Source organism: Ylistrum balloti, unplaced genomic scaffold (assembly GCF_031769215.1).
Source record: "Ylistrum balloti isolate Yb309-2 unplaced genomic scaffold, AGI_CSIRO_Ybal_v1 Utg371182, whole genome shotgun sequence".
Lineage (NCBI taxonomy): Eukaryota > Metazoa > Mollusca > Bivalvia > Pectinida > Pectinidae > Ylistrum > Ylistrum balloti.
Window position 1 is genome coordinate 214,975 of NW_026782644.1, and position 144,179 is coordinate 359,153.

The 144,179-nt window shown below is 37.4% G+C and overlaps 4 protein-coding genes and 1 long non-coding RNA gene across 5 annotated transcripts; 3 read left to right on the forward strand and 2 right to left on the reverse strand.

The window, feature by feature from the left end:
• Window positions 1-16,296: 16,296 nt before the first annotated feature.
• LOC132561227 (uncharacterized) lies at window positions 16,297-69,333 on the forward strand. The gene is made up of 3 exons (XR_009554686.1): window positions 16,297-16,380; window positions 16,525-16,645; window positions 69,313-69,333. It is a non-coding gene; the product is annotated as an uncharacterized LOC132561227 (long non-coding RNA).
• A 26,338-nt stretch (window positions 69,334-95,671) lies between these two features.
• Window positions 95,672-108,853, forward strand: LOC132561219 (delta-like protein D). Its single transcript, XM_060225949.1, has 10 exons — window positions 95,672-95,732; window positions 96,391-96,547; window positions 96,769-97,065; window positions 97,870-97,930; window positions 99,622-99,879; window positions 102,343-102,403; window positions 103,220-103,350; window positions 103,646-104,029; window positions 105,850-106,801; window positions 107,086-108,853. The coding sequence occupies exons 2-10, from the start codon at window positions 96,488-96,490 to the stop codon at window positions 107,258-107,260; spliced, it is 2,379 nt and encodes a 792-aa protein (XP_060081932.1). The 5' UTR covers window positions 95,672-95,732; window positions 96,391-96,487; the 3' UTR covers window positions 107,261-108,853.
• Window positions 108,854-122,801: 13,948 nt separating this feature from the next.
• Window positions 122,802-126,070, reverse strand: LOC132561222 (uncharacterized protein DDB_G0290685-like). Its single transcript, XM_060225951.1, has 5 exons — window positions 125,870-126,070; window positions 125,158-125,760; window positions 124,479-125,107; window positions 123,704-124,007; window positions 122,802-123,362 (listed from the first exon to the last, which is right to left on the reverse strand). Exons 1-5 carry the CDS (start codon window positions 126,068-126,070, stop codon window positions 122,802-122,804), a joined length of 2,298 nt encoding a protein of 765 aa, XP_060081934.1.
• Window positions 126,071-126,188: 118 nt separating this feature from the next.
• LOC132561223 (ring-infected erythrocyte surface antigen-like) lies at window positions 126,189-127,046 on the reverse strand. The gene is made up of 2 exons (XM_060225952.1): window positions 126,769-127,046; window positions 126,189-126,558 (listed from the first exon to the last, which is right to left on the reverse strand). The coding sequence occupies exons 1-2, from the start codon at window positions 127,044-127,046 to the stop codon at window positions 126,189-126,191; spliced, it is 648 nt and encodes a 215-aa protein (XP_060081935.1).
• Window positions 127,047-128,943: 1,897 nt separating this feature from the next.
• Window positions 128,944-138,305, forward strand: LOC132561224 (uncharacterized). Its single transcript, XM_060225953.1, has 2 exons — window positions 128,944-129,094; window positions 137,674-138,305. The coding sequence occupies exons 1-2, from the start codon at window positions 128,944-128,946 to the stop codon at window positions 138,303-138,305; spliced, it is 783 nt and encodes a 260-aa protein (XP_060081936.1).
• The last annotated feature ends 5,874 nt before the right edge of the window (window positions 138,306-144,179 follow it).

Consider the following 144,179-nt stretch of genomic DNA (forward strand, 5'->3'; position numbering starts at 1 on the left):
CAGAGGTCAGTCATTAAAGTCAAATGTTTCAGAGGTCAGTCATTAAAGTCAAATGTCTCAGAGGTCAATCTTTAAAGTCAAATTTCTCAGAGGTCAGTCTTTAAAGTCTGATGTCTCAGAGGTCAATCTTTAGAGTCAAATGTCTCAGAGGTCAGTCTTTAGAGTCTGATGTCTCAGAGGTCAGTCTTTAAAGTCTGATGTCTCAGAGGTCAGTCTTTAGAGTCAAATGTCTCAGAGGTCAGTCTTTAAAGTCTAATGTCTCAGAGGTCAATCTTTAGAGTCAAATGTCTCAGAGGTCAGTCTTTAGAGTCAAATGTCTCAGAGGTCAATCTTTAAAGTCAAATTTCTCAGAGGTCAGTCTTTAGAGTCAAATGTCTCAGAGGTCAGTCTTTAAAGTCTGATGTCTCAGAGGTCAATCTTTAGAGTCAAATGTCTCAGAGGTCAATCTTTAAAGTCAAATGTCTCAGAGGTCAGTCTTTAGAGTCAAATGTCTCAGAGGTCAATCTTTAAAGTCAAATGTCTCAGAGGACAATCTTTAGAGTCAAATGTCTCAGAGGTCAATCTTTAAAGTCAAATGTCTCAGAGGACAGTCTTTAGAGTCAAATGTCTCAGAGGACAATCTTTAAAGTCAAATGTCTCAGAGGTCAATCTTTAGAGTCAAATGTCTCAGAGGTCAATCTTTAAAGTCAAATGTCTCAGAGGTCAATCTTTAGAGTCAAATGTCTCAGAGGTCAATCTTTAAAGTCAAATGTCTCAGAGGACAATCTTTAAAAGTCTGATGTCTCAGAGGTCAATCTTTAAAGTCAAATGTCTCAGAGGTCAATCTTTAAAGTCAAATGTCTCAGAGGTCAATCTTTAAAGTCAAATGTCTCAGAGGACAATCTTTAAAAGTCTGATGTCTCAGAGGTCAATCTTTAAAAGTCTGATGTCTCAGAGGTCAATCTGTATTGTCAAATGTCTTGCATCCTTTTTGTTGCTTTTAAGAAAACACATACAGTTTTCTCACACTTTTTAAAAAAGAATAATTGAACTTGTTTATTGTTGCAATTAATAATGGGAGATTGGTTAAAATCCTTATTCCATTAAAGATTGGTTAAAATCCATATTCCATTATCCGTTAAAATTGGATTGACTGTGTGATGTAGTTAATTGCATAATTGACTGGCTGTGCTTTCAGTATTCATGGAAAATGAATGGATTGTCCATTTCAGTATTATTTTCTTTTTGTGACTATAAACTATGAATTTTGTTTATTTTTGCTAAATCTGAAGATGATATTACAGCACCAATAATCGATTACGAAAAATTGAAATCAATCATCACATCAGATGAGGTTAAACGATTATGGTATTGATTATATCTAATTATCATCCCATCAGTAGCTGCGATGACATCTTTCTTGCGTCTTTTAAACTCTATTTAGTTGCAAGTGCTAAATAGATCAACTTTGAAAAATGATTGCACAGCAAATGATGTTTTTTTTTTCAAATTTAGGTAAAGACATGATAAGGTTATGAAGAGGACATACAGTTCAAGAGTTCGAAAACAAGATTTTTCTTGTTTGTACTTGGTGTAGTGAATAGCATGATTTCTCATTCACATTCGGGTCACGATTATTGGGTGATATTAGGTGCCTGGGAAGGTTTTAAGAATGGAACCAACCAGTTATACTCACAGACTTGGGAGGTTCAAGTGTAGCAACGAAGTTATGAATTCTTAGAAATACTTAAACAATTTCAAAAATACATAACAATTTTGTTATGCAAGTGTGACTTGTAGTAAATGTTCTCTTTTTCGATACGGTCTTCATATCACCTGGAATGTTGTGAGAATCTTAAACAAAACTTCTTTCCCACTAACCCATTGATGATTTAAAGTTGAACCTGTCTTGTAATGAGGATATATAAAATGTCCATCACACCATCAGATATGTAACACATTCATTTATCATTGATGTGGGACCAAACAAGTCTTAATTAACCAGGCTAATTTCACGGTTCATCAACCATGACATTCTGTCTCCAAGATGTGTCAGCCCCTTGGTGATGAAAGCTATGGCTGGGCTGGGAAACTCAACTATCCATCAATAATGCATCGCCATTATTGAGGCTAAATTATCATGTATCTGTTTGACAAAATGTTCAAAACAAAAAAAATCAAATGATCCTATTTATGTTGTAAATGTGTCATTTACACCTGTAATCTGTCGGCCATTGGAGATTGTATAGATACACCTGAAGTTTCATATCGTTAAGGTGGGACAGCTGATTTAATTAGTCATTGTAAATGTTTACCTGGCACAAACATGGAGTAAATCTATTTACATATTTTATTAGAATACTACTACAAATGCTATACTGAATAATGATTTTATGCCAGTTGCATTAATGAATTTTTTTTTTCTGTCTCTTTTTTTTTTTTTTGAACAATTTTTATTGCCATTCTGGCTTAACCCTTGTAGGGTAACCTGTAAAGTATTTGGGTATTTGGATGCGATATGTAAACCATGTCTATTACTTTCATGTTTCTGGAGCTTCTTGTTAATCAGTAGATAGTTCACCTTCAAAGCTGTTCTGAAAGTCATTCCATTTAAAGTGTGATTTTGTATACAGTAGTAATAAGTTTCTTCAGCAAAAATTAATGTCAGGAGCCTAAATTTTGCAAATCTGACATATTAAAAGCTTGAACCAGATTAGTTTAAAGAGTAATTAGGCTCATATTGAATGACCTTCACAGTCTTTGTCATTTGCAATAGGTCTCAAGCATCAATTGCATTGTCTGTCCTTGTGTCCATTTAGCATTGACTTTGTTAGGCCTAAGGCATCAATTCCTTTGTCAGTCCTTGTGTCCATCTGACATCCATTGCTTCATCCTCAGGAATCTATTCCTTTGTCAGTCCTTGTGTCCATCTGACATCCATTGCTTCAGCCTCAGGAATCTATTCCTTTGTCAGTCCGTGTGTCCATCTGACATCCATTGCTTCAGCCTCAGACTTCAGTTCCTTTGTCAGTCCTTGTGTCCATCTGATATCCATTGCTTCAGCATCAGGCATTACTTCCGTTGTCAGTTCTTGTGTCCATCTGACATCCATTGCTTCAGCGTCAGGCTTTACTTCCGTTGTCTGTCCTTGTGTCCATCTGACATCCATTGCTTCAGCGTCAGGCTTCAATTCCTTTGTCTGTCCTTGTGTCCATCTGACATACATTGCTTCAGCGTCAGGCATCTATTCCTTTGTCTGTCCTTGTGTCCATCTGACATCCATTGCTTCAGCCTCAGGCATTAGTTACGTTGTCAGTCCTTGTGTACATCTGACATCCATTGCTTCATCCTCAGACTTCAATTCTGTTGTCAGTCCTTGTGTCCATCTGATATCCATTGCTTCAGCCTCAGGAATCTATTCCTTTGTCAGTCCTTACGTCCATCTGACATCCATTGCTTCAGCGTCAGGCTTCAATTCTGTTGTCTGTCCTTGTGTCCATCTGACATCCATTGCTTCAGCCTCAGGCATTAGTTACGTTGTCAGTCCTTGTGTCCATGTGACATCCATTGCTTCATCCTCAGGCTTCTATTCCTTTGTCAGTCCTTGTGTCCATCTGACATCCATTGCTTCAGCGTCAGGCATCTATTCCTTTGTCTATACTTCTGCTCATTTAGCATCCATTGCCTGATAGGCCACAGGCCACTCTTTTCACAGAGATATTAGGAGTCCTCAGGATGTTAATTACCCACTGTATCCAACCCTAAGCCCCTGTCTGATAATAAGCCCATCAATATAGTTACAATATAGCACACTGCATGACAATGCAGTCGTATTTGTAAATTAACTTAATGTCAATCTCTCAAGGTAAAACTTTTTATTAGGTTTATTTTTTTGTTGTGTTTCTCACCCTGTGGACATCCTGGGTCTCCTGATAGTAACTTATTGCTACCTTCCTGAAGAATGTACAAGAGTTTCAGAGTAATTAGGATAAGGTGTCTTACCCAAGTTCTGTTTGTAAAAGCTTTCTGTGAAACACAGCCATGCACCTCACATTTTCACCTGGGGTTACGTAGGCGAAGGCTGACTGATCCTGCTCCATATTTTCATGATTTAACTTCATGTTTGGCACTGAAAGTAAGATTCTATATTATGGTAATATTTGTATAACTGTAAACTTGGTTGAGATGTATATGATAACAATAGAGTACAAAACAAACAGAAGACTATGAGACAAAGTGCATCTATTATTCGTATATTGATTCTCTTTGGTCAGGAACAACCCGGTATGTTTTGCTGAATATACAACTAATTCATGGTGGCGAGGATTGATTTTTCTCTCCCAATAGTACACTTAAGTTTTAAGTACCAAAGAAAGCAGAACAACTGATATTTTGTAGATTTATTACTATAACAATGTCTCCCACATGCAAAACAACGGATACTGCAGTCACTTCAGAAAGAAAGGATGTCTCCCACATGTAACCAATAGGTCTCTTTGCCAAGCACACAATGCCCTCTGTAACAAACACAAGAAACAACAAACAGTTTAATGTTTGACAAAGTCCTATGATACCTGGTAAAGAGATTTCTTACACTGTTATTCAATATAGGTTTTAAGCTGGCAACTGATATTTCTAAGAAATAATGATTCAGTGATGTTCAATAACGAAATACAAAATAATACAAAACATTCCATCTTATTTCAGTCAAGATATTGATCAAGATACTGAAATCTGGACGACTAAGATCAATTTTCTCCAACCTACCATTCAATTAAACGTTTGTTACAAATATGATTTTTAGTGCATCAAGTAAAAGTGGAACATTTTCTCACTGGTGTTCAACAAAAAAGTCATGCTAATTAAGTGCTGTTTTAAGTTTTGCTTTGATCTATTAACTTAGCTAACAAATATTTAATCCAATAATAAAATGTTCAAAGTTGACAGTGCAAAAGAGTGTTAATGATGTATAATTATTAATATCAAAGCATATATAAAAGGTATGAACTGGCACTAATGGTGTCAGTGGTACATTGTATGAACTAACATGTGCTCACACAAAATACAGGGTTATTTTAACGATGTCCCTCAGATCTGCTCACACGAAATACAGGGTTATTGTATCAATGTCCAACAGATCTGCTCACATGAAACACAGGGATATTTTATCAATGTGCCTCGGATCTGCTCACACCAAATACAGGGTTATTATATCAATGTCCCTCAGATCTGGTCACACGAAATACAGGGTTATTATATCAATGTGCCGCAGATCTGGTCACACGAAGTACAAGGTTATTCTATCAATGTCCCTCAGATCTGGTCACACGAAATACAGGGTTATTTTATCAATGTCCCTCAGATCTGGTCACACGAAGTACAAGGTTATTCTATCAATGTCCCTCAGATCTGGTCACATGAAGTACAGGGTTATTATATCAATGTGCCTCAGATCTGGTCACACGAAATACAGGGCTATTTTATCAATGTCCCTCAGATCTGCTCGCATGTCGCTAGAAAACCATTTTACCTGTTTCTGGCATGACCCTGAAACAAGCCCTTTATCAAGTTCTGTGATTGACACTATAGAAAACCATTTTACCTGTTTCTGGCATGACCCTGAAACAAGTCCTTTATCAGGTTCTGTGTCTGACACTATAGAAAACCATTTTACCTGTTTCTGGCGTGACCCTGAAACAAGCCCTTTATCAGGTTCTGTTACTGTCACTATAGAAAACCATTTTACCTGTTTCTGGCGTGACCCTGAAACAAGCCCTTTATCAGGTTCTGTGTCTGACACTAGAAAACCATTTTACTTGTTTCTGGGGTGACCCTGAAACAAGCCCTTTATCAGGTTCTGTTACAGACCCAAGAGAACTGTATTTCCAATTACTATAGAAATATCAAACATGTTTTATCACACACTTGATAACCAGGTTACTAGTTTCTGGGGAAACCCGAGCCAAGCCTATATGTGAAGACAGCACAGGACCTTGTTATTGATCAAGCTTGGAGACAAACAGACAGCTTCTCTATCCGACTCTGTACTAGTAATTAGAGAACCAGTTATCAGTTTCTTATTCCCTGTCAGATCCTTCAACTGTGATCTGCAGAGTCATAACATTTAGATTATATGAAACCAGATAAAGAGCAACCACTATCAGAATTTACAATAAACAATAGGTACACTTTTCTGCTTGAACCTTTACACTTGGGCTCCATGTTACCGATCATCTAATACATATTGGTTATTTCTTTGCCAGATTCTGCAATAAAATTTGGGGACTAATGTAAACAGATTGTAAAGGAATATTAGACAAAGCCTGTAGGTCATTATCACTTAACTTTTTTCAAAGTTAAATCTTAAGATGAAATCTCTTAAAATTGAACACCACCACGTTACTATTTTTAGGAGGAACATTTGTCAAATGCTCACAATCAGTCTATGCTCTAGTCTGGTGTGACAAATGTCACCCAAATAATTGTTTGTAAATGGGGATCAATACCTGCAGACACTGCTTCCTGACTTTAATCAAACACCCTCGGGAGGAAGAAATAATCACCCGATGAAAAAAAAACTTGGTAAAAGTAAATCTACTGGGAGTTTGTCCTGTGTTAATACAGTTTATATTGAATTAGCCTTTACTAAATAACTTGTGAAAGTGTGGTCTGAAAATTTCCTGGAAAGCCAGACAAATGTCAGAGTGTGTAAAGGATCGCAGACAATCTGTATGATGTCTGGGCTATGCATCTAACCGTTCTTACGAGTCTCATGTGTGTAATTCTGTCGAGACGCCTTACAATTTATGAATGAAATTAGACACGAAAACATCAATTTCTGTCTGAAAGATGTTCTTTTACACTCTAAGTACACATAGGGATAATATAGTGGATATGCCAAGTGTTGCTAGCGAGAATCAATAGTGAGGAGTTTGGTCTCTGGGGGAAACACTGTTCTGTAGCGCCCCCTGGTGTTCTGTCGTCGTAAGACTGTATATGTGACACAGGATTGGCTGGGCCTATGGTGTGATCATCTTCCGAGACTGTCTACCCTGGTCAGACATGGTCAGGAGAAACCAAAACCCATAATCTGCGATGCTGAGAAAGTGAATGACCTTGACATTATTGAGGAGATCAGACGCAGACAGTGAATCGTTCTCTCCTGGTAAGTTGTACAACTTTTACTCTTTTTCTAACTTTTTAAAAATCTAACAACATGTCTTTGACAATTGCTGTTTACAAATTGACTGCATTATGTTAATAGCTAAAGATAATACTTCAGAAACGACATCATATTACATCATCTTTTCAGCTCTGTACATAGTCTGGGTGCTTTGCAGATGCAAGATTTTATTTGCAAATAAAAGGCCTTCATAGAGAGGATTTTCAGCATTAGGATAATTTGAAAGAGATCTTTACTGACAGAAAACTTAAGCAGTCTTTATAAACAGGTGTTTGCTATATAGACGAATATTCAATGTTCAGCATATATTTAATGAAAGCTAAATTGGCATGGTCTCTCCACACTGGTAGCCTGTTGATAGCATTGATTTTTAAATACATGAAGTCTCTGGAGTGGTCTCTTAAAACAGGTGGTCACTTATTTGGAGTGGTCTCTTAATACAGGTGGTCACTTATTTGGAGTGGTCTCTTAATACAGGTGGTCACTTATTTGGAGTGGTCTCTTAATACAGGTGGTCACTTTATTGGAGTGGTCTCTTAATACAGGAGGTCACTTAATTGGAATGGTCTCTTAATACAGGTGGTCACTTATTTGGAGTGGTCTCTAAATACAGGTGGTCACTTATTTGGTGTGATCTCCTAATACAGGTGGTCACTTAATTGGAGTGGTCTCTTAGTACAGATGGTCACATAATTGGAGTGGTCTCTTTATACAGGTTGTCACTTTATTGGAGTAGTTGATTAATACAGATGGTCACTTCGTATAAATGGTCAATAAATGCAGGTAGTCACTTACTAGGAATGGTCAGTTATAGCTGCGCCAAAAATACAGCTTGTCTTTTCACACAAGAAATGACTTAACATAGATGATCTCAGGTTTCTTGGGAAGGTCATATTATCAAATAGAACCTTTCTGCAGGAATCAGTAAAAGCTATGATTGGCATTTCTGGAAATATGAACATCAGTATGTATAATTGGTCAACTGTTTATTCCTGTGTCCATCATCTGTTTAATTTGGATGAGCTTCTTTACTTTAGATTTGATCTATAAAAGGCAGGCTTAGTTTGTATTGCATCAGAAACTATGTGATGTTCAGTCTAATAGTTTACAGAGGATCATAATTAAATCCAACCCACTTAAATCAAAGGCTACCAAGGAAACTGTATTGACCGGCGCAGCATGTATTGTTGACAATATTATAGAATGGAAATCGGAATAAAACTTCTTTAAATGTTCAAAATAAGAACATCAAACTCATTTTGTTGATCAAGTCAGATACAAATATTCCTTTGTGAGGTTTGATTACACTAGAAGGTTGTCTGCCATTGCGTCGGACATTCCTATCATTCTTTCTTAAATGAGTTTTGTACAATTTTCACTTGTTTCTGCGGTTTTATAATACATGTAGAAATAAAAATCCGAATGGTGAGGTAGAGTTAATTACTTGTACACCATGTCAGGCTTTATAATGTATATCGATATTGGAATTTCAATATGAAGTAATTAATTGTTTCGCTGTGTTGTGTGTAGAATTTTCTAGAACTGGCTTTATATTTCTTCTAATATGTACAGATTGCTTTGACAGGATCTGGATCTCTGCCATCTATGTACTGTGAACAGGCCTGGTGCTGCCACCTGTGGTCCCGTCAACATCGTCAGGAAACAGGTAAATCCACTGTAGATTATGTGTATCCAAGTATACAGGAGTGAAGGTTACCATCTCTTGATATCACCATCATCACTCACGCCCAAAATGCAGCCACCGTAACCTATAAATTCAAATCTATAGAAAGCCAATTAAACATGCTGCCCCACAACAAATTGATATGAATTTATTTCATACTATAATGAGACAGCTGCAAAAAATGCTGTCTTAAGTATGTTTGTGGATAGCACACACCATCAAGATAAGGGAAATTATTATATTATGAATGCCACTTTTATGAAATATTATGATGCTTTTCTTTAGCACTTGATACCATATTAATCAATTATGGACCATTTATGAAGTCATTATGGTGTTCTATAAACCTGGAAGAAAATTGTCGATCAAGGACAGATATTACACCAGTATGACTGAAGTCAGAGGTTTCTTAAATTTTGGTTTTACATATGTACTGTTAAGTTGATTACTGCCTTGAATATATTCATAGAATATCTTAAAATTAAACTTGCAGACAAAGATATGATAATTATTAATGGTGTTTATTTTCATAAGATAGTTCATGATGCTTAAACTTTTTAACAAATGACATGCCTGCATTAGAATATCACAAATTATCCTCTAAACCATGTAGATTATATTCCTTGGTCCATATGGTGTAGCTGTTCTAAATTTAAAGGCGCAGTGGTCAATCACAAAAGGCGAAGAGGCTTTGCGCCTTTGAATTTCATCTTTCCTTCAATCACCCTGCATACTTTCGGGTATCCAGACGGAGAGGATAAGGAACTGACTGAACCGCCTACCGAACAGCACCCAGTGTTGGCTCTATTACCCCTCTTCTATTGTTCTAAATTTAGAAACATGGAGTCCATATGGCTCATCTTTTCTAAATATAGAGTCCTTATATTATATATGTTGTATTGCTTGCATGTTTATGTCTTTTATCCCGTGAGAATGAAGGAAAACATTGACATATGTAATACACAGTATATATTAACATGTATCACATCTTTTGGCAAAGTACACAAATTTTCAGTTGTTTAAAGTATTTGAAATAACAAAAATATAACAGAAAGGAAAAAAAAGAGATTACATGCAGGAGGGGGGGGGGGGGCGCGCTGGGCGGCAATTTGTCTTCTAAATTTAAAGAAGAATAAAAAAAATGGAAGAAACAACCTCCAAAATGGATTAAATGGATTTTACTACTGTCAAAATTTTGAAAATATGTTTGGGAGTAGGAAAAATAGGGTTGAAAATATGTCCAAAATGTTGATATAAAGTCCGGGTTGGTTGAAATTGAAACTTTCCTGATAAACAATTCCATGGTCAAAGATCATCAAGTGTGCAAGTAGATGCATGATTTTCACTTTTGGTGCAATGTACATTTATCAGAATTTAAATGCTCTCACTTCGATTAAGTTTATAGTTTCATTGGAATATTCTTTTAGAAGAATTATCAGATTCAGATGATTTTTTTTTAGTCAAAGTTAATAGCATGAATATAAAATTAAGCCATAGATAGTCGTAAGTTTTAATGGAGAGAACTTTGATGGTTATGCTTAAAGTTGAAAGTCACTAGTACAAATTTGATGTTCTGAGAAACAAATATTTGATGAGACGTGTTAAATTTCCGTTGGTTAATTGTTTCCAAATAATGGTTTTCTGAATATTTCATTGGATTTTCATCAGTTTTGCCTGGTGTACTGGTGTATATAACAATATTTTTTGCAAAATTAATTAGGATCTTTGTGATGAACTTACTGATAACGTCATCTTTTTAGAAAATGGTATGAGAGATTGATGAAGCTTGTATTATACAAATTTTACTACCCCCAAGCTTCAGTCTGGTTTAAGACCAAATTTGTGAATACTTAATGTGGGCGTAGTGATCTGAAAAGTGATGTAACTGTATGTATTGCATTTGGATGGTCTTAATGGCAGTTGTCATTGACCTTTCACCAATAAAGATTACTAAGGTCAAATCCCAATTTTCCATGACAAGGGATGGAGTGACACTTGTCTGACCGAAATATGTTATATTGAATCATGCTCTGTAATGGTGTATTCATTATTACATAAGAATTCAGTTTGATGTAAATTAAAAAAGAAAGAATATCAAATGTCATTTCTTCATGTACTTATTAGTGAGCATAAGTTAAACTTACATGCAAAAGTTAGGCCAAATACGGGTATTTACCCATGTGATAGGAAAACAAATTGGAATTTTCTAAAGAATATATGAATTCATGATAAATAGAATCTGAAACTTGTGTCCATGTCAAACTTAATTTATTGACTCGCTGAAAGTCATATTTCATTTCAAATGATTGATCCTATCAGTTTGTGATATGGCTACTGATGTGTAACAATACTGTTTTTATAAGTACACATGCTACCATGAAAAAGTTTTAATCATAGATATAAAATTTTGTACTTTTAGACAAAAATGTAAATCAGAGAAAAGATTGTCTTAAAAGAAAAAGTTCAGTTCATTCAAAAAGAAAAAGAAGGATGTTCTGCTCGTTTGGTTTTGATATGATTTGCTTGACCTAAGAATTCCTAATTTACAACACACCAAAACAATTTTGGTACTAAATTTGAACCACTCAGGCAAAACAGGGCCAGAGCACATTAAATGATTAAAATCAATATCTTTTTTAATTAAACCTGTCAAAAATCAAATCTACCAAGTTAATTATACTTTGAAAAGATTTTTTTTTTCTTATTTTAATATTCGATTTATTTTTTACCTAATTCAAGAAGTGAAAATATTTCATACAAGAGATCTGAATACTTTCACTACTGGATTTAAATTGTCTGATCATTTTGATAATGTGGACACAACTCTTTGAAGTCAAACAACTTTGATGATATGCCGTGATCAATACCATTACTGAGGTAAAATAAGGATGGCGCTTTGGGTTTATATACCCTGCATTGAACAAACAAAATGTTTATGAAATCATTTATTTAGTGCAGTAAAAGAACAACTAATACACTTTTTATCCTGACTAATTATCTGTGTTTAACATGTGTTGATGTTAATAGTTTTGTGTACAATTTTTATTGAGATTTGAATGACAATGAATTGTCAGCTTACTGTCATGTCGATAGAGAATTTTTCGTCATGGATGTTTCCTGTCTCTTTGGTGATGTACTCCAGCCAATCTTATTTCAACATCTGTGAGAGAAGTCTTATACAGCATTTAGATTCAAGATCTATATGTCTTTGCAGTCTTGTTCAAGGGCAAGCTATGAAAAACTCCATGTTGAGTTAAAGATATACATCTTTGATAATTCAGTGTTCACTTATACCAGGAAATGAGCTGTGGCTGTTTGCATGGAGAACCAGTAGTTTAAGCACTCAAACTGATCTACCGGCTAATTGATGAATTGATTCTTACTGTTGCAACTATGAAATACAGCATGTCTTTAAACAGTTCCAGACATTCTAATATTTGATCAAACAAAAGATGACAGTAGGGACTGCCTTGGCTCAGTCAGTAAAAATATTGACCTACGTAACCTCGGCTGTAGATTTGAGGTGTGTGGTTCGACACCTGAGGCGGCTTTTGTTTCTCAGGAAATGGACCGGTCTTTGCTAACATGGTTGTGTCCTTTGACAAGACACTTAACCCTAATTGCTATGGACGGCGTGCGATGGGCCTCCAGTATGTTATTCAGTGAGGTAGCCACCACATGTTTCTATAAAGAGACCCATCCTAAAATGACCGTGACTGTTAATGCGTTGATAAACATAGTGACAGTCTTTGTAATAATTAGTGAGAAGGATTTGTGGTATTGTTTGTGTCTGTATAAAACTTTATTGTACTGGCACTGTTTGTCCAGCATAATTGTGAAAGTATTATATATACTGTACAATACCCTTTAATAAAATCAATGATGCCCAGATGGCGACAGCTGTCCATGAGGTTTGACTTATAATTGGACAACGAGAAGACAGTTCTTCTGATGTAAGTGGGCTTATTACAGGTCTTAGCTTTAAATTACCCCATAAATATGTAATAGAGAGGATCTTCGAAGCAAGAGCTACATATACAAGGTGATCAGTAGAATCAGAGACAGCATGACGACCATGAAATGTTGATTAAAACCTCATCAGTGCCAATTTGGAACTCTTCTCTAGATGTAGCGAAAAAATAAATATTGGTAGATCCAGTGACAGTTGTAGAACACCATGTCGGCGTTGTCTTCGGCTTGGTGTTGGTCAATATATTTCCTGCAGTTATGGCCAGTTTCGATGCGTCATTTGACTTTTTTTTTTGTATGACTAAATCAGATTCTCCTGTAAAGTATATGTGTCTGATGGACTTATTAACATAGAAAACAAGCATCGAAATGATTCATAAAATTTTATTTCTACTACAAAAATGTTCCTTTTATAGATTAATCTGAATGCATTTTAGTTAAAAGCATATTCATGCTGAAATTTATTATTTTTGAAACAAGGAAAATAATTCGATAGAAAGAAGACAAGAAAAAAACAAATTCTGGGATGTAAACGTAAGACCCATCCAAAGAATATGGCTGATCAGTGTTACTATATATAGATACCTAGATAAACAATATCGAACTGAAAAACATCTTCCTGACAGAAGTAATTTGGAGAGAAAAAATATCTTTTGATTTCTTTGTGCCTTAGTAGATCAAAGTAGCCTTAATCTCGTGTTTCTGTGAGTTTTGATTCAAATATAGCTGTCAACATGATTAAATCATGATTTAGATTGAATTAGTCAGTAAGTTTATGTGTTTACTGATTCAGTCACTCATTTTACATTCAATCTTTACTACATTTCTTTTTAGGTCATCTGGACCCGAAGGGTCCGATGACCTATAGTCATCATGCTTCGTCCGTCGTCGTCCGCCGTGCGCCGTGCGCCGTCCGCCGTGCGCCGTGCGCCGTGCGCCGTCCGTAAACTTTTCATTCAAACGACTTCTTCTCAAATACTAGAAGGTCTAGGGGGCTAATACTTGGCACAGAGGATACTGGCATGGAGCTCTACCAAGTTTGTTCAAATGAATGACCTTGACCCACTTTAAAGGTCACAGGGGTCAAATATGTTAAAATCTTTAAACAACTTCTTCTCATTAACCAAAAGGCTCAGAGTGTAGATATTGGGCCTGTGACATGCTGGGATGAAGGACTACCAAGTTTGTTCAAATGAATGACCTTGAACCACTTTAAAGGTCACAGGGGTCAAATATGTTAAAATCTTTAAACAACTTCTTCTCATTAACCAAAAGGCTCAGAGTGTAGATATTGGGCCTGTGACATGCTGGGATGAAGGACTACCAAGTTTGTTCAAATGAATGACCTTGAACCACTTTAAAGGTCACAGGGGTCAAATATGTTAAAATCTTTAAACAACTTCTTCTCAATAACCAAAAGGCTCAGATTGCTGATATTGTGCCTGTGGCATGCTGGGATGAAGGGCTATCAAGTTTGTTTAAATGAATGACCTTGAACAACTTTCAAGGTCACAGGGGTCAAATATGTCAAAATCTTTAAATAACTTCTTCTCAAATACTAGAAGGCCTAGGGGGCTAATACGTGGCCCATAGCATGCTGGCATGGAGCCCTACAAAGTTTGTTCAAATGAATGACCTTGGCCCACTTTCAAGGTCACAGGGGTCAAATATGTTAAAATATACAAAGGACTTCATCTCAATAAGCAAAAGTCTATGAGTGCCGATATTGGGTCTGTAGCATGCTGGGAGGAAAGGCTACCAAGTTTATTTAAATGAATGACCTTGAACAACTTTCAAGGTCGCAGGGGTCAAATATGTCAAAATCTTTAAATAACTTCTTCTCAAATACTAGAAGGCCTAGGGGGCTAATACTTGGCCCATAGCATGCTGGCATGGAGCCCTACAAAGTTTGTTCAAATGAATGACCTTGGCCCACTTTCAAGGTCACAGGGGTCAAATATGTTAAAATATACAAAGGACTTCATCTCAATAAGCAAAAGTCTATGAGTGCCGATATTGGGTCTGTAGCATGCTGGGAGGAAAGGCTACCAAGTTTATTCAAATGAATAACCTCAACCCACTTTCAAGGTCACAGGGGTCAAATATGTTAAAATCTTTAAACAACTTCTTCTCAATAACCAAAAGGCTCAGATTGCTGATATTGTGCCTGTGGCATGCTGGGATGAAGGGCTATCAAGTTTGTTTAAATGAATGACCTTGAACAACTTTCAAGGTCACAGGGATCAAATATGTCAAAATCTTTAAATAACTTCTTCTCAAATACTAGAAGGCCTAGGGGGCTAATACTTGGCCCATAGCATGCTGGCATGGAGCCCTACAAAGTTTGTTCAAATGAATGACCTTGGCCCACTTTCAAGGTCACAGGGGTCAAATATGTTAAAATATACAAAGGACTTCATCTCAATAAGCAAAAGTCTATGAGTGCCGATATTGGGTCTGTAGCATGCTGGGAGGAAAGGTTACCAAGTTTATTTAAATGAATGACTTTGAACAACTTTCAAGGTCGCAGGGGTCAAATATGTCAAAATCTTTAAATAACTTCTTCTCAAATACTAGAAGGCCTAGGGGGCTAATACTTGGCCCATAGCATGCTGGCATGGAGCCCTACAAAGTTTGTTCAAATGAATGACCTTGGCCCACTTTCAAGGTCACAGGGGTCAAATATGTTAAAATATACAAAGGACTTCATCTCAATAAGCAAAAGTCTATGAGTGCCGATATTGGGTCTGTAGCATGCTGGGAGGAAAGGCTACCAAGTTTATTCAAATGAATGACCTCAACCCACTTTCAAGGTCACAGGGGTCAAATATGTTAAAATATACAAACGACTTCTTCTCAACAAGCAAAAGTCCATGAGTGCTGATATTGGGCCTGTAAGATGCTTGGAGGAGAGGCTACCAAGTTTGTTCAAATGAATGACCTCAACCCACTTTTTAGGTTTGGCTTGCTTTTTGTCAGATGACCGTTAAGGCCCATGGGCCTCTTGTTTAACATTTAATTCAGGTTGGTAATGTCAACAGAATAGAAGTTCTTCTAACACAACCAGTAGAAGATTACAGTGTGACATTTCAATGACTACATGGTCACCTTCGTCAGACAAGTGACCAGTGTGGAGCATACTAGCATTGATGTATGTAGTGTACGAGATGGTAAGGAATTGACTTTTTTGGCGGTACTATATAATCCTTTGTATGGTCAAAAATAGTTTGACAAGATGGTTAACAGATTATAGACCAAATTATACACACGATGGTAATTATACACTGTAGTCAATTTGGCTACAATCTGTCTTGCACTTGGTCATAGAATGTCCAGTAGAGCTTAAGTAATAGTTTGAAGTGATGTGTTGTTTCAGTGTGTTTGGTTAACAGTAAATATTGACAAATGTGTTTTGTATCTGCAGCAGTGTTGTGGCCCTACAGCCCTGCATAATAGTAAATCACACCAAGGTAATACCATGTGGACGCATCGCTTCACTGCACACTGTTAGCTCACCTGTCCAATATATTGATGGACTGACCAGTGGCCGAGTCTTCTCTCTTAGGTAGGTTGACATTTTTTTTTATTACCTGTTGTAGAAAGTATTGGTCATTGATGGTGTCCACTACTGTGTTACACGCTTATCTGAAATGCTGATCACTGATACCCTGAAGTGACCGACTGTATCTCTGCAATTTTCACCTTGCAGTTAAAAACACGGGAGATTACCAGACTATTAAATGATCGTTGACTTCATTGGTGTGTGAATGTGGTGATCCAGGAATCTGCTTTCTGTCTGTGATGTTTTTACCTGTTCTTCTTCACATAAGGTAAGTCTTATCTCGTGTTAATCAGCTTTTCTTGGAAATTCTTTCATGTAATTTTAAAAAATTTAAAAAACTGGTTTTAGATTTTTACGACATGTTATTGACCTCAAGCTGTCTTTTACATGCAAAGGAAGCATGTTCAAAATCAATAACTCCGAGAACCACTCAGATAATATTTCTTCTCCGAGAAAAAGGTTTTATGTAAAAAAAAATGCTCTAGTAATTTGCTTTCTCGGAACAGCAATGTTAAAAAAAGAAATTATATTTTTAAAAAGCATTGTAAACAAGCAATCTTTAACATATATGCAAAAGTATGGGGATGCTGCTTGACAGAAATGGTAATTTCTCACGATAATGATAAGATATAAATGGAACCACAATTACAAATACACTGTCTGAAATGCTGACTTCGCATGTTGTTTCGAATTTGACTGCAAATAGGTTTGTAATTATCGGTAGGTTATTGTCATTAAAATACTGTTAATGAAATATGCAATGCTAATTAACACCAAGCCTGGATAATTCTCTATACAGGATGTTCGTCACTGTTCCACAGATAGTAATAAACCATGTTATTGAACATATTCTAATTAATCAAAGTTTTTTAAAATTCTCATCCTGAATTCTGACATTCAAAGGATTCAGAAATTGACTGATTATAGATAGATTTATAATGTCCATGTCGGTGTGGTGGGGGGGGGGTAGGATTTTTACTGTGATCTTTGTGGAGAAATTAATTTCATTTCCCGTTTTTCTACTTCTAGGAATTTTCCTGTTGTGTCGAGCTAGTCAGTTCCATCATCATTATATGATTATCATCTGACATAATTCTATTGAGTGAAAAGTTTTTAAAAAGTAAAGGCTAATATTTTAAAACCTTTTAAAGGGCAGATTACTCATCATGCCAGGAGGACCAATTTGCCTCAGTATTCATCCAATCAGATTCCTGGAATTGTCACCTGACAGCTAGCTTATAGTTTGTGTGGCATTTGTCTTGTCACTCTCTGCATTTGCCTGACCAATTCTGATATTGGATCAACATTTAAAGGAAAAAAAAAACTTGGTGAAATTAAAAAGCCATAGAGGTTAGATGTGTGTGTGTACTCTGTAACTGTAACTTCCGTGTTGAAATCCATCAATTTTGCTAGATTTATTCAAGCTTAACGAGGGAATTCTGGTTTGTTTGTGTACGATGTAACCTACATCGATCAGGGAGTTAAACTGTACTATGATCCACTTAAGAGAAAGTAGTTTTATGTACTGCACAACATGGAACTTCAGTGGAAATTGATTAGCAAAAAAAACAGTAAAAACACCATTAAACTAAATGAAAATACAATGATGTTGTTATTTCATAAAGTTGAATTTGTCTTTCCAATCATCAAAAAAAAAAATCTGAAAGGGGAGTAGGTCTTTCCAATCATCATCATCTCATAAAAAAAAAATCCAATTTGCACTATTCATTTTGCAATGCACAGCTTTGTGTTGACTTGAAAACAGCTTGTAGAAGCAATTAAATGGAGATCAATCCACATAATTAATATCTAAGTGGGGGTGGGGCTGGGGGGGGGGCAGCAGTAAGGGGGTGATCCATGTGATGCTCCCTTAGTGGTCAGGTTAGGTGTACAGGAGACATAAGGTATTTGAGGACATTTTTCCTTTGGTTTTACCAGGGTAACTTCCAGAGATGAACTGACTCTGTTTTTTTGTAAATGACATGGTAGTGTAGACACTGAGGTTACCATGTTCATCTTGATTCACTGTTCTACAAATGGATGGCTAACATAGCAAGCAAACGGTCAATTTTATCAAAAATATATTTTGTCATCTTAGGTATCTTCATTTCCTAATGTATGGTCTTTACTCTCTGTAAGTATGAGGAAAGTTCAACATATTTTACACAAAATTTCAAGCAACAACTTCTAAAAGAGATATAAATGGTGGCAAGATATTTTGTCTTTCTCAATTGAATTTTGGCAAAATGTTTATACGTGGTATTTAAAGTTTTCAATAAATGAAATTGTCAACATCCTTTCTTGGACAGATGGTCGTCATGGCCTTAAAGATAACTTTAAGAAGAATGTAAAGAGGTTGAAATTTGACATCTATTTTGAGATGGATTATGTCAAAACTTTTGTTACTGTTGGTCATTCAATCAATGATAAGTCACGAAACCAATAGAAAGTCAAGTTTTCTCACCCTATTAAGATGGGACATAAAGACCTTTTGTGATAAACTGTTATTTCAGATAGTCCTAGATTAAAAAGAAGAATTTTAAGACTGTAAACAATTTGTGTAACACTTATTGGATCAATTTAAATAGGTACGGATGTGTCATGAGCTTTTTGTAACAGATAAATAGATTGATGATCGGATAAATAAGTGTGCTGTATTATGGTGTTGAATTAAGTGATCTTAGTGTGGTCTGTTTAAACACTCAGTACAGTATTACAGTGCTGAATGAGGTATGACATGCCATTCATTCGACCGGAAAACAGGACTAATATTAATCCCCTTCAAATTGATGGTATTTTGTTTTTGAACATTTACGTTAAAGTTCAATATGTTCATTTCATCTTAAATGCCTTTGTGTCTGTATAATTCACCATATGTGCCTGTACCGAGATCTGAAGGTCAATTGACTAAGTTTTCTTTATTATAACAGCAGGGTGTTTTGAATTTAGACAGTCCTATGTTCAGATTGATTCAGGTTTTCTCTCAAGTTTTTCCTATTTTTGTTCCAGTATTTTTAAGTATTCATCAATATTATGTTTGTGTGACAATAATTACATGACGCTCCAAACGTCATCAAAAGCACTTTCTACATGAAATGCTTGTCAAGTATTCCAGGTGATACCAGGATGTCGATCGAATAACACAGCCATTTCAAGCATAATTGAAAAAGCTGTCTGTGTTCACAATGCACGAACATGGGTACTTGTTCAAGTATTGTGTTCATCTACTATCAAAATGATAATATTTTCAATATGGTATTGCAAGCAGTCAATATGATTGACCTCTGAATATCCTGTTTACGGTGACAACCAAATACACTATGTCTGTGGTATGTTTTTTGATCTGTGACAGAGGACAGTCATGATTCGTACACAGGAAATACTTGATGATTTGTTTGTATAGCTATGCTATGCCTGCAATGTGGGACGATATTCATTTGGACTGTTTATATGGGTGGTAGAATGTACAAATACTGCGAGTCCGGTTTACGTATTTAGAATGGACGGTAATGATATCGACCGTTATACAGAAAGCAGCTGTCATTAGCGAACGATATAAACTCTGTCAGGTAGCATCCATCATATCACAATATACCTGTCAATACCTGTGTTTTAACACCTGAGATACGGCAATGATCTTGGTCATGCGTCAATGAACTAGACGAAACCTTCCCTGCCACAGGCGGTATATGTCCTCATAAGACCATGAAGACAGTCGTAAGATTCCAGATAACTTATTGATTCTCAGAAGATAGTGTACACGACAGGTCTAAAGGGCTAGCAGGCAGGTTTGCTCAATGTGATTGGTCTACTTATCTATTCAGATTATACCTTTCCTGCAGCAGATTAAGACATATCAGGGAGACAGGCTTGACTGACGTCAAAGGAAACCTAATACCTAAAGGGCAATCATCACCAAAAACCCCTCATACAGCCTTAATAGAAATTAATGCTTTTATAAAATGGATATTTTCTGTAAAAAATCAAACCAGTTAGTAATAATCTCTCTTGATCACTAATAATTAATCGGTAATAAAGTTGTATTAATTTCTAATTACCCGAGTAATCATCATTAAAGCTGTTATGACTTTCCTTATGCTCTCTGAAAGTTGTATATTACCAGGAGTGAAACAGTCATAATATTTCCTTATTATATTTGGGTATTCACTGAAATTTCACTACATAAATACCAGGGACTTGTTTCAAGGCTAGCAAAACCAGAGAATTGGTAGTTGTGTCTTCTTGAGCAAAACAGTCCAATCAATAGATATCTCGAGATTTGGCCAGGTAGACATGATTCCCGGATGTACAATTTCCATGTGAAAAAAGATTTCTATAGAAAGCCATCTTTTCCCATAAATTAATAGGTATTTTCCATGAAATATTTACAGACATTTTGCAGTTTATGACAATGTCCGTGAAGTTCATTTGAAAAGCCAAAGACTTGTCGATGAACTTTATGACAATGTCCGTGAAGTTCCTGGAAAAGCCAAAGACTTGTCTGTGGACTTTATGACAATGTCCGTGGACTTCATGAAAAAGCTATGGACTTCATTGGCAGTGACCTTGAAATGAATACACTTTGACAAATGTCCTTTGAAAAGTCATGGATTTCCTTGAAAATGTCCATGAAATGACCATTAAACATTTATGTCCAAGGAACAGCCATGGTCTGTACGGACAATGTCCATAAAATGAGAAAACTGAATTTTTTTAAAGTTTTAATCTGACTACTGTCACTTAGAATTTTTCTGTGTGATGGTATATCACTTTATGCTTTACTTATCCAGCTATAAGCCCACCCTTCTTTTACTGTTCTGTAAAATTCTAAACCAGTAGTATTCCCCATCCTTTGTAATACTGTAGTTGTTTTGTTTCAGTGGGCTACTGTTTTACAGTTGTCCTTGTATTGGCTAGTTCGCAGGTGTTAATTTTTGCGTATATCTCTGAACTTTTGTCTATGAAAACCAACATAAAAGATATTTATAGAGATTTTCATTCACTGAAAAAATGTGAAATGTTCAGCTATCAGTGAGTGCCATAAAGGAATGAGGAAAAAATATCACTCCATGTCTCTTTTGTAATGATTCATGGGACTGCAGGGGGGGCAAGATTTTTTAATCTTTTGTTTTTGTGCTACAAAGTCAGGTACTGTATTTGCATACTTAAGTTACGGTAATTATTACTGAAATGAAATTGAATCTCTCACAAATATTACAGACTATACAGTAAACCATATTCCTTGTTTTGCGTAACTGTATCTTGGTGCCCTGGACTTGTTTAAAGATAAAAATACAGATAGTGTTAACTGAAATTTAAGGTTGATGTTTGTTGAAAATTTGTGTTAGTGCATTATAAAGATATTGATGTCAGTTGTAACATTTTGTTCAAATAAATAAATTCTGAATAATCCTGATGAGTTTGCTGGATGTTAACCATAATAATGAGTATTCTTAAAATGTACAATATTTGTGGTATGTGATTAAGATCTTGACTTAAGCAGACTTATATAGATAATTTAACATTATTATAAGGATTAGTGCCAATACCAAACAACAACACAGCATTGTACTAAGTCTACTTATAAGCATGCTCAGCTGTCAAAATATTTAGTCTAGGAGTTTAATACATATTATTTAAAATACATACTGTAAAAGAAATTAATCCTGATGATAACATAGCAGGCATGAATATAGGGCCGCAGCATGCTGTCGCAATCCCCACCTAGTTTCTCTGACCTAATTTAGTCCATTAGAGATTTTCTTAGCCCATGTTCCGATTGCCGTGACTCCTGTGTCCATCTGTCTTGAAACAATTAAGTTTTTAACTATTTCTTCTTAAGAAATACATGACGATCCTTCTCAAATTCCATGTGCAGATTCCCCTTTGTCCCTAGTTGTGTCCTTTCAATTTTGGGACTGATCAAAAAAGGGAAATGGCTGACAGGCGGCCATCTTGGATTTGACAGTTAAAGATTAATAATGCTATTTCTTTGGAAGAACATTCAAATTTCATATAGTTAAGAGAAAAGGAGGAAAATATCCCTATTTTATGAGCAAATTAAGGTCAAACAATGATGCATGCCAAGATCCGTTTGTTTCATAACCATTTGTAAACTGAAAGGGAAAAAGTACTCAGTATTTGGGTATATTTCTAATTTTGAACCTCCCCATTTTCAAACAAAATTTTGGTTTACATCGATCAGTAGTGAAAATATCATAATGAAAAAGCTATTTTTATGTGTTTTATATGTTAAGGATTCTGGGCGAGAATCGTAGAGGTAGTTTTGGGGGGTAGGCCGTGACTTTAATAGTTCTATTGACGTTGTTTTGGTTGACTGGGTATCAGATCATTATTTCCATTGGTGCTAACATGATCAACAGAACTAAGCTGTGTGAAAATTGCCTCTCAGGTACATTTTGTAAAGCTAAATAAGGAGAAAAAACATCAGGTTTACATGGGAAAAAAACATCAGTTTTCATGGCACTGTATTCAGTATGTTAATAAGCCAAGAGAAGAATATCATTTCTGAAATCTCCCGATACTCATTATTTTCACTCCATTACCTTCAATTTCACGACCATAAATCCTTTTTTGGCTGTTGATATTAATTTGCCACCCTCGTTGCAGAAAGAGTTTAAGGTGGCTAATGCCATTGTATCTGCACTGCTGGTGTGAAGAGAATTCAGTCGTCCGTGTTGGAGGAGATTTTGCACCCTGGGAATATATCTACACATTTAACCCCAAGAAGTGTCATTTGGGTTTTTTCCCCCTAAAACTGAAATGGTTTACTGATACAGTGTATTATATTCCTTTTATTAACATCCTCCTAAATGTCGTAAATGATAATGGACAATATTTTTAAATTCTAAAGTGTCACACTATAATCCAATTCCATTTACTCTTATGGGAAATCACACATCAACTATGATTTCAAATATAAACTCACAGAAATGATCCATGAAACAATATTTTTAAATGAATCTCACATTAAATAGTGAAATCACACTATGATCTATGGGAAACCATGAAACAAATATGATCTTCCTGAATCTCACATTAAATATGATCCATGGGAAATCACACATCAACTATGATCTATGGGAAACCATGAAACAAATATGATCTTCCTGAATCTCACATTAAATATGATCCATTGGAAATCGCACATCAAGTATGATTTCGGAGTAATTGTGTATCACAAATGATCTTGGATATCCACATATATTAGAAGCCATCTTGAAATTTTTTTAAATGAGCAATATGTACAACAAATATCATTTTTAAAGATAAACTTTACTTATTTTACAATAAATTGGAAACAACTATTATGAATTAATCACACTTGCTGACCTGAATGGAAGTGTGCTATGGCGACAGGTAAGTGGTTACCACTGAGCTACCAAACACTTAAATCATATTTACAGAAATTGCATTTTTTCCACTTAAAAACCAAAGGAATCACGTTGAAATTTTTTTTACATTTGCATATTCCATGATCAGCTTATTAATAAAACCATTTTTTCAATAATATCATTTGGTGGAAATAGTCATCTTCAAGAAAACCTGTGTGGGAATATACTGGTGAAGTGGTTTTTTTTTTCTGAGAAATTTGTGACAGATCATTAGAAATACTATTTAATCAAAATGACCGTTATCAGAATGACCACCCGACCTGTTGACTGGCCCCCACACGATGTTGATACACATACTGCAGTGACATGCTGAATGAACACTAGAAACATCTGCTGCAGTCACAGACCAGAGAACAGCAATGATGTGGGTGAATTTTATGAGATATTAGGGCTATGACAGGGCTTTGTGTCATGTGTCAGTATTTTATAGGATATCAGGACTGCTACAGAGCTGTATTTTAGTCGTCTGAGTTTTATTGAAATAATGAAACGTCAGCATCATTTGGAGGTTTTAATTTTCTTTATGATTATCTTTTAAACTTATTATTTATGATTAGCAGAACAAAATTTTATTGCTTGTATAAAGTGTTTCAGTCAGAATTACAATTGGCGAGTTTTATATTTTTTAATGAAAACAAATTTGTCTGATTTGGTAATTACATACGAATAACACCTGTCATGTTGTTATCACCAGAGAAGAAAAATGTCTTTTAAGAGCCAAAAGCTTATTGGAGCTTACTGAACACCTATTTGACATGACACATACACCTTAGCTTTACCCACAGGCATTTTCATGTCACACAACTCACTTTGATCAGTTCTGCTAACATGAAGAAAGTCTCTATTCATCAACACTTTTCTATTTGAATTTTCACATAAATCAAATTAATTAACTAATTTGTTATCTGGAAAATGGATTTTCAAAGGGAGGATTCAGGGGTTACCTGTTTGTCAGTAGTGAGGTTAAATCGTCTTTGCCTGTAAACTCTGGGGATCAAACGTCCAACATGACAGTACTGATACAGGTAATTGGGTAATTTTGATTTCAAAGCCGTAAATAATGAAGGTCATATTGGCGTAGGCATGGAGATTGTTGTCCACCATCCACCTCAGGTGACAATATTACAAATTGCCAATGTGCCTAGTGGATATTTGGATGTTCAATTTTCGGTGGTGACCACACCTAAGGGCTGGTCAGTGCAAGTGGTCATCCTTTACTCTGACAACTTAGACACCTTATGTGGGAAATATGATGGAATAATCAACGGTAATTATCTGGTCAGTTTCTTTGAACACCTTGATGATTTATTTGACTTTTGACCCCATTCCCAAATTGTCACTCACATTCTGATAACGGTCAGCAATGGTCAGTTATGGAATCTACAGGCGACAGTGTATTGAGTATCAGCATATCAGTCTCTATTAATATCAGGGCGTTTTGTGGCATGATCAGCTCTGATTGGTCAAACAGTCACTGGTGTGATGGTCAGTGTAGACAGCTGGGAGGTGAGATATTTCACCCTTTCACATGTAATTCAGATTGATTGCCGGGGATGGTTTTAATACAATGCGATGGATGATTTTTTTATATCATACATAAATCAATAAACAATCTCCTTTTACGTTGAGTAAACGTTTATCTGGGATTTACTACGGATTTCCCAGGGTTTTACTGAAGAGGTGTAGGAATCATGAAAATCACCTTGAACAAGGTCATTTTAATTACAATTTGGCAGACATATTAGCTTCACTTATCTGAACTTTCAGCTTTAGAATTTTCCATAGTCACTCACATGCAAACTGACATATCCAATGCTGTGTTAAGATCTTCTCAATCAAACACCTTTGTATACTGACATAATTTTTTTTAAATGTTTGAATAGACTGTTCATTGGTTAGAAAATGTCATAAAGACTACAATACAGTGGTTTCCACGGCAACCATTTTGAACACCTTAAGGACAAATGGTGTTCATGTCCTTCATGTGTGACTTATGTGGCAAGGAGGTTCTGCCCCAATGGAGCGATGATTTAGCGAGTACTAATTAAGCAGCAGAGCCCTCTATTTGCTCTCCATATAGTCACTCATTTGCATACAGTATTGAAAGATTGTTGAGGTTTGTCAGTAAAGAAAAAAAAGTACTAGTAAATAATTTTCTCACAGCTATATAATGTATGGTTTTCAATGACCCCATCTGTACCGAGAAATGAGATAATATGAAAATTCTATGTTCGTGACATAACTTGATTGTCTAAAAGATGATTAATTCTAACTTACACATACTGTAACTGACAAACAGCAATCAGATACATAGGAAAAATTTGAACTGGAAAATAATTGGAATTGGATATTTCACAGTAAATGATGACAGCATGATTAAACTGTGGTGCCTCAGTAATCGAAACATATTACTTTGATGTCGAAGGTGACACCTCCAACTTTCAAATGAGTGAGTCCGATTGTCACCCTTGACTTAGTCATGCTTGCGTTTGTATACAGTAGTGTTTAGGATAACTGGGTTTTCATTTCATATATGCATGTTATCAATGTACAAATCTAGCGAGGTAGATCAAAGTTAAACTCCTCAGTTCAGGTGAGTTAACAGGGATACACACGTGACCTTGTTTGACCTTTCCTCTGTGCTACCAGGGGTGATTGGTGAAGGAGGCAACAGGTGGAAGGGACAGGTGTAAACCCAGACGTTTTGTTGGTTATGAGGTCTACCTGGGAGTTTTCTTAAAAGTACCTTTTAAAAACGCTGTCATCACACAAGTTTATGGTGGTTTACTTCAATATTGAAGTAGATTCTAGGCCGGTATATTACAGGTTTGAGTGATAATCACTTTACACACATAATGATACCAATTCCCTACCATTGATTTGAAGAAATTGAAGTTGATGTTGTCTTATATTTTTAGATAAAAAAAGGAGTTCACTTTAAATTTTGAAATTCAATTATTTAAAATGTTTTTATAAAAAAAATCAAATATTCTTTTCTTTTACGTTGGTGTTCCATATTTAGCTGTGTTTTTTTTATTTATGTAAAGTTATGGCTGTATTTAGGCAAATTATGTAAAAGCAATATATATGTATATTATTTTATGTATCAGTTTTATGGCTGGGCATTTTTTTACTTTGTATATTAAAGGGATTCTTGTGGAAGAAAACATGTACAGGAAATTCATTTTTACATACTAGGAGATTCCAAGATTTTTCTAATATCAGTGTTCTGTGTCAAAGTAAAAGTTGAAGTTGTGAAATATACATTTATCAGCTGGAAATAATATGTTTCTTGTCTTAAATGTACCTCCTTGAACAAGTCCATCTCTCTTTTTTTTTACACTAGTAATAAATTTAGTTTTGATATCACGACTTAGATATCAAATAAAATCAAAGTAATGGAAATTGATGTAATGGTTATTAGAATGTTTGACCATATACTTCTAACTGGGTGGAATGGTAGGGTTGCCCCATGTTTTTTATTCCAAAGAGTTAATTCCCCTTACTACAGGTGTGTATTTGGTTACATAAGACAGGTATCTTAATGAGAGAGTTCCAGACGAGTGAAAGGTAACCCCGTGTAGATTGGATGATAACGTCACCTGTACAGGTACGCCTAATCAACCGCTGAACTGACACCAACGCTTGCCAGGTGTAATACCTACAATTATTACATTGATTTCAGTATTCATTCATAACTTGTATTTCTCTACCTTTGTGCCCCTACCACACCGAGACTACACTGCAGCACTCACCTGAGTTTTCATTGAAAGTAAAGAAACATACAGGTGCACATTGTAACATGACATTGTATTCAGATTGAAATAGAGAAACATATGTATCCCATACATGTAAATTTGTTCTCAATTTAGTACAAATATTTGTACCTGTACAGATATGTATTATATATTCATAACCACTCCACCCCCCACCTCTCCGCCCCTCCCATCCACCCCTGCCCAGAACCCCAAAAAACAAGTTAAAGCAAGATTTAGAAATTATCAAAATTCATGAATAATAAACTGATTTCTTCAAAATATCGGGGATTCGTCTTGTAAATAGATTACACAATCATTGAAGTATTGTTGTCCAACTGATAAAATTTTCTGTTGTACTGAAAACATTTCAGCTGTTAAATGACTGTCTTCTTGTTAAATGACAAATGTTGAGCAGATATTTGAGTGGCCAACATGCAAAACTTAACATGAAATAGCTAATTGGTTTTGAGATTAAAAGCCCACTCCTTCTACATTTTACAATTTTGGAAACAAATTTTGTTGGTCTGTCAATAAATATATTCATGAATCTTGTTTGATGCGAAATACCTTCATTATACATTCCGCATCGTAAGAGAGCATGTCTGAAGCTGATGGTAACGGAAAGCTCTAGAACATACTCCCTTGTTTTACGCTTATAAGCACGTAATAGCCATGTTTAAAGATTAGCCCCGAGGTCTGCCCTGTTCCCACATACACTAATACTAGTACAAATACGAAAACAATTTGCAATCAATATCAAATGTATAATTCATTACATACCTATATCTTACCTTCTTGGGTTCAGCAAGTGCACATAACTCTCCAGGGGGTCCTCCACACCTGATAATAACAGGAAAGGACATCAATTTACAATATATGTATGTATTACAATTAATAATACACAATGATAAGGTTATTCCTACATTACTAATATAATGAGTTTATAGGTGAAAATTGTCAATATTCAAATTGGTTGGTGCTGGAATAGACACAATAATGTTTCACAAGTATACCCCATTCATTGCTCTGTATCCTCTGTCTCAGAGAAACCACAGAAGTATGTCTACTTAAACACATCTAAAAGATCACACATGTTGTAACCATGACTGTGATTCAGGTAAAAACAAAGGTGATTGTTTGTAGGGATTTCGGATAGTGTGAAATATTGTTTGGAGGGATTTTGGATAGTGTAAGGTGATTGTTTGTAGGGATTTGGGATAGTGTAAGGTATTGTTTGGAGGGATTTGGGATACTGTAAGGTGATTGTTTCTAGGGATTTGGGATAGTGTAAGGTATTGTTTGTAGGGATTTGGGATAGTGTAAGGTATTGTTTAGAGGGATTTGGGATAGTGTAAGGTGATTGTTTGAAGGGATTTTGGATAGTGTAAGGTATTGTTTGGAGGGATTTGGGATAGTGTAAGGTATTGTTTGGAGGGATTTGGGATAGTGTAAGGTGATTGTTTGAAGGGATTTGGGATAGTGTAAGGTATTGTTTGGAGGGATTTGGGATAGTGTAAGGTGATTGTTTGTAGGGATTTGGGATAGTGTAAATATTGTTTGGAGGGATTTGGGATAGTGTAAGGTGATTGTTTGTAGGGATTTGGGATAGTGTAAGGTATTGTTTGTAGGGATTTGGGATAGTGTAAGGTATTGTTTAGAGGGATTTGGGATAGTGTAAGGTGATTGTTTGTAGGGATTTGGGATAGTGTAAGGTATTGTTTGTAGGGATTTGGGATAGTGTAAGGTGATTATTTGTAGGGATTTGGGATAGTGTAAATATTGTTTGGAGGGATTTGGGATAGTGTAAGAATTATGAATCTACTGTATGATACCTAGATAGAATACAGGTCATAAAGAGAGTGGAAAGTAAGTTTGGATTGTGCGGGAGGTCAGGACAGAGGACCTTGTATGTGTTTGTTTGTCCTGCCGACACCTTACCTCTCTTTCATTTGTATGCTACACCACTACCTTGATCACATAATCTCTCTACCCACTTTTCTCTGTAGAAGTGTGAGAAAGGTTAAAAAAGAAAATAAGAGTGGAGGAGTGGAAAGAGGGATAGGGATGAAGGGTCAAGAGGGGAGGGTCAGAGGAGAATGGGTCAAGAGGGGAGGGACAGAGGAGAAAGGAAGAGGAGATATAGAGGGGTGGAGAAAGAAGATGTAGATTGGTAGGGAAAGAGGTATAGGGAAGAAAGGGCTAGAGGGGAGGGTCAGAGGAGATATAGAGGGGTGGAGAAAGAAGATGTAGATTGGTAGGGAAAGAGGGATAGGGAAGAAAGGGCAAGAGGGGAGGGAGGAGAATAAATGGGGAGTTTAGAGTGTAAGTAGACAGACAGAAGGAAGATTTAGAGATAAAAGAATTATGTGTAAAGGTAAATGACCACTGAGGCAGGGAGGAACTCATGAACTGGAGAGGGAAAAAAAGAGATTAAGGGGATAGAGAGAACAGGGGAGGGCTAGAAGAAGGAAGGCATAGAGATGGAAGGAGGAAAGGTAGAGACAGAGGCAATAGGGAGAAATGAGAACAAATGGAGGGGTAGATTAAGTAGGAAGCTAGACAGAAGAGAGAAAAGAAGGTGAGGAGGAGGAAGAAAACGGAGAGGGTGGAAATAGGTGAAGGTAGACCATGCCAAAGACTGGTGTCGCATGTTGTCTTCTAGATGTTGACATATCTACACATACAATTTGTAAACATGATAGTGTCCATTAAAATTAAAAACTTGATACAGTGGCATTTACACAGTTTTAAATGGCTTGTTAAGAATGAACAAACATATTTCAATATTTTGTAACAAATTATTCACTGGCAGTGTTGGTAATAGGACAAGACAGAACAGTAAATGGACTGGAAGGGGATTTAAATTGGCAAGATCTTTGTTCCAATGTTTTCAGCAGTCAATAACTAAATCTGATTTAAAGCAGATCAGATCATATGACACAGAGATAACAAAGCCTTGTGAATATGCTAATTAGATTACCCAGAGAGTTTCAAGGTGAATTGTTGCCATCATGCTCCACTAAAGCAGATGCTGATAAATTAATTTTAGAAGTCAGAGTGGCGTAGTGAAAGGTGAGAGTGGACATTACATACCTTGAGAAAATTAATCATATCAGTATTGATATACTAGCTCTAAAAGAAGACGCTATGAAAAGATGCATTGTAAATTATTGAGATCTAGCCAGAGGCTTAGAGACTGGGCTATAGGAAAATTAGGTAAGTTCATAAAAAAACACTTTAAATTTTGAAAAAAAATTAATAGGTGTCATCTTTATAGTCAGTGGGGTGTATTTTGAGAAGATCAAGATCTGTCATTCGATGCGAAATAAACGTGTAACACCAGGTTAAGGCATTAGAATGAGATTGCACAGCTCAGGGTAATATGACAAGGTTATCACAGGCGTTGTGATCCGACAAGTCAATGAGAGTGCCGTTAAGCTGATTGCTGCAACAGAATTGTAATTCATCAAAACCGGGTATTGATCCACGATACGGCACCCAGGCGAGCCCCTCGCAGGTTATATATGTGTTACACTGCAGCTTGGAGGGTACATTCCACTCCTTGCAGGGACAGGTAGGCCCGCACCTCACTGCAATCACTCCACTGGAGAGCCATGATGGAATTATCTGGTTATTAAGTCATCAGCTGGTAAAAGACAAGAACTTATTGACAGCCATGATGGATTGTGTACAGAGCTGCTATCTCACGATGGAGGATCCCTCATACTCACAGTGACACTAACGAGCTCGCTCTCAGGTAAGTTAGCACACGTGTTGCCATAGTGAGGTAGGGTGTGTACTGATGAAATAGGGGGTGAGGGTGGGGAATAGAAGGTCTTCACAGGTGTTTATTTAGTTATGGAGGGTATGGGTCTGATTGGGGTTGGGGATGGGGCTGGGGCTGAGGGTGGGTAGGGAATTATAAATGGTCTTTATAGGTGTGTATTGGCGTATGTAGCAGAGTGTTGATGAAGAGGGAGAGAGTTGGGAAATATAGGTTTACCCAGTTGGTTGGTTACAGGTTTTCCATCTCTGTGACTTGTCCTATCTCTAAGTGTTGTCTCACCCAGGTGTTAATAAAGTCATGGGGAGTGTGGATCTGGAGTAGGGAAGTGATGGTGGAAGATGGGAATCTACAACAATGTCACGATAGTCAAACAGAGTGTTGATCTAGTGAGGAGTGAGGAATTACAACACATGGTGGTAGTTTAGGAGGGTGTGGATCTGGAGGGGGTGGGAAATTAAAGTAGTATTTTGGATCAGAGATAGTTATACATTGATACAGAGGAATATATAAATGACATATTAATTACATCTAGGTGATGATATGTCTTAATGCTGAAAATAGTTCAAACTTTGTTATTGTGTAACACTAGTGAATCTCCTAGGTAACATTCCTTTACAAATGTCACATACCTTTGTAGTTTATTTCTATTTTCTCGGTGACTTTACAAGATTTTTCCGATGATTTTTTGAAAATATGAAAGACTTCAAATGGTTAACTCATACTTCTCGCTGCCATTAAAATTTTCAGGAAACAGCCTTAAATATACTGCCTTCTGGTCCTTATCCCAACCCATTTAATTCTGAGCATCAAGTAAATAGCAGGAAGCATGATATTGTTTTATCTTTGCAATGGGACAGAACCTGTATTCTTCCTCAGTTGGAGAGGGTAGGAGTGAAGGAGGGAGAAAGGGAAAGAAAAGGATATGTTGGCATGGGTATATAGGGTCTATTTTCATGTTCCAAAGTAGAGGAATTCCTTAATTCTGTAGTAGGACTTTATTTCTAATACACAAGTACGATGTAGTCACACGACTGCAGGGATGTGATATGTAATGTAGTTCCAATTGTTTATTGAATACCAAATATCTCTTGTTAATGGAACTTAATGTCAGTGTTTTTCAAAAGTGGAAAATATTTGTTTATTCCGTCGTAGGAGTTAACTTCCATGTGCAGTCATTATATTTTAATGATGTCGTGCTCAACAACATTAACGTTGCATGTGTGTTTTTACTGTATTGTTAATATGTGGTAAGATTTACCTACAAACACGGCATCGGCTGTATCATTTTAGTACATAACTTGGTAACAGATTATGTCATCTGTTCTGGTTGGTTGCTAAATTGTCGTATCACTTGCAGAATGCAGTGAATAGAAAGCATCAATCTGATTGGTCAGTAAAAGAGTGATTTCTTCATGCTGTGACAGATCTCATGCTTGATGTCTATCAGAATGAAAAAAGATGCACATGTATAATTTGTTTTTTTTCTTCCCTTTTTTTCACAAGCTTTGCTGGTGATGTATCTGTTCTATGATGAAATGGGGCCATCATATGTAGGTAGTCGCTGAGCTCAGCATATTTCACCATTGTTTCAAGTGTGTTCATCTTTATAATAGCTACTTTGATCTATATTTCCATTGCATCTTAATCATGCATTTTTAAAATGGCTTTTATAACTCACGAGTCTGTGTCATGTCAAGTTTTCCCATGACAGTTTTGTGAACACATCTGAATGGATGGGGTTTGATAAAAGGAGTGGCAGACAATGAAGAGCTGGAGATATAATGATAATATATTTTTGCATTAATTTTGCATCCTTTAATATGGAACCTGTTTCATGACATGATGCGTGTGGGCGTTGATACTCTGCTCGACATTCTCGTCCTTGTTAATGTACTGTTACCTGGTGTCACTTTTTTATGCCTCTTATATCAAGGCATCTCATTTTCTATTCAAATGGGCCTTTGCATTCATACAAGTTCAAAATTCAAGAGATTTCAGGAAACAAAGTGTGAAAGAATGAAATGATCTTTGTCAAAAGGTTAGCAGAGGTTAAAGAAGTATGAAATATGAATGTATTCCTAGAACTTGTTGCTTTTAACCCAACTGTTTTCATCTACCTAGCTGTATAAATGATTGACAGTGTGCTGGGAAGTAAATACATGAAAGGCAGGTGTTCTGCAAGAAGGTGACATGTATTATTTTCTTTATACCATGGAATTGACTTAAAAAGCTGAAATTACCAGTACAGTATGGCAATGTTTTAGTCACACCTGCAGACCATCCAGTAGCCTTAGCTTTTATATAGGTCAGTAATTAAGATGACCAACTGACCTCTGGCTGGTTAAACTTGAGTCACAATCCTCTGATCATGAACTCTATTGCTACTGACAAAGACAAAGAGGTTGATTGCTACTGACAGAGGCCTTAGATTGATCTGGTGGTCACTCTTAAAGAGTTTGGATGACCTTTGTTATGGTCAATCACACCAGACTGACCAGTCAAGGTCAGATCTCCAGAATATGCACACCCTTCAGTGCACCTATCACTGGAGAATCCTACTACAGACTTATTTTCTAATGCATCTTTCTGCCCAACTTCTTGAGATATAAACTCGGTCATGTAATTACTTCATATTTTACTTTCAGATATATTTGGAAACTTGAAAATCTCTTTTAATGAAAGATAAAAAAATGTTCTTATTTCTATAATTCCCTTTCAGCATCAATTAGCCTGCACCACCCATTGTTCTAGCCAAGTCCATTAGGGCACAGCAGGGTGGGGCAGCTCTTCTTTTCTGCCTAATGAGAAGCATTAACAACACAGAGGTTACCGTGACGACTTATAAAAAGACTAGATTAACTTGTTATTGTGTATTAACGATGATGACGATGATGGAGACTGTCGTTATGATTACATTGGTAATGATCTATTGTAAATGTGTGTCGACTTTGTTGTAAGACAATAGGTGCCAGGTTGGAGGTATACACCACTTGAACATGCTTGTTAATGAGACTTTATATTCTGTCTGGCTTACAAAGCACCGGCACACACACACACACTCTTACACACTTGTTCAAAATCATATTGACATTGCATCACATTAAAGGGATATCATATTTTTTTTTGTAATTAATTTTATAGGATTTCTTTCATTAGCTACAGTGCTGATGGCCTTGTCTGCTGATGGTATAGTGTGTTCTTTACATACAACCTTTACCTGCCAAGATGAGGACATATGTTGTGTTTAGTTTCTGTGGTACAAACTGGCTGCAAATACGATAGCATAGTACATTTATTCATCGTCTCTTTCATCTACATTTTCATCTAATTATTCCTTTTCATGGATGCATGCATCATTCATAAGCAAGATTTTCACTTCAGTATAAATTCTGAAATATGGAAATATTTCCTTTGTATCATTTCCTGATATTCATCTTTCTTTTATTTTTATATTCTGAAACTCAAATTCCAGGGAAGCAGTATTAGTGTAAGAAATTGACAGCTAGAGGATACAATTCTGAGTTCAACCTCTAACTGATGTATCTACATTGTTTTCTATTTTTCCTTATACTCTTGTTTCAAGCAACACTATACCTGGTGATTCTGTCAAATGCCCACCAAGATATTTACAATATTTCTGAACAAAAACTTACTTACACATCACAAATGTAATACTCATTATGATAAAGAACAAAATTTGTTAAAGCAATACATTACTAGGTGTTAAAGAGATTCACTTTAAGTCACTGAGGTAATTTAAATTATTCAATTCTTTTCTTAATTCAATTCTTCCATTAGACAAAGTAGATTTTAAATGATATCATTTGGCTTTGTTGCTTACAAGGATGAAGTTGTTGTCGAGTCTGCTTAAATATCCTTCTATATCAAGAAAAACATAAAATTTTATCTCCGGTAAAAAAAAAAAAAAGATTAGTGTTGTTATGGTTACAGGTGTTTTGTCACAGATTCTATCATCTGATCTTGGGAGTCAGTGCTGGTGTGTCTAGACAGATTCCTGGATTTAATCAGCATCAGGAATCAGATTCTCATTTTGTTTGTGCATGACAGAAGGGTTAAAATCTATATCATTGTCAAAAAAAAAGTGTAGGAAACTGATTTTTTTTATCGGAAGGCAGTAATGTTTTATATATATAGCTGGTAATTCTCAGATTTTATGGGTTTCCAATTTATATTGGAAACATTATCTCATAGATATATCAGGGATAAGCAGTAGAATTAAGAATTTGATATTGTAAAAAGGCAATAGAGTTGATATATCTTTCTCGTAACCATTTCTGTATTTATTTATTTATTTTACGCAAAATACAAAAAATAACGATTTAACAGGCACCCATATATTGCATTCTAAAATGTATTTGTTCTTAACTGTTTCATATTTCTTTGGAAAATTTTGCTTAATCATTTGCGAAGTATTCAAATTACTTATGCAAAACGAGCAACTATATAATGTCTTCTGGAGCAAAATAATCTCAAACCGATGGTACCTAGTATCGGTGTTTCTGGGTAAAATATCCTATCCAATCAATTTCTGAATAGTTGATCATGTGACATACATCACACATCATATGATGCTTATGATTTGGAACAAACATTCTAGTAAAGGCAAATGAAATGTGAATTTATCATCAAAGTCCTGGAATTGTTGGCATCATATAAAAAATGGATACCCAAATACCAGGGAATGATTGGGTCAATGTGTAATAAGAGTTACCTCCCCTCATTAGTGACCGTTTCCAGAGCTAAGATAAGGTAATGTAAGGTGATAAAGAGATGATGACCATGGCCTGGAGCCTGCTGGGTTAGATTGATGTGTCCATTAGCTGACCTCCTCGGGCTAACCATTACATCTTGTTATATAGGATTACAGGTAGCTATGGCCTGCTGGATGATAGCTGCATGGTCACTTGGTCTAAATCAGATGATTAGAGCCATAAAATACAATTAGACCACATACAGTTCAGTGCCAGCTGAAATATAACATTTGGACATTTTCCCAGCCACCAGGCCTCATTGCACATGTTTCTTTCTCTCTGAGCCAATCATATTTACAATGGAATTTGAAAATCCAAACAATTTTGATTTCCAAATAAATGTATATATTGCAAGATATTCCTGATAAAACAACAGGAAGTTGAAAATTCAAGACATATTTTTGACGCATATAAAGCTTTTCATTTAACTTATAAAGATCTTTTGATTTAACTTCCATACACTGAAGCTTAAATTAGGTTTAAGTAAAACATCTAAGTGACTTAGAATTGCATGAAAAAATTACTTAACACAAAATGCATTGTTTGATAATGGTGAAGGAATTTACTTATTTAATGCATTATATTAGGCTAATATTATATTACAGTTGGAGTTGCATAGAAATATTTAAGCTTGTTTTACACTATCAACTAAGACAGGCCACTTCATAGTATCATGTGTTGTTAAATGATGTACTTTTCAGCATTTAAAATGTCAGTGACATTTTAATCAAATGTATCTGATCTGATTTTATACAGTGTATCACAATAGATACTTGTCTATGCTGACATCATTTGCTACTTACTGCAAGGCAACAGGATTTGAAAATAATCTTATGAAATTGAAATTTTCATTTAACTGCAAAACCTAACAATGTTTCCATTCTAAAATAGGTTTTTATTTCCTAACAGTAAGTGTGGCTGTTTTATAATGATGATTAAAACCATGTCAGGTGAAGCAACATTTTAAACAATTTGTTTTCTATGTAGGTCAATAAAATCTTCAATAATTGTCATTTTGCCCAAACCCTACCTCCACCTCCAATATCACTTACACAATTAAAGCAATTTATACAGAAGGCATGGGTAGACCAGCACCTGACTCCATTGTGCAGACCTGAATGAGGACGATTTGAGAAATTAGTATAATGTAAAAAAAGGCGGGAATCTGTGTAAATCTAAGTAATTGGTTGATAATTGACACCATTGTTATTTTGTTCGCTGGCCTTAATTTATTTGACAGAGAGGAGACAGGGAGGGGAGGAGGAGATAGTTCTGAGACGATGATACTAGTTATACATACAAACAGATTATGTATGCATGTATTTATTTACATGTACATACAAACTGCACAAGTTTAAAATGACAACAATGCTTCTAATACACCATGCAAAATCGAGCAGGTGCTGTCAACAATGTCAATATTCAAATACACAATAGAATCCCGCACCATTTTTTGAAGTTTTTTTTTTTTTTTTTTACCTCAACAGTAATTTTTTCTAATACACAATGAATCACCTATTTTTATGTTTTTTACCACCATGTTTGTACAAACAGTTTAACACAGCGCAAATTACAATCAATTATTTGGCCTCAAAGTCCATGTGACCAGGTCTTAATTGACTCTTGATTAAATTAAATGTAATTACAATAATTCAGTGAGAATCCAAGGACTTTGGGCCCATATCAATATTTTACAGTTTGCTATCCACAACGACAAAAAGTCCATAGCTTAATGAATGCTTTGAATTGATCAAACCATTTCTCAGTTATTACTGACCTAACTGAGCTTCTGATTTTTATACAAGATATCGTGATCAAATTTATATTACTCATATCAATTTTATATAAAGCCCGCCATTGCGCCATAAAGACTTGAGCACGAGACAGCTAGTAATGAACACACTTCTTAACACTGTGTTACATGAGGTCTTTGAAATTTAAACGTAATTGTAAAAAATTTTGTCAGATGTATTGAAATCAACTTAACATGAACTCTTACCATCTCAGAGATATACTGGGTGTATGTGCAACAGGAATTTTGCAAGGTACGGAATATTTGGCTTTCATATGATGAACAGCCGTTGACAAAAAAATCAATGTTTACCTGGAATTTTGGTCTATATATGCAGGTCATGTTCTGTGTTGATCGATGAAAACATTTGACACAGTTTGATCCTATTGCTGTACAACATGCTGTGTCAGTCAATCGGGTTAATCCACGACATTTATAATATGGTCCTCCGTACCCGATATTTCCCGCACAGAAACAACCAAAACTTCGCTACAGAATAATCCACCTATTCAGGTATTTCAAACTTCCTGGCATATCATGTTTATCTTTTGGGTTTAGTGGGGGTTGGGGAGGATTGGATCTGTGATACCTAATCTTAATAACGAAATAAAAATGAGGGATGGGCTTATTACAGGACAAAGATCTGTCATTTGTTAAAAGTACCGATTTATTGAAATAGATACGGGTGTCCTTATGAATAATCAAGTCACTGTCGTAAATTTTTTTGCATGATGTCGATTATCCAAGCACATTAAGACGCCTTATAAAAGAGATGGTTTAGATTGTAGAAAACTTACTTTGATTATCAATTCCTTAAGATACATACCATAATATTGCAAAATGTTTAAACATTTTCAGATCTCGGGTCACATGATATCTTAAAATATTTTGACAGCAACAGATCCAGTGAAAAATTGATACATCTCACCTCTTAAATATCTTGTGTCACTTCAGACATAAAATATCTGCAATACATGTAAAGACTGAAAATAAATAAATTCTTTGTATCATTGACTCTGACATAAAAGAAACCAATGGGTGGCATTTATTTCAACCTTGACCTTTCAAATTCCATAGAAACAAATTTTGTTATATTGCTGGATTGATGACTAACTGGCATTACACATTGTTGATGGGGGACAACGAATCTTTATCTCCGACCATGTTGTGTTTTACACCTGCTCTAGGTCACCAATCACACAGAGTTAGGAATCTTTTATAATCTGACCCAATAAGATCTCAAAAAAAAGGTTATCTCTTCGCCTGCTGCTCCGTTGATTTATGTCAAAATTAATGAAAAGTTTCACAAAACACTTGTTATTACACATTTGTGTTGCTAAATAGTGAAAATATGGAAACACATATCACTGTTTAAACATTTCAAGATATTTTGAAAAACAAATGAATAAACCAATTGGAATGTTTGTTACACATGCAGGGTTTATTTTAAAGCTGTTTTCAAATCTGTATTAAAACAAAATTTTAGCATTGTTGAACATCCTAATTGTTTATTTTTACAACTTTTTTAATGTACAGATAAGGAAGGTACAGATTAAAAAATTGTTTTAAAAATATTTGAAGATGTACATTTTGTATAGTTAAAACTAATCCAAAACTATTGATTAACGGTATCTTACTTCACAGAAATACTATATGCATGTATGTTAAGTTCTTTACAAAACTGATCGAAATGAATAAGAAAAGTCAAGGTCATGTACTGTTCAGTGTTGACCTTGAATAAACACCTAGTTTAACTGGCACATTGTTCAGACATAGCCCTAGTGCCACAATTCTACAAGTCATGTCATTGGTAGCCCATTTTGAAATTGTATGCATTTTTACGAAGTATGTTTCAGAATCAATTTACCTCCATATATTGTTATTTTTTATTTTTACGCTGAAATCTGAAGCTTATGATCAATAGAGTGCTAAACGCTTTACCTATTTGTATCAAAGGCTCTGTATTACAGTTGCCAGATCAAGTTTAGGACAAAATTTCAAAAAGCTTTATTTATAAACTCTGACAAATCAATATATTTGTTTCTGCTCATTCAAGTTTCTTTTAAAGTAAAATTTAAGTCTATAGAGTGTGTGACTGAAAATTAAAAAAAGAGAAAAGAAATGTGTAGTAATTCAAAAAAGGTAACATGATGATGTAGATTTTTGTTAAACAAATCACGCATTGTTTACAGTCGGTTTAGTCATATGGTTGTTATGGGGTGTGGTGGGTACTACCACCATAGAATAGAGGCAGAAATAAAGAAAACACTCTCTTTTGTTTTCATTTTTCATGTATGATGTAATTGGATGAAGTAATTCGTTGTAAGTGAAAGTGGAAACACTCAGAACACTAATGAAGCTTGTTGGTTTCTGCACTGATATCTGGGGTGTACGTAGCAGATTGCAGTGTGTCTCTGTGAGATCAAAGTCACCAAGATGTTTGTGATACAGGGACATACTTAAGTGGCCTTCTCCTTTATATTTCTGTGGAATCTGGAAGAATAAGGTTGTAAGTATAGAATACCAAACTATGTTATCTTTCTTCTTTTTTTAATTTGTAAACCAACCTGTATTTGCTATCATTCATAATATTTTGGAATCTTTTAAAATCAAATGTAGGAATGTAACAGAAATTATCTGGATGATAAAAAAATAATTCTTTTAATTGTGTGAATCCCTTTGATATTTTTTGTGCAGGTTCTGCTTTTTGTTTTGTTTTGGCATGTTTTTCTCTTTTGAAGATATCTTTTATATGCTTTATAGTGAGTCTTTGTTGATTTCAAGCACTTCTGAGAATCAGAGTTGATAAATTCCAATAAAAGTACTGCTTACCTAAAGGGATGGATGACCTCTGACGTTTAAAGTCTAGTTCATTACTGTATGCTAATTAGGTAGGAAACTGGTCTCTGGACAGTCATACATCAAAGTTAAGTTGAGAGGAGGAAGTCAGGGACTGGTTCAAGGACTGCCATCTTCATAAGACCTACAAGAACATTTGTATTCATACCTAAAGCGTTTGGCTCGTTAACATGATTTAAACACAACTGTGACCCTGACCATGGTCAAATGTGCTCTATCACCACTTCAGCATGCACAATGACATCATATATCAACTTTTGTAATTGAAATCCACCAATCTGACTAAATAGAAATAGCTGGAATCCTTTGAAAGCCTGGCTGATTGTAATGTTATGTAAATTGATAGGTCACACTTTTCATACTGTCCAGGTTTTGTACAGTCAATGTTAGTATACTTTTAACAAATAAACTTTTACCAATGCAAAAGGAAAACCATTTGTCTTTAAATACCTTAATTAATTTTAGTTTTCAATAAAATGAAACCTATACTCTCCCAAGCAGCAAAACTCCCCCCAAAAATGTGATAAAATTAATATTGAAATAGACGTATCTGTAATAACTCTAATTGTAGAATAAATATCCTGTATCACATATCTATGGTCTAATCTATTTGTGTTCTGGTTTATATTAAATTAGATTGTACACATGTGAAATTATCCAAAAATCTATATAGTATACTCCATTTACAAGACAGATATAACATGATATTAGAAAAAATCATACAGGCCTATTACCCATCCATGCTCTTCATTATATGCTGTAAAATCATAATTAGGGCTATAAGCCCGTGACAAAACATGAACACTTAATAAGAACTGTCGCCAATATTAAAATAATTACTAAACTTTTTTAGGACAATTTGATGACGTAATCTAAAGACTGCTTTGTTCACATCCATGTAGTCTGCCGACCGCATTTTAAATGGAGGATTCGCCAAAAGATCAATGACACTGTGTTAGAAAATCTTAGACATTATGTGGTAAACACCAGGCTTGGAGATACCAAACAAATAGGTCAGTTTAAATTTTTAAATTTCTAATCATATTTACAAGAATGAAATGTGAATTTAAATGCAGAGAAATCACATTATCCACCATTTTTTGTCTGGAGGTTATCTCCCTTATTTCATAATCTTCACTCAGAAAATGAAACCTATTTCTTCTGCCTTTAGGAAAAATATTCAAAGTTTTGCATTCTTCAAGTTTCCAGGTATTTATTTTTTGAAAAAATAAATTTCATTAGTCAAAAAATGACGGGACTGAAAATTGGAAATGAAAAAATGGAAAACAAATAAATCAAAAAATCAAAAGGATAGAATGATCACAAGTGTTCCGTTATAAAAACATGCAACTGCAGAACCACAAGGGAATTATTTAGGCAATAGCTTCAATTATTCTGAAATAGTGTTGAAGAACCATTCTGTAGCCTCTATTGTGTAGAGGGAGATGTTTATATGAAGTGCCCAGCTCTGAGACTTCTCGGGCACTATCAAACACAGATGAGAGACTACTGATGCTGATTGAAAGTTCATCCTAAAGAGGTTGATGGGCAGAATCAGAGAGATTTCATCCACTCCATCACTTAGAAGAGGGACAGACATTAAAACCGCATGTCATTGGCAACATAAAGCCTTTCAGCCAATCAAACCTGTCGTTTCTTACTGCTTACATTATCAGACAACTAAATCATTTTGTTTTATTGCAAGATGATGAGTAATAAAAAAAAATTGATGTTGAACATGCCTGCATCAAATATGAAAATTTGGCCGGTTGTGTGTATAATGTCATTATGACGGACAATTAGCTCTTTGTGAGGCAGTTTTAGACTTGTTAATAAATTATGTTGCTTAATGAAGAAACAATTATACATTTCTGTGCTTTTCATCATATCTTTTTTTTTTGATTTTTTTATCATTTATTTTTTCATTGTGCTATTTCTATTTAGTGTTATGGTGTATACAGCCAGTATACTGTACATGAAACTATATATCATGATCAACTGTTTCCAATTTCAGTTTCATTTCTCATTGAACTGCGATAACAGCAGAACACAATGCCAACATGGCTGCCAGTTTTTGAACTGACGATATACGCCGGTTTGAGTGCATGAAGTCATCCTAAACAACTACTGTTCAAAAGATTTATTTTTAATAATCGGACGCCGAACTACTTGAATAGTGAAAGTTTAATTGAATGTTTACGTTTCTTTTCCCCGAGCGACACTGTTTGATGGGCGTTTACCAGTGGATTGAAGTAGTGTTTGGGTTATAGTTATGAAATTTGATTGGCGTATTTAAACACTTTTATCTTTCAAGCCATTTGATAAAGTTATGAGAATCTACCTGAAGATTAATTCTCTACGTGGGTTCGTGTGTTGGACAACTTATGACCAAAGTTTGGAGTCTTGTTTTCATGTTTAGGTTTCTTAGGTTGATGGTCCTGACCACAGTTTGGATATAGTTGAATATATCATATATATACATCTCAGTGCGTGGTGCAAACTAGAATTCCTTCAAACACGATCATTAAAATCAATTAATATGTTCTACTTTTAAACAAAGCCATTTTTCTCTTTTGCTGGCATTCTTGGGGCTGTTAGCACTTTTACTTGTCAAATAGGTACTCCTCTTAAGCTAACAGCAACTCTATTGTCAAATCTAAAAGACAAATTCCATTTTCAATGAGTTTGTTTAGCTTTCATTACTATTCAATCAATAATCATTATGACATCAATGTTTCCATTATTCCCCGAAAGTGTTTGTCCGAGTGACCGCTCAGAGAAAAATTCTTATATCTTGGTGAAATGGTTAAAGGAATATTATATAGAGGTATATCCTTGTACAGTGGACAGGGGTCAAGTATGACCTTGTACAGTGGACTGGGGTCAGGTATGACCTTGTACAGTGGACAGGGGTCAAGTATGACCTTGTACAGTGGACAGGGGTCAAGTATGACCTATATGGTCAATAAGACAAATTGAGGTTCCTATTGCTGAAACTCTTGACATTGGTCAAATAATAGGGATAGTTCATGATATATTGTGCATTGGTCAAGTCCAGTAAAGGGACATTTCAAGAGTCTGCTTCAAAGACTGTGAGCATTAGTCCAACACAGCCTAATGATGTTTGTAATTATAAAGTGGACATTGGTCAAACATGATCTATAGAGGTGTCTAATGTTACACTGGACATTGGTCAAACATGATCTATAGAGGTGTCTAATGATGAAGTGGAAATTGGTCAAACATGATCTATAGAGGTGTCTTATGTTACACTGGACATTGGTCAAACATGATCTATAGAGGTGTCTAATGTTACACTGGACATTGGTCAAACATGATCTATAGAGGTGTCTAATGATGAAGTGGAAATTGGTCAAACATGATCTATAGAGGTGTCTTATGTTACACTGGACATTGGTCAAACATGATCTATAGAGGTGTCTAATGATAAAGTTGACATTGGTCAAACATGATCTATAGAGGTGTCTAATGATAAAGTGGACATTGGTCAAACATGATCTCTAGAGGTGTCTAATGTTACACTGGACATTGGTCAAACATGATGTACTGATGTGTCTAATATTGCACTGGACATTGGTCAAACATAATCTATAGAGGTGTCTTATGTTGCACTGGACATTGGTCAAACATGATCTATAGAGGTGTCTAATGTTGCACTGGACATTGGTCAAACATGATCTATAGAGGTGTCTAATGTTGCACTGGACATTGGTCAAACATGATCTATAGAGGTGTCTAATGATAAAGTGGACATTGGTCAAACATGATGTACTGATGTGTCTAATGTTGCACTGGACATTGGTCAAACATGATCTATAGAGGTGTCTAATGTTGCACTGGACATTGGTCAAACATGATGTATAGATATGTCTAATGTTACACTGGACATTGGTCAAACATGATGTACTGATGTGTCAAACACATTGACCAAATGATATTCACTCTAGACAGGTAAAAGTGATTCTCTAGATGGGCATGATTGTAAAATCTAATTGTATGATTTACTGACAAAATTCAAAGTTATGAAAAGTGCATTAGGGACACAATAGTACCAGGATAAAAAGCTTGATAGGTCTCCCAGACAGCGACATGTAGCACTGTTTTATATTTCAACACTAGTAAAAAAAGGTATTGAGTGCTGATTGGATGACTGGATTTAGAATCACTTCCTGTATTTTTCTCCTGAAATAAAAAAAATCTAAAATAATATCATTTCTGCAACAGATGTATTGAAATCTAGACAACAAACAGTACTGCATTCAACACAAGGGCAAATTTTTTAAAACAACCCAACTATCCTGTATGTAGTGAAATACGAAACTCCAGCAGATAAATACCAACAGTTGGTCAGCATTTGCTAAAATAACAAGCACACATTTTCATAAAAGCACAAAATGTCAAACAGGAATTGCATTTGTCTATATCAAAGGTTGTTAGTACTTGATACACATAAATATGCATTTGCCCACTTTTCTTTCCCCATATACCATGTTGACCTTGACCTTCGGAAAGTTTCTTTCACACCTCTCTTTTTTCAGTATTTTATTACACCGGCAGTTATATATTATTGATGACAGATAAAAGTGATATCATTATGTCAGGAGTCTTCCCTGTGGACCCCAGGAGGAAAAGCTATTGTCATTTGTTCATTGAAGACGACAGCTTTGTATAGAAAAGAGTGCAGTGTTAGCCTTAATATATTTGTAAGTTGAGAGGTAGTCTGTTCATAATATCCCTGTTTAGAAACAGGGGAGCCCAAATTTGAGTGTTTTCAAATAATATCACATTATAAATCAACAAGATTTTTGTCCAGGCTGTGGCATATGACATACTTAAATGACAGACACTGACAGTATTAAGAAAAAAATTTGAGAAATATTTCAGGCATTGAAGTCTCTATATTATCAATGTATGGAAACAGTTAAACATCACATAAATGTTTGCTTTCTTATAAGATTTCATGTGATGTGATGTAAGAGAACAAACATTAAAATGACACTGATCCTACTGCATAAATGCAATTTTTTTTTTTTTAGTTTTGTTTAAAATGTAACAGAAATACGTATATAACTTATGGTTTACTTTTATCTTATACAATTGCTAAAAGAAAGTTTAGATGTAGGGAGGATTGTGTAGAATTGCTTGATGGGCAAAAAGTTTTAAAAAATTCCAGTCTGATCCCATACTGGGTAATGGGACATATTGATAAGTATTATACAATTTAAATGCCCATGCACTGTTCAAATTATAAGAGATTGATATGGAAGTTATTGCCACGATGGATAGCAGTTTAATGACACTGTATGGTGAGAGGAAGAACCAGTGTGATACTATATCGGTTTTTGCTGAGTGACTGTAATTTGGAAATTACGGCTAAATCGCCCTTGGCAGCATCTTTGATTGTAAAAATTTTCAAAAAATCTAAAAATATTACCTATATTTAATGGAATTTGAAATATATAAAATGTTCCTGAAGTTTTCATATCAGTCTGTTTATCTTTCGGAAATATTTCAAGTAATGAATATTTCTGTGATAAAAAGGGTGGGGAGAAGATCCTCCTAAAACTAGACTGAATGAAAAGAAATTAAATTTAAACAGAAAAGGTTTTGCAGATGTTTGGTTGTTGTTATTGTTTCCTGTCGAAGTTTATATGATTTTTATCTATCAAATTAAAAACCGACAGACAAGGTCACATGGTGAGGTCATGTGACCAGGAGTCCAACAGACAATGGGCTGGCATCAGACTTTGATAAATCTGGCTTCCATCGATTAGTAATGAGAAAATGCTTTTCCCCTTGACTTGATACCAATTGAGTTAAACTGTGACTAAATTCGGAAACCTGATTTCAGGTATAGCATTGTTCACTTATACAATTGAGACAAAGACTTACAAAGAAGTAGTCATGCATGTACTGTGTAACCCACTAGTTTTCAATAGTGTACCTGTATCAAGAGGACTTCTAAATAACCAAATATTTGTCAGGTTGTGCGTAATTGATAAGATAAATCACCTAAACTGCATGAAAAAAGCTGTTGTTTATCACAAACACCAGACATAAAATGTATATATATTCAGGCTAACTGCAAATTTTAAGTTAACAAAATTCTTCGGGGTCCCAAGAGATTCACAAACTTGGAACAAACACATTCAAAAACTACATTTGCACAGCTATATCCAATGTTGCTTATCAAGCCAATTGGTCGGAGAAAAAAACGAAAAAACCAATAAATCTCTTATGCAATTTGCACCCTATCGATATGCAATTTTAAAAGTCACTCAATGAAATTTGTTTCACATTTGATATCAACTAAAATTTGATTAGAAGCAGGCAGTGAGATATACACAGGGCCTGCTAGCTTTGTCTCCTGGTTAGGTAAACGGTACGATCAATATGCGTAGTGGAAGCCTGCGATCAATGGCCGACAGCATTTATAATTCAACATGTTCCATTCTCTCATGATCTTGGAGAAAGTACTGAAAGAATTTTTTTCTATTCTCTATTTTAATATTTATCCATGCATAGAATAAATTATGCCATTTAGCATTTTTTTTTCCGTTAAATAAAAAATGTAGAATTGCATTTTCATCATTCATGTGGGACAGGTTTTGATGATGAGGGATAGGTTTTGGGGGATGTTAGGGGAATGTAACAACCAACAACAGCCCTCTTTCTGCTCAAGTTTGAAAGAGAAATCTTAATTGAGAGCTCCAATGGTCTGCATCAATAAGTAATGGCATTGTCACAACTTTGTAGCATCGCCTTATCTAATATTAATGGTGACAAGTTCCAGAGATTCGTGGGAACCACGTCCACAATGTCCTTAAAACGACACATTGACACAATATATTGTTGATAACATAAATGAAAAAAATATTCATAATATGTATTTAGTAACAATATATCTGCCTGGTAAATTAAATGTTAAAATTGTTGAGTTTTGTGAGTGTACCTGTATTTTGTAAGTCTGACAATACATCACTATGATGGTCTTCGTTGTGAAATATTGTAATGTATTTGATTAATTGTCTGATCAATGTTTGTATTATAGATATAAAAGGTCAGTATAATCACAACGTTAGAAACATACATTGAAACCTTTCTAATCCGAACTCTGAGCAGTCTGACAAATTGTTAAGATGTAAAACCATTTCTTAACTTACATGGAATTGATGTATTCAGAAACTCTGACTAATCTGAACTTTATGTTGTTTCACTGGATGTAAGATTAAAAAAAATTGATATGAACTTCATCTTAAGTCTCACAGGGTGTCAGATTAAACAGGTTGATATGAACTTCATCTCAAGTCTCACAGGGTGTCAGATTAAACAGGTTGATATGAACTTTATGTTCTACAGGATGTCAGATTAAACAGGTTGATATGAACTTCATCTCAAGTCTCACAGGGTGTCAGATTAAACAGGTTGATATGAACTTCACTTCATCTCACAGGGTGTCAGATTAAACAGGTTGATATGAACTTCATCTCAAGTCTCACAGGGTGTCAGATTAAACAGGTTGATATGAACTTCATCTTAAGTCTCACAGGGTGTCGGATTGTCGGATTAAACAGGTTGATATGAACTTCATCTCAAGTCTCACAGGGTGTCAGATTAAACAGGTTGATATGAACTTCATCTTAAGTCTCACAGGGTGTCGGATTAAACAGGTTGATATGAACTTCATCTCAAGTCTCACAGGGTGTCAGATTAAACAGGTTGATATGAACTTCATCTCAAGTCTCACAGGGTGTCAGATTAAACAGGTTGATATGAACTTCATCTCAAGTCTCACAGGGTGTCAGATTAAACAGGTTGATATGAACTTTATCTTAAGTCTCACAGGGTGTCAGATTAAACAGGTTGATATGAACTTTATGTTCCACAGGATGTCAGATTAAACAGGTTGATATGAACTTCATCTCAAGTCTCAGGTTGTTATGAACTTCATCTCAAGTCTCACAGGGTGTCAGATTACACAGGTTGATATGAACTTTATGTTCCACAGGATGTCAGATTAAACAGGTTGATATGAACTTTATCTTCCACAGGAAGCTAACATCATGTAGACTAGATGATACATGCTTTGTTTTCCTTGGCAATGATTATCAGTTCATCAAAACAGAACAACTTCACCACTGTGGTATAAAATATGGCTGTTCTATCAGAAAATATATGTGTTGTCTCTCATTCAGATATTCATTAAAAATTCATAATTTTCATATGGATGTAACATTTTTCTTTCATTTAATCTCCATGTTTCATTATTTGGCAAAAGTTTCATTGCTAAAAATAATAAATATCAATTTGTTTATTGAGACAGTATTAATCTTGCTTCCGAGTCCTCAGGACAGATGATGTAGGGAATTTAAAGGTTTCCGTGTAACTTCACAGTAAAAGAGATATGTCATTCTCTATTTATACTGCAATGAAAACATAGTTTGTCAAGACCTCTGTTCATATTATATAGATGTAACCTTATTTCAGGATAATGGTATAACATGAGCTCAAATTTTTAAATATATTCACAAAAAAAAAATTGAAAGTAAAAGATTTTTGTCATACTATAGTGACAAATAACTCCTCATAAATTTGTCATTTTAGCTAGATGTGTATAAATAAAAAATTTCTCATAAAATATTTCATAAATATGCAATATATGTTTATTGCCAAAAGCCCTAAAGTTTTATCTCGGAAATGTGTTAGCTCTAGTCTAGTTGTAGTGTACCATGTACATGTAAAGGTTGCTGTTTTAAGAATCCCTGAAAGTGATGGTTATAAAATGTATGAAGCTCATAATTGAAAATACAGCTGCCAAGATTAAAAATATTGACAAGCGTTGTACAATTTTTAAATTTTTTTTTTTTCAATTTTTCTAAAACACTGCTATAAATTCTGTATCTTCTCGTTTCTCACGGTACAATGTACTTTCCTTGATTAGATACTGCTAGAAAAACACAACATGTCATGAAATGTGAATGAGCTATGCAACATCTCCAGAAAAGTACTTTCAGATTAAAACTTTGGTAAAAAATGTTGCTTTAACATTGTTTGTGAGAGTTATAGTGCTATAATTAGCCGTGATAAGCTGTATATGCCATAGGTGTGCTGCAAGGTAAGACAATAGCCCCAATATGGCACCTGAGGATCACACCCTCAGATATCTCCAGACATAAACTTTCGATAAAACACTTCATTTTATCTCTGTCTACATATTCTCTAATGTAGGTAAGACATCCCCCACCCCTCTCTCCACTTCAAAAACATAAAAATGTTTCAGAATCGAGTTGTCAGTTGATATACTCCTCGCTGAGATAATGATTGTGATAGTTTATTGAGAAGCCGGTGGAATATTTGTAATATTTGACAAAAACATGTGTAGGATCTTGTTTCCTGTAATCCTCTGTTGTGTTACTCCCTACGGGCTCATGTACAGGGAGATGCTCACCAATCCCTAAAGTCTTCTGTAGTGAGATTTCTCAATGTTACAGACTTGCCAAGAGTCGCACCTATAGTTGGCGCAGAATTCCTCTTCACCTGTGTGTACCTTGCCTGGTGGCCCTCATTCACCTAACTGTACCTACCTAACCCTTCATCACCTACATGTACCAACCTAGCCCTTCATCACCTACATGTACCTACATAACCCTTCTTCACCTACATGTACCAACCTAGCCCCCATCACCTACCTATACCAACCTAACCCCCCATCACCTACCTATACCTACCTAACCCTTCATCACCTACATGTACCAACCTAACTGTACCTACCTAACCCTTCATCACCTACCTATACCAACCTAACTGTACCTACCTAACCCTTCATCACCTACATGTACCAACCTAGCCCCCATCACCTACCTATACCAACCTAACCCTACATCACCTACCTATACCAACCTAGCCCCAATCACCTACCTATACCAACGTAACACTACCTAACCCTACATCACCAACCTATACCAACCTAACCCCCCATCACCTTCCTAAACCAACCTAACCCCCTATCACCTCCCTATACCAACCTAACCCTACATCACCTACCTATACCAACCTAGCCCCCATCACCTACCTATACCAACCTAACCCTACATCACCTACCTATACCTATTGATCCAATCCAGATACAAATGTGTTAGTCCCTTTAAGCTTTCTCTCAAATCCCTACATGTTTCCTTTCCCCATCTTCCTGTCCCTACCATCTTCATTACAGATACACAAGCCTTAAATCCCTACTAGATACATTACTCAAAAAACACCCCCTGTTTGTGCCTTCCCCTGCTAAACAAAGCTACAATTCATCTTTTTCTATCTTATCATCTTACAAACTTTGGTTTTCTGGCTAATTCATCAAAACAGATATTACGGAAGTGACAGACGGGGATGTTTATTTTTACACCCTATTTTTTCAGTCCTGTGTTCCATGTGGCGCCTGCGTGATTAATAAACTTTCTCCTGAAAAATGACAAAATCTTCACAAATCTCTGATAAAATTCACCTCATTGATTTACTAGTACTTATGTTACACTTACTTAGGAAGAGGGTAATGACCGATGGTATTGACACAGATAAACTTCAGTTATTTATCACAATGCAAAAGGGAAAAATAACAGGAATTTAATTTCTAAAGAAATTATGGGGAAATGTAAAAAAATAAAATCACAGATGAAAATGTTAAGATAGTTTCACGGAGTGTTCAAAAATATCAATACCTACAACTAAAAGAGGAAAAATATCTTTTAAAGGGACATAACTCAGCAGTTTTTCATATTTTTTTATTCTAATTACCTTGGGTCATTTTCAGCAGGTTCTTTTAGGTCACCTGAGACAAAGTCTCACAGTGGCCTTCTGCGATCCCAATTTGTCCAGCGTTGTGCATCATAAACTCTAAAGTCATTATTTGTTTATTTTCTATTGGAAATGGTTCAAAACTGGATAGAATTATAAGTAAAAGTTGACAGTTTAATGAGATGCACATATTGATCTTGGCTGGCCCACAGGGGCTGTTGGGCAAGGCCGGAAATGGGTCAAATTGACTGAAACATCAAATATCTTTTTCTCAAATTCCAGGTATGGTAGAATCAAGTACTCGTTATGGATGGTAAAAGCCATCAGACACTTTACCAAAGTTGTAAAATTTTCTGATCCCAGGATCTAACATTCCTCAAGGGGACTGGGTACAATTTTCTATATTTTATACAGGAAAATTATATTTTTGAGCATAATTTGTTTGTTTCCTTTCCAAAATAGTTCAAGCTTGTTTATGATTTATTTTTAATTAGTAAAAACTAGCTGTTTGATGAGATGCACCTATTGACCTTGACTGACCCCAAGGTGCTGATGGGTGGGGTCAAAAGCGGGTCAAATTGACTGAAATTTCAGATGTTCAACTATTTCGGGAAAATTCAAATCTTGATTGAAATTTGTTTTAATTCAAACTTGGTTAGAAGCCTTAGCATGGGGCAGCAGTTAATGCACTCACAATTTACATTTGTATTATGTGTACAATATAGTTAAACTAATATCACTTTTTGTAACAAAATCATTTCTATGACATGTTACAAGAACAATTGTGACTCAGGTGACCGTTGAGGCCCTTGGGCCTCTTGTTTACTGTAAGAATGAAAGATAATACTGTCCAAATCTTCAGCCATGAAAATCATTTAAATGATAGCTTGAGGGAGAGTTCAGTTTAGAACTGTGGGAAACCTGGGCCAAGAAGAGCTGGGTGAATGAAGATACACTTTGAAATGTTAAAGTGAAATTTATTGGTAATTTTTAAACATGGTGATTGGTTTAAACTAGTACATTACCACCATTACCTCTGTATATATTGATCCATATTGACTTCACTGGAGAGAAAATCGTTGAAGCGAAGCAAACTGTTATGAATTTTTTAAAATTTGTTAGGATTGCGTGTATCTTTTTATGTTATCGGAGGCCCCATCTCTTGGTCTGATTGAGATTTATAGTATAGGTTATGTTGAGAGTTGATGGTAGAGCTTGTGATTTCGCTTCTGCAACCCAACAACAAAGATGATGAAATGACAACCATCAATTCAATCTTACAGACTTGTTCATAGACATTTCTTAAAAAAAATTGCTTTGTAAATGTATATTACTGTGAATGCTGTACAGAGACCTTTCGCATTCAATCATTCATGGACCTGTGCAGGGGGTTAAACAAACAAGAAACATCTCTACCTGATTTTCCCTTGTTATTGAGCAACGGAAATTGTGGAGGTTGGGGAAGGTTTACAAAACAATAAATAACAAAAGTGTGTTGTGATGTCTTGATTGAATATCGTACAGTGAAGTCTGTTTAATGCTCAGAGGCCAAGAATACATCTAATTATACTAAATTGATAAAAATCAGGTGTAAAATTAGATAAAATTTCTTAATGATATGAAATAATGACTGCTTTGTATGACCTCCACCATTGGTAAATGACCTTTAAATATAGATCTTGTATCTTAAACAAAAATAACCTGCATTTTTGTGAAACCTGGAGATTAAATGTAGCTTGTTCCTCTCAGCAGTGACACATTTTATTCTGAATCTCTATGAAATATCATTGTCTATAACTTGTAACAGTTTTTCTCTTTTTTTGTCCTTATAAGAGTCATCCCCCTATATACTGAACATTATGTGATAGTATTTTCTGGAATACTGTCATATGACCAGTACATATAAACCTCTGTATAGCGACATTTCTTCAAATGGTAGTTACCTAAATCTCTTCATGTAAAACCTAAACCTTTATTTAATGCCACCTCTGTATAATAACCATGCTAAACTTTGCTTAACTTTATCTATAAGGAAACCTCTTTATAATAACAATATATCAATTCTGTATATATGACTATTTGATAACAATCTATTAATTGAACCTCTTTATAAGGACACCTCCTTATACTGACTATATTTTCTGACTACCCGGTTGAGATATTAATCAATAATCAATGAGCTATTTTCCAATTCAAAGAACAACTATTTATGAATTATTCCTACCGTTATGCTTGTATAATAATTGAAATAATTTCCATATACTTTTTTTTTTCTTTCATGAGTGAATTATTGATATTGGTGTCGAGAGAGCAATGTATAAAGTGTTTAGTAGGTAGTAATTTTCCGAGTCAACAAGGCAGCTATTGTTTACCACAACACAATGCTTGGCAATGCCATTTATTAATAAAGTCCCGTTATTCAAAGATCCAGTTGACTTAATCATGAACTCATGAATGAATTAGTTTAAAGGTAATTTGTGCCGGGTTTTGTAACCTCGATCTGTCTGGCTTGGGTCCTGTTTAGAGGTCACGCCTGGAGATCGGGGTCAAACCCTATGGTGAGATGGTGAGATAGACATACCCCTAGTACAGAACTGTTGATTGGTTTAAGATATTTTTTAAACCTAACTAGGGTTCCTGTGACCTTTCTGCCTGTCTCAGAATAGAATAAAGAGGAGAATTGAATGTGAAAACATTCTCAAGCCTGATTTGTTTGGATGAGTTGATGAGCAGCTCTTGGTTTTGTTGGTTTTTCAGACATTATCAGATCGACTGGTTTTATATACAGAGTAATAATAAAATAAGATAGTGATCAACATAGATAAAATAAAACACCAGAAGAGAAATCAATCTTACTGTCACTGTGTAGTACCAGTCTACACACTCTTACAGTCACTGTGTAGTACCAGTCTACACACTCTTACAGTCACTGTGTAGTACCAGTCTACACACTCTTACAGTCACTGTGTAGTACCAGTCTACATACTCTTACAGTCACTGTGTAGTACCAGTCTACACACTCTTACAGTCACTGTGTAGTACCAGTCTACACCACACTCTTACAGTCACTGTGTAGTACCAGTCTACATACTCTTATAGTCACTGTGTAGTACCAGTCTACACACTCTTACAGTCACTGTGTAGTACCAGTCTACACCACACTCTTACAGTCACTGTGTAGTACCAGTCTACACACTCTTACAGTCACTGTGTAGTACCAGTCTACACACTCTTACAGTCACTGTGTAGTACCAGTCTACACACTCTTACAGTCACTGTGTAGTACCAGTCTACACACTCTTACAGTCACTGTGTAGTACCAGTTTACACACTCTTACAGTCACTGTGTAGTACCAGTCTACACACTCTTACAGTCACTGTGTAGTACCAGTCTACACACTCTTACAGTCACTGTGTAGTACCAGTCTACATACTCTTACAGTCACTGTGTAGTACCAGTTTACACACTCTTACAGTCACTGTGTAGTACCAGTCTACACCACACTCTTACAGTCACTGTGTAGTACCAGTCTACACACTCTTACAGTCACTGTGTAGTACCAGTCTACATACTCTTACAGTCACTGTGTAGTACCAGTCTACACACTCTTACAGTCACTGTGTAGTACCAGTCTACACCACACTCTTACAGTCACTGTGTAGTACCAGTCTACACACTCTTACAGTCACTGTGTAGTACCAGTCTACATACTCTTACAGTCACTGTGTAGTACCAGTCTACACACTCTTACAGTCACCAGTCTACATACTCTTACAGTCACTGTGTAGTACCAGTCTACACACTCTTACAGTCACTGTGTAGTACCAGTGTTACAACACACTCTTACAGTCACTGTGTAGTACCAGTGTTACACCACACTCTTATAGTCACTGTGTAGTACCAGTCTACACACTCTTATAGTCACTGTGTAGTACCAGTCTACATACTCTTACAGTCACTGTGTAGTACCAGTGTTACACCACTCTCTTACAGTCACTGTGTAGTACCAGTGTTACACCACACTCTTATAGTCACTGTGTAGTACCAGTCTACATACTCTTACAGTCACTGTGTAGTACCAGTGTTACACCACACTCTTACAGTCACTGTGTAGTACCAGTGTTACACCACACTCTTATAGTCACTGTGTAGTACCAGTCTACAACACACTCTTACAGTCACTGTGTAGTACCAGTCTAAACCACACACTATTATAGTCACTGTGTAGTACCAGTCTACACCACACTTTTACAGTCACTTGTGTAGTACCAGTCTACACCACACACTCTTACTGTCACTGTGTAGTACCAGTCTACACCACACCCTCTTACTGTCATTGTGTAGTACCAGTCTACAACACACTCTTACAGTCACTGTGTAGTACCAGTGTTACACCACACTCTTACAGTCACTGTGTAGTACCAGTCTACAGCACACTCTTACAGTCACTGTGTTGTACCAGTGTTACACCACACTCTTACAGTCACTGTGTAGTACCAGTCTACAGCACACTCTTACAGTCACTGTGTAGTACCAGTCTACACCACACTCTTACAGCCACTGTGTAGTACCAGTCTACAACACACTCTTACAGTCACTGTGTAGTACCAGTCTACAACACACTCTTACAGTCACTGTGTAGTACCAGTCTACAACACACTTTCTTACAGTCACTGTGTAGTACCAGTCTACACCACACTCTTATAGTCACTGTGTAGTACCAGTGTTACACCACACTCTTATAGTCACTGTGTAGTACCAGTCTACAACACACTCTTACAGTCACTGTGTAGTACCAGTCTACACCACACTCTTACAGTCACTGTGTAATACCAGTCTACACCACACTCTTACAGTCACTGTGTAGTACCAGTCTACACCACACTCTTACAGTCACTGTGTAGTACCAGTCTACAACACACTCTTACAGTCACTGTGTTGTACCAGCCTACACCACACACTCTTACTGTCACTGTGTAGTACCAGTCTACAACACACTTTCTTACAGTCACTGTGTAGTACCAGTGTTACACCACACTCTTACAGTCACTGTGTAGTACCAGTCTACAACACACTCTTACAGTCACTGTGTTGTACCAGTCTACACCACACACTCTTACTGTCACTGTGTAGTACCAGTCTACAACACTTTCTTACAGTTACTGTGTAGTACCAGTGTTACACCACACTCTTACAGTCACTGTGTAGTACCAGTCTACAACACACTCTTACAGTCACTGTGTAGTACCAGTCTACAACTCACTCTAACAGTCACTGTGTAGTACCAGTCTACACCACACTCTTACTGTCACTGTGTAATACCAGTCTACACCACACTCTTACTGTCATTGTGTAATACCAGTCTACACCACACTCTTACTGTCACTGTGTAGTACTAGTATACACCACACTCTTATCGTCTTATATCAGACACTAACTGTCCTGTATTTTACATCATATATCCAAGATTTTACACCATCTGTCTTAGATATGATATCCTACGTCCTAGATTAGACATTTTCTCCTAGATTAACATCATCGGTCCTAGATTTGACACTATATGTCCAAGATTTTACACTTTATATCCAAGATTTGATAATTTATTGCCAAGATTTGACACTATATGTCCAAGATCTGACACTGTATGTCTAAGATCTGACACTGTATGTCTAAGATTTGACACTATATGTCCAAGAGTTTACACTACATGTCCAAGATCTGACACTGTATGTCTAAGATCTGACACTATATGTCCAAGATCTGACACTGTGTGTCCAAGATATGACACTGTATGTCTAAGATCTGACACTGTATGCCCTTGATTTAATAATTCCTAAGACCACATAATTTATATCCCAAAGTGGACATTGAATCAAGTTTGTGCAGGGTATGACCAACACTGGACACCTGACCACAGGGGACAAGCTGAGGGAGGACATTTTCAGCAATAGTTATCTACTTCCTGTGTTGGCAGGACCTGAGTAGCCTCAGTAGCAAAGACATTTCCCAAACTTTGACATCATTTATATCCTCCTTATCAGACGACCTGCCTGGTGTTTGTCTATAGGCCTCTTTCATCTCTGTGAGTAGAGTTTGGCTCTCCAGAACCGTTACATAAACGTTGGTGTAAAAACAACGACCTGTTCTCCGATTAGGCCAGACCAGCTAGAGTTCACTGGTCTCTGGAACTCTCCCAGAGGCAGCAGCAGGGAAGAACGATAGACAGACAGATAGACAGACAGGTAGACATATACACCAGATAGACAAATAGATATAGGTATAAGGAGGTAGTCTATGAACAGAGATTCAACGAAGGAATCGGAATGGAGCATTACATGCAGACATAGTATAATTATAGATTCACAAATACTGGTGAAGCATAAAATTATGTTATAGACTTGATTTACCGGACAAAGTAAGGAAATATTAGAATAGACACAGAAAGTGAAAATAATAGACAGACAAGATTAGGTTTGATAGACAGAAGATGGGATGGCCAAGGCAAGGAAACAGACATTGTGAATGAGACTTATCTGTAGATAGAGTGAGGAACACAGATAAACAGAAGGAAGAATAAGCTGAGTGACAGGAAGAGGGAGATATACAGTAGGTGTACTACAGTGTGTGGTTACAGAGAGATGGTACAGAGCCTGCCACAGATGTACAGGTGGTTCTCACCTGTCAGGTAAACCTGCTGGTACAGGTAACCTTACATTGCAGTCACTCCATCTGACTTCAAAAAACAACTCAATTTCTCTGTTTACAAAACTGCTGGAATTTTTATTTTCAAATATTTATTGTGTGTTTGTTGGAGAATTGTATTTCTCCTGACCTGTGACTACTGTTGGACACATCACGGAAGAAGTTAGATTTTGGACTAGGTCCAGTAAGGCAGGAACATAGCAGGCCGCAAGGATAATGTACCCAGAAGTTCTGAAAACCTCTAGGTATGTATGGAAGTCTGAGAGAGTGAACTAGTTGTGTCTGCATGTGTAGGTACTAGTGTTTTGGGTCTACAGCCTGCACCTTTGTGTGAGGACAGAGGTTTGTATGTCAGATCAGCAGGTTACCAATATGGCATGTCTGATAAATAGCTAGTGTATTTGACTTTCTGATTTCCCCAATAAGCCATTCTGTATTGGGAAGCAATAGGAAGCCATTAATTGACCTGACTAATACAGAGGACCAAAACCTACACAACCTAACATGTTTTCTGATCAATACTAGTACACAACCATCATTGCCAGAATGTCTGTAAAAAACAACAAACATTTCACTTCCAATTGATTTATGTCAAAATAAATACCGGTTTGGGAGTCTGCAGAAACAAGCATTATGCAAATTGTCCCCGGGGAGTAAGTTATGGTGGTCCTTACAATGTGTTTTCACATTAGGATTTTGATAGTAAGAATTTTGTCCTGGTTGGGTAAAGTACTAAGAGTATTGCTAGAGATGTGGCCTCTTTATACAGGTGGTCTCTTTCAGACAGGTAATTTCTTGAGGCAAGTGTTCCCTGATAACAGGTATTGTAGGGAGACAGTTTCTATAAACAGATACTGTGTCAAATGTTGTAGTTCTGTAGGTGATACCCAAAATCAACTGTCTTCTTCCACAGGTAATTCCATCATATCAAAAAGATTTTTTAAACAGATGGTACTCAAAGAACACATTGATTCTTAAAACATGTGGTCCCTGAAGACAGGTAGTTGGTTGAAGTAGGTGGTCTGCCAATGCAGGTGGTCTTTTACCCAGTCTCAAGCTTCTTTATATTAAAGGGAATTAAAACAGTCTGTGAAATGTGTCATATACTAAAGGTTTTGGTATGCATGGTACTGAGGGAGGTGTCTGACCCGATGTAACCACCTGATCTGGCCTTCCAATATATCCCTGAGCGTCAGACATACCAGCTATAAATACCTTACACGAAATTCTCTTCTGATTAATCCATGTGTTATATATGTGTACACAGGAGAATGTCCTGTTGAATGAAATGTCTGTTGGTACTAGATCGGACACTAATTGCAGTTCATTAACCGTCTTGCAGATTTTAGAGAAATTATTGCTGGTGTTGAATGGACACTGAATCCTTCAAGCTTTGAACTTCTTTCGTTCTTTCTGCTCTCCAAGCTTTGATATTTAAGGAGTTTCTTGTCTTCAATGACCTTGTATTTTGTCATCTCAAACCTTACAGTTCATAACCTTTGACCTTTTGACATGTAGTTGCTAACCTTTGACCTGTGGTGATGTTATTTGCTAGTTTGATTCCATCAGCAGGAATGAAAGTAAAATTCCAAGATATGACCCAAAATGTTTCCTGTTGTAGACTGACCCCTCAGGATTTTTCTATTCTCTATTTGCTGTTTTCGTCTTGAAAATATTCAAGATAATTTTTGCTATAGAAATAAATGCTCTGTTAATATCAAAATATTGTTATTCTTGTGAAATAAATAATTATAATCATCTCTGTATACATAGTAAGTAAAATTTTGTTCAGTTTGAAGCTAACAATGCTTTGAAACCATTGCTATGTCAACTTGTAAGTACAGCATTCTGTTTGTACTAGACTTTTTCTACAGAACAGAATACAATGTCACCCTGCTGCTGATCATTAAACCAGCTTGTGTAACATGGTGATAAACTGCTAGGTTCTGTGTTCCCCTGTGTCAGTCTTTTTAACTTTGAAATGAATTCTTGATATATTTGTTTGTATCATAAAACACCAGTATTTACAGATGTCTGTGAAAACGCCATTAGACTTGAATCGAAGCCAAAATTATTTTAAAAAGAATATGTAACAGAACATGCAAGAGATTAATTCAGAGTGTCGTTAATTCTATCACCATTCCTCCATAACTTACTTACTAGAATGCCAGCACTCCAGGGAATGATAACAAAAAGTGTGGCAACATTAGATTTGTCACAATTATCAAAGTCAAGCTTTACTTATGCTGATGTCTGGTGCAGCTGTATTTTTGTCTGACAATCCCGGCTGCAGTCCCATCACATCCAGTCGCCATTTTCTTTATTAAAAACAATGTAAATGAAAGAAATGTTATGTTTGTTGCGTTTGGATGAGATTTGTACTGGTGTGTATGTGTGGCGTCGCTATCTGATTTGTGATAGTTACAAAGTCTGATGGGTAGGTGGGAAGATCAGATATTGATACGTTTTACTAGCAGTTTGACATTAACACTGATAAATAATGTCGGATTCTGACAATCATTGCTGGTCGTCACTGTATCCTGCTCTAATCTGGCTGTATCTCACCAACTCGCCTCCCAAATCACTGTTAAAGCTGATTGTACAATCACATACATTGACTGCTATATGATATCACACCAATAAGCCAATCACAAAATCTGATTTGTCATATCAAACAGCCAATCAAAGAATCTGAAACATCTCACAGCCAATCAGATAGTCTGATACATCAAATAAATAGCCAATTAAAGATGTCACATGTCACATCAATGTCATTTCAGCTGATTACTACTGCATTGTATTAATCTAAGGTCGTGTACAACTTATGCAAGAGAAATAGGACAGATATGTAAGAACATGTTTTTATACTAGATATATAGTTCAAGATTTTAAAGGCAGCATTAGGATGATAGGACATGATTTGCAGATTACAAGGATGTTAGGACATACTTTGTGGATTACAAGGATTTTAGAATAGGGTTTGTGGATTACAAGGATGTTAGGACAGGGTTTGTGGATTACAAGGATGATAGGACATGATTTGTGGATTACAAGGATGTAAGGACAGGGTTTGTGGATTACAAGGATGTAAGGACAGGGTTTGTGGATTACAAGGATGTTAGGACAGGGTTTGTGGATTACAAGGATGTTAGGACAGGGTTTGTGGATTACAAGGATGTAAGGACAGGGTTTGTGGATTACAAGGATGTAAGGACAGGGTTTGTGGATTACAAGGATGTTAGGACAGGGTTTGTGGATTACAAGGATGTTAGGACAGGGTTTGTGGATTACAAGGATGTAAGGACAGGGTTTGTGGATTACAAGGATGTAAGGACAGGGTTTGTGGATTACAAGGATGTTAGGACAGGGTTTGTGGATTACAAGGATGATAGGACATGATTTGCAGATTACAAGGATGTTAGGACATACTTTGTGGATTACAAGGATTTTAGAATAGGGTTTGTGGATTACAAGGATGTTAGGACAGGGTTTGTGGATTACAAGGATGATAGGACATGATTTGTGGATTACAAGGATGTTAGGACAGGGTTTGTGGATTACAAGGATGTAAGGACAGGGTTTGTGGATTACAAGGATGTAAGGACAGGGTTTGTGGATTACAAGGATGTTAGGACAGGGTTTGTGGATTACAAGGATGATAGGACATGATTTGCAGATTACAAGGATGTTAGGACATACTTTGTGGATTACAAGGATTTTAGAATAGGGTTTGTGGATTACAAGGATGTAAGGACAGGGTTTGTGGATTACAAGGATGTTAGGACAGGGTTTGTGGATTACAAGGATGTTAGGACAGGGTTTGTGGATTACAAGGATGTAAGGACAGGGTTTGTGGACTACAAGGATGTAAGGACAGGGTTTTTGATTACAAGGATGTTAGGACAGGGTTTGTGGATTACAAGGATGATAGGACATGATTTGCAGATTACAAGGATGTTAGGACATACTTTGTGGATTACAAGGATTTTAGAATAGGGTTTGTGGATTACAAGGATGTTAGGACAGGGTTTGTGGATTACAAGGATGATGAGAAAGATTTTTCATTGTACAAGGATGTTAGGACAGGGTTTATGGACTACAAGGATGTTAGGACAGGGTTTGTGGATTACAAGGATGTTAGGACAGGGTTTGTGGATTACAAGGATGTAAGGACAGGGTTTGTGGATTACAAGGATGTTAGGACAGGGTTTGTGGATTACAAGGATGTTAGGACAGGGTTTGTGGATTACAAGGATGTAAGGACAGGGTTTGTGGATTACAAGGATGTAAGGACAGGGTTTGTAGATTACAAGGATGTAAGGACAGGGTTTGTAGATTACACAGATGTTAGGACAGGGTTTTTGGATTACAAGAATGTAAGGACAGGGTTTTGTGGAGTACTAGGATGAAAATATAGGTTTACGGAGTACAAGGATAAGACAGGGTTTGTAGGGTAATATCATGACAGGACAGGGTTTTTGTGCGATAGGATGAACGGACAGATTTTGTGGGGTAAAGTATAACCTCACAGGTTTTGTAGTGTACACAACAAGAATATAGGCAATAGAACTAGTTTTCTGGACATTGTTGGACCATTTTTTAATTCAAGACTGAGGCCGATTCGGAGCAAACAGGAAAATGATCTCTCACAAAAGTAGGTTGATTTATTTACTCTTCTGTGAATTAGTGTGGCACTGTGGAGCATGAAGGAAATAGCCTGTGAAGGATTTGTATAGCAGGAACAGATACATGGGTGATACACTGGGATCAAGAGTCTCCCTGACATTGAACATGGCTGCGGTTGTTATCAATAGCAATGTTTCTATTGCATATTCACACTGGTCTGTGTAACCTCACTCGGAGGGAGGTGCCTCATCGCATATGCCTCTAGCTCACCAACACAAAGCCCACCTTATAATATGGAGTTCTTTATTGGGAGGAGATGACAAGATTAGTGTCTTTAACTTCTGTAAATCGAATACAACAAACTGGATGATTCTCATCCTAAAAATAGACTAACAGAGATACAACCTATAAAATTTTCACTGACTAGTAACATAGATAAAATTCTGTACCTCTGGTAATGTTTGTATTCGAAATCTAAAATTTTCAGTTAAAATCAATTTCTATTTTAAAACTTTATTCTTTAACGTGTTAAAGTGTTGAAAAATACAAACGAAACTAGGTTGATTAAGTTTTGCTGAGATAAGCATAATATTCTGCTTAAATTTCTACTGCCTATGTCTACCAAACATGTTGTATCAACTCGGATCAATCAGAAATCCCCAAATGTATAGAGAATTTATCAGTCCATGTTGTGGCAGAATCCAGAATTATGGGGAGAAAATTGTTTTCGTTTTTTCAGTATCTATTTTCAGACATTTTCTTTAACATGTATATAACTGCTTGTAGGTACGTTTTCCAGACAATTCCATAAATGAATTTCCAACTCTAAAATTGCGGGGAAGTGGTTTTGATATTCCTAACATGTATTTGTTTAAAAACAGTTGCTGTATCAGTATTCCTATACAAAATTATGAGACAATTTTGATGGTGTACGTGTCTGAACTTGTCAGGAATATTGCACCATACCCTGCAGCCTAGGGCTGGGTTAGCAGTAGTCAAAATGAACTCGGTGTGACAGCGTATAATTGTGAACCGTATACACTGCTTTTGCGTCCAATCAAATCAAATTTTCTTTGTGAAATGCTGCATTGCTCTCTCAGTAGTGTAGCTATTAGATAGTGTATGCATTTAAGTAGCCCAATTAGGCCGAAGGTTGCATGACACCGAGGTACACAGAAATCAAGTTACTGACACTGCCTCAGATTAGACAGACTTCTGTTTCTGTCTCCGACAGATTGTCTGATGTACCTTCACCCTAAAAACATCACACGAGATATACTATCACTGCAGCCAAAACACGACCAGTAAAACAATTGAAGGACCTGACGTGCATCACGGCCATCAGAGACGGACAATTAGTTGCCTCTTGAGGGCGGTGCAGACTGGTCCATCTCCTGGCATTGGTTTGTAGCCAGCCATCATTACAGAGTACTTGGCCCTCATTTGGCCAGACAAAGGGCAGACAACCCAGTCACAATTTATCTACAATCGACACATCCTATCATATGTAATCTGTAAGTAATTTTCAGAATAAGTCATATCTCACAATTTATTTTTTTATTAAATAAACACAAAAAAGCTTTTTAGCATTATGATAAAAGATAAGATTTAATAGACGAATGTGGTTTTACAGAGATGAAATTGTATAAAGATTAGAGAAGTCATCTTGTTTCCCTATTCACAGAAGTAAAAAATTTTGATATTGTAATTCTGTAGATACTAGGTGACCTCATGACCATTTTCCTACAGACCTGATGAACGGCAACACACTGACTTACTAACCATTTGAATATCAGTACCAATATTCTATCATGTAATCTACTGATATTCTCTTTTGTAATCCCAACTTGGCATATATTCTCTTTTGTAATCCCAACTTGGCATATATTCTATTTTGTAATCCCAACTTGGCATATATTCTCTTTTGTAATCCCAACTTGGCATATATTCTCTTTTGTAATCCCAACTTGGCATATATTCTATTTTGTAATCCCAACTTGGCATATATTCTATCTTGTAATCCCAACTTGGCATATATTCTATTTTGTAATCCCAACTTGGCATATATTCTATTTTGTAATCCTAACTTGCTAAATATTCTATTTTGTAATCCCAACTTGGCATATATTCTATCTTGTAATCCTAACTTGGCATATATTCTATTTTGTAATCCCAACTTGGCATATATTCTATCTTGTGGTAATCCTAACTTGGCATATATTCTATTTTGTAATCCCAACTTGGCATATATTCTATTTTGTAATCCCAACTTGGCATATATTCTATCTTGTAATCCTAACTTACTAAATATTCTATCTTGTATTTCCAACTTGGCATTACCTTGTTAACCTGCTATATTTCATTTACAGTTTTTAAATGTGAAGCTTTTTTTTTCAATTTGTAAATATTTCCTTCATAAAAAAATTGGAAAAAGTGTTGTATTTTTTGTTCACTGTTTTTGAGGGTGACCAATTTATTGATAAAGTGTAAAAAATGAAATACCTTTTATGTGTATTCATGTCATGTTTTTTTTTTTTTTTTAATCAGGAAAACAGAACTGTCATATTGTATTGATTTATTTCTGGTGTAGTTCCGATATGATTAGTGAGTCTAGCCCTCTATAAAAGTTTTAACAAGTATTTAACGAGCACATATGTTTTGTATTTGATAAAAAATGTACACCCCCTGGGGTATGTGGATGTAAAATATGGTATATATTATGTTGATCTAGAACAAGGTCCATTGCGATTAAATAAAACTTCAAAAATAAATGTCAGTAGATATTTTGATTTTCATCAGCTGGAAATTAACATCAGATTTGTTGAAACAGAAATCAAAACTTTTGATTCTTTGATAGATAGTGTCCAATTTTTGTCAATATTTTAGGACCATCATTGTTTTGTTGAAAATTTACCTTAAGATGTACAAGGAGTAGGAGTTAGATTTTAGTAACTATGGTAACTAGACTAACAGGAAGTCAAATACTCACGGCGGATGGACACTAATTACACACAAATGCCTGCACATCTTTTTTAATTTAAGTATTAGATCATGTCGCTGTGGGAAACTTCAATCATACAATATGGGATGTAATTAATCTGAATATTTCATGTGAGGTGGGAAAGTGTGAACATGGATAAGGCAACTAGCATGCTGAATAGATTAAAGCCCCTCTGTCTGCTAAAAACCCAAAATAGGGGCCAAAATGACCTAAACCCACAGCTTTTCCTGCTTAAACTACATGTAGGTTAAAAAAAACAGGAAATCAGAATGAAATTGGAGAAAAGTTGAAATTTTAATTGCAATCATTTTCAATTTAAGTTTTAACTGCATATAACTAAGTTCTTATATGACATATGAAAGACAAAATTTTTATAATGCAGATTTTAACATGCTTTTTGATATCAATAGATTGAGTTCTAAAAAAACATTTTAAAGGTAAATCAAGATACATGTACCAAACCCTATATATAGATTTGGTAAATAAAAGATATGTAAGTGCTGAAGACGTGTGAAAAACAAACAATATGTTTTATTAATTCAAATTTTAATATAGGTTTTAATATGAATTTGAAAAAAAAAAGATATTTCTAAGCTAAATCAATATACAAAACCCTACAAATTGACATGGTAAATAGCAAAGTTGGTTGAAAAACTCCAGGCATGTTGGTATGTTGGTCTTTCCAATTAATTTCCTCATATCAATACAGTTCTACAGACCGGGGGACTGACTTACTGACACGGTCCATTTGAGACTCAGTTATCATTTATAGTTCCTTTTAATCGGAGAAGTGGTCTTGAGCTTTCATGTTTGACTTTATAAAGAGGGGGTGTGGTTTATTAGGCTATGTTTACACTCCAGGTCGGCAGTGTTAGTGTGGGTGTCTTCCACTATTGTATTCAAAGTAACAATACTCCCAATGACCAAGTATTTCAGCTTTTAAAGGAACTTTCACTTTCTGTTGTTAAGATTCTAGAATCCCCATAACGTAAATGAAAGGTCGGTATAGGATTTAATCGTGACCTCTGTCATTAAAAAAATTATACCTGAACCCGATTAATAACCAGAATTGTGATTCGAAGACAGGAAATAAATCGTGATGATGTCATTGACCACCCTCGATAAATGATGATATACACCCGTTATCTGGAGATCGGCAAACTCAATATCGTTAATATAACCAACAAACAAGACTTTCCCACGCTGTTTAGTCAGGGCTATTTTTATTCATGAGAAACTGCACACTATCAATAGGTCAGGTGAAATAATCCCGCAATTCACGCAACTTTATATATTAACATTGATATTAGAGATATATAGACTGCCCGCTTGTGCATATTTTCGTGATAAAATCCCAGTAAAGGCTTTCATATCTAAGTTTACTTGTAATGTGTAATCAACCAGTAGGAAACTGAAAGGACCTGTTTGTTACAAAATTTAACATGAAACACTTAAACGAGCAACTATATAGTACCTATAACACACCTGGTAGTTTTTCACCTGGAATTTACCTGGATTTATTAACTCTTATGTAAGTACATATTATTTTTAAAGATTTAGTAAGGATTGAAGTTAAAATGAAAAAATAATTAAATTATAATTACTTCTATAAGATAACTTAGAGACTTAACATATATATGTATGTATATATATATATATATATATATACATATGTAAAGTCTCAAAGTTATTGTATAGAAGTAATTGTATCTTAACTATTTTTTCATTTTACATATATATACATACATACATAAGCGCTTATGTTTTACATCATGTTTTTTCCAGTGTTTTAACTTTTTTCTATATTTATTGGGCAAGGAGAATTAACCGCATTTTCAACATACATACATACATACATATATATATATACATGTTTCAATAATATTTGATTCCCAATTAACAATAAACAACCAGCAGTATCATTATTTAATGCTGTTATTATCTGGTATATTTGAGGAATGCTTACTGCCATTTATCATGTCACTGTTAAAATCTGACAGTATTTTCAAAATCTTGTGGTTGATCTTTTAAAATGGGATGAGAACTAATTGGTAAACGATGAGAGCGTGAGAAAGTATATGATCTGGAGATGTACACTTTGTGGTCAATTTGAAGTGGTCATCATGATTAATGGACCAATCAGAATACAGAATAGACCTGTTCATAAGTAATGGTCCCTGACACTGGTCCCATATATCTGCCTAATGGTGCAGTTAACAAGTGTCTGTCTCTCTCACACCCACAGGTATCCAGGCACACCTGTATTGCCCTAACGACCATCATACAACTGACAAACTTCCTTCCCAAGAATCCAGAATCAACCCAGCTGACCAAAGATAAAAGTGAAGAGTATATTTGGGGATTATAGTCATGACTAGCTGTAAATTCCTCACATATCGCAGAGTGTTAATTTATAAACAAAACAGTCCAACCTCCCGCTGGTCTGGTGTCGGGTCGGCCCCAAGTGGGATGTTTGTACCTGGATATTTTCACAGGTAGATAGCCAGTATCTTCTCTAATTATACACCTGACTCAATCAGGTACTGTCTCAGGTGTATTTATATGTATAAACTCGTCAGGAAAACTCCATATCTCATCACCAGATAAATAGATATCACTTTAATGCAGGTGTATAAAAATTGTATTATAGAGATGCTTCTGACCGAATCTATATATAAACACACCTTCTGTATTTAATCAACTTTAAATAAGAACCTTTTACAGAATTTAAAAAGGCTGTAATTGTATCAGTTGAATTTTAAAAGGGTCATTGTTTGTTAAAATATAATGCTTATAGTATAGTTTTTCATAGCATTACACTTCGGAAACAAACCATCATAAAACTTATCTGAAGTCGAATGGGCTGTGATTTTGAGACCATTTAACTTTTCACATTGATAATAGTTGGAAATCCGTTACAGGTAAATGTAACACGTACCTATCAAAGTATTCCCAAAAAAGACATTTTTTGTACAGGTAAACATTACATTTAAAACTTAATTCAGGTATGAAGATGAGTTATTGCAGATTCTGATTTCATCAAGTATATAGCTGAGAATGAAACTTTATGCAATAACAACTACGTGTATCAGAACTTTTACATTTTTTTCTTGATTTTGTTTTCAACATTGACATTCAGATTTTAAACCTTTTGCATTCGAGGTTTGACTAAGCTTACACGGTTTCAGATAAAAAGTATCAATCCCTCATCAACTGCGCATGAATTTTTGTTTTTCAATTTTCACAATCTCTTTTTTCAGAAGTGTTGGAGTTTATATTGTACATCTGTTGTGGTCTGTTATACAGACTGGTTAGAACTATTACGACACTCTTGTATGCAGTGTGTACAGTGCTCTGTTGATCTCTGTTTGATACCAAATCTTAAAGAATTGTTCAATTTTGTGTCTTTGCAGATATTATGTGGACATGCTACCTGTAAATCATTTCTTCTTTGGGAACCTCAGTAAATAAGGTAAGATTTTGTTACCGTTATCATCATTTTAGTCTTTAGGTATGACACCAAAAAATGCAGTCTGAACTTTATCCAGCAATGCTGCTGTCATCACCTGGTTTCCATTCTACAGACTTTTTTTCACTTTCCTGTATTCTGTGATAGCTGTTAACATTAAAATGAGGTTGATACATAATTTTATTACCCCTAGATTTCTTTCATTAACCTAATAGAAAAGTCAGTTGTGATATATGTATACTCCCATTATACTGTGAAATGTTTCCGTTTTGTCATGAATGATATGGCGAATGGATCTCAACACAAAAACACCTGTCTAATCTGACACCTTTGGAAAACAAGATATTTCTTCAGAGTAGACAGGATGACGAAAAAACAGAGGTCTTTTTAGGTAGTTTCTATTAAACGGATTAACAGCATTCTGTTTGTCAAGGCACTAAATCAGAATACTTAGGGGTCAGATAAGAGAGGGCTCTCTATATTTGACTCCATTATTTCTAAGATCACAAAGATTAAACATGTGAATTTTATTTTACCATGTTCTGTCTCAGTCAAGTTAAGTATTTTATCGTGATTTATTTTTCTTATTGTTGTAAACAATTTAGATCGAAATCAATGCTGACACATGTATATTGTCAATTCAGAATGCAGTTAAAACTTGATTTTACGAAGTGGAGCTCTTAATTGAACCAATTAGAGAAATATTGGATGATTAAAATCTGCTATTGTTTAAAAAAAAAGATTGTATTGAGATGGGTAAATAGTTACTGACTACAATCTCGAACACACGAGACAATAGCAGCCATCTTGTACACATCGGTACCGAACAAAACAAGCCACAGTACGACACGGTCAGGTTATGTCTGGATCCGAGACCGTCGTTCAGAACTGATCGGCTGGCCATTATAGTGAACAGGACCATAACATTGTAAGGCTGGTGTACAGTACTGAACCAGTATCTCCGTCTTCCATCTTCATTAAATAACGGGCCACTTCAAGATCTTTTAGGATCTGATGCGATTGGTGTTTAAATGGCGGAAATCCAGGACAATGTCCTCCTGTTCTTCACGACTGTGATAAATGACGTTACATCATTTAATGAAGATTTTTGGGAAGATTTGTGTACTTTACCCTGAGTATATTAACTATGTACATGTTGGCCGTCCATTCACAAGGTGTAGACATGAGGGGTGAAGTTTGACACAGTCACATGACCCATAACTGGCGTGTCTGTCAGCACAAATATGACTACTAAATGCATGTCTGTCATCATTCGAGTTTTTTGTCAATTGGAATATCAGACAGACATATGGAAAATGTCACATTAGGACTAAATCATCAAAACTGTTGTAACTAAACATACCAACAACATATTTCATTTTGAGATAGCTTCTGTACATTAAATATGATTGACATTGAAATCGATTAGAATTTTTCTTGCTTGAGTTGTCAAAAAAGGAAAGTTTTACTAGTGCACAGCAGTTTTTAACTGTTTTAAACTTAGGTTTTGAACACAAATAAGAGTGATTTTTGATGAAAGTATTGAAACCCTTTGAGTAGATTAATGTCAAACTTGTGTATATTCAAATAATGTATGTATTCCCTTTACTGTAGATGGTTCAATTTTTGACTTCATCAATAATTTTTTTTTTTTACTTTTCAATTATCCAATTAATTATATTATATACATATCAAGGAAAAAGTGTTTTTCATACCAAAGAGTTACGACAAAGGAGATATGCATGACTGCATCTGACATTGTTATGCATATCACAATTTTACTAGCAACATTGGCAGAAAAATCATGAAAATAAGATCACCATGAAAATTAGTTTTTACACAGTATCACTCTTACTGGATTAAGGCTGTGAAGGTTTAAAACCCAAGTTACATTTAACACCAGATGTTGTATTTCTTTAAACCCTGCTTTGTCACACATTACAAAACTATTCAGCACAGGTGGGAAAAATATTAGGCTTTTCACAAGCTTCCTTGTTGTACAACACTTGAAAGCAAAATCAATCACATTTCATATAAAGTTAGCTTCCTTGTGGCAAAAATTATGAGACAAACTTATCACTATTAAGTACTCTTCATTTCTTTTCAAACAGCATTCAGGACAAAAACTGCTGCCTCATCTTCACACGTAGCTGTCTTAGTTAGAGATATCCCAGGTCAATTGAACGTTTTTCCCAAACTGTCCAGGGTCAAGGTCAAACCTGTTGATCAATCAATCAGATCAAGCTTTGGGAGGACCCAGATGTAATCTTGATAGAGATCTCGTTGCAAATTGTCCATTTAAAACGGCTTTAAGATTAACCACAATGATATGGGCTGATTTCCCAACTGTAATTAGATCTCTTTGTGGCTTCATTTCGAAAATGTTTTTCGATTTGTATGGACAAGTAAGGAAATACCTCAATAGATCTGATCCAGGTTCAATTCTTTAATAAAAGCAATACAGGAATTATCAAATGAATATTTGTGTGAAAGCATTAATCCAGTATAATGTTTATGAAATTGAGTTCTCAAGAACAGAGAAAGTGTCATAGATCACACGGATAAATGACATAATTTCTAAAATTGTTGACGTCACACCTCACTAAAGAGGATATTGTTGACAGGAATTATAAAATTCACAGTGAAGAGAATAATAAACTGTGCAGACATTCAACTGAAAAGAGACATTTATTTTTTTGTATGAGTAAGACATTGTACCTGTACAGGTAAATACCCATTGTGTACGTGGACCGTGAGATTGTGGTGTGCGATGGTGCATGCCTGGAGGTTTAAAATTGGACAAGGATGGAGCATTGTCTTTTCTTTACCCCTCCCAGCTCACTATCAACATATTGCCCCTATTGGGTATTTAAAGACAGTAAATTTTTTCCACACCATTAGCTGTGTAAGTCACTGACAATATACCATGTACACACTAAGAGGTGAGGAAGCTTAACCGTGAAGCAAGAAAATTAATTTTTCGTTCAATTAGTATGAATAAATATAGAATATGTTTATGGTGTCAGGAATTGAAATCTACACATATATAGTGAGTATATTTAAACTAAAACTGATCAATTTGGGCCTTTTCCCAACAATGACTGTACAAGCTACAATGATATGAGAGTCTGACGCCCATTTAAAATACCGTCATCAATTTCATGTCGCATCTGATTAGATTTAATAGACAACAATTTCAAATAACAAGAAATTGAGTCTTTTCCAAATTTTGTCTCAAATTTCAAAAATATTTTTCAAATTAGATAATTCAGACCAATGTGATGGGTGCTTGAAATTCTGATCTAGATGCATCATATGAGACTAACAGGTCTTTTGTACAAGGGAGTCCCTGAGATCGTGTGTATCTGATACAGTTCTGTAGTTTATGTGTGAGGGCCTACACAGCTCTGGCATTAGAAACAATAACAGAAGACAGAAGCAGATCAGCCATCAAAGGCCACATGGATTGGTTAGCGTACATGAATAATAGATTAGAATGCCTGGCCAATAAACCCGTGTACCTGTTCAGGTAGACAGGTGTAACTTTACCAGGTAACAGGTCAGACGACAGGAATTAACTCCCTCCAATGTGTTTCGAAAAAAAAAAGAGTGGATTTTTTTACTTCCCCATGGGAAGAAATTTGTTAGTTTACAATGGAGTAACCACTAGCTCAATATTTGGTAAGTGTTTTATTTTCCTTTCTTTAAAAGATACAGTATTTTTGGCCAAGGTTCAACATAGGCCTCCTGGGCTGTGGTTTTGAGTCTTTTTCTCACGTACTTACAGTTCTGAGGGGGTAAAAGAACATGGACTCTATGTTGTGGTTGGTCTGTCAGTTGGACTGTTATATTCAATACAGAACCGAAATGCTCTGATGTGGTCAGTGCCCATTGTTCCTCATTTGTTGAATTGTCAAAATTTTTTTTTTTTAGACTTCGCTGGACATTGTTATCAGGGCACCTGGCTATGTAATATACCTGTACCCAAAGTGTGTGACAAATGTAGGTCTATTGTGAATTGTTTGTAATTAAGAAACCATATCCTGCCCCCACCACCCCCTTCCCCCCACCCCTCCCCTTACCCAAGCTCTATAGTCAATCCCACTCACTACTTTATATTATATGTATTAGACTGCGTTGCATTTGAGGAGGTTCTGCAGTCGAGCTTATGTTTTTGATACAAATGACACACCAGTTTGTTTCTTTGTGATAGTAATGTTCTTATTGTTAGAGAATGTCAACTTGCTACTATACCTGTTGAAAGATCCTTGTTGTGACATTTGCAAATGCAGATTTTCAGCATTCCAAACAATCTGCTTCTTTTGTTTGAGTGTACGGAAATCAATTCTGTGGGTACAAAACTACTCCCTTTGTGTGCAAGTACAAATCTCTTCCTGTAGACACAAACCCACGCCTTTTGTCTGTGTGTACAAATTTCTTCCCAGGTCACAAACCTACTCCTTTTTCTATGGCTACAAACCTTCTCCTTTTATCTTTGGGTACAAACCTACTCCTTTGTCTTTGGGTCAAACCTACTCCTTTGTCTTTGGGTACAAACCTACTCCTTTGTCTTTGGGTACAAACAAACCTACTCCTTTGTCTTTGGGTACAAACCTACTCCTTTGTCTTTGGGTACAAACCTACTCCTTTTGCTGAGTGTACAAATCCTTTTGAGAGTGCAAAACAACTCCATCTTTTCTGAGTGTACAAACTTACTCCTTTATCTAAGGGTTCAAACTTCTGAGGGCACATAAACATACCCAGTTTGTGTGAGAAAACAAGTTTCTTCTCAGAACTCACCTTCTTTTGTCTATGGGTACAAATTTATTAGGATGGTAAAAAACTTTCCCTTAGGACATCGAGCCTAATCTGAAACTTGTACAAAAAGACACCTGTCTTATGAAGTTTGTCTTTATGACACCTGCCCTACTACTTTCATCTGAGGACACAGATCCTACTACCTTTATTTCAGAACCTTAATCATACTACATTTGTCTGATGATTTCAATCTTACTGCTTTTGTCTTAAGACATCAATCCTACTACTTTTATCTTAAGACATCAATCCTACTACTTTTATCTTAAGACATCAATCCTACTACCTATGTTTTAGGATCTCAATCCTACTGCTTTTGTCTTAAGACATCAATCCTAATACCTTTTTCTTATCCTGCTACTGTATGTAGTGGTAGGATATATCTATCAACAGTAGAGTCTCCTATAGTTTGGACATGTTACCTTAGATATTGTTGGAGGTTGTATATTACTTAATCATGAACATAACTGAAAACCTTTAACACTAAGACAAGCTACAGGTATGTAATCTATGTGGTATTTGGATGTAAAAACACGAGTATGGCAATACCCTATATCCCTAAGATTTTTATTTTTGTTACTGAAAGGTGCAGATTGTTGTGCAGAACTTGTGCAGAAGGTTATGTAGTATCATTACTTATATATAATACCTATATATGGTTGTTCAGCCACTGTACAGTATTAATATGTCATGTTTTGCTTTAGATCTTTCAACGGCCTTTTGTATAGTTGATATTAAATTTAGCAGCAGTACAACCCTTATGTCGGGTACATTCCATGCATGGTTCTCCCTAATGGTAATGGCGAGGCAGGTTATTGTTTAACCTGCTTGCCATTTAAATCAGGAGTGACCATTGATTCAGTTGTTTGAAGCATTTATTGTCAGTATGTATCTATCTTACCAGGAAGGCCAGTTTTCTCAGAATAACTACCTATCCTGTAGGTACTCATTTATACAGCTAAGGGTAAACTACAAAACAGGGGTTATTAACATTTGTTGAACGTCACCAATGATATACTCTATTAAATATGGATGGTTACAGGTTTAGGAAGGCGTTCGAAATTAAAAGATTTAGATTTTGATAAGATCAATATTTCTTTTTGGAAATCAGTTGGGTTTTTTTTTTAAGTTTGAAAAATCTCTTTAAACAAATTATACATGTAAATTTTTGTACATGTTCACATTCTTAGACATAAAATTCAGAATTTAAACATCATTCAAAGTAAACTTTTGTCCAAGTTCATGATGATTCTGGATCCTGTTGAATTGATGAGCTGTATGAGAAACAGGTCCTCATACTGATAAATATCACCAATAGGTATCTTGGTAAGCTTAGGTAAAGGTGAAGAACATCATCTGTATTATGTAGTCTGGTAAAAAAACCTTTTTATTGCACTGTGTCTGTGGTAGCGTAGTGTACCATATGACCAGGATTTGTACTTTTTTAACAGTATTCCATTTTAAAACAATTGTTCCAATTCAAAAGATACATGTGTCATGATCTTCAGAGAGTTGTGGTTACTCTGGGAGGTAGACCTGTATTCAGAACCAAACAACCTGCTATATAAAGCATGTCTAAATGTCTGCACGATTGTTTCCTAAAGATTTCTGAAGCCATTGTATGTGCCCAATGATACACTATACAAAGTACATTACTTAATCCTCCCCAGCCTATATATACAGTGGTAACAAGACTCCTAGTATAGCCCTCACAGCCAGTCAAGTCCCCGCTACCTTTGGCATTGTGTACTGTTTCCGTAACCACAATGGACAGAAACACCTTGCTTTATAATGTATTTGTTCTACAGAGAACCTTAATACCGTATGTACAAAAATTTAACATAAATTGATTTTTTTTTCTTTCTCTTCTTGGTTTAAGAGACTAAATGAACTTTTGTACCAAAGTTATATACTGCAGGCACCTGTCCTATTGAGACAGAACATTGGTATTGTCATACAAATTTAGACTGTAGCGGAATTTAACTCCCCATAAACTAATAATTCATGAAAATTTTTGTCATCTTAATGGCTGATTTCGAGGGATTATTCAAATTGAATGTCATTGTTTCTGATTCCTATTTCTGGAACCTGTGGCTGTAGTTGTTTGTCATGAATAAAAAAGAAGTAATTTTTCAAGGTTGTTTTGTCACGAATAATTACAAACAAAACATGGATGAACATATTGGCATGATGATAATAACAGAGTTTTACTACCCCTTAATAGTCTTACAGTGATATCACTGGCAGAAGTGTATTCTAATTGAATTTAAGAAAAGTTCAAGATGTCAACAGTTCTAATTGATGAATAATTGAAGAATTTTGGCTGATATATCATTTTAAAGTGTGGGAGAACTCGAATTTACAGAAAATGAAAGTAATTTCCATAAGTACAAGCAGAAAAGACCATCTAACTTTTCTCATTGCGAGATGTCAGATTTGATTATACAGTCTAGTCTCGCGAAAACTGTTAAAAGTAGCATATAAATCTCCGAGCTTGTCAGAATGCTGTTACTTATTCATGTCAAGTGCCGTTGATGAAAACTGATGTGTTTGCTTCTTTGTAAAAACGGAAGCAAACTTGTAGCAACATATTAGTGATAGATATAACTTACCTAGACCAGAAGTTACGAAGAAACAGTTTTTATGATGACGAGGACAATCTTGGAGTCATTTTCCACTTTCTGTAAATGGAGAGAAAGGAAATTGCTGCGATAAACAGGCTGATCTAGTTAGCAGTTAGATTTTTACTTAAGTGCCGGTATTTATGTTTAAAGATAGGTACTTTATACGTACGTAGTTTGTAAACATTTCTCGTTTATTTCAATTTTGATTTTTATCTGTCCAAGGTTTCCCATTTACATAAAAATTACATTCTACTCTTTCACAAATGATAAGCTGCTTGTGTTTTGATATAGAGGGATTTTTTTTATCAAGTTTCAATTTCTTCATTGGCAGACATCTGGTGAATTTGTATACCAGGAGAGTGTGCATGTTTTACAAGCTTGCTGATGAAGGATTGGCTGCCTGTAAATGTCACGTTTTTGTGTGCTGTATAGCTCTTGTTTAAATTGGTCACAAGGACATTTCATATATTTTTTTGGGGGGGATGTATTTATGTATGTAAATTTGAAAAGTTTTAATATATGTACTAGTATATTAATTTTGATGACTTTTCACAATTCTATTAACTAAATTAGTTATTTTTCCTGCACATTTTTTTCTGGGTTAAAAAATATCAACCTATAGAATTGGCAGGAAAGAATGAAAATACCTGCATTTCAAAATGACAAAGTGTATATTTAAAAAGTTATCATTGGTTTGTACATCTACAACAAGTAACTTTATTCATAAAAGGTCTTTTGGAGAGCAAAAGTTTGATTTACAATTGAATGTGTCCAAGCGAATTTTTAAAGTGAAAGTAATATTGATCTTTGGTTGTTTGTTCATTGCAGTATTTCAAAAAAAAAAAATTAGACATCTTTTGACAGGTTTGAATATCTTTTCAAATTATTGAAAATCGAATGAATTTAGACAAAAAAATTGACTGACTATCATGAAAAGATACAAATCATTTCAGAAATTTGATTTGGTTACTCTATTATCAGTGTCTTTAGTTCCTGTGCAGACCAAAGCTCAAGACAAAATCTGTTATACAGATTACTGTGGGTATTATGGGATAGCAAAATTGAATGAAGCACCAGTGATGCACCAGAGTGACACCTGTGAATTTACCTTGGTTCCTAATTAAGACAGGTGTAATTACTTCGTGTTCATTAAGGTGTTTCATCACTAGGTGACAGTACCCTGTGGCCACTCAATGAATTGTTTCCATGGCGACAGCAGATTGTTATGCCATGCCATTGTGTTGGTAAATTTTCATTGTGAAATTTTTTTTGTGTCTTTGTGTTTGATGGTACAATTTTTTTCCCTACGGATTGACAGATTTTGTGAATTGTTTATTTCGCATACATACATCGTCATGACAGCTCCCACGATGCTCGTCTGTTGTAGTATTTTATCAAATTGCCACCATGTATCTGACTTCTCTTGGTCTAATCTGATGGTTCCTGAAACAAAACTAAATATAGATAATTCAGAAACCTGTGGTTTTACTCAGATCACCTATAAATGCCAGATGGAAACTATCATTGATATTTTTAAGTCTATGGTTGCCTTTCTATGCTGTGGTCAAGTGGTCAGTTTTTCTCATTAGAATGGAAACGTTCAGTTCAAATTTGATGAGAATTGTTCAGAACCATCATTCTCCAATAAAATATTGATTTCCTCCACGTCACTCAGGGTGGGCTTATCACAAGACAATGAAAAAATGCTGACCTATAATTGTACTTAACAACAATATGTACATAAATTGACTTTCTGAGGGATAAATAGTGGTAGAATAATTTTTTCAGAAATTTGAAACATTTTGTTGTATTTTTCAGTTAACAACATGTCTCAAATAATTTCTAGAATAAAGAGAAATGATCTATTGAGGGTTATTAACAATTAAATATTGTTTCATCATCATGATGCATGAAGTTACATATGTACTAATTTTAGAACAAAGGGTTATACCACAATTTTGTTGGAATATATTCACATATTTTATCTTTAATCTGCCCATGCCTACAAGTAGGCCAATCTGTAGATCTTTTTAATCAGTCAATACAAGAATGTAGACAGGTTTTCTTTCTGTTTGTCTTCATACCATATACCAAACTGACCCCCATAAGTCACTTACAAGTTTTGTACAGGTGTTGATGATCACAGGTAGAATGTGAGAGACATGCACACAATGTCCATTGTGAGTTAATTACCCGACGTTCACCTGCTTTATCTGTCCATCACCTGGCTAGGAGAGGGATGAGTAAGTCTGTCCATCAGCCAGGTAATGGGAGGAGGGGGGTGGGGGGGTGTGGGAGTAAATCTGTCCATCGGCTTGGAGATAAGTAAATCTACAGGTATGACCATCAGGTATGCCATACAGGTGTATTGGTGCACTGCACCTTTATCTAACCTTTGTCTCACCTCACCTGAGTTTACCTGTCAGGTCTGAGATCATCATTAATTGTGCTTACCTCTTAAGTTTCCTGATCTTATCACGAACCATAGAAAATAGTATAGTTTTAAGTATTAAGTAGCTGGAAATCCATCAAATTTAACAATTACAAAAAAAAATTAGTTTCATGAAGTTTACTGGTGATACTAGAAAATTACACTTCTACTACTTTCTGGTATCTCAGAAATTATGATAAGGTCAAGGACACTACCTTCTGGTATCTCTAGTTTTGACCCAGAAATTATGATAAGGTCATGGACAATTATGTTGTTGCCATGGAAACAATAAAAAAACATATTTCCTCAGTAAACAGTTGAGGTTGGCTGTTTTAAAAAGGTTAATCTTATGTCAGACTGATTGGATTAAGGAATATTAGTGGCAGGTATACAGGTGAAAAGCTATCTCCCCCGAAATCCCTGACGAGGACCCCTACCTGTACAGTCAGTAGTCGGTTGAAGGCCAATACTGGCCCCTACATACTTCCCCCTGAGATCGCTGATGTCATACCAAACCAAATCTGAGCCGTCCCTATCTAGATAATCACACATTGATCAATTTACCTGATATTAGCTAAGTGATACCTCATCCATTCACAAATTTAAATTCCAGGGTTTTGTTCATTGGCAGACTTATATGTCCCTGTAGCTGTAATCATTATCAGTCCATCCAAGTGTAGATCCATTCACTACATTATCTGATAGAGAAACAACTGTAAAACAGCTCATACCTCTCCAATCAGATTCTTCAAATAACTCCTTATTTAATGACTAATACAGGCACAATTTTTTACGTTGTTGTTTCAAGTTTGCTTTAAAAAATACATATCCTGATTTATTTTAGTACGCTGTGACTTGTACAAAATGTTTGTGAGAAAATATGAATATGCCATGATTTCTAAGAAATGAAGCCGATGTTTCTTACCAGGCTATCCATAGAATGTTTCTTTTCAAGGTATTGTGACTTAGAGTGTATGATGTCAAAAACCATTCCTGATTTGAAAATGCTCGCTCTAAAAGTATGATATTGAAACAACACTGCCTGTACCAGGTCTCAAAATATCACAACTTGTTACCTTAACGAATGTTCCCAAATTCAAAGCTATTGAACCAACCTAACCAATTTAGCTTTATCAGAAATATACTTTGTCTGAGAATGAACAGTGTGAAGTATGAGATTTTAACCATACTTAATCTCAAATAAATTCTAAACTTAACGTTGGTCTGAAAATACCTACAGTATGAATATTGTTAAAGAAACCTACCTCATTCAAGAAAGAAATAGTTTTTGATAGTCTACAGCTAATATGATAATAGATACAAATGGCACTTTGTTTATCCTGTAAGGGACTGGGCTTATTAGGGAACAAGTAAATAGTATTTGTTAGCATTTGCTACTACATAAGACCAAATCACAAATAGAGGTGGACGACCTTATCAGCTTATAGACATTTCACTTTTTCGAATAACAGGCTCGAAAATCCAATTGTTATTTCACAACTGTAAGGTAACACTTTCAAACCAACAGGTGTTACAGGTCCATAAATCACAACACAAAGATAGCACAGATGTTGTTACGTTTTGGTTTCTGTAAAAAAGTAAAAAAATCTTGTAGGGTTGTTCAAAAATGTTACAGAGCATGTTCGAGAAACTTTGGTGTAGATTTTCTTTGGCTCTATGGACACCCCATGGAGCTCACCATGGTAGAATCCATTTACTAGGAGGGGGAAACAGGTGGAAGCAGGTCCATCCATGTCTATTTCTCACCCTGGAGTGACATTACCGGGAATGGATTGCCAACATACCATAATATATGGCTTGTTTTCATGTTTTTGTGTGAAAAATGATGATATTTCAAAGCAACTTAATTCGTTGTGGTATCATAATTTTATGAAAATGTATCATCTGACGCTTGAATTCGATTGATTCGGAGTTCTCCATTTCGTTTCATTTCAAGTCATGTCACCTCCTATAGGGAGAGACTGATCAGGCACATCTCCCAACCAAAAAATCAACTTTGATCATAGATCCCAGTTACATGAACATTTACTCTGACTTGGCATCCTCAAAGGAATCCCTGTGGGTCTCTGTAGGTGTGCAGATGAAGGAGGTGTCATGGCACCTCTGAACACGCTGTGGGGGGCCATCTCCCCAACACTTCATCAGAACTGTCCAGGGGGCCATCTCTAAACACCATCTATGACCTATAAGGAATATGACTCCTCTCCTCGTCATTTTCATTGCCAGACAGGCAGAACTTTGGTAATTCTCAGGAGCAACAGTATCATCCATCATTGTAGTCTGTTCTGGTTCGCTGACAATGTAGCTTTAGAAACAGAAAGTGCCAAAAATCCATTCATGAAATATTGAGTATCTTCAGTATCTTGTTTCGGCAGCACAGGACATTTTGATAGATGCCCGAGAACAGTACTTTATCATCCAACAATCAAGGAAGACATTGTGTGAATTTTCTAATAAAAACATATTTAACATCAATGTACTTATAAATTGACATGATGATCTGTCACATATCTTACTGAATGAACTATGATCATAATTACAGCACATGCTTATGAAATAGCTTGTTCAGCTATACAGCATTTTTCTTAATAAAATGTTGTAGGATTTTTTGCATTATTTTCTATAGAAAATCTTGTTTCTCCATTCATAGTTGTTCTATTTGTTCAATAAAGGTCAAAAAATGATTGTGCCAATACTATCATAAGTATGAATTACCATTTTTTTGTTTTTTTATTTATTTACTTTTTTTATACACTATATTAATCTATCTCATTCCTTTTGCAGTCATAGTTGTAGCTGTGCAGAGTAAGACTTTGTCTAGTACATAATTCAAATGAAATTGTACAATATCTTGGGCATTATATGCAAAACTTCAAAACATAAAAACATAATTCATTCTCTTTGAGTGAAAAATTGTGTTTTGAGAGTTTTATTTAGGATAATTTTAAATAATAGAAAAACAGAATTCCATTTTTTTTATCTTTTCATATAAATTTTAAAACGATGCTGATCATTGATAAAGCTATTGAACCCTGAATGAAAAGTCACAAATGAAGGTACTGGGAATTCGTATATGGTGTTAGTAGTTTGGGTAATCCAGTTGCCTTTCTGTAAGTTTCAGTGTGTTGTTGGTTCATGTGTTGGGTTTTTTTTTTTTCTCACGTGTCGGATTTGAAGTTTCTAATTGAAGACCTTGACATAGGTAAAGTCCAAAAATGAGCAGATAAGTGTAGAAATATGTCCACATACTTGCACAAAATATGTGGGCTGGTTATTATATGACCAGGACTTAAGTCTGGAATGTTTCATGAAAAAGCCACATAACGAACATTTCAGATAGACAATGAGCCTTACATAACACCACCCTGTCTTGTGTCTAGATATACATAAAATTGTACACTTGCCAGGTGGCTGTGACATCTGTCCCTACCAAACAGGAAAACAACATACATCTCAACGTTCATATTAACACACACAACTGTAGTTCATTGATCTGTAAAGACATGTTGTATACTATGTCTAGAGACGTACATATTTTCTGTTTGTGGGGCTTGCTTTGACAAACATTTTTTTATAATAACTTGTATCAAATTTGTTGTGTTGCAACCTTTACCGACAAACATTACATCTACCTTGATCAACTGTCTATCATATGCAAATTACTTTCAGGAATTTCGCAATTGTGTATTGACATTTGACATGATTCTTTTGTTAACCTACTTCATTCATTTAAATATTCATTAAATTCAAACCCTTTGTTGTCACGTGACCTTTGCTGACCGTAACCTTTGCTGATATTTGTTGCCCATTGCTAACTGGCCCAAATTTCTGAGGACAGAAAAAATTCTAGAGAAACATGAACAATTGCAGTGTTCTTCATTTCCTGTCGGTAGTCTCCACGCCTGACTGAACCTTACAAATAAAAAACATTATTACAATTGTTAAGTATATACCGTAAAAACGCCAGTTATCAAATGGAGCGAGTAACTGTTTTATCTTCTTGCATCATATTTAACCTATTGACCTCACAGTTTTGCCTCCTTATTGGCTTAGCAGTCGGCTGCTGATACTGGGACCTCGAAGCTTCCTATTCAGGGTGAAATACAACAGTTGTAATCACAGATAAGCTATGCTATCATAACAAACCGGTCTGCTCCAGATGTTGCGATATTGTCCTACCAGTAGGGGACATAGCACACTATATACGAATAACATGGCCCTATCGGTAGTACAGTCTCGGTAGAACATTCCTCGAGAAGAAATTTTCCCACAGCCTTCGCTTACACATTGCATCAGAGTTTTAAATACACTCAATCCCCAGTAAGGCCCGACCTTTTAAACCCCCCCACCCATCTCGGTATCAAAATACACCATGTTGGTGCTCGGGGGAGGAATCACGACAAAATGTCATTGATACAAGACGGGAGAAATTCCGACTTTGATTGATGTTTCTATATATAAATATTACTGGATTAACGTCATATTGATCTTCAAAACTTTCCAGAATGCGTTTGAAGTTTGGAGTTTAACGTTTTGATATATACACATGAATGGCGACCCTCACCGATGTAGATGACTAACACAACCCGGAACTATTTCAAGAATATCACTCTTGTGCTACGAAACTTATTTGAAAGTTAAACATTTCGGGTTTTTTTTAAAGGAAAAAATGAATGTGAGAATAAATTGCGAATGATTATGTTTTTGGTTTAATGAACGTAGTGATGGATGGTGGGAGACGTTTGGTAACATCGCTGGTGGACCCCATCCAAAGCTTATAAAACATTTAGATGTTCCAGATCAATCAATTGAAATTTCCAGTACTTACTTAATGATAACGCGAAAAGCAAACACAGACACTGGAAGATAAATTTGTCGTTCGGGATGTAATTAATGACTACTCCCCCTCCAGAGATACGCGCAGCTTCACCCCCTCCCCGAACATGTGCCCAACATCCCTGGCTTTAGTGTGGGAAAATCGCTGGCCTGTACGGTTGACATGAACTTAAAAATAACTCGATCGTTTATAAATTGTATATATGTATTACTTAGCTTGATTTAAGCGTGGTAGGTCCAGCCCTGTAGGATTGCATCACAGTAAATTTGGTTAGAAATAGACAAATGGTATGCTTCATCGTTATTTAGAGACATTCAGGTTGGCTGGGGTGAATTCAAAGAGGACGTTTATTTTTTTATAGGAAAAAGCAATAGCAAAGGTTCAACACAGCCGGTGAGAGTTTTTGTAAACCTCAAGAGTTAAATATGCCAAAGTTTAACGATCAATATATATGCTTTTATACTGGGTATATTTTTAATATCATTATTTTTTCACGAAACACAAAATTGTTTTATTATGTTAATCTCAAAAGAAAGCGAGTTGAGGAAACATTATCTAAAACGATTCTGTGTTAACGGTAGTGTGAAATTGAACGATAATTATAGTTTCACATGTATAGAATCCAGACATGGGAATTTGAGTGACTTTGAATGTTAATGATACTCTGGGACGTTATAGAAGTAGAGAAGTCTCGAATGACAATGCCTTTTGGGTTTCGTTATCGTGCCTTACTTTTGTAGGAAGTAGCTATGATACTGTAACAGTTTCCGCGTCGAACAGATCAAGATTGAACAATGATAAACTTTTGACATTACAGCGATCAATTACTCACTTTGTTTCTGATCATATGCATCAGTACAAAGACCAACTCCCCGGCGATCTTACCAGCACTGTTTTACGCCCGAGTAGCGCCGCTCTGTTGTGATTTTACTTGTGCGGATTCATATTGCTATCAAGGTCAAACACCTTGCCAACTAGTTTAACGTCGCTTATCTAAATTAATGAAAACTTTGACAGCTTTAGTGACATTTTTTATTCTTGGTGAATCCATCGCGTTTTTTAAAAATACAAAGTTGTTTGTTGGGTTATTTATAGTGGGAGACACATAAAGCCCCGAATGTTTCACATAGTTGATGAGCGTTAAATGCCGAGATTGTCTTTGAGTTGCCGGTTAAATCCTTTTGTGCTTACAGTCGTGGACATGCCCGGCATTGTCCTCACATACCTACCTACCTCCGTTAGGTGTGATACGGGCCTGGTTCTAGAAACACAAACAAGTAACCATTGTTCTAAATTATATGTTCATGTAATGCGTCAGTTTAATTTTAGACGTTGTTAATCAAGGCTGTGGATTTTCATTAGAAATGTTTCACCACCGAAGGAAGTCGTTTTCCGTTAATTCTAATCCTGATCTGGATATTTCTTAGTGTTTATTTTCACCCACACACAACCCATTACTGTGCTAAGGAATAAGGAGAATATTCTACCAGCTAATTTCTTGTCTGTGTAAATGGATGGATCGTCGGACAGTGTATTGTGTGACTTTACATTAACAAATGTTCCGAGTTTCAGAAACGGTAAGTTATTTCGATCTTCGGAGACCCAGACATCGCTTCCGAAAACAAGACGTTAAGATGTATCAGTACTTCATCAATCGATATTAATGGGGAAAAATTACTTCCGGAACACTGAAGCCAGTCTGCTCCTTGCGCGAGACATCTGACACTTTCATTTTACTCTGATTCTGTAAAACTTAATATACAATGTATGTAAATATGAAAAGGGTACACGGATTTAAATATCACACCAAGATTCTTGCTGGACGAAGAGTTCCATTCATCAGTTCACTTTTTAATTTCAATTATCACGAAATGTATTTATTCTAAACGTTGTTTCTCTGACGTGCTTGCAATAACATTCCTTTTACACCCAAAGATTTCTTCTGTCACGCAGGAGAGACAACTGTGCGTCGAAGTTTTACGATTTGTCTTTGTCACTTTGTCGTCAAGGTTGAGATTTTATATTTGAATATTTCTTAGACGTTGAAAGGGGTTTTTTGTCTAGTAGGAAGCTATTTCACTTAAGTTCAACAATCAGAATATTTATTTACATTTGTATAATGATACGCTTAAGACACGCATTTCTGTGTCGTGAGCTTTACTCAAATGTAGTGAAACCAAAGATAATTTCAACATCATTCTTTCTCTGATTCAGACTCCTAGTATCAAAACAGGAGCTCGTTTTCTGAACAAATTAAGTTTCTGCAGCCTCTCTCTAACCCTCTTCTCTCCAACTAATACGAAACTTAGACTTGGTAATTGCTTTGTTTGTGTTCCAGTGTGTCCTTGTTTGGGTTTAGAGCTTGTTGTGTTCACACGAACTGTTGCGTTCATTTGATCTCTGCAGTACGAGACACGTTCGCTTAATAATTGTTGTTACATCCATTCTTTGGCGTGGGCGATAAACGCTTAGAAAACATTTTTTTTATTTCTTTTTTTTTGTTGATGTTAACAATTTTTTAAAATGATTCTTTCATTTTCAGGATTTTCCTTCGACTGAACAAGAGAATAGATTATAAGGTAAGTAAGCATTTTACTGCACGTTTCATCATTTATAAAATATATTGGAGTTACCTCCCGTTAAACATAAAAAGGCCAGCGTTCTCAAGTGTGTGTGATTATTCACGTAACTAAAGATACAATTCTACGTTGGACACATAAGAGTAAATATTTTCGTCTTTATCAGTGCTATCGGTGCTAGTGTGTCTATAATGACGCAGTGGTCACCTATATAGGAGCGAGACGTCCATACGTCCAGTTATTCAAGGATTATATCAGCTTGACTGTGTCCTTTACTGAATTTTGTCGCAAAGATTTCTCCCTTTGTAAAATATTCTGTTCTGTTTTTTTCTTCATAATATTTTTCAGTGAACTGAATTCATCCTATTTTGGGATTTTGAAAGAGACTGTCATGTTTTGACGATACAAAGTGTCCTGTTTCTTTTTGAGTAAGCTTGTCTGGCTTTGATCCGTTCTTGCTGCGTGTTATCTTATCTTGGTCTGAACTGTCAACTCTGTCAGGAATGATTCTGGCATAGTTGTGGCCAGACCACGACGTTAGGCACCAGGAATGTCCATATTTATACGTGCTATCCGAATACTACATTAACTTACATCAGAACTGATAAAACTTTTCGACAACAGCAAGGTAATCGCTGGTCACTTGCTGACGGACTTACTGCCCAAAACACCCCACCCCCTCCTGCCTCCGCGTCTTGTTCCGCTGGTTGCAATGTCACCTTTGGGAGAAGGGTTGTAAATATTCAGGACTTATTTTACAAACGTCCAGGTTCGTTGCTGAAAACTGACAGCTTCTTTAAATCCATGAAATATTTTGTTGTAAAAATGATTAAATGACACCACAAAATGTTTGGACACCTGGGAATGAGAAGGGGAGGGAGACTGAGGTGGACAACTTCACATCTCTTCCTTTGCCTCTGAAGGGTAACGAGGTCCGTTCTGACCATTGGTAAATCAATAGCCGTATGTCTAAACACGGTCTCGTCCATGAGGTACAAAACTTCTTACCTTCTATCCCAGTGTAACTGGACATGTTTGTCTATATATTTTATGCCTTAACTTGACTTGTTCAACTCGTGTCTATACTAGCCCGACATAACGAGACAAGTCGGTCGTTATGGCCAGTGCTCTTAAATGGCGTATAATGATGATGTTTTGTAGTCAAAGGCCAATGGGCCACTTTGATGGCACAGGCACCACTGGCCAAAAGGATGACGGCATGCTTTCCATCAGTTCGTCGTCACTGTCGCTTTAAGTTAGTGTATACACTGATCCCCTGGGTCTTGGGTCCCTCTCCCTCCACAAACAAACGCCTGTGTTACACGTGCAATACCAGAGACTTCAATCGAGGACCAAATCTGTGAATTTGGAACTTGTTACATTTCAAAGTCGTTTTAAGTTTCGGTATTTTGGCTTCATTGATAACAGCTGATGGTGTTAGTGCTGTAGCACGCGGGCACGGGGAAAGCACGAGCCAAGCGTATCAAATAACGCCTGAGAACGGTTCCCACGTGCTCTAGTCGGCCACAAACTGCTCCCAGATGGTTTAGTGTGCCGGGTAAATTATAGCTGACATTCACTCATGTTAATAATTCGAAAATGAGTTGTAATGGACAACCGTTTTTCTACATCAGTGGCTAAAACAAGGCACTGCTTAGCGCCAGAATGCGGACCATTTCCCTTCTGTGATTCCGAAAACCTCAACATCCTTTTCTCCACTCCTTTAAGTTTGAAAACACCCTCCCCCTTCCCCCAGCCTGAAATAAAATAAATTCAATCGGGTTGACATCTCGACACTTCAGGATGCCATGATAGACCATACGGCTGTTTCTGTTGACAACAGGACTTGGATAAAATCATGTCGTCTGCTTGTCTTCAAGATCTTTCAGTAAATAGGGCGAAAGAACAAAGTAGCAACTCCTGCACATAGAGAGCTTTTAGTGCATCTTGTTTTCACAAAATGAATAGTTTTGCATTCTTGTGAGTTTTTTTTTTTTTTTTTGTTAAATTAATTTCGAAAACTAATAAATAAAATTCGACAATTTCCATCATCAACACTATTGCGCGAGAGCATGTAGCGGTACCCTCATTGCCTAGTTATGGCGGCTCCTTTCGGTACCTAATTACAGCTCGCACATGTAGCACTTTGGTTTTGTTTGAATTTTTAAATTGTGCGAAAGACTTTTAATATTTAATGAAAAAAGTGAGTAAACTGGTTGGGAAGTTTGTAAGGCATCGTTCCCATAATCACACCGGTGGGTATCACACTTCACGTGTGACCAGGGCTCTTTAAAGGGGCACGTTCGTCACCGAATCTGGCTTAAAGTGACAGATTCGTCCGAACATATCTTAATCAATTTCTCTTAAAGTGATACTTTTTTTTCTGAACACTATGCCATAACTTAATTTTCATGGGGAAATCCGTCAATTGTAACCTCGTTTAAAGAGATACATTCCTGCCACCTGTTTCGAATACTCCAAGGTGATTCCGACCAAGTTCACTGTTGACATCAGATGTTAGACCTGAAACCTCTGCGTCTTTACTACGTGATTCTAACACTGATTGTTTGTTGCCTTGGAAATCAAAATTATACATCCAGGACGTAGGTTGAACTAAATGACCACAGATACTCTCGGAACGCCATGACCAAACACTTCGATTGTCACCAGAGCAATATTTCAGAAAGCCGAATCTGCGATAATAATCTTTAAAGTTTTCGTTCTTAGACAAGTACAGCTGTATTACCAATATCAAGTTTCATTTGTACTTTGAAGACTAATACAATTCAAGCCGAAGAACGAATAGCAAGCAGACAAGTTTCAGTATTAGTGGCCACCCTGTTTGTTGCTTACGACTATCTGCATCTGTAATGTGAATAATTTAAATTTAGGACCAGTCTCTAAGCCTACACCTGTACTCTAATACCAATGGTCTGGTTTGGGGAGTTGGGAGGGGGTTATTAGAATGTTTTACGCAATTTGTAGCCACTTACTTATTCATACGGCGTGAAAAGTGAAACTATTATGCAATAATTCTGTCTTAGAAGAAACAAAAACCATCCTAAATTCATATTTTTTTGCAGTTATTAAGTAAAATTACGTTTTCATCTTAGGTTTAATGACTGTAGAGATTGAACGGAGATTCCGCGAGATAGGTTTATCTCCGACTCCGCTGTTTGTGGATCTGTGGTCCCGGGGGGAGAGGGTCTTCTCGTCAGTTTTCGGTAGTACAGCATCATCACACTTTGTGTGGGGTGATCAGATAAACTGGCTCGGGCTTATCGGTAGACGTATAAATACTTTATGGCGTACGTATGGAAAATTCTTTGCAATATCCCATGATAACGTGTTTGAAATTTCTGGCATCAGTTCCAAAGTTTTGCTAATGTTTGAAACTAGAATAGCTTTCATTTTCGATATGATGAAAATTATCCCCGTGGCTTTATGAATGAAATTAAACCGGAAAAAAATTTAACTGTTTGATAACACTTCTTTATCAGGAAAGTGCATCTGTAAGCTCGCGACTTTTGACATTAAAAAAACACTTTGGTGCACTTTTAAGCACATCCGGAAGCGGAAGTAGCCAAAAGGACCTCACAGTACATCGGTTTTTCAATGATGTTGTATATTTCATTATTTCGCTTTTGCTGATATTAGGCTATTGATATGATAAAAACAAACTTTGATCCAACATTAGAATCAATCTGTCTGTTTTAGACAAACGCAAAAAAAATGAATTTATTACTTAAAAGAGAACCATTTTAAATATATATTTATTGTATAGGAATTGGGTATTTAAAACACTAATGATGAACTTTAACTCGACTGCTTTGGTGATCTTTCTCTTAGTAGTGGTGGTTTCAATATACGTTAATACTTTGTTATAAAACGTGTTAGGAAAATTGTTAGCCGTCGTTCTTTCTCAACAAAAATTTAGCATTAATAAATGTTAGGTCTGTGATACGGGATTGGTGTACAGTCTCAGTGTGGTCAAAGGGTAAATGGGTTCTTCATAAATGAGTCGAATTTTTAATTTGACAGACCGTACTAATCACATGGCGACAGAAACGGAAGTTGACCTATTCAAATATATGCCATCTGGGTTTTGTCAGACAGTATATGTATATATACAACGCTACAGCGATATCTTACTTTTTACATACACACACGTCTGTGCGCGTGCCATGTTAGAAGATTGACGAATCACAGACGAGTATCGTTGTCGAGCCTGCGTAGTGTGACCGGAAGTTGAGGACACAAATCACACAACGATCAGGTTTATTGTAATCGATGTGTTTAAGTTTCTCATAAAAACGTTGAAGAGTATCAGTCCCAATGGCATGAACTGTGCTTTAAAATGTAACACTGACCCCTTTTATATCGGGGTCATAGTCGGCCCCTAAAATTCAAAGGAGCAGCTGGCGAAGGCCTGGCCGCATGTCCGGGGGTCGCGAAGAGCCCTTTGTTAAATACCGGTTAGGCACCATCGTCTTCTGTAATGCAAATATTCCCCACACCTGTTACACCGCCGAAGTGTGTTGGGTACCGGACAAAGCTCGACCCTACCTGCCTATTTAGTCCCTTCCACCTTAAAAGAGAGAAAGAGGAGGGTGGTTGATACAGTTGGTGGATCATTGTCTTTATTGTTAAATATGTTTGGGTACCCTATCTTATTCAGATATACTTCTTCACCTGATGAGAGCAGTAAATGTCATTGCTATAAGTCCTGTCACTATGATCTCGCAGAATTTTTTATCAGAGTACCATCTATCGTGCTGAAGTGTAGACAATTATCTTTATACTTATCCCTCTTTAACAAGATCTGTATAAAAATAATGATCATGATATTCACTTCTCAGTCAGTGTTGTGTTAACTTTTTTGTTACTCAGATTCGGTTCGATTAAAACTTCCTGCGTCAAGATAATAAAATTTCAAGCGTCTGTCGGCATATAATACTATTTTTTATAATTTTGTGGTGTTCCATTTAAATCTTAATCTAAGCGACATTCTTGTCTATAGGATAAACAGCTTAATTAAGGTAATGATATTTATTTACATACAAAAACGTATTCAAGCGTAACGGAATTAATTACAAATTTTGTGTATTTCTACTGTCGGTATTACAAAGTCCACGGCCCGCATTTCATTTCTCCAGCTAACAACAACAGGTAAAGGTTTTAACACCTGAGTTTCCAAATTACCTTCACCCCAAACAATAAGAACACCTGTTGTGCCGGAGCGATGACGCGGTGTATTCAAACAGAATTTCAGCACATGTATATATCATATATTCACTGCTAGAGTTTAAGACAAAGAGGTGCAGTGTCACACCATCTGTTCTGTGATTGTACTGTAGCGTTTGTTTATTTTATCTGTTACGGGGCCCGGGTGTTTTGAGTACCTGTAACGGGAACGAGCCACGGCTAGTACCGTTACTGAGGCAGATGGCTACACATATAGCAGGTGACAACGCTTTGAAAAAAAAAAATACAGCAAAAATATCCTGGATCGAAACAAAGAGTATTCGCGCCAAACGGTCCTGGATTATCGTGGCTCATCACCAACGCATTCCGGCACAGAAGCCGGCCTAAGCATTGTGAGACAATTACAATAGCACACAAAAGAATATGCTAATTAGTACTCAATTGACATGCGCAGGTTGTCAGCGTAATAACTTGCCGTACGGCTTTAGGAGGGGATAGAGTGTGGGAAATATCTCTCTGCTCCCCCTCATTAGAATTACCTCACATTATTATGTAAATAAACAAAATGGTGGAACATCTTTTCCATCCCTTCCGTCGGTCCAACATGGATTACAATATCAGTTGTAATGTTTGTTGTTGACATTATTTTATCGGTAGTGTTATTCCGGATAACCTTATAGTAAGTGATACTCCAGGGACAGATACGATTCACAAATAATCACCTGTTCCGGTATTATAATTGCCCCAGTGGTGTGGAATATTTATTACTTCACAAATCATCTGGTGCGAATCATTCTGATGTGGTATCATTGATTTTGTGTTATCGATCTATTGTCAACATCATCAATCACCCGACGTTATCGGTTTTGTAAACAACACATGTGACATAATATATCCATATCAAAATTTTAAATATAGACTTACAAGAGCGATTTAAATAATTGTAGTTCATAAAGGTTCAGGTTAATCTAAAAACACGTTAAAACCAGCTCGTAATATATATTACAATCCCTTCGGAACTAGAACATGTTATCGATATTCAAACACACGTGTCCACAGGGAACATTTTAACAGAAATTATACAAACAGTTTGGACAATATAATTAGTCAGTTAAATCTCATGTGTCCCATGACTGTGTAATAGAGTTGGATTTACGTTTAAAAAAGAATCTTATTACCACCAGTGTGTGGTGATAAACGGTTAAAAATCGTATATATGTCACGTGCATCAAATTGCCTTATTAATTAATTATATTCGATTTCCTTTGTGATATAAGATATATCTTGACATCATTTGTAATTAAACATACTTTGCCACTTATGACTTTTTAAGTCAATCAAGCGCAATATTGTTTATACGGGGCTATGTTTGAACCCGTACAGTTCCCTAGTTAGTTGGCAATTGAGTGTTAATTAGGTTATCAATAACTACTTGAACAGTTAATTCATTAATAAGCGGGCTCTTTAAATGTGAAGTAACGTGTTTTTTTGTTAACGCACAAGCACCGTCGGGCGACTCAATGACGTCACTCGTGTCCCGGGGTAGGGGGTGACACATTGAGATGGTCCTTTACAGTAAGATAACGCCATGGCCCCTTTGAGTCGCTGATTAGCCCTTTTCTGTGTTCCCACGGGGTGAGCACTGTTTTTTTCTACACACAGGTAGGTGTGATCTACCTGGCGCCTTAGCCCCTTGATTAGAGAACTTGGGCACCCGCTGCGCGGTCGTCAATACGCTTATCAATTAACACCCGTGCCCTGCTTTGTGTGGACACGGGAGATCGTTGATTTAATTAGCCTGGACAATAGGTAGATCAACAGGTGAAAGTTACCTACCTGAGCACCTTACAATGGGGCCCAATTATCACCACGAATACGGCGACCCCTCAAAAGTGTCAGACCGATCGTTTACAAACGTCCGAAATCGCGGGTCTGACGCTGGAAAACATCATCGTTTTGTGGAGTAAATTACCGGTATCAATATGCTGATTGCCTTTCAAGGGCACTAAATCAATGCAGAAAGTCCATAGTCAGAATGAAGTTTCAGAACGGCTATACCAGGGGCACTTATCTTTAAAAGGATTAAAAAAAAAACTATATGAGTTTGAAACCGTTCTGTTTGATAATAGGAGAAAACCTGTATTAATATATATTTAGTGGTTTATATAGAAAGTTGGATAACGGTACTTTCCCTATTTATAAATGTATGGATTTTTAATTTTTCTTGTCCTTAAAGAGTGTGTATATTTAAAGCAAATGGAAATGAATTTTGAATTTAAATAAAACGACACCGATTTTATGTAAAGTTGGTACAGAACATGGTCTTACCTGTGTATTTTTTACCTGTAAAGGTGTGTCTCGATACAGTGCGTGCTGTCTATCCATACAGCCTGCATATGAAGGAGCGACCTCATGTTTGTCAACTTTTAATTGCAAGAGGAAAATATATTTAAATAAAAAAACGTGACGTGTTGTGTAAGGGTAGTATGTGATTCATATAAATGGGTTTCGATTCGCTGACGCTACAGGTGCGAGGCAGAATGACAAGTGTGTAATTCAATATATGGACGGCACTCATCATAAAGATATCTCCGGCAATAGTAAATAACCTGTTGGTTGCAGTTTTCACCTATATGCAAATTACCTTCAGCTGGCGCGCTCAACGAGATGATACACTCGAGTGCTTCAAGGTTGCCTGGCACACTTTGGCTCGTGCCGGTCCTCTGTCACCCGCTGCTGATTGGCGGAGCAAGAATCTTGGCTCCGCCTCTGTCGCGCGGCGAGGTGGGGTGATTGACGAGGCGCACTCGAGCGAGACGTCCGCAACACAACGTACGTTTGTAACTGCATCTTCTATGTAATGGAATGTCGAATATACTATCACAGTGCAATGCACCGTCTTATCGCTAAATCGTACCAACATGGTACCACGTGTTAGATTGTACTTAACACGAGTAGTCTCTCTTACTGTTGTACTAATCACAAGAAAATTACCAGTAGAATAAAGACTATCAAGCATCACATACACACACGGAGAAAACACCTGTATTGTAATTAACAGGTGGATTCCTAATTACAAACCACGGTAATGCCATTAATAGGGATTACAAATATGTTAATTCATGACAGTTATGTTTAGCATGGAGATCTGTCAATCTTCTCTAATTACCACATGCAGGTTATGACCAAGATTTCAACATCTTTCTTATATTTCAACTATTAATTCACTTGCTGTCGTTTAATGGACATTTGATAAGAAATGAAAATTAATATTCTTGATTAATTAAGTATACCTATCATTAGTAGTTGTGCAAGTCATATTTTGTTCATTTAAGATCGTAGTTTCGAGTTCATCAAAATGCTGAACTTGTTTTTTCACTAATGATTGAAGTTTAAAATAAATGTCCAGATGTTGACTATAAAGTGCCCAACAGGTGCTTGAACATCTTATCCATCAAGCCGGAATCATGAACCGTGTCTTCCCGCCAAAATTTGTCGTAGCTTTTCTTTACCTATGTATATCAGACAGGCATTTATCCTCAAAGATGATGTATTTTATCTCGAGTCAAATCGTCGAATAATAAAACTGTTGCTTCTAACAGCGCGTGCCGCTCTCCTTATTTGGAAGGTAATTTGCATTGGCAAAGGCAGGTCAGAGCGACAGGTGTTTTAGTAGGGACAGCTGAAGACATAGAACAAGTTAGCTACCTCGACACAAACACAAAAGGCGCGGAGCGGCGAAGCACGTGCCGACATAGCGAGCCGGTCTCGGAAACAACTTGTGGATATTTATGTTTTAAAAAATGTCGAAAATTGTAGGATTAAACTTGGGATTTATTTCTAATCGATCAGGTAGGTGATTGTTTCGGCAGGACAACGGAAGGAATTAATCTGCTCTGTAAACCCCCAAATATACAGCGGGTATCCTCAGCCGTTTGTGTGTAAGATACCTCACCGACAGATGTGTGCCCTATTTTTTCCGGTTTGAAAAAGGAGCACGAACTTGACAATGATTTACCTGGGTTATTTACCTGATAAACCTTCTAGCATAACGCTTGGAAGCCTGGAGTTGTGTGCTTACCTTTATCCGTATTGTCAATATACAATTTATACAATACACGTGTTTATTTTATAGACGATACATTTTGTTGGTATCTGTTTGCTACCTGTAGGATACTTTCGTGCCTGTTGCACGTTCGTACTAAGTGTGTAAAACCCGACTCGACGGATAAAAACGTGCTTACAGAACATACATAAAGAAGATATTATGACAGACATATTTTCAAACACATTGATTAAATTATATGGTAAAGTAATTTCACAGAAATGCATTTGTATGTATATTCGAGAAATATTAAAAGTCGATAGTATACAGGTAGACTTAGGGTGTCCCGCTTGTGTATAACCAGTCAATTGTTTAAGACTCCATAACTATACCAAGTGTTTAAATGCTTCAATTCAAACCTCCAGAGTCAATTCGTTTATCACCGGCGATCACTCACTATTGTAGATAACTGTCAATCAACGGTGGGCGGAGCCTAGCCAGAACGAGGCCTAAGCCAGCTACCTACAATAATTTGTGCCGAGTACACGGAGTAAACAACAGGATGAGGGGGACGAGTACACACTTGGTTGTGCTCTGGATTTTAACATTACAGCTATCCATGGTAAGTCACTTACATACATTTGTAAAACAATATATTTATCTACTCGTCTATTGACTGTACATTATTGATTTGTTATTATCTTTGTAAGCGGCGATCTTCATACCGTACTTGTATCACTAAAACTGTACATACATACATGAGCATGTTCCCACTTTGGTTAATTTACTATACTCTAATTTCTTTACACAAGTTACTTATCTTAATTTACATTCCATTTACAGGTAACTTGTACAGCAGTGTTCGAACTTAAATTATCATTGTTTAAAAACGAGGAGGGAGTAAATACAGACGGTAACTGTTGCAATGGATTTCGGACCGATGGGAAGTGCAGTGATACGTGCCGGACGTTTTTTTGGATCTGTCTAACACACTATCAAAAGAAGATACCAGATGATGCCTCGTGTACATTCGCCACGGTCACAACACCAATTTTGGGATCTAATACAGTGAATTTTAGTGCACAGCTTCCTGTGAAGTTTGACAATCCGCTTGCGTTCTCTATACCTTACTCCTGGCCGGTAAGTATCAGCGTCAGCAGCCGTGTTTGTGTACACGTAATTTGTTTACCTAGGTCTGTGTAGTATAAATATTGTCTCAGTACCACTCTTATTACACTTCCTTCAGTGCATGTAGTGCACTTTACGAAACACGAAGTTTGGTTTTAGCACGGTGACAGTTGGAGTGGTATTGCATCACTTGCGTACCCACACCATAGTCATGAACGATTCACATTACTCTTTTGTCGTAAATGAATAGTTTCAACAAATAACATTGTCTGCCCTACAACATGCCTCATGGATTATAGAAAATCGGTAGCTGATGTCGATTCTGTCGTGACTGTTTGGTTATTGTCATGCCGCATGGTTATTGTCACGCTACGGTTATTGTCATATCAGTATAATTATAAAACGTACTTGGATGCGGCAGATCTACTCGCGTCATTATATTAATACATAGTATGGTTATATCGCACCAGTATCACTATGGGCAAAATTGATATTCACAACAGTAACTAGGGGTGATGTTCAGACTTGTATCATTATGGGCAACTTGACATCCATACTAGAGTTGCGATGTGCAATTCGATGTCCACACCCGTTTGGCATGTCGCTATGGGTATGATTATTGGTATCGCTATGGGTGTGAGATTGCCACAGGTATCGCAATGGAACGTTAAGATACCGCAATATTGATTTGCACTTAGTATACCGGTGCTAGCTGGAAACAGCTTGCTATCCAAACTATAATACCATGCCATTCCTTGTTTTTCTTTCAGTTAACTGGTTTATGGGGATTAAATTCGATCTTTTTCTGTGTTTTAGGGAACGTTTTCTCTGATCGTCAACGCTTACCACGATACGACGCTGACCGGACCCGCACAAGGTATGTATTCAGGATGTATTCCTTTCTCCCATTGCCCAGCTTCTCTTTACAGCTTGCTTGGGACATACTCTTACACGTGGATTATTATACAAGTGTTAAAACGTGGATATTCTGTGCCTAGGATGATTCTGTGTTGGGAATGTACGCGTGTGCTATTTAGTGATTGTGTAATGGACGTGGAGTGTAATATCTGGTGGACCCCCTCCCCTGGTACACGGGGGTAACAGTCCCGCGACAGGCCGTTAATATCGTCCCTTATCAACAAATGGCCCGTGGCACGTGCATGAGCGGAGCTTTGGATGTAATCAAAATGTTTGATGTAAAAAAAGCTTGGATCGTAATATGTGATTATGTGTGATGTTGGTAGCGGTTTGTGCACCACGCTAAAACACCAGGAAGTCGACGTGTGTTTTTTTTCCCTGTGAGGACGTGCAAAGGCCGTGCACTGTTGTAGGCACGTGACCTTATCCCCTGTACAAATACGCTGACGGACTACATTGGAGTAATATATATTGTTGTATGTAATAGAAACGGTGCTTGTCGTCTGCTGGACTGGATTTGGGGCCGTGGGACCCCGACACATGGCCGGTAAACAATAGCCTGGCCCGATCTATAAACTCATCGATCCCTGGTAAATTTTCTTTGAAAACACTTGCGGATCGCTGGGACATTATATATACACAGACGAGTATAACACTTGATACAGAACCAGATTGGGTACAAACACACTAATTTGTCCCCCACTAGCCCGACCCGGGTCCAAATTGCATTAGTATAGTCCATGAGAAGTCCAAATTCTGGGGAAAATGAAATGCAAAGGGCAAGTTAAGAATCGCATCGACTGTTTCAAATCAAATGTTATACCGCGATGAATCAGCTTGACACAAAAATCCTAGTCATGTCTAAATGTAGTTCTGTTGCTAAATATGTTTGAGTTTTTTAGTGTCTGGTGACTTTTGCAATAATGACTTCCGTGAATATCGCAGCAACCTTGGATATCTTCCTACATCCTCGTATAAAGTGCTAGAAACTGCAAAGTCTTGATATTTCACAGAGTTTAAAGAAAGTTAGACTAGTAGATGACTTTCTATGTCGCATAAGAATGTTGACATCTGTATATAAACACACTTCTCTTGTCCGTTAGAGTGTAGTTTGTTTGTTAGAGTTAAACAAGGTTAACTTTAAAATTCTAATAGTTCTGTGATTAGCCTGTTGTCATCCTTTGATAATTCTGGGAAGGTTTCAGCTTCCTTGTTCCTTACTGTTACTAGTAAACCGTCAGAGAGCTACATCCACGAGTTGAGCTTTCCCATGGGTTCCACTACGGTTGTGTACCCGAGCTAGGTTTCGTAAACAACTCGTTCCCATGCCATCAGTCATCTACCTGGCTTTATAATATACCATCCAGCGAGCGTAAAGAATAGAGCATTTTTTGCCCGAGTTCGGTTAATTGTGTAGTATTGTAGTGGTAGAATGGAGTAGAGGCGCTCCATCAACAAAAGAGGGGTCTGTAATTCTAGCCAAGTGTCTGGCAGGACTGATGGTCATCTACAGAGTGGTGACAATACGGATTAGGGAAGTGATGGAGGGGCACGCTCGCTTAGCCCCACCTGGGTCATTAGCAGTCCCCTTTCCTGTCACCTATCTCAACCAGATAACGCGTTCTCACGCTCCCATCTCTCTGTTTACAGGAAGCCCCAGGGAACTCGTGTCGACCTTGAAGACACAGAGGTCATTGGATGCTGGAGAGACTTGGCTCTCTTTCACACACTCAACGAAATACACGGAGCTGAACTACAGTTACAGGGTGTTGTGTGATGACAACTACTATGGTTCAAGATGTTCCAATTTTTGTCGACCAAGGAATGACATTTTTGGACACTACAAGTGTGATGAGACGGGTCAGAAGGTGTGCGTGGACGGCTGGGAGGGTCCTTACTGCAACAAGGGTAAATATACTCCGTATGAGCTCAATGTGTGTATAAATTTAGGTACACAACACGTTCAAATTCAAACACATGTACATTAAAACATTTGCAGACAAATGACACTATATACATGAAATACTCGTACACATCGCCATCCTACCTTTACTTACCCAGTACATGTAGGTAATATACATACAGTGGAAATACCTATTACCCGTAAGTACCTAGTATATAAAATGGGATTGTTCATCCTAAAAATACCAAGTACACCCAATTATACATGTTTTCGTTCTTTGTTGAATGCTTGTTAGTGCAGGGTTGCCTTAGTGCACCAGCATCTTCTTATGAGCACATACGTTCTCATACATAAAAACACCTAAATGAATTCTATATGATTCTAACAATGATAATTTGTTAAACACGACGCGGAGAATTAGAAATTGGCGTACTCTTCATAAGCTTGGCGAATTCGTCCAAGTGTTGGGTTTTTTTTACATGATACAAGTTATATCTATGTCCTGACCGATATATGATGAAAGTAATGGAAGCCTTCTACATTTAAAAAAATGCCTACTAGTCGAATAGCATCAGGGTCAACATTTCTATTCTAATTAGGATTGAGAGTTTTAATATACTAAAAGATATATTCAGAGTACGTTGTACGGCAAAAAGGTTTGTTACCAACCCGTGAAATCGACCCAGCTCTAGCATACCTTAATAATGTAAAATTCTACATATTGCTTAGCAAGTTCTGTGGGGACACATTTTCAGCAGAGTGACCTACTTCTGCATTATACGGGAGAAACAATGTTTTTGTGCTGATAAACAAACCAGACAAAGGCATATCTAAACCTGCCAATATACTGTACAATGATCAACTTGTAAGGTAGTATGTTCACGTATACAAAACTAGCGGTTGCTCAATATCGGGTATTGAATTTATACAATATACATTACTATTTGTGAGAACGTAACACGTAAGTCGAAAAATTAACATCTAATCTTCGTATTTACATATACTAACTAAATGGCCAAGAAATGTTTACGAATACAATTTTCAAGTCCTTCGTTCGAATTCACAGTCATTCATGTTCGATATAATCAAATTATGTATAGATAAAGTACCTATAAAATTGCCTTTATCCCCATGAAAGTGTTCAGATGCTCATACTAAAACGTGGAGAGTTTTCCCACCTGAACTAGATAGCGTATCAAATATCCAATGAAATATAGCGTCTCTACCATCTGTTGCTTCCCGCCCGATAGCAGACGAGCGACTCCACCGTAATCTGCCGAGAAAGCTAGCGGACAATTATGACTTGTGTTTTATCGTAAATCAACCAAGTACCTTTAAGTAAAACCATGGAATGGTTAGAAAATCGATTGCTTTGTACAGACATGCACACGCGATCATGTGAAAGTTTGCTTACGGTTTTTTCAGTACGGCGAGGTGGTACGCATGCTTCATCAATAAAATATCGGATAGGTGTGAATGTGTTAGCACGTTAACCTGTTCAACAAGGCCCTGTCTTACGGGGGTTTTATACGTAGTGGCGAAGCGAACCCGTCCTCGGGTAAAAATTAAGGTGCATGAACAACACCCGATTTGCATGAATCGAACATTGAATGTTTTGGTATATGACCACAATAGCAAGTGTTGTGTGTACGTGTCTACCCGAGAATGTCGACAGCTGGGCGAGCATTCCGTCACTCAGTTCCGTACAATGGAGGGCAGCTGGCCCGCTGACTGACTCAGGCCTTGCCTTACAGATGTCACTAGGCAGTTTTAGTTACTTCCCATAGCCGCCTTGTTATCCCACCACCACACGTGCACACTAAACACACATTTTCGTGCACATGCTGCTGTTTATTACACTTACAGTACAATACATAGCTAATACACTCGCGTACATACCAACCTAATTACAGAAGCTAGAAATAACATAAGCACTTTGTACTACTACACCAACTTTCATACCTTGCTCCAAATATTAAAGCTCACTTTACAATATCTGGTTTCCTGAAACATTTCTCATGGAAAAAAACGGTGATGTAGGACAATTTCTTTCTTTCAAAACTTTTGTATTTGATATGTTAGTTTTGAACGATGAAACTGATATTTGACCAAACTGTTTAGATATATGAAATTCAGACCTTTCATGACGGAACAAAGGCCCCGATCTGTTAGGGGTTACTGGTCACCCTATTAACAATCCCAGACCTGGCTAGCCGCGCACGTGTTTTTTAAAAACCCAACTTTTAATTGAGAACACATTGTAAGTAGGATGTTTAGATTAGTTTCTCAGGAAATTAGAAAATAAAAAGTCTGGTGATAATGGCGTTATAATGAACAGGTCGGGCTGGGAGACCGTCAGATACACGCGAAACATGCAATGTTGGGTCGCTAGCTTTTCTAATAAACTGTGTGTCGACTGATCCATACTAAACAAAGTTTAATGGGAGAACTTTTCTCTGTTTTTTCAGCAATCTGTTTACCAGGTTGTCATCCAGACAACGGCTTCTGTGACGCCCCGAGCGAATGCAAGTAAGTTGAAAACCTAGTTTCTCTCCCAGACACGCAGGAGCAATCTCTCGCGCTCGGGGAACTATGATTGATTTGAATGAGAAAACAACTTCAACTGTTGGCGTTCTCAAGCCATAGATTGTAACGAATGGTTGCGTTGGAGGATTGCATGTTTAGTGTGAATATATTCATACCGTGAAATGCACGTGCTGCCGTTTACAATTCTTACAACTTGACGGCTGATATGATCTAGGGCTACAACAGTGCTACCTATAGATTTACTAAATAGCGGCGCACACACACATATATATATACTGGATTCTACACGTGCTAGCTGCTCGAATATTTCATATGTAGAATAGGTATTCCAATGAAAACCATCTCTGATGGTAAGACTCTTGAAACTTTTACGAGTATGGCTGTAAGTGATTTAATGCACTTCCATAAAAGTCAGAACTGTTTGAATAGAAGATCTCTTTCATCCTTAATAGAATAATGAAAACAACATTTCTGACCGCTGCAAGTCTTTCACTGACCATGACTCGTGTAGGTAGTTTAAGAGTTTTTTTGACGTTGAACCGAATATGAAATAATGAAAACTGTGTTCATGGGGTCATCATTCATTTTCGGTCAGTTTAAAACCGGCTCGATACAAACATATTTACTATGTTTTATGATGGTCATAAATAAGAGTTTTGTTAACCATGATTTGAGATGGTCATAAATAAGAGTTTTGTTAACCATGATTTGAGATGATCGGTGACTGATAGAAATGTGATCTTTTATGTTTTACTTGTAAGTTTGATTGATAACTAACGAACGTCTTGGGTGTTGCAGATGCCGAATGGGATACAAGGGCACTTACTGTGACCAGTGCGAGAAATATCCAGGATGTATGAACGGCACGTGCACAGAACCATGGCAGTGTATTTGTGAGGAAGGTTGGGGTGGACTCTTTTGCAATCAAGGTACTATATGATCACAAATTTGTTCAAAAGCAACATACAAGCAGACTAATATATCATTTATTAAATGGTCTTCTGTAAAAAGAAAACGAACGGTAGCGTATATTGTAAAGATATTGTAGAACTGACTTTTACATCACTGTAAAATTTAGCGATTTCAATTAAGATTCCTTGACGCTGTAATCATAGATTAATGTTTCCGTGTTTGCGGAGTTGCCGTTCACCCACTCCGGAGGGATTGCTTGCTGGATTTGATATGCGACACCCGATGTAATTCTGTCTACGTCTTTTTTTACAGATCTAAATTTCTGCACCCACCACTCGCCCTGTCGTAATGGTGGTATCTGTACCAACACTGGCCAGGGAAGTTACACATGTACTTGTCAGCCCGGTTACATGGGTACCAACTGCGAGATCGAGATGGACGATTGTGAACAGCAGCCATGTCAAAATGGCGGCACATGTCAAGACTCTGGGACAGGATATAAATGTAAATGTCCCGACGGTTTCACGGGCAGACGATGTGACACTCTGGCGGTCTCGTGCGAGAACGAGCCATGTCAGAACGGTGCTACATGCGAAAACACGGAAACAAGCTACAGGTGCACGTGTGTGCCTGGATACACGGGGTACAACTGCGACGCGGAGATAAACGAATGTGCAACTTACCCCTGTCAGAATGGTGAGTAGATTTAGATTTTACCTGTTGAATACAGGATTTAATTAACAATAGTTCGTATTCTTCTGATATGCCATGGTTACTGGCATCTACATTTCCTGGATCGAGTCGTGATGGAACTGGTTTATTCAGATCATGGTACGTTCTAGTGGCGATATTTCTGTACTGTCTTGTATGGTGGTATACATGTCTCAGGTTGTGATATTTCTGTGGGAAAACGTTTTGTAGTAGTATGCATATCTCATATCTATCTGGATTATGCTGTATAGTGGTAAACGTGTCTGGTATGACTTACAGTCGGTAATAAGGTGGGGAAATCCTTTATAGTGGTATACGTATGTGGTACGAGTTTTTGGTATATTTATGGTGTAGTGGTATACGTATGTGGTACGAGTTTTTGGTATATCTATTGTGTAGTGGTATACGTATGTGGTACGAGTTTTTGGTATATTTATGGTGTAGTGGTATACGTACGTGGTACGAGTTTTTGGTATATTTATTGTGTAGTGGTATACGTGTCTCTGGAATGGTTTACTATGTAGTATTCGTGTCTGTGGGTTAGTAGGATACAGATTTGGCAAGGTAGTAGGAACTCAGCAGGTGCCACTACACTTGTATGTACTATGCAGATACCAGCACAAACTGAGAGCACGTGCTCACCTATTTCACTACCAGGACTGACAAAAGCCATTTCCAAATGAAATCATTCATCATACTTTCTGCGATCTTTCATATTTTTCAGTTTTGTAGCGAAGCATTACCTTGCGGAGTAATTTTGTACAATTTTCATCCGTTCCAGTATGTTTGCTCAATAGTTTGTCGTAAAGCATAAATGTTCCACTGGATTAGCTGAATCTGTATCTTTCCCCAATATTATCCAACATGTTGCGCGATTTTGTTGCTTGCCCGTGGCTTAACGAGAACATCTACATTCCTTCATAATAACGATACTACGTGTTATAACACAAATACTACCACGTGACATTTTTTGTGTATTGTAGGTATTAATCAGTCTGTACATACACTTTCTTTGGTATGTAATTGAATGCATTAGATGTTCACATTGTCTGCAAATGTTGCAGTTTCTTACCAGTGTTAGGTCACGACTAGTGAAAGACAGAAGGGACTTCCTATTTCGTACTTCGAGATTTGGTTTCAGAGACGGAAATGTTTTTATCTAAATACACGTAGAAAAAAAACAGGCGACAAATGCGTTGTTGTGTAATTAATCCAGTATCGCTTTTAGGAGCTAATAGTATGGCTTATGTCCCACCGTCTGTCGTTAAAAGCCCCCGGGTGTTGATCCAAGTCGGAAGCAACAGAAGGTTTGACAGATTCTTGTCGTTGAGTTTTGTTTCTCAAACCAAACCAGTTGACATTAATCACAAAGCGACTAGATACCCATTGACTTCAAGCTTTGTGTCCGAAGAAAAGAAAACTTGTCTGGTTTATGTAATTTATCTGTATGGCAGTGATGTATTACTGGTTTACTGGGGAGAGATCGATGACAAATCGATAATGTTATTAGGCTAAGCAATAGATAGGTTAGATAAGTTGTACTCTTACCACCAAAAAGGCCAATACTCTTGCTGTAGTCAGATGGCCAGAAACACGCTCTATATATTATGTTATACAATCATGCACTTTATATGTTCCAAATTATGGCTTTCTCTTATGCAATTTAGATTGGTTATATTGGCTGTGTGTGTTATGTAGCCTGTAACTTGGAGAGTCTTTATGGCCCTAGGTCCATCTGTGCCGAAATCAGTCGACCATAACGGATACAATTGAATTAACGGTCCACGTGTTTTTTTCCGTTACAGAAGGCCGATGCGTGGACGAATTGAACGGTTACAGGTGTGTGTGCGCGGTCGGGTTCCAGGGCCAACATTGTGAGGAGAACATCATTGACTGCAAGCAAAACACGTGCTTGAACGGAGGAACATGCATGGATCGAGTGAACGGGTTCGAATGTCGCTGTATTCCCGGTTTTGTTGGATCGCTTTGTCAGAAAGACGTTGACGACTGTGAGCTCCGACCATGCTCCAATGGTGGTACGTGCCACGACAAGGTCAATGATTTTTCATGCGACTGTCTACCGGGTTTTACTGGCAAAGACTGTCGGATAATAAAGAAAGAATGCGATAACGAACCCTGCAAGAACGGTGGCAGCTGCATGGATCGCCTAAATGACTATCAATGTTTGTGTGTGTCCGGTTTCTCTGGAAAGGATTGTAGCGTTACGGATGACACAACTCCTATCAAAAACGGTTCAATCGTGAATGTGGTGAATGAGATTAAACAGACCGCCGAGAAGGAAATAACGATGATGCAACTAGTACTAATCGTGTGTCTTGGTGTTGGAATACCACTGCTCCTTCTGATCATTGTAGTGATTTTCTTTCTGTTGAGGAAGAGAAACCCTGCGACTGCAGAACCACATTCATTGGAGAAAGAGCAAAATTTGCAGAACAGTCATATAAACAACAAACTCGAGTCGGCCATATTTACGACGGGCCCGCTTCCACAGAGTGGTTCTGGTGTGCCTAATGTGAAAACCACAAATGAGGACAATGATTTCAATACTTTCAAACCAAACGCGAGTTATTACGAAAAATCAACAAATAAGCAATTTCTGTATAGCAAAGACTTAAATACAGAACAGTTCGCAAAGACTCCCCCTCCTCCCCCGCCTCCAAAAGACATTAACATAAAACATAGTGAGTGTTATGAAACAGACAACTCGTCCGGGAGTAACTCCATAAATGATATCAGGTAAGTCATTTCGGCAATTTTAACCTACACCTGTAAACCTCGTACTTCTTTCACAAGCTGATTTTCTTTTCAACCAGATGTTGCGTCTTCTCTATTTCCGTGGGAAAATCTTGAGGAAAAGTCAGTTGATTAGTTCCAATAAATATTTTATCAGTCACATTTCTTTCAAGTTGTTTAATACCGATATGGCTTCGTTAATGAGTCCGATGCTGTGTGGCTTCAGTCATGCTTATTGTCACGTGACCATTTGTACTAACCTGACCTTTTTTTTCTGTATTTTTCAGTTGTTACAACACCGACATACACATAATCGGGAGTTCTCGGACACTTAACAAAGACACAAATAGACAATCAGCCTCCATATTAGAGCAACACGCGCAGCACGTGCCTCCACCCCATCCTGCGCACGTGCATCGACAGTCGTTTTACTGTGACGAGGTGTTAGCGACGGCGGTATAGCACGACCTCAGATAGACACCTTTATACATTTCCATGTCTCTTGCAATATACCAATATAATTAATAACTATTCCTTGCTAAACAGATATGCATATTTTGGGATTTTGATTTAAAGTGCCTTTTTATGTTTTTTTGTACAGTGAAATTAAGCGCGAAATATTGTTTTTCAAAATTTAGATTTTGGAATTGTGGATGTTTCTGTCTCCTGGAGCAGTGCACTCAGATAGGAATTAGGCTAAAAGCCGGGTTATGCAACAGCGCGTTCGCTGAGTGGACGGCCAGGCCGTTGTTTCTGTTGACATAAAAGTGTGCTCCCACTTTGGACAATGTGTATGTGTTTGGTCCTCCAGATATCGGTGCTTGAGCCATCTGTCAGTCTGGACACTGGCCTGCTTGACCACATTGGAAATATCGGACAGTGTATAAAGATTAAAACGCTGGCGCACGAACTTGTGATAACTTTGTCAATCCATCCATTTAGTTTTATTTATTGGCTGATTGTGTAGAACCGGAAGTGACTGGTTGCCCAGGTCACATGACCAAATATGGCTGCCACGTTAATTTTTCCGCTACTGCATGGACATTTCTTAATTTTGTTGAATCTTTGCATGAAGACGTTTTGTTGAAAGTTGTGAATGTGTTTTTGTGTGTGCGTGGAAGTGTTTGTTGATTTTGATCGAGTTGAAGATTGTTTTGTGCAAGTGACGTTTATATAGTTAATAAATAAGCAGTATTTAATGACTTCCAGCCAACGCATTTGATAAATAGGGCATGCCGGGATACATTTTTGTATATCATGGATTTTGTTAATTTTATCAGAACCGAGCACTTGTTCAATTCGTTGTTAAAGAAGCAAAAATCTATAGTCACTTATTTAAGAATATTGATGGAAAGGCTGCTTCTGTGTGTTTTAATTTATTGTGTATTTATTCCATTGGTCAGCCGGTGAGAATCCCGAACAATTCCAGTGCTGGGATTTACTTACTGAGGACATTTTTATGGAACCAAAGGCGCTCATCAGTTTTATTGAACAAAGATCACCGAGATCGTGTGCATTTCGCTACTCGTTACTTAAAACTCCTTTCTAAGCTCTTTCTATCCCTCATTCAAATCATCCTGGGTAGTAACGTGCAACATCTTCATTTTTCAAATCTCTTCAAGTCTCCGACGAATGGGCGAGTTTGCACACGGTCTTGGTAAACGGGCGTGGCCAAATCTAGCCATGCTCTCTCCATCATTCCAATACACGCAACAAGGGAACAAGGATCGCTTGTCTCCAAAGTAGTTTTCATAATTTCATCTGCTGGAGAGCCGTTGTTACATATCACATTCGAATTGTTCATGTCCATTTTCATCGCTATTTTCATCACTTTCATCTGATGAATTAGACGGTTGCTCCGTCGTTACGTTGGTTACATAAGGGCGTGGCTTGTTGCCATGGCGCCCGCGACTAATTGCCTGTGATGTTGTACATAGAATGTATATTTATAGAAGAACCGGATGTATATATATCTGTTGATGCCATTATTATCTATTGGTAATTCACACCATCATGAAATAATAAAAAGGTCACAATTGACTATTTTTCAAAGAATTCTAATCTTCACTTTTTTATGACCGCGGGATATTATATGGGAATAAGATGGACGAGATATTGTCATATTTTGAAAGTAAAAAGATAACATCAACGAAATACCATCGTTTACTGCGTCAGATGGGCCAATGGCCCAATTAATGAGCTCGACAACAGATTAACACTTATCAGCCTATTAAAAAAATAATATTTCAGACGGGATATTGACAGTGTGTAAATTTTAAGGTTGATGGGTGGTCAAAGGTTCACAAATAAGGTTCTCCTTTTATAACCTCTTTTTGAAGCACTTGTCGAATGACTCCAGAATACATCGCCTTTGTTTCGTAAAACTCCGGAATACTCCGTTGTTATTCGACAATCTCCGTTTGTGACGAACAGTGTATGGCCTTTTTATTGTATGAAGGAATGGTGATACGATAGAACGTATTTGGTAGGTGTGATGGATTGCTTTGAAGCTCTTCTCCTACTTACGCATTGCTAAGCTTATCGACATTTTTGAGCAGTTTTACTGGGTTATACACACAGAGCAAATACAACCAGTCCTGTGGCAAGAGATCGAATTGTTTACACGCTGTACCTAATAGTCATCGCGCAACATCTGTAAGAGCACAGCTGATTGACAGGATTAACTCAGCTCATTTGCATATCGGTGGATTAATATAGCTGTGAAGTTATACACACATATATAACGTTAAGTGTGTATTTGTTCGATCTCAACTCGCTCTTGTCTAGATCGTGTGACAGTGCTTAGGAGATCTGTTTTGTCACGACGTTATAGGATGATGAGGATAACGCTACTATAACTGTAGTGACAATGTGAGATGTCACGTGGTTTGTATGAATGAAACACGAAAATAGGATTACAGAACCGAGTCTTTTTGTATAGTCCATAGGGACGTGAGAATCAAATGTTTCAATTTGTCTGAATGTACAGGAATGTTTTTATTCAATAACTTGACAAACGTGAGTCTACTTAAATACATCTTTAGTTGTAGCTGGTCTTACAAGCCGTTGGTTATAAATCAAAAGTATTTCATTTGCATTCACGTTCTAACTATATCTCGAGTCCCTGTGTCTAAACGACACATTCTAACTATTTCGAGTTCCTGTGTCTAAACGACACATTCTAACTATATCTTGAGTCCTTTTGTCTAAACGACACATTCTAACTATATCTCGGGTCCCTGTGTCTAAACGACACATTCTAACTATATCTCGGGTCCCTGTGTCTAAACGACACATTCTAACTATATCTCGGGTCCCTGTGTCTAAACGACACATTATATCTATTTCTCGAATCCATGTGTCTAAACAACACATTCTAACTATTTCGAGTCCCTGTGTCTAAACGACACATTCTAACTATATCTCGGGTCCCTGTGTTTAAACGACACATTCTAACTATTTCGAGTCCCTGTGTCTAAACGACACATTCTAACTATATCTCGGGTCCCTGTGTTTAAACGACACATTCTAACTATATCTCGGGTCCCTGTGTCTAAACGACACATTCTAACCATATCTCGGGTCTCCGTGTTTAAACGACGCATTCTAACTATATCTCGGGTCCCTGTGTCTAAACGACACATTCTAACTATATCTCGGGTCTCTGTGTCTAAACGACACATTATATCTATTTCTCGAATCCATGTGTCTAAACGGCACATTCTATCTATATCATAAGTCAGTGTCTAAACGACACCTTATAACTGTTTCTCGAGTCCCTGTGTCTAAACGATACACTCTATCTATATCTCGAGTCCCTGTGTCTAAACGATACATTATATCTATATCACAAGTCCATGTGTCTAAACGACATCTTATAACTGTTTCTCGAGTGCCTGTGTCTAAACGGCACATTCTAACTATATCTTGAGTCCTTTTGTCTAAACGACACATTCTAACTATATCTCGGGTCCCTGTGTTTAAACGATACATTCTATCTATATCACAAGTCCCTGTGTCTAAACGACATCTTATAACTGTTTCTCGAGTGCCTGTGTCTAAACGACACCTAATAACTCTAACCCGGGTCCCTGTATCAAAGCAACACATTCTAACTACATCTTGAGTCCCTGTGTCTAAACGACACGTTCTAACTATATCCCGGGTCTCGTGTGTTTAAACGACTCTTTCTAACCATATCTCGGGTCCTTTTGTCTAAACGTCGCATTCTTGATATATCTGATGTCCCTCTGTCTAAACGATACACACTATGTACGTTTTCCCTAACAGCAACTTGCAGAAATAACGACCAACGACAGACAATGAGAAACGCCCAAAGTAAAACTTGATATTTGCCCAAATTATTTTTGAGATGCAAACATCCTAAACAAAATTGTCAAATCAGACTGCTTTCAAATAAAAATGAAATCAGAAGTGTATTGATTTACGCAGCAAGGGGCTCATTTTAGCTGGTTTTCGGTCGAAACCTTCTCTAGAAAATTGTACTCTCCTCAGGCTTTTAGTGGTAATGTTTGTTTAATTCACCGTCAAATGAAATTTTGAAATTGAAACAGAACACATGTGATTAAATTCAAAATAAAAATATATGGCCCGCAGAAGTTACTTGTGAAATGTACTATTGAGAAATCTTAATTTATCAACTTGTTCTGGCCCTTTTAAGCCACCAGCAATTCACAACAGTAGCAACGTCATCATATATTATGTAACGTATTTATCATTACAATTGGCATATAAAGTGAGGCTAGCACGACCAATTTAACTGTCAGCACGCACCCGTATTACGATACAATGTGTAATTCTGCCGGATAAACAAAGTCCTGTTCTAATGGAAAGTGACGGGATTTCAAATGGTGTTGCTATGACGACAAAATAGCTTTACAACTAGAATCAGATGTTGAACATTAAAATCCTCTTAGACAAGGTTTTGTGTACGACACGCGTTCATGTGACTTTAACCGATTTTACACGCGTTCAAGTCACTGTTGTAATGGTGTGTACGTGACAAATGAGTCACAAATGCGCCTCAGTGACCAGAACCGTGACCTGGTGTCTCACATCCGTCTCAGAGACGTGTGTCTGATAATGTATCACACACACGTTTCAGTGACCAGGGCTGCGCATTTGTTTCACGCACACGTCTCACTGACTAGGGGCATCATATTGTGTGAAACTCACGTCTCACTGACTAGGGGCATCATATTGTGTGAAACTCATGTCTCACTGACTAGGGGCATCACCTGGTGTCACACATACGTCTCAGTGATCCAGGACCATGACATGGTGTTACATACGTACGCACCACTGGCCAGGACCGTGGTCAAATGTCCCGCGCGTGCTTCAGTGACTAGGGCAGTGGCCTGGTGTCACTTGCATGTATATGTGACCAGGGCCGTGGTCCGGTGTCACTCGAAAAGGGACCAGGGCCTTGGTATAATGTCATAGACACATTTTAGTGACCAGAGCTGTGGACTTGCGTTACACACATTTAAGTGATTACCACCTTGGTTTTGGTGTCACACACACGTTTCAGTGACTAGGAACGTAGTTACACATTCTCCTTTTTTTCTTATCACTGACATCAAACACTGAACTCAAATTAGTTTTTTTCCACCTCACCTTAATGATCATTCCAGAAAAATTAATTCAAATTACTTCCCTGACGATATCTATCCTCGTCAAGTATCTGCATGCTTCTGTTTCCTGCATAATAAAAATAAAAATATTTCAAAAAATCTAATGCCCTTTCCAGTAAAATACAAACGAATTAGTAGCGCAGCTCAATTGTTCGTAAAACAAATGTCTGATATCATTAAAATGCCATACACAAGCAACCTGCGATATTGTGCCTCCTTTTAGTACTCGTGAGTCTGTTAAAAATCGAAGTCGCCATTCCTGGGAAGACAAAGCCCAGCATGTTACATTGTGATTTCACACAGTGGCATCCTAAACCTTATCCGGAAGTGCATACCAATACCGGAAGTGCAATTCAACACCGGAAGCATAAATCAGGACGTACTGCGTGGCACCTTATTAAAACAGAACTATGCAACTATATACAAGTGTAGATTACTATAATTAGCCTTTCATTTGAAACACTACGAGTGTACTACAAAACCTGTTATCTAGCGACCTTCTTAGCATACCAGTGTAGTAGTAATGGTCAGTTTTTGAGTGACCCTTGCATGACTTGACCAATATTAAGCACGAAGAGGAAATGGCCGATAAAGACACTTCACTAGCGAAGGTCTTTGAAAAATCAAAGGAGACCAAGAGAAAAAAACCTACTTCATCTTATTAAGGATTTCTTAAGGATTAATTAAAGCCTTAGTTTTAATTTCCTTCCCGCTGATTGAATATGTGAGACATAGAAAGGACTTGAAAAGGATGCACAAATTGGTAACAATTAGAAATGAGCCTTTGGCGGCCGGACGGAATGAACCACTGTCAGAGACTTCAGATTTGAGTAGGGCGGTAACGCCCATTCACCCACAATCCTCAGCACGAGGTGGTTTTGGTGACGTCACACTAGTATCGTTGCTTTTGAAGTATTTTTGATAGTTATAAATTGAAAAAAGGCATGGTATACATGTAAATTCATTTCTGGGACATCATGAATATAGTAGTCAGTGACGCGATAGTGTGGTATCATTTATTGTCATACCGACATGGTGTGGTATATACCTTTCCATCACCGTCACCACCGTGTAGTATAGCTATGTGTCACCTTCAACTCGACGCGGTCTACATCTGTGTAACCGTCAACAGGGTGCGGTATACATCTGTATCAACGTCAACAGGGAGCGGTATACATCTAAATCACCGTCAACAGGGTGCGGTATACATATGTATCACCGTCAACAGAGTGCGGTATACATCTGTGTTACCGTCAACGGCGCGGTATACATCTGTGTCACCGTCAACACGGCACGGTATACATCTGTGTTACCGTCAACACGGCGCGATATACATCTGTGTCACCGTCAACAGGGTGCGGTATACATATGTATCACCGTCAACACGGTTCGGTATACATCTGTGTCACCGTCAACACGGTGCGGTATACATCTGTATCACCGTCAACAGGGTGCGGTATACATCTGTGTTACCGTCAACACGGCGCTGTATACATCCGTGTCACCGTCAACGGGGTGCGGTATACATCTGTATCACCGTCAACAGGGTGCGGTATAGCTCTCTAGCACCGTCAGTTCCGCATGGCATAGTTAAGTGTCACATTCAACACGGCGTAGTATAAATATATGTGTCACATGGCCGTCTCCATGGTGTTGCGATACTGCTATGTACCACAGCTTTTAACTTTCACAAAACATCTGCCCTTTCTTAATTCATGGAAATAAGCTGCAGAAAACCTATTTCTAATTAATCTTAGCTGGTTTACAGCGGATCTCCGCCGTGTTTTACTATCGACTTGTGCCAGAATGTTTAACTTTTATTTCATATGTCACTTAAATAAACGATGTTAGCTGCTGATGCTGACAGGCGTACCTATGACAGGTAACCTTGACCTTAGCGACACCTGTTACAACACCTTTACAAATACGATCATGCCTTCGTAAGTCATTGCAATGTACGTTGTGTGGTAAACACTGCTCGATGTCAGGTACCATATCGTTAGGAAAAGAATTGATATTTGAAATCATGTGATCTGACTCGACTTTGATTGGATACAATAAATACAGATAACAAGAACTCGGTTATACTGAATAATTTGCAAAGACGAATCACGTGTTCCTTCCTCCTATGCATTTCCCCCCGTTGTTGCCCAATTTGGTTGATAGAAACTGTAATTTGTATTGAGGTATAACAAATTGTATCGTAGTGGTTAAAGCTGCTGTATTGGGTCTTATCCACTTAATCCTGTTCCATATATTGTCCGGCTGAAGAGCTCGGCCAAAGCTTATTGTGAGAGAAATGAAACAATACACTAACTGGAGAGTGTATTTAGTTAGTAGTGTAAACGATGTTTACTAATAGTCACGTTTGTCTGTTGCCGGTCCGACTAGCCTAACACTGACGCTATGACAAAGCCTCGGCATGCTTTCTCAGTGCATTCAATAGCTTTTTATTGAGGCAGAGAAAAGCCAAACGTTATGAACATCAAATCAATATAACGCTGGAAGCAGCCAAACGGCAGCCGTGTTCATCAGGTGTGTTATGCTGGTGACCAGGTAGGCCATCCGCGCTCTATCAAAACAGTTATACCTTATATGTTTGCTTTAGGAGAACAATTCATCGATCGCACAAATACTGGATGACACTGTATGCCTTCAGTCATAACGCTGAGACAAAATCACGAAAATCCTTTAAAAGTTACAGTAAATTTGATTGGCTCAGCAGTCAAGCGATTTGCACACGTGACCACGGACAATGGCGACGCAGCGTGTCATTAGGAGCAGAAAAGTAGGAGTTTAATGTCGAAGTTTCTGTTCCTGTGCACATACTTAAATGTGGCAAGTTCAATCGCAATTTATACACAGTAAAACTTTCTTATACTGTCACCAATATTTTGAAATGTTAAAGGGTTTGACGTTATATCTATGTACACCAATATTCCTCCTACATCGTTGACAGTTCATGAGCTGATAATACACAACTGACATTGGTTAAGTTACAGTGTAGCAATGCCTTACTATGGTAAATATAAACATATAACATCATATATATGTCAGTCTAAAATACTGTATGTCTAGATGTCAGTTTGCTACAAATATATTAAGGGAACGCGAAATTGTGACGTCAAACGATGATATATTGAAAACAATGATATATGTTTCAGAAAGTTTGCTTCCGGTCAATGGAAGTGATACTTTGTCCATGTTTTCACATACATCTACTAACCTGTTCATATTTACAAATAATGTACCAGGCTTTCGAAATACTACAACACTTACACTGCCCCTAATATCAACTAAAACGAATTTTACAAATACACTGTCGCAAAATTCCTTAAATAAGGTATGTTACCTATCTACGACGGGTGTAAATACAGATTTCCGGTACCTCTATTGGGTTAGGGGTGGGATAGATTCTGGGCGAGATCTTTACTCAGTTATCATAGTTTTACATAGTGTCACGTATTGATCCTGGATTCTCGAATCGAAATTTGTTGGCGAAGAGTGATTTTAGGAAACGATTGTGAGGAAGCAAGTGCTGCGCATACCACGTGCAAGTGCGATATTGCTGTACCCTGCGGTGTGCAATTAGTAATAGGTTCACGGTGTCCCCTTTACAGCGTAAACTCGAGTCGAGTACCAGCGTAAGTGATTATGAGTACTAGAACAGGTGACATAACTCGACGGAGTGTCAGGGTAAGTATCATAATATAGTTATGGCGTAAGGTCCTTTCTGTAAACTTCACTGGCTAAGTACGGGGAATCACTCATTGATTGGTGAGGTGAACTGACGAGAATTGTTCGCCACGTGACTCGAGTAGTGGCGCTGTTTGGTGTTGGTGGTGCTTGACTCAAGAGTCGGCTGCTTCAAGGGACCATCAGACACTTCACTTCAGCATCCTCAACTACAAGAGGGTTCTCACTTTAATGTTGGAGGGAGGACCTCCCAAAACTGCCCCCTAGCCTTGTTATACGCCAATCAAATTAGTGGAAATGTTTGTGTTTATGTTAGTGGACGGCTATCACCGAACCGCTGTGTTTTGCTTTGTCTTTTTTTATACAAGGAGAAGTCCTTTTGAATGCAATATCTTATTATTATTTTTTTGCCATTAAATTAACAAAATTTTTACAAGAAAATAATGTGTTACAGATTACGTATTGCAGTGTTTTTTGTGGAAGTTTTTCGTTTCGTACTTTATTGTGTGCATTGTAAACAAATTATGAACTTGACACTTTTATTAGCCGAAGCATATTTGCTGTCGAATATTGAGCAACACAGTAAAATGTCAAATTTCAAATTTCATAGCAGGAAAGTGATTTATAGGGAAGTTAATGGTTGTTACTGTTGACCTTTGTTAATATCTAAAAAGCTAACAGATGCTTTTAAAGTTAGTTTCTCACTATTGCTGTTCATCGAGATAAGCATGTGATTATTGCGTTAACATGTATGCGATACGTGGAAAACATGACTACTTTCGTCAGAGACCCAGCGATAATCACACAATAATCAGAAAAAAAAGAAAACGCACCAAAAAAGCATCTTAATCTGCTTCGGAACCGTGTTCATTTAAAGTACATCAATCTCTTTTATTTTGACGAATAGAGTTTCATCTGGCCGATCTACAAATGCCAACAATGATGTTTTTGTCACATTCCAGACCAAAATGAAGCAGAATTTTAGAATGTTACGGAACACACAAAGCGTTATAAAGATGTCAAAGCTACGTAATTTTAGTAACAAAGAAGTTTATAATTTTACTTATTTAACAAAACTTAATAAAAAAAATCTCAGAGCAATGATTGGGCAATTTTTTTCTTTCTGGTATTTGAAGAGAACATATTCATTAGGCGATCAAAATCAGAAAAATGCATTATTATCTTGGCGTATATATAAATACAGCACGCGTGTTGTAGTAAAGGTAGCAAAGTTACCGGCACGCGCTCACGCGGGCAGAGGCCGGGAGTCTGTAGAGGCTTCTTGGTGCACTTGCGTAGTACAACAATTTGCTCGCCTGCAAACTCGAGAAAACACGATGCCTGACATTAGACAGATGGCAAGTTGTATGTTGGCTGATTGAGGGACCATGGGAAACACCGCTCGAGGAGACCTAACTTCCTGTCACCGCGTCTACACACCCTGACACATGGGGGACCGCACGCGCAACCATGCAGACGCACACGAGTCGAACGTTTATCTGTACAACAATCGTATGTATACTAATAGTTTTATGGGTTATATACGAGTTGTATATGGATTGTATGTCCTACATTTTACCGGCGCCTTAATTAAACCCATTCATGACACTAACCGGAAGTGACTTATGCTATTCTGACGCGCGTGATTCCTGTGCGTAACGACTCCTGATATGATTAAAGAAGCCATATAACACAATCTGTTTTCTATTCGTTGACACATTCCTGACAGCTTTGTGTTGATATGTTCCAAACCGGTTCTTCATCGCGTAACTTTGACTGCCCAGTTGCATTTTCTTGCACGTTGACACTCTAGCAGGAGCTCGGGGTTAACTTTCTGATTTCATCGGCACGCGCTAACGTCCAAATACCTATCATTGTGTTCAATATGCACATCCCTGATAATATCATAAATCTTTCTCCCGTGTTTACATCATCGCGCTAAAGAATTAGTCCGGTTTAGACAAGCAACATCAATCTTCTGTTTTCCAAACTCTCGGTGAACCGATTGACAGTACCAGTTTTCCACTCTAACAAAACAACCCACATTTAAAAATTGAAATAAAATTCAGTACCAGTTTTCCACTCTAACAAAACAACTCACATTTAAAAATTGAAATAAAATTGGCATTGTACCTTGGTACTATAGAACGCGTGTTATCACAACATGTATGAAGCGCGCAGTTAAAATTTCACTAATTGTGAATTATTTGGTTGGGGCTCAATATGTTTAATTGAGAATTGGCCCAGAGATGTGTTTCGTTTCGGTTCGTTAACCAGCACTGCTGAAGCTGACTAGAACACTATTTCCTACAATATTCCTTCTCATCTGTCTTCCCGACGCGCGCCGGCTAATTCCCCTGATCGGTTTAGATAAAAACCTAGATAAACACTAGATAAGGCAGTCTGGATGTGTTTTTAATGAGGTAGTGTGTCCCCCTTCCCCTGTTCCCTCATTTTAGCAATCCTGACTAATTTTACCACATACCGAAATGTTGTCTCGATGTATTCGCCATTGTTTTCTAAGATACATATATAATAATAACAGACGGCACTTCTGATGCTTTCGCAGTAGTGAGTTGAAAACAGCGTGTTGTCCCTGTTCTATGCCTTATGACCTTTTCGACTAGGACTCGATCAATTCACTTCCGGGATAGCTGTAATATATGACAGGCGTATACCTACCCGGACAGAGCAATATCTATACTAGCTATTCACCTCGCCAGCTCTGCGTAATATAATCTATATATACATGTGTATTGTACTCGTCGGAGAAATCTTTTGTACACCAGTCTTGGTTATTTTGTGCTTATAACGTTTTACGTTGTAGTCACATTTCGGTTATTAGGGAGCGATGAGATATAATATCTTTTATAATAGTTATGACTGTTCTAGGGCCTAACTTGTGATTGTTGTTATGGAAACGATTTGGTTTTGCCATGGAAGTGCAAGTACATGTGCAATGGCTGGTGAAAATTTAGACAAAAGTATTTCCTGTTAAACATTTTATAAAGACGGAAGTTGTGATATATTCTGATTCACATTCCATTAAATTTACATTTTAGTTTAAAATGACATGTAGATATAGTTCTGTTTTATTTCATAATAATCATAGAAGTAGAATTAATTGAGAGGTAAAAATTGTTGTAGAAACGCCAAGATGGCGCCAGTGACTGCTACAAAAGTACACATTGAACTCGGACATTTGAACCCCACACTATGTGTACAAAGAACACAATATCTTCTTAACCACATACATGTGCATAGAACAGAAATATGAAACATATCCCTGCTTATGTTTTGACGCATGTCAAAGCATTTGACCCATTGTGATCCGACGTTCCCTCAGCAATGCTCCAAAGCCGGGCACAAACCCTTCAACACGAAATGCTAATACGTTTTGACGTTTTGAAAGTTTTAAGTTAATACCCAAATCAGCATAAATGTACGCTTGCTTTTTTACTGTGAAGTGTTGAAGAAAAAAGCATCAGGAAGCATTAGTACGGAGGGATTTGAAGGGGAAGTGTAACAGCTGGTCTGCCTAAACTGACCAGGGTTTCTCTGTTGGTCAGAAAACCAACTTTATGAAACGATGTACAATTTTTTGCTTTTGAACTTAGACGTATAATTAATTTTCCATGTAAACAGACTGAAACTACTTTTTCAGAAACCTGGCCAGACCCATATGTTCATGCTATAGACAAACTCCCAATCAAAAAGTCATCAAATGTACGTTCCCTTGCACAGAATTCCCAAAAATATTTACTCGACCCACGCGCACCCCTCGCGCGGGACAGTCAACATCTGCCACTGATGTGATCGTCTAAGCTTGAGTATTTCCCTGACATATGTTTGAACTTTCATGTACTGTAGGAAATGTTTACCTCTCCTTCAAAGTGGAGCGAGGAGACTTTGCATGGTTGACATGGTAACGGTTTTTCTGGGTTAACTAAGCGACCGAATGTCACAGTCGAAGGCCGCTTATGTTATATAAAACATACATCACTTCATGGCTGCTACATTGCAGCATGCTTGGTACAAACGAATACAAGGAAATGTTTTCAATGTGACTACCCACCTCGCCATCTACACAAACACATACTAATTAGATTCTATAAGAAAATATTGCTCATCGTATTTTGTTCGGTACACTTATGAATTTAGTGGCGTTCACAGAAAATGAAAACACACCGGCAAAGTTAATAGATTAATGATGTCCATATGTTTACAGTATTGTTCAGGTTTTCTCTAGTTGCCGTTCGGAGTGTATCATCCGTTTTTGACCGAATTTACATTTCACATAAGCATTTAGTTTGTACCGTCAATGCCGTCCTGTTTAGCATTGCTTAGGGTTAGACTAAGATCAAAAAGTAAATATCTCTAAATTTTCCATATTAATAACTTTTGATGATGATGCACACTTAATTATCTTGAAAAGTTGACTTACTAAATAACGTCTCTGATTGAATTAACTCACATCTACCTTTTTCTTGTTTACACATTGATTACTATTGTTGTTTATCATTCTGGGCTGTTTATCGTTGCTAGGTGTCACCAGTTGTATCCATGCCTAGTCAATGCAGAACTTCAATATCTGCTAACCTGGCGTTCTGTCATGGCAACGATGGAACCAACTGATTCTTACTATTGATCTACAATTTAAACTACAAAGACCAAGTATTTACTACAGAAACTCTATCATAGTAGCCCGTGTGGTGAAGACACATATATTGTATCTATATATAACTTTACAAACATGCGTTCGATAATGACCCCGATCCGAGTGTGAAGCAAGCTTGTTGTGACGAGCTCCGCAGTTATATATATAGATCGTTTTTATTAGCTGGTTGAAACCACGACAAGTAAGGAAGTGAAGCTTTGTTCTGTAATGATTGCAAGTTACAGCTGTTATCTCACAACAATATAACACTACAATATGGAGCAATGGCTGTAGGCTAAATTAATTTGCAATGATTTCGTCAGTGGACGAGATTGTATCGCAAAGTGATACAAACGAGCGCATAACTGTCGAGGTGCGGTCACGTGGAGGGGTAGCAGTACGGGAGGGTTCGTAAATATATGCGACAATGCCTGTCCTGTGGACACACTGCTAAGTTATTGTTCTGGTATGGTTCATTTGATAGGCTTCAGAAATCGCAAAAATGCAAATGATCAAAACCAAATGCAGTTTCCGGAATGAAAAGCGAATCTCTTTTTAGGCTTGAAATCGCCTTTCGCAAAGTCTCATTTTTAAAAGTATTCAACTTAATGCCATGATTTTTGAGTGGATATTATTGGTGTCGTATTTCACTTTGCACACGATATATCTTACGTAAATGCGTACAAACAAAGCCTTGATTCAATACAAGTTTGTTATGAGGTGCGAGTATTGCTACAGAAAGGGGGATGCCGTGGACTTGTCTGTCGTCTGCCTTTCCGCGGTATAGGAAGCACAAGCAGTCGGTATGCTGATTGAATGATCCCGTCGATAGCTAAACTCCCCTCTCATCCCCCGTCATCAGGCAACACCTCGTTACTTTTTACGAGGTGGTAATGTCTGAAAACCAATCCCAACGCTATTATCTTCATGCGATTTTAACTTTTTAATCATCATTGTCTTCAGAGATAATAGCAAATTAGAAAACTTTGAAATAAAAAATCAATAGGTTTTATAAAGGTATAGCTGTGGAGACGTCTATTGGAGCGCTGCTCTGCGGTCCAATTCTATATGTTTGTATCATTGTCTGTATTGCCGATATCAATCTTCCGCATGTCATTCGTCAACTTGCTCCGAATTCTTTGTCACCAACACCACCACCACTATCACCACTATCACCACCACCAACACCACCACCACTACCACCATCAACACCACCGCCACCACCTTCTGTTTCATCCTTGTCATCGTCCTCTGTTTCCCAATTACTGTGTCTTACGCCGTTCCTGTGTGTTCGTTTTTCCAATCGATGTGTCTTACATCCTTCTCATGTATTCCAATCACTGTGTCATATGGCCTTCTTAAGCGTTCCAATCAACACATCATTCCTGCGCGTTCCCATCGCTGTGTCTTACGTCGTTCCTGCGTGTTCCCATCGCTGTGTCTTACGTCGTTCCTGCGTGTTTCCATCACTGTCTCTTACGTCGTTCCTGAGTGTTCCCATCGCTGTGTCTTACGTCGTTCCTGCGTGTTCCCATCGCTGTGTCTTACGTCGTTCCTGCGTGTTCCCATCGCTGTGTCTTACGTCGTTCCTGCGTGTTCCCATCGCTGTGTCTTACGTCGTTCCTGAGTGTTCCCATCGCTGTGTCTTACGTCGTTCCTGCGTGTTCCAATCATCGTTTCACGCCAGTCGCATATGTTTCCATCACCGTGTTTCGCGCCGTTTCGTTGTACATATCTCCATGTCTCACTGGCTTACTAGCCTGTTCAAACCACGGTGTTTAATTCCGTCCCTTTGTGTTCAAAATCACACTCCTCATGCCACCCATGTGTGTTCCAATTACAATGCCTTAGGGCTTTCTATTTTATTCCCTTGCCGTACCTTACGCCGTTCCTCTTTGTTCCTATCGTCGTGTTTAACATCGTCATTCCGAAGTCTTACGCTTTACTGATCAACTCCTTCGTCTTGTTTTTACGCTGTTCTCTTCTATGTCCTCACTTAGTTTTTTTTCATGCTATTCTGCTCTACGTCGCCACCGGTTTTTTCCACGCTATTCTGATCTACGTCGTCACCGCTTTTTTCCACGCTGTTCTGATCTACGTCATCACAGCTTTTTTCTATGCTGTTCTGATCTACGTCGTCACCGCTTTTTTCCACGCTTTTCTGATCTACGTCATCACAGCTTTTTTCTACGCTGTTCTGATCTATGTCGTCACCGGTTTTTTCCACGCTGTTCTGATCCACGTCTTCACCGGTTTTTTCCACGCTGTTCTGATCTACATCGTCACCGCTTTTTTCCACGCTGTTCTGATCTACATCGTCACCGCTTTTTTCCACGTTGTTCTGATCTACATCGTCACCGCTTTTTTCCACGCTGTTCTGATCTACATCGTCACCGCTTTTTTCCACGCTGTTCTGATCCACGTCTTCACCGGTTTTTTCCACGCTGTTCTGATCCACGTGGTCACAGCTTTTTTCCACGTTGTTCTGATCTACATCGTCACCGCTTTTTTCCACGCTGTTCTGATCTACATCGTCACCGCTTTTTTCCACGCTGTTCTGATCTACATCGTCACCAATTTTCCATGCTGTTCTGATTTACGTCGTCTCTTTTTTCCACGCTGTTCTGATCTACGTCGTCTCTTTTTTCCACGCTGTTCTGATCTACGTCGTCTCTTTTTTCCACGTTGTTCTGATCTACGTCGTCTCTTTTTTCCACGCTGTTCTGATCTACGTCGTCTCTTTTTTCCACGTTGTTCTGATCTACGTCGTCTCTTTTTTCCACGCTGTTCTGATCTACGTCGTCTCTTTTTTCCACGTTATTCTGATCTACGTCGTCTCTTTTTTCCACGCTGTTCTGATCTACGTCGTCACCAATTCTCCATGCTGTTCTGATCTACGTCGTCTCTTTTTTCCACGTTGTTCTGATCTACGTCGTCTCTTTTTTCCACGTTGTTATGATCCACGTCGTCTCTTTTTTCCACGTTGTTCTGATTTACGTCGTCTCTTTTTTCCACGCTGTTCTGATCTACGTCGTCACCGGTTTTTTCCACGCTGTTCTGATCTACGTCGTCTCTTTTTTCCACGTTGTTCTGATCTACGTCGTCACCGTTTTTTTCCACGCTGTTCTGATCTACGTCGTCACAGCTTTTTTCCACGCTGTTCTGAACTACGTCGTCACCGGTTTTTCCACGCTGTTCTGATCTACGTCGTCACCGGTTTTTTCCACGCTGTTCTGATCTACGTCGTCACCGATTTTTTCCACGCTGTTCTGATCTACGTCGTCACCAATTTTCCATGCTGTTCTGATCTACGTCGTCTCTTTTTTCCACGTTGTTCTGATCTACGCCGTCACCAATTTTCCATGCTGTTCTGATCTACGTCGTCACAGCTTTTTTCCACGCTGTTCTGAACTACGTCGTCACCGGTTTTTCCACGCTGTTCTGATCTACGTCGTCACCGGTTTTTTTCCACGCTGTTCTGATCTACGTCGTCACCGGTTTTTTCCACGCTGTTCTGATCTACGTCGTCACCACTCGACGGTTCTGATCTTCGTCGTCACCTGTTTTTTCCACGCTGTCCTGATCTAAGTCGTCACCTATTTTCCATGCTGTTCTGATCTTCGTCGTCTCTTTTTTCCACGCTGTTCTGATCTACGTCTCCAATTTTCGTCACTTTGTCGGTTTTTCCACGCTGTTCTGATCTACGTCGTCACCGGTTTTTTCCACGCTGTTCTGATCTACGTCGTCTCTTTTTTCCACGCTGTTCTGATCTACGTCGTCTCTTTTTTCCACGCTGTTCTGATCCACGTCGTCACAGCTTTTTTCCACGCTGTTCTGATCTACGTCGTCACCGGTTTTTTCCACGCTGTTCTGATCCACGTCTTCACCGGTTTTTTCCACGCTGTTCTGATCTACATCGTCACCGCTTTTTTCCACGCTTTTCTGATCTACGTCATCACAGCTTTTTTCTACGCTGTTCTGAACTACGTCGTCACCGCTTTTTTCCACGCTGTTCTGATCCACGTCGTCACAGCTTTTTTCCACGCTGTTCTGATCCACGTCGTCACAGCTTTTTTCCACGCTGTTCTGATCTACGTCGTCACCGGTTTTTTCCACGCTGTTCTGATCCACGTCTTCACCGGTTTTTTCCACGCTGTTCTGATCTACATCGTCACCGCTTTTTTCCACGCTGTTCTGATCTACATCGTCACCGCTTTTTTCCACGTTGTTCTGATCTACATCGTCACCGCTTTTTTCCACGCTGTTCTGATCCACGTCGTCACCGCTTTTTTCCACGCTGTTCTGATCCACGCTGTTCGTCACAGCTTTTTTCCACCGCTGTTCTGATCTACGTCGTCACCGGTTTTTTCCACGCTGTTCTGATCTACGTCGTCACCGGTTTTTTCCACGCTGTTCTGATCCACGTCTTCACCGGTTTTTTCCACGCTGTTCTGATCTACATCGTCACCGCTTTTTTCCACGCTGTTCTGATCTACATCGTCACCGCTTTTTTCCACGTTGTTCTGATCTACATCGTCACCGCTTTTTTCCACGCTGTTCTGATCCACGTCGTCACAGCTTTTTTCCACGCTGTTCTGATCCACGTCGTCACAGCTTTTTTCCACGCTGTTCTGATCTAAGTTGTCACCGGTTTTTTCCACGCTGTTCTGATCCACGTCTTCACCGGTTTTTTCCACGCTGTTCTGATCTACATCGTCACCGCTTTTTTCCACGCTGTTCTGATCTACATCGTCACCGCTTTTTTCCACGCTGTTCTGATCTACATCGTCACCGCTTTTTTCCACGCTGTTCTGATCCACGTCTTCGCCGGTTTTTTCCACGCTGTTCTGATCCACGTCGTCACAGCTTTTTTCCACGTTGTTCTGATCTACATCGTCACCGCTTTTTTCCACGCTGTTCTGATCTACATCGTCACCGCTTTTTTCCACGCTGTTCTGATCTACATCGTCACCAATTTTCCATGCTGTTCTGATTTACGTCGTCTCTTTATTCCACGCTGTTCTGATCTACGTCGTCTCTTTTTTCCACGTTGTTCTGATTTACGTCGTCTCTTTTTTCCACGTTGTTCTGATTTACGTCGTCTCTTTTTTCCACGCAGTTCTGATCTACGTCGTCTCTTTTTTCCACGTTGTTCTGATCTACGTCGTCTCTTTTTTCCACGTCGTCTCTTTTTTCCACGTTGTTCTGATCTACGTCGTCTCTTTTTTCCACGCTGTTCTGATCTACGTCGTCTCTTTTTTCCATGTTGTTCTGATCTACGTCGTCTCTTTTTTCCACGCTGTTCTGATCTACGTCGTCTCTTTTTTCCACGTTGTTCTGATCTACGTCGTCTCTTTTTTCCACGCTGTTCTGATCTACGTCGTCACCAATTTTCCATGCTGTTCTGATCTACGTCGTCTCTTTTTTCCACGTTGTTCTGATCTACGTCGTCTCTTTTCTCCACGTTGTTCTGATCCACGTCGTCTCTTTTTTCCACGTTGTTCTGATTTATGTCGTCTCTTTTTTCCACGCTGTTCTGATCTACGTCGTCACCGGTTTTTTCCACGCTGTTCTGATCTACGTCGTCTCTTTTTTCCACGTTGTTCTGATCTACGTCGTCACCGTTTTTTTCCACGTTGTTCTGATCTACGTCGTCACCGTTTTTTTCCACGCTGTTCTGATCTACGTCGTCACAGCTTTTTTCCACGCTGTTCTGAACTACGTCGTCACCGGTTTTTCCACGCTGTTCTGATCTACGTCGTCACCGGTTTTTTCCACGCTGTTCTGATCTACGTCGTCACCGGTTTTTTCCACGCTGTCCTGATCTACGTCGTCACCAATTTTCCATGCTGTTCTGATCTACGTCGTCTCTTTTTTCCACGTTGTTCTGATCTACGCCGTCACCAATTTTCCATGCTGTTCTGATCTTCGTCGTCTCTTTTTTCCACGCTGTTCTGAACTACGTCGTCACCGGTTTTTCCACGCTGTTCTGATCTACGTCGTCACCGGTTTTTTCCACGCTGTTCTGATCTACGTCGTCTCTTTTTTCCACGCTGTTCTGATCTACGTCGTCACCGGTTTTTTCCACGCTGTTCTGATCTACGTCGTCTCTTTTTTCCACGTTGTTCTGATCTTCGTCGTTATCATTTTTCCGTTCTATCCACTTATTCCTCACCGTACCATGATCCGTTTGTGCTGCTTCCAAATTGAGTTGTATGTCGTTCCATTTTACCCCTTTCATGTTAAAATTTGTTTAAGCTGTTCTCTTCTCCGTCATCGTGTTTCCTGTTCTATAATGTTCTGTCCTTTTTCCTCCGTTTATTTGACCATATAACCGTTTTTAACACTACAATATTGTATTTTGGATAGATCTGCCCTGATATATATATATATATATATATATATATATCTACACTATATATATAGATATACTACACTATATTTATCTAGTTTAAAAGTTTTCTTCATATCTATAAACTGACACTGACCGATTCGAGTCACTGAGCGATTCTCGTTTGAGCTGGGATTGACATTGAGGGACTGGGTTTATCTTGTCTCAGCGAGACAAGAACCTTTCACACTGGGAGGATAATCGTAGTGACTCCATGCTTCTAACCTACAACATGCCGTGGGCTAATTCTCGAGATTCTCGGCTCGTGTGGGTAAGTACGAAGGACGCCGTAGAGTACCGACATGTGCCGAATCGCTTTCGAAGCCATAATAGTTAAAACTCCTATAAGCAAAATATGTATTTTCTCAACACAAATTACTTGCCAGGCAACTTTTTTAAGACTACCTCTGGTGAGTTCTGTCGGACTGTTAAAACCATTGGTCTCTCCCCAGCGGGACGGTAGCCACGGGAGAAGGAGCCTGGAGGAGAGTTGACACGGTATTAACGCCGTCCTCGAGTTAATTCGACCTGCCAGGGGGCTGATGACGTGTACAAACAAACATGGCGGCGGTGGCGTGAGTGTCTACATCTGGTCTGCTACAAATGCAGGACATGTCTCGTCGGTGCTCGAGATGTGTCAGATCCGATGACGTGCTTGCTCTATTTACAAAACATTTCTTATTGAGTTTTTTCAAGTACATCAAAAGAAATGCTATAGTCTTGTCGCAGAAATCATATTATCATGAATGCAACTAAGTATTATAACCCGCATCAAGTAAAATATGTAGTTACTTCAATGTTAATACACTTCGATACAGGCTACAGTAACAATGCGTCCATTTTCTTATGATTAATAATGATTTTCATACATACATCCTTTAAACATCGACAAGTTCAACTGAACAGCTTTATTTTACCGGAAGTAGTAGGTGGTGCCATTTTGGCGCCATTTGAAAATGTGAACAGCAACAAAAAAGTCTATGAGCAAATTAAACCGTTGATGTTTTATATGCTTTTGGATACTCCCCCCCCCCCCCCCCTAGTATACACTTATATCTCACCATGTTTTTTCATATTTAATCACGTTTACACGAAAATTAAGGGAAATAAACAAACATTGGCTCCCTTTCATACAGTACAAAAGTAAATTCAACACCGAATGCATTTGGGCAAGTGTAATCACCATACGTTAATATCTTTGTATACAAAGCTATTTTGATTGGTAAGCTTGATCTTGAGACTATGCAACGCTAGTGTAAATACAGAGGGTTTATGCTTAATTATATAATCATCATCATCATCATCATCATCATCATCATCATCACCATCATCATCACCATCATCATCATCGTTGTCGCTATATGGGTCAGAGTTTGATCTATAACCTGCATATGATATCAGATGTTAACCACAAGTTGTTAACGTTGAAATATTATTCGATAGAGTTTTTTTTCTGTATACAATTTATTCAGTGACAAGCTGTTACAAAACAGCCAATAAAAATATTTAGAAATAGTTTAAGTATCTTATTGATAACGATTGAACTTGGTTACATCAGTTTTCTCAAAAGCCGTCCCAGGTGAGAAATAACAAATGCTGTTTGTTAAAAATCACCTTGAAGAGACGAGTCATACAAAAAATATTTTCTTTTTTTTTTGAAAGGACATCTTACATCTTAGCAACACGATATCTTTTGAAATCTGTTATCGGTGAAATAATCACGTGATAACGTAACAGACAAGTACGGATGAATCACGTGCGGGACTGGCACGCGCGGGATGAGTCAACTCGTCTGTTTCTGTATCTGTCGGACATTGGGCGTACTCGACCGGGGATACACATCGTGGACAAGTCGTGTGCCAAGACAGATGTGTCGACGGATAAAAAATGGGACACGGGTATGATACCGGGAACGCACTCATCGTTTTTAGGAAATTCAAATTGTGTCCAATGGATCAGTCTTTTATTGACGTCATATTGACTCACGCCGTCCGTGATTGAATGTGATAGCGAGCACAGCACGCGCGTCGCGCGGACCAGCCGGTCGACGGTGACCAGACACCACGGGAACTCAAGTACCCCTGACAGACGGATGACCAACTCTACCCAGCATCTGAACGATTCTCATTTATAAATCTAAATTATTTGTAACTGACACAACACGAATAAAATGGGAACATTGACGGGAAAGCTTTTGTCATACTTTTTTTTTTAATTATCATCATTATTTTCAAATGGATATTCCCTGTGCTCAGCATAACAGCACGCTTAATTTTATGTTGATGTTTTGATGAAAATTTCTGGTGAGTATAATATGTCTGGCTAAAGTCTGAGTCAGTTTAATTCAGATTTTTCTTCGGAAACTTGGCCAGTCATACCAATGTCCCAATGAGACTTTGCCGGACATCCTCTCACGTGCTTCATGACTTCAATAATGGAGGACATGACTTTAGACCTTTTTAATGACCAGTGTCCATGTCCATAATTATAGGCTAGTCACCACACAATGACAACACCGTGATTGGAAGGTAAACAGTGTCTGAGTCAGACCACCTCCGGTCAGTAAAGAACACTGGGCAGTCACGGACAACACTAGTGGGCGGGGGGAGATGTTGCAATCCTCTGGGCTTCATTCGTGTAACTTCGTTCTTAAACTCGTTAATTGTTCAAGGAACCTTATATTACGGGATACCCGAATACTAATTAGAACGAGGACTGACCAAAGGTAGATTTGGCAACTCGTGACAGCTAACATCTCACATAACTCTCCCGATCTCTTGTATGTTAGTGTCCTCATGCGTTATTTTGATATAAATGCTGACAGCATTTTTTGACTTTAATTGGAGAACCCAAGGCCGTGGACACTATTTAACAGAATCAACACAACATGGGTCAGTTCATTGGTATTTTTACCCGTGGGGCAATAGTTCTCAGTTAAAAAACAACAATGGATTATCCGTATAAACAAGCTACCGTTCATAAACACGTTTTCCGTCTTGTAAAACGGAAGTCTAATATTGAGCAGACCATGCGTTAAGTATAGAAAATCATTCTTGTGGTTCCCACGGAATACTCTGTTGTTTTGCCTTCACAGATCACAGACTTTGGGTTTTTATTCACACATACTATGATAAAAAGTACTTCAGAGTTCACTGTTTCTCTTCTGGATATATTTTGTCATTTGTTTACAATGACGATAAAAAAACCGATCAAGTAGACTCTCTAATTGTTGTATTTGTTTTTCTATGTACAATCGTATGATAGTTCTTTGTGGAATAACATGTTTCGAGGTTTATTTCTATTTTTTCATTTGAATACGTATAAAAAATGGCAGATGTTTCAATTATTGTCTTTTTACCAATACCTCTGATATTCTTCATTTGTTAAAAATACCATGAGGAAACATTATGAAATTACCACAGTCGGCGAGAAGGGAAGCACCGCTTTGGAATACGCTTATCTAAACATTGGTCATCTTCAACGGACGTTGTTTTTGGCGGTCAGTGGCCGGAGAACGTTGTCCACAGCATGTTAAAATACATACCATGCGGGTCTCATTAAACCTAATGAAGATATGTCCAAACATCCGGGATTTATTGTGAACACTTGGCCATATAACTTGAAGTAAAGACCCCTAAACATATACAAAAACATGCACGACCAATGGTGGACTGGTCTCAAATTGGTAACTAAATTGTTTCCAACTGTTTATTTTTTCTGTGATGCCACGTTGCTAGTCTCAGTAGGAGATTTGGACCAGCAGACCGCCAGAGTAGTCCGTCCGCTCTGTGCTGATAGCACCGCTAGAGCTGCAGATGCTGGAAGTGGCTCGATTGTCCACTCATTGTCCATTCTGGCGACAGCGGTTATTATCGACACGATGATACGGACATTAGCCCATAAAACGTATTAACAAAGTCTGTATTAGACATGCGGCTAGCCGCAGACAGCTGATCGCGGTCAAACGTGAACCACGCCCACTCCCTAATGACCAAACACGGACATTGTCCGTTGTCGTGTAATGGCCGGAGTGGACACCTGTAGATTTAGGGGCTGTGATAATAAGCTCTAAATATGAATGTATGCTATATACTGTCGAAAATACACGACAGACAGATAATTGGAGTTACAGAACGGATTGGTGTGGTTGAGGGAAAATGGGAACGAGGACATCAAGTTGTGATTTAGGGAAAGATAGGGCGAGGGCAGTAAGGTGTGGTAAGGGAAAGTGGGAACGAGAACGGCAAGGTGTGATTCGCAACACATGATTGTATTTGTCATCCATCTAGGTATTAATGGATGCCGCGCGCGTTCTACAATGATGTGAAGATACACAATAACACTCGAACGCACCACATTAATGCCACTGACAATTACGTTCGGTAACAAGTAATTATTCTCGAGCAATATAACAAATCATAACTGAACACATGTGACGTGACGTCATATCTATAGTGACGTTTCACACCGCCCTCCCATCGCGATGGTTTCGCATCAGTGAGGAGGAGACAGGTGCTAGAATCAGACACCGGAACCTGTGTCCTATCTTGATGACGTGTCACCCCCATTGTGTTCGTTCGTGCATGACTCCATGCTTTTTGATATAGCCACAGATTTTTCTGTAATCTTCGACCGTTATCTAACGACAATTTTACTAACAGGATAAACACGTGTGCATGCATCATTTTTCTTTGAAAATTATTTGAACTAAAATTACTCTCAGTCAGGAAAAGGGCACGTCAAAAATAAAACATGATTTATTTTGTATGATCTGTGAACAGGTGTGTACAAAATACGTTAGATCTATTTAGTCTTTTTTTTTAAATAACGACTTACAGACCACATATTTTTCCACTTTCCTGCCCATGAACATCAATGCACGCATTAAAATACCACTCAAATTCCAGCGACAAAAAATCTATATAATGATGCATAACCAAGAAATTCAGTTTAAAAGTACCATTTCTAAAATAATAATACGATTCTTTAAAACCTGAGAATGATATTTTAATTAATTTGAAATTTTATAATTTCTGACTTATCGAAGGGTCTATAAATCTTCGTGGGCAGCGATACCATCTGGAATCGATTGTGAAAATGAACGTCATTTCATCATATTATCATTACCACGTTGGATTCACGTATGTTCTCTGTATATAGGACTACTGAATCTGGCTGCTGTTATGTAGAAAAGTCTACATCTTTAATCATTTCGAGTTTTCTCTTTCCAGAGATAAATTTTGGTAACTTAAGGGTCAGAATAAACATCACATTGACTGCCAGTCAGGGACTAACACATTTGATATTTGCGAGTATTTTATAGGGCTTTCGTCTATACAACCATGACGTTTGTGGGAGTTACAGTGAGTTATTGCAACGGCGTGCAAATGGATTTAAGTAACGTATTGGGGGACATTTTTCACTCCCCAAAAAATGGCGGCATTAGGAAAACAGAAGGGGCTAAATGGAAATATCCAATCAATGAGGCACGCGACCAACGTCCAGTTCGCGTGCTTAACTCGGCAGGGAGTGACAGCGATTGCTGTTTATTGGCTACGAGTGGACAGCCTGCCGTGACGGCCAGCCCGTTACATACACAGACAGGGGAAAGTTTACAAATATTTATGTGTATTCTGGTCAAGTATTGCCCTACAGTTCAGTTGATGAGGAGGTCTGGAACATTTAAACACTAAGTAGCCTCCCAGATCTACTACACAGCTGTACTGTTTATATCTATCCGGTGGGAACTTTGTGATTTTTATTAAATCACGGATCACGAACCAGTATAACTTTTTATTACTTTGAATATTTTTTGAGAATTAATTTAGTCCAATTTAACAGACACTTTGGATAATTTGAAATAATTATGAAATTAGATTTGATTACATTTTACATATCCAAAATGTATCTTAGGGTTTACGCATGTTATGACTTATACAGACCAAACTTTTCCAACTAATTTAATTTACTTGACGTTTTGGAAACAGAAACCAAAATGTCCCAACAAACGGGGTAGCGCACATACCAAGTAGGTTTAAGAAAACAAGTAAATTACACAACTGAATGTCATTGGCAAAGAGAAGGCAAAGGAAAAATAATCATGGTTTGCTTTGATGTGTGAAGAATCACATCTATTTTCGGAAACAATGAACGAGAAAATAAGCCATTTTTATGTTGTTTGTTTCTGTACGTATGTAAGCCCTGTATTTCACAATGCCGATCTAAATCATAAATCAGTCATATTTAATTTTCTCGTCACAGATAAAATTGAAATTTTACAGACGGTTTGGAAAGCAAATTGACAACAAATCTTCAGAACTGTTGATGTTAGCAGCGCCGCTACAACGCTGGGTTGTTTTGATGTGTTTAGTGCCATACACCGACTCTACTGACGGATCTAGTTTAATTCGTCTCCTTGACAATAAAAAGAGATGCCCCCTCCCAGCTTCTCCCACCCCTTTAAGGTCTTGTCTAGATTAGCGTAAACAATCCAACCAAGGATAAATATCCTTACCATATGTCGCAGCCCTTTATTTGGTACATATGGCGAACTAGTCGTGTTCTTAGCCAACCAAACCCATTTGTGAAACGTGAAAAACATCCAAGGGACCCGTTAGAGAAAATTGAAGAATGAAGTTAATTAGCCTTCGACTTAATTGAAATTTCAGAGCTTTAAAAACCATAGCAATGTGTCTATGAACGTTACGTGTAAATCTAGATGCCTCCAGACGGTGCACACTTGTCGACATGTTTTGGGTTTTTTTTTTCTGTCAGGCGAGTTAGGTTGGGCTGGTCCTCAGATCCTGTTTAGAACACTTTCTCAGTCACTCATATATCCGTCTCCCCTTTCCCCCGAACTGACACCTTAGAGCCAGACGCTGGATCCCAGTGAGCGATGCCAACTTCACGCGCTTTCCAATTAACGACGTCATACTGGTCACTAATCAGGTTGTCTCGCTATTAGTTGAATACAAGTTCAAAATCAACTTAATGGACAATTAAAGTGGTGTAATGACCATACGATGACGAGGAAGAGGCGTGTTCGATTGACCATAAACGTGTCACATCGATCACTGTTCGTCTAACGTAATTGGCTCGTGTCATATTCAAACAAATGTTTAATCACCGAACCCAATCCATCGGTTGCGCTCATCAAAACAATTTTTGAAGACAAAGCGACAAGACCGACAACCATGTACCACCGTGCGCTGTTACGACATTTTGTAAAGATTGCCATTAAGTCTGGCCTTCCAGCGTGGTAATGATGCACATTTGAGGTACAAATTATAACGTAATGTTGAATTACTTACACTTGGAGATAGGGCGCAAAAACCTGCCGGGATCAAGATAGGGCACACCTGTCCGTCTGACGCTATTATTTCTTACTTAATTTGTTAGAGCTGTAAATTGGTGTGAACTTTACTAGCATAAGATAGTATCATGACTTGTAAGTGTGTGTGTTTGTGATTTAAACTGTAAGCCGTTTCTGTAATTAGTAAGTTAGCAGCACGTTCACTACGGAGACAAATATATAGGGGTGCTCAAGGTTTTTTGATGCGTCCATGTGGAGGTTTGTTTGATGGCTTACAAACGATGTGCGCGCGTGCCGCTGCTCGCGTGTAAAAGGGCCCGACCTCTTCGTGGTGAGATCGGCACCGCCTAACATTCAACCCTAAGTCCCGGTGGGTCATTTTTAATAGCGGCCCCTCTTCTCGGGAGGGTTGTGAATGCATGCACATTCGCACAGCAACGAAGCGTAGCTCCCTGGCCGGTACGGGGTGAACTCGATCACACAGCATCTGGCTTGCGTTTTTTCTCGGCGGTATTATAAATGTATAGGGATGCAAGCAACACAGGCAACATCAAACCTCCCCATTTCCTCCACTAAAATTAGACGCGACTCACGAAAGTTAGGGACGAGATCGTACGACAAAGGGACATGCAGCCGCAATATGCGCGCATACGTATAAGATCACTCCACAGTCCAAAGGAACTCTCCTAATTAAAGCACAGTCTCATTACCTCATTTTTTGGCACTTTTTCCGTAGAAGCCCTAAATTCTCACGGTTCTAAATATAACACGTGCAGGAGATGTGTTTGTTTATATGTCCTCGTTTTTTTACATGGATTTTGCCGATATATATATAACACAGAAAAAATAATAAAATTAGAAACATTTCTGATTAGTAAAACATAAGCTCCATTAATCAGAATGGTTTCTAATTTCAATATTTTTTTCTATTTATGTACCGGACACTGAGAAGCAAAAGCATGCTGCTATACATATATATATGTGTGTGTGTTTGAAACCAGACTTAGAACGATGAAAACACACCAGATGATAAAAACATTGAATACAAATAATGATAGAAGACAACTTAGAAGTTAGGTGATTAAAAATGATCGTTGTATGATCATTAACTACAGCGATAGAACCAGTAGATAGAACCAGAGACGTATAGTGCATTTTGTGTCCATACACAACGTGAAGGTGTTGGTGTTACATCGTGTGACAAAATGTTCAAAACACCCTCGTATCGTCCGTTTTTTTCATTAAAGTGAATTTTCCTAAACTCAATACCCGTCATCACGTGCGCTTTCTGCCCAAATTCCTGACCCTCCTCCAACTTGAGAAAAAGCGTATTACAGTGTGATGACGTACTCTATTCTATTAAGTTCGACTAGTTTTACGGTTGGCCTATAAAACGAAGCGTTCCTTTAAGATTCTGGAAACTATAATTACATCGCGAGGAACAACAAAGAAAGTTCATATCACAGGAGAGTCCATCACTCAGAAGTACTCTTCTATTGGCTGTAAAATTTGACAAAGCAGATATAATAATATGTAATAATACATTTCATTGACAAGATATGGAGGGATGCTTCGGCCATTGTGATCGGTGTCATTCAAATCCCTGGTAATGTGTTTATGTTTCAAACGCTGAACTGATCATGACCTAGCGATACTGATCAGGAACCGAACACAATTAATTACGGCAAATTGGAACGGCTATTCTTTATGAAGGGCATTGGTTAATGTTATGGTCTATGAATTTTAGCACGAACGCACACGTGCACTGCCCGGGGCATCGTCTTCACCGTTACAAATCAATGTTAGTTTTAACATGCAATCTGCTTAATGAAAACTCTCTTTGTTACCTGGGAAACGGTTGACATCATGAACAGAGGGGTTTGTTTCTAGGCGCACTTGTTTAGTATTCGCCAAATAAGGTATTGGGCGAGCTTGATTTAAAAAAAAACACTACCAGTTACAGTAGGTATGTGTAAATTAATTCAATATACGTATTTCTATACACCAGTCTCACTGATAACAACATGCATGCAGATATGATTGATTATTGTAGAAATCGGAACTTAAAAAAAAAAATTAATGAATAATGCATTCCCAAGGTCAAGGTTATATCGAGATTTAATGTCGAGTTAATTATTCTGTCAGTGACTTAATAAGAGTAAGCCGGTCATTTTCTTATAGACAAATGGTATAGCAGTGTGTAATAAACCACTTTCGGGCCCCTTTACCCAACGTCAAGGTCCTTTTAATTTCCGGGGTAAATTTTTCTTATTCTGTATTGATAATGGTTTCAATAATGAGTAAACGAAGGACAGTTTGTTGTGTACCATATTTAGGCTATGTGCCCATGGTCATAACACTCGCAGTGAAACATGTTGTCCACTACTTAAAGAACGCATTTTAACAGAACAGACAGTTAGTTTTGCTGGAGAAAATAACTTCTTTACAAACCCCCATTAAAAACCCCTGAAAAACTTGCGTTCCTTTAAATATTGGAAGGAGCCATACTACAATGGCCCGGTAATAATGTATCAGTGATTTGTCCCCTTGAAGCACTTCGTGTGTGATAAAGGGATGTTCTAAACAAGTTTGGCCTGCTTAATGTGTTGTCGTATAAAAATTGTACATACGTTTCTAATCAAGTTGGTATAGAATCAAGCACAACAATCAACTTACCATATTTGATTTGTAGGAGTTCTATATAGATCGAGTTAGATCGATTGACAAAGTACGCTGAATGCGTCACAACACGTTTGTAACTGCGTCATAAACTAAGGAACAACTATGACAACAACATACAACGAAACAACAAGGGAACGTTTCACCAACCAAACACAGAAACCACGTTCAACTAAACAACGCCAAGGGCATTGTCTCGTCAACCAAACACAGAAACCACGTTCAACTAAACAACGCCAAGGGCATTGCCTCACCAACCAAACACAGAAAGCAACATTCAACTATGAAAAGTACATCACCTCACAAACCAAACACAGAATAAATAACGACTAGAAAAGTGTCTCGTCAACCAAACAATGAAAAGGGATCCGCCAAAAAAGGATACTGTTTTTAACAAAATAAATAACGACTAGAAAAGTGTCTCGTCAACCAAACAATGAAAAGGGATCCGCCAAAAAAGGATACTGTTTTTAACAAACTGCAAAGAAATTGCTTCTCCAAACAACAAGGCCACTGCCTCAACAAACATCGCTAAAGGACAGGTCCTCACCAACCAAACACAAATAATAACGACAAAGACACTGTGTCACCGAACTACGACTAGGACACTGCCTCACAAAGCATACAAGGACACTGTCACACCAGACAACGACAAGGTCACTTCCTCACCAAATAACGAAAAGGCCACTGCCTCACCAAACAACGACAAGGACACTTCCTCACCAAACAACGACAAGGACACTTACTCACCAAACAACGACAAAGACACTTCCTCACCAAACAACGACAAGGCCACTTCCTCACCAAACAACGACACTTCCTCACCAAACAACGACAAGGCCACTTCCTCACCAAACAACGACAAGGACACTTCCTCACCAAACAACGACAAGGACACTTCCGCAACAAACAACGACAAAGACACTTCCTCGCCAAACAACGACAAGGCCACTTACTCGCCAAATAACGACAAAGACACTTCCTCACCAAATAACGACAAGGCCACTTCCTCATCAAATAACGACAAAGACACTTCCTCAACAAACAACGAAAAGGACGCTTCCCCACAAAACAACAGAGACACTGTCTCACAAACCAAACGCAGAAAACACACTTAAAAAACAACAATATACTGAGATACGTATAGCTACTGACGAAGTAATCAAACCATAACACAGGTAATGCCTAGCTCAGCACAGAATGCCAAATGACATCCATATAATCAGAACACTTACTTTAAAACGATACATCCCTGTTCAATGTATTGAATTCAGTCGCCATGGGTTGTACAAACTGCGCAGTCGTATTATCTTAGCACATTTCAAATCAAAACAATGATGAATCCCGGACACTATCCATAACCTTTGGGATGCAGATGGCGTGAATATTATAAACGTTTCCAAAATCACATATTTGAAGTTTACTTACCGGTCAATGATATCCTAGACGTGAAAAGAACGTGCATCCTAATACCTGTCTTAGTGTATAAACTAGTTATATATAGGATACTGAGCGTTACATCAGCAAGAGGTTCTAAACATAGAACTGACGAAGTACGTGGTGTTGATAGCCGTGCGGAAGCTATTGTTACCTGGGAAATTTAACAGGTGATGCGTCTCATATTGCTTATATTGCATTTCATACCTTCCAGAAAAATCCAGAAAAATGTCAAAAAGTATTATTACAGTCACGATTTTGACAACAATTTTTCTGGTGTCATTTTGAGAATATCGATTATTTCAATTAAAAACAAAAAGCATTTTATGTCTGCTCTGCGTGTCAACGTATTTTTTTCCCTTGTACACCTATTGATTACAGCAGGATATTAAGTATGTCACCACTGGCATAATCGATATTTATAAACTAACAATAAAAAAACATATATATACGCTAATCTCTCCCTGGAGCGCAAAGTACATCTCTTGTCATCGATTTCGTTGACAACAACACAGCTGTCCTACCTCAAGGTGACGTCACGTCCCTACTATAAGCAGTGTTTAAAAAGATAAATAAATCATTTGTGTATAAAAAAAATCGAAGTAAATGCAGTAAAGCCGCGACATCAGGCGCTTTAACAATCATAAATTTTAGTGTTAAATTATTTTCAAAACTTCTTTATTTTAATGGTAATGATATTTTCTCTTTCTTTCATCTGTTTAATTTCTTCCAAAATAATTGTTTACCATGTTCCTGAAAAAACAGTAAATAAAGAACGATATCCGTATGAAAACTGTAAATCAAACAAGTACGATCAATGATAGCCAAGCTCACCGGCAACAGCCATTGCAAACTGTTTTTTCATACTTACATCGTTTGATTTGATACTCTTTTGCTTAATGTTCTATAAAGGTATTTGGTCATCCAAGGACGATTTTCATATGCATGCGAAATATATGCATGTCTTGATTACGTGTGGGTATTTTTATCTGCAATATTGTCGTGTAAGTTTCTTTGGAATGACGTCGACTTCATAGTGTTAGCACGCTGAAACATACTGCCAAAGACATAGAGCAGCGCACAACATCGGGTAGCGCACAAATTTGTTATTATACGATCATAATTCCGAGTGTTAAGCAGGAAGTATTGTACCTTTCGACCATAACACAGAACCCTTTCTCACAGGAGCCTATCTAAAGGCCAAAAATGTGACAGTGTTAGAGGAGATGTTAACGGGGAATATCTCCGTTTCGAAAGAAAAGACGTGTTCCCAAATTTAGTCACCTCTTACGAAGCATGCAATTTAAACAATACTTATGGACTTATAAGCCTAAGTAAAAATCTAGTAAATTTGAAAAGGAAAGTAGCACAAAATTTCTTTAACGTCAATTGAAAACCTTTAACGATTGTACAGGCTTAATGGGAGGGATGTAGACACGGGTGTGGGATAATTATGGTCCTTAAGGACAACGGAGAAATAATATTAGCTCATGGTTATTCCAGTGAACTAAGAACTATTTCTCTTAAGCTCTTAATTCAGTGTAAAAAGTCAGGAAACATGACCTTCAGGGTTCCGTGTTGGCCTCGTATCTATGGCTTCAGAAACATATGGTGGAAAGTGGTTCTTATAGTACTATGTCAAACTTAATATTACAGCCACATTCTGTTCGTTTAAATCCGTAAAAAAATCCAAAACATTTATAACCTTTCACTTAAATGGGTTGTATGTACCACGTGTGACGCACGTGTGAGCATGCGCTTTCGACATAGTATATTCTTACATGGAAAGATGGATTCCTATTGACCATAGACGTGACAGTAAATATGTAGGTAACACTCTAACAGAAAACAATTCAAAACATCCAGGAAAAAACATGTTTGTTATCGAACCTGATATAACCCCTTAATAGCATGCAGCAGACGTCACGCAGTGAAGGGGCCGGACTGTCACATGGATCTCATAAAGGGGACATAACTCACTTAAGCGTCCCCTATCAGGTTTCGTATCGCGCTATATGAGAAACACATTTACGGGACGTGTCCACGATTGAAACAATAACAATCGTAAAGTGGACGGATGACCACATCTTTATGGAATTGTGTCCACAATATACATGTGATATTTAGAACTTATACATCCGGATGTTCTCTATTGATAAACAGATCGTAAATTTGATGTAGAAAGTACCAGTGCCGTTCAGGAGTTGGAACACGGATTAAGATGGCAGACTGAGCAGAAACATGACAGACAGTCTTTGCGATTTGTATCAAATGGAAAGTCATCGCGATTTACATTAGCCATATCAAATAAGACATTCTTTTAGTTCCTGAAAGCATGTTCGCATGTTGTTAAACAAACGGTCCACAGCATGTTAGAGATTGGTGTCCATATATCTATTTAAAAGTACCATTTATCTAGACTCATCATATTCAATATACACGCAGATAAACAATTTTTGTTTTATTTTATCGTGGTGTTGGATCCATCGGAGTAAAAAATTCTTGATGATAAACATATTCTAGTTCCAATAGAACACGACTGTCTTTTTATTCTTGCCTTTTAACCACTCTGCTTTCAGATCTGTCTTTGTTGCTGATCCAACATTCTGATATGAAAATTTTCATTTCTGCCGTCTCCGGTTACGATGTGTTTAAGGCGAGACGACCTGGATGTATTTTTTTCTACAGTACTTTGTTTTGTAAAAAACCTCCCACCTCTTAACCAAATTGCCGTTAGTACTCTGCACATAAAACACACTTGGAATAAGCGCCGTTAACTAACAAACATATGGCCATTATTTCGGGCCTCTGTAACTCCTGTGCGGTCGCTTAGGTCATAACTAACTTCCTGTCTCGTACTTCCGGTTTGCTGTCATCCATGGTCGACTTCTAGTACATAAGGCCGTAACCAAGGGTCGGCTGCGCGTGGCATATGCCAAATAGTGCTGACCCCAAGTGGTGAATGTAGGAAGTAGCGAGTCCATTTTAGGTGGAGATAAGGTACTTCGATGTAAATTTAATTTCCGTCGCCCATATGAAAAAGTCCATACGCTAACGTGCTCAGTGAACTGTCCAATCTATCAACAGACTCTACGTTTGTTTATAAATGAAGTGGGAACTGAGGTCTGTTTTTGAAAGGTTCAGGACAAATGTCACGGTCATTTGGCGATAAATATCCTTATTTAGTTACGACACTCAGAACTGATCCGTTGGCACACTTCATAGATTAACATACGGAGATTCAAGATCCGACCTACTTATATGTCGGTCTCTGGAAAGTGTGGCTTTAAGGAGCTGTGGGCTGCCATAACTCAGATAACTATCATTTTTCTTAATCAGCTTTCTGACCCAGCAGGATATACAGATAATTTTCCTTGGTATTTGCTCTTAATGTTCAAAAAATAAAATCGTTAAACACGACGACAGAAATCGGTATATAAAGAGGTACCATACTAGAAGTATGTAAAACTTCTTTCGCCAGAATTCAGAATACGGGCAACAAATCGCTTCAAGTGTAAGATATCATGACGCTGTTACGTTTTTGCGCACGGAGTAGTGTTGCTGTAGCCGTTTGTTAACACTGATTAAAGAAATAAACTTGATGCCAGATCACAGATTCTTAACAATTAATGTAAATAAATGAATGAATGATTAAATAAGAACAGAAATTATGTCTGAAATGAACACGCATCGATTGATTGATAATCGATAAATTGGCTGAATGTGTAGACGTTTTGTTTATTTCACATTAATGAACCCGACAGTAAATTAATTACTCGCTTGATTGATTTTAGACAGTTAAGTTGTCATTATCGTTACCCCAGGTTCAAGTCTCCTTACAACACATCACCAAAAATTATTAAAAGTCACGTGTATTTGTAAGTGGTATGAACTTTGTAAAAGCACGCGGTTATCCCCGCGATCACGCGAGATTTACCTGACTAATCAGATTCCATATCCCGTTAACACCCTGCCATCAACATATATTCGGATTAACGAGGGAAATTTAATAAGATATAAATCATTATAACTCCGTAAAACCTGGGATGAATTGAAAGGATAAAAAAATGTATCTATGGTATTAGTACAATCGTCGAATGAATATTGAGAAATCTGCTTCACGACAAGCATCTCAGTCAAATATTAAAGATTTGAAATCTGTCTTGAATGGACACGTGCTACAACTAAAAAACTACTGCTCATATATACTTTCTGTCCCTTCTCAATAGTAGCCGTATCAGTCTTCCCTCCCAGTCCATGATCAAAAGACGTATCTCCGCGTGCTTGACACACGTGCAAAGGAGCGTGTACCCGTAAGATAAAGACAAGACACGAGACAATGACACTTTTTTTAATAAAGACGGACGGATCTGAAGGAGATGAGAGAAATATATTCATTACTTTTTGGGACAAAGAAGAAATGTTGTAGTAAAATTCATGGCGCGTGGATTGTTGTGGTTGTAATGTGATTCAACAGTTTTATTGGAGACCTGTCTTTGTTACGGGTTTATTGAAGGTCAATTTAATTGGGCCCGGGGGGACCAGGGGATGTACTAAAGAACAATCTGTTCTTACGGACAAGGCTGCCTGCTTCAGGACCAAATGGCCCAAGCATGTGGACGGGCATTATTATTCAAAACCCAGACGATTGTTAGTTGTTTCAATTAAAATATTCGGTTGAATTACACACCGTTTGAATTGTAATAATAAAAAAAATTAACCTGTTTCGACAAATCATCCTCCTGTGCGTATGACACTCAAGTACAACAAAACCACCATAAATTGACATATCCATTCTACATGTCTGTTTCAAGTTGAAACTTATATAATTATTCATTCATCTGACTAAGATGCGGTCAGACACTGGTACATTATGTAGTGAATATATTCAGGTTACGACGATGAAAAGACAATAACGGCCGCTTTAAAACGCTATATAGGACACGACATGTTTCAGCGTTATTACATTTCATCAGAAAGTATCCGATGACATGGGACTGTTAACACATATTAGATAGATTGGGTTTCAAAGTGTGTATCTTTTGTGTTCAAATGTTAGTTTTTTTCGGGGTTTCTATCGATTTTGGTGAGAGATAACATTAGAAAATTCACACTCCACACCGATCTATATGGAAGGAAGGCGATATCCCTGCAGATGTCATTAATTCTGTCGCTAAACAATAGACACACAATAAAGGTTATCAACAAACGTCCCTAAGTGGTCCTAAGTGTCATACTTTGACTAACTGTCATTTGGAGTTTCCTGTGGCACCAGTCCGAAATTTATTTCAAATCTTCGCAGTTTTAAGTGATTAGAAAATCATATCAAATGTCCGAATTAGCCCTGTTTACTTCCGGTCAATTCTGGACATATGTTTGATGTGTATTACACGAGTCTCCTTAAACATTCAAAGTGTTCTAGACAAGAAAGTATAATACGTCCGAAATCGTCTATTAGATGTCCTAAATGCCCATAAAAGCACGTGTCACCCATGTCCGAAATCGCTCTTCGTCCTGATGTCCGAGCTTTCCATGTGACAGCTCCTAATGATAAA

Coding starts and splice junctions, on each gene's coding strand:
- LOC132561219 (XM_060225949.1), top strand. CDS start 96,488: ATGAGGGGGACGAGTACACACTTGGTTGTGCTCTGGATTTTAACATTA. Junction 99,880..102,342: donor GGGTCCTTACTGCAACAAGG/GTAAATATACTC, acceptor CTGTTTTTTCAG/CAATCTGTTTACCAGGTTGT. Junction 103,351..103,645: donor TGGACTCTTTTGCAATCAAG/GTACTATATGAT, acceptor CTTTTTTTACAG/ATCTAAATTTCTGCACCCAC.
- LOC132561222 (XM_060225951.1), bottom strand. CDS start 126,070: ATGGAAAAAAGAGACGACGTAGATCAGAACAGCGTGGAAAAAAGAGAC. Junction 125,761..125,869: donor ACGTGGAAAAAAGAGACGAC/GTAAATCAGAAC, acceptor GATGTAGATCAG/AACAGCGTGGAAAAAAGCGG. Junction 125,108..125,157: donor TGGAAAAAACCGGTGACGAC/GTAGATCAGAAC, acceptor AGCGTGGATCAG/AACAGCGTGGAAAAAAGCGG.
- LOC132561223 (XM_060225952.1), bottom strand. CDS start 127,046: ATGAAAGGGGTAAAATGGAACGACATACAACTCAATTTGGAAGCAGCA. Junction 126,559..126,768: donor GTGGAAAAACCGGTGACGAC/GTAGTTCAGAAC, acceptor GTGACGACGTAG/ATCAGAACAGCGTGGAAAAA.
- LOC132561224 (XM_060225953.1), top strand. CDS start 128,944: ATGAATCACGTGCGGGACTGGCACGCGCGGGATGAGTCAACTCGTCTG. Junction 129,095..137,673: donor GGATAAAAAATGGGACACGG/GTATGATACCGG, acceptor CAAACTGCAAAG/AAATTGCTTCTCCAAACAAC.